The 139,916-nt window shown below is 41.6% G+C and overlaps 3 protein-coding genes across 5 annotated transcripts; 2 read left to right on the plus strand and 1 right to left on the minus strand.

Moving 5' to 3' along the window:
* Positions 1–1,395: 1,395 nt before the first annotated feature.
* LOC119657402 (epimerase family protein SDR39U1) lies at positions 1,396–9,677 on the minus strand. The gene is made up of 5 exons (XM_038064293.1): positions 9,440–9,677; positions 9,144–9,348; positions 2,171–2,408; positions 1,787–2,020; positions 1,396–1,717 (listed from the first exon to the last, which is right to left on the minus strand). The coding sequence occupies exons 1-5, from the start codon at positions 9,462–9,464 to the stop codon at positions 1,514–1,516; spliced, it is 906 nt and encodes a 301-aa protein (XP_037920221.1). The 5' UTR covers positions 9,465–9,677; the 3' UTR covers positions 1,396–1,513.
* Positions 8,353–10,684, plus strand: LOC119657403 (mediator of RNA polymerase II transcription subunit 10). Of its 2 annotated transcripts, none has more exons than XM_038064295.1 (2): positions 8,353–8,559; positions 10,318–10,684. In XM_038064295.1, the coding sequence occupies exons 1-2, from the start codon at positions 8,438–8,440 to the stop codon at positions 10,583–10,585; spliced, it is 390 nt and encodes a 129-aa protein (XP_037920223.1). In that variant the 5' UTR covers positions 8,353–8,437; the 3' UTR covers positions 10,586–10,684. The 2 variants fall into 2 exon arrangements, with proteins under 2 accessions (XP_037920223.1, XP_037920222.1); XM_038064294.1 differs by lacking the exon at positions 8,353–8,559 and adding an exon at positions 9,770–9,952.
* A 6,768-nt stretch (positions 10,685–17,452) lies between these two features.
* LOC119656493 (mitochondrial cardiolipin hydrolase) lies at positions 17,453–75,167 on the plus strand. 2 transcript variants are annotated; one of them, XM_038062825.1, is made up of 5 exons: positions 17,453–17,915; positions 37,792–37,967; positions 38,597–38,823; positions 74,549–75,038; positions 75,102–75,153. In XM_038062825.1, the coding sequence occupies exons 1-3, from the start codon at positions 17,492–17,494 to the stop codon at positions 38,717–38,719; spliced, it is 723 nt and encodes a 240-aa protein (XP_037918753.1). In that variant the 5' UTR covers positions 17,453–17,491; the 3' UTR covers positions 38,720–38,823; positions 74,549–75,038; positions 75,102–75,153. The 2 variants fall into 2 exon arrangements, with proteins under 2 accessions (XP_037918753.1, XP_037918752.1); XM_038062824.1 differs by having other exon boundaries at positions 74,549–75,167.
* The last annotated feature ends 64,749 nt before the right edge of the window (positions 75,168–139,916 follow it).

Consider the following 139,916-nt stretch of genomic DNA (forward strand, 5'->3'; position numbering starts at 1 on the left):
GCTTACCTACCGTCGATCTGCAACGGATAGAGCAGATGTCAACTGAAGAATTTGTTCATGCTCCACTTCCACAATCATTGCCAACAAATGGAGCAGTTCCACATGTCAGCGCAGCTGACGATATCGCATCTCAGCTCTGGAAAGCGAAAAGCTGGGACCCAACACTGTGGTTCAGTGAATTCTTTAATCAGGTTATTCAGGAAGGTAGAACATCATCTGATTGGCAAGAACATACCACAGTTCCAATATGGAAAAAGAAAGGTAGCCCAGTAGAATGTTCAAATTACCACCGGATCCGATTACTTTCCTATACCATGAAGATTTTTAAACGTATTCGTGACAACCGTATTCGCCAAATCGTTGAAATAACCCTGAATCAAGCCGGATCTGTCAAGAACTGTGGAACTATTGACACAATATACGCTGCACGGTTACTCATGGAGAAACACCGTGAGACGCATCGCCCTCTTTACATTGCATTTCTAGATCTGGAGAAAGCATTTGACCGTGTGCCACATGACCTCATTTGGCATGCTCTAAGGCAACACTCAGTGCCAGAAGAACTCGTGCGCTGGATTCAATTGCTCTACCACGATCCGAAAAGTAAAGTTCGAAGTATGGCGAGTGTATCAAAACCGCTTTGTGTTTCTTTTGGTGTTCATCAAGGAAGCGCCCTCTCACCACTCCTCTTTGTTCTTGTTATGAACACTATCACACTGCACATCCACTCGACTCACCGATAACTCCTTCTCCCTCCCTTCGCGATCGAACCCCCTTCTCTTGACAAAAAAACTTCCACCGCCATCTTACGCAGCAAAGTGGAGCGGGGCAGATACAACGAAAAATTTCCCTTCCGCGGCCGAAACTTGTTAACTCAAATTCGAAATTTCGAATTCAATTTCAATTTCAAACCTCGAAAGTGGGCAGAAAAATTATATCGATGTAACAAGTATGTATTCCCGATGCTAGATTGATATAGGCGTTCATGATATCTAGATAGCAAATACTCATCGATGAGCATGCGAGAGGTGATTATGGGCTTGTATGTGCCTATGATTCTCAACTTGGTGTTTATTCTTATGATAACAACTGTGACTAACGCTCACTCATATTAATCGACCTTCTTGTAAAATTCAGATGTAATCACACTTGGCGAGCGTGAAATGTCGGGGTCTATGCACACCATCGAGCCGTTATTTTTTTGCTTTCATCCTGTTACAAATTTTGCAAACTGAGACATAGCAATGTCCTCGTGATTGGCAATATTCAATTCGGGATAGCCGTTTGATTGTCCGGAAGCATTCGTACTCATTGCATTTATTGGATATAATAAATAAATGGCGCCTTGTACGTACCTCGATTTTACAACTTTGTAGCTATTACAGTGTGAAATTTTCGCATATGCTTACATAATTTATTTTATCACTTAATAAATTATTACAAAACGTTAGTTTTAACAATAAATAAAAACACAGCGCGCGGTATATATCTTGAATCTCTCTCGTTGCCTCAATTAGTTAGCAGAAGACTTTACAACTTCATCACATGCAGCCTTGGCTGTTGGATACTTGAACTCAAAGCCACAATCCAATGTTCGTTTTGGTTTAACTTTTGCCCCAAGCAATAGAAGTGCCGCTCGTTCCTCGCCAAATATTGCTTTCACAACGAATTCAGGAACAGCAAATAGTGAAGGACGTCGCAAAGAGCAAGCAAATTGCTAGAAGATAATACAAAACAGAAGACAAAACGTTTTATTCTGCAATTTCTGGTAAAAATTCGAACTTACTTTGGAGAATTGCTCATTCGTTACAACTTCAGGAGCGACGGCATTCAGAGCTCCACTGACTTTTTCATTTTCTGCACTAAATTGAATGAGACGACACAAATCATCTATGTGAATCCAAGGGAGAGGCTGTTTTCCACTACCGATGGGACCTCCAAGGCCAAAGAAGAACGGATAGTACATTGATTGAATCATTCCGCCACCACGTCCAACGACCACACCTGTTCGGATTTTGACCTGTTCAATGATAGAAACAGATCGTAATTTCTATTTTAAAGTTTAAATCCTAGGCAGCATCTCTACGTATGAATTACAAGCGCTTCAAATTTGTTTACTACTGAAAATATGAGCTTAGCTAATGTATTGATAATTTCAACATCCAATTACCACTCTACACCCAGATTCCGATGGCAGCGATGCGGCATTCTCCCATTCGAGACAAAGATTAGACATAAAATCGTAGCCTTCGCCTTTATCGTCTTCTGTATACACACGTTCACTTGGTTTGTATAAACTAACACCAGAGATGTTGATGAAAGATTCAATGTTTCTCTCGGATCGCTGTATAGCCTTGGCCATGGAAGCTGTTGTATTTACCCTCGAGTTCCATACGTTCTGTTTGAATCTGGAAGAGGAAGTTATTTTAATGTCACACTTCATATCAATACCTTCAAAGGATCATAGATCTAAGAAAATATCGTTGCCTTTATATTTTACATTTTGGAGTAAGTTCGTAGCCACTATTATAAGTGAAGTGTTTTCCATTTAGCTACAAAGTGATTTATCAAACAAATATCATATTTCGGGATCTCTTCTGTATCGTTTTGTACTCAAAAAGGAACAACTGACACCCGAAATGAAGTACATAGAAGAGCATCAAATTTTGTATTTGAGTAGCACATAGAGGGCAGCGCCGTTAAAAATTCAAGGTAATCGTAACAAATGATATTGAACAAGCCAAAACCTTTCTGGCAAGGAAAGGAATTTCTTAATTCGTTTCTGACCAGGCTTGTTTTCCGAATACATCTCAGATTCTTAGAACGCGGCAACAACGAAAATTAGATATGGGAATCTGTGGGAAATAAACGCTATTGAGCGTAATCACATCTCAGGCCCTCAAACAAATAGGGATATTTTTTTTTTGATTATCTCAAATCAAAAGGCGGCGAAAACGACTTACGGTTTCTTACCAGAGCAGAGGCAACTCACCAAATGCTGCCTCACCTCTGCCATGGGTCCAGTACGACATTAAAGGCCCACAAATCATGTTTTATTTACATATTTCCGAAAAAGAGCCACCTGATTGCCTGGGATATTGTTCCTTTCCTGTCTGGGTAGTTCAAGTGGTTAGAGCGCTGGGCTATCGTAGCGGAAAGTCGCGATTCAAATCTCATTGGTGGCAGAGGGGTTTGTTATCATGACTGGATGTCGGATAACAGTTGCCTCAGCTGTAAATAAATACCTGATTCAAATCAATGCTGACCACTTTGCCTCCTACTGTGTACTGTAGTGTACCGTTACGGTCTTGAATGAAGTGCTCTAACACACTTCAAGATTCTGATCCAATATGGATTATTGCGCCAACAATTATTATTATTATTGCTCCTTTCCATCAGTCAATTTTTCAAGTTTATCTAAGTTCAGATGTTTCGACGCAAGAATATATTTCGGATAACAATTCTGATAGCACTACACGCAAGAAACTAGTTTGGACCGCAATGCTGATTGCTGAAATCTACTATGGACCGTAGTACAATAAAATACCACAGGGGAATTATTCTCCTCGCTCGGTTAACCCTGTTGAGCCTATCAGAAAAACGACAACAAGGGTGCTATAAACTGTCAGTAGGCCCCTCTGTGCTTGGATGCTTTTGTTCTAGACTATTTTTAATTCACATATTTTATGCCTAGTGCATGAGGAATGGCGCCGGGAATGAGTGTTAAAATCCAAAATAACAATCAAAAATTTGATATTTTAACAATGCAACAGAATCTGAAACAAAAGGACTGAAAATAAGCGATTCCATTGGGAACGTGGGGTCGAATTCCTTCCAGAGGATCTGATCGAGTCTGGGCAATACGGGATGAATGGCATTCTCGTTGTATCAAAACCGTATTTCGGAAACGACAACGACAACGCTAATATATCTGCGCCTCACTGACAGCATGCAAAGTGTTAATCTGGAGTAATCGTTTTAAGGATCGGAATTTTCCTTTTTTTGGTGGGTAACTTGGAACCCTCTAGCTCTCGTGTGCATATTTAATTAGTCATGCATTTTCCCATATCACTTGGTGTTTTTATTAGATAAGAAGTTCCGCTTTCGTTGATCCTGTTTGGTGATTTTGACTCCCAGATGTATATCAACATTTTCTGTTGCCCTATGTACATTATGCTGAAGTTCTCTATCATAAAGACAATGGAATTGCTTAAAAAGATCAATTTATGATAACTGCCACTTACGAATCGTACTTTGAATTCCTCGATTATCCACCCTTTTTTCAGATATGATCCCGAGAAACACCCACCTGGTTCCTTGCTTCAAGGGACAGTTTCGAGGACAGAAATTTGGAGATAGTTTAGAAATGATGGTCGCTGTAGAAGCTGAAGGCTTCAATCGTCGGTCCACACTCCTTAAAGTACATACTGAAACGTTACTTAGCGTAAGGAACGGAGTGTAAGATAACGTAACTCCGTATCATGAAAAGAATAAGAAGGGGTTTCCTTTATTAGCTAACATTTTATTTATTAAAACAAGTACAGTATTTCGGGAATCAGATTTTTCCTTCCCCAGCTCGTTCTTCCTTTAAATGTTCTTTTCTTGTCACATAAAATCCTGACTACACATACCATGGGCTTGAAACAGTGTCGAAATGGATCCCTGTTTGTTAATTGTAATTTCTGAAAAGTGTTGTATGAAGAATTTCACGAATTTTAAAATCCCGTGTGTTTTTATCTTTTTCCTAAATTCTTTACATTTTTGCACCACTTTCTATTCAGGGTTAATAAATAAGTAACTCTGTGGCTTGGGATTTAAGAATACACTCAAAATCTTCCCTTCTTCGTCTTTTTCAACCTTTGTTCAGTTCAGAAGCGCGATCGGTTGCGCTATTTTGCTCGGTCAAAGGCCTGACCAGAATGGTGTCTCGAAGTTTCCAAATCACCATCCAGCCTATCAAGCCATCGTTGTTTCGGCCGAACGTCGTTTTAGCCGTTTCCAACCGACATCGATGTTCAAACCAATCTTGCCAATTGATTTTTCGCGAACACAATAAACAATGATGGGGCACGAACCCACGACCCCTGAGATTAACAGTCTCATGCTCTACCGACTGAGCGGAGTCTTCGTAAGTGGCCGAAGTCCAAAGCTGCCTCGCTCGCGCCCGCCGATTATGGGTCGTCGCCCAGGCCTCTGCTTCTCGTTCGTTTCCATTTGATAGAGAGTGACTGTCGTTCTCGGACATTTTTATTAAGAGTCAGGCAAAAAGAAAACGAACCGAAAATCAAGCAACCAGAACTAAGAAAATCGCAAAAAGTAATGAAAAGCCAAACGAAAATAGCAAAAGAAAAATCCAATTGTGAATAACCAAAAAGACAAAGCCCAAATAATATAAATCGTATAAAAAAGGAAAAGAAAATAAATCAAAAATAAAAGGAATGAAATACGGTAAATTCTCAATAATTAAAATAAGCCGAAAAAAATGTACCCTGAGGATTCCTCTCTCTCTCTAAATGTTCGACTCTTTTAATCAATTCCCGCAAATCCCTCGGATGGCGAAAATGCCTTCCCAACCTCAGCATTTGTGTTTTACCTGTGTACAGAAAAACTTCCGCACACGGTGCTTGTTAATGAAGAAACAACAATCGAGTTGCTCCCCGTCGCACAGCATCAAATGAAAAAAAAACAAACAAAAGGAATCGCGAAAATTCAATTTTCCTCGTCTGAAGTCAGAGAACAAAGTGAAGATGAATCATTGAGGACGAAACAGCACAACATATAGCCGACTACCTCCGTATTCCATCAAGAATTCATCTCACCCGTCACGTCATTCCTACGAAGAAGAAAGAATATTTAGTTTTTTTCCAAAGTCTACCATAAAGGTAAGGAAGGAGACTTCTCAGAAGCTCGGACGGCAATACCTTCCAGCATATAGCCGCAAAGGGCCGTAGATCTAGAGACTTCTGGAAGGCAATCACTTACGAAGCGCCGAGTCTCAAAGCCAAACGACTAGCTCTTGTGGTATTCTACCAAGGATAGGGCAGGAAACTCTACGTTACAAAGTGGGAAAGGAAATTGAAGCTTAGGAACACTTGCTTCCGGGAAAAAAGGCGTGAAATCTAAAACTAGAAATGTGAAGGCAAGTGTACGAGCCTAGCCGGGAACAATGTTGAGAATCTATTGATTCTCTATCCGACACCACCAAACGAAGTTGTGAGCCGGAATGTCTTTTGAACGCTTTGGCCACTTAGGATGATCGTGTGATCCTCCTATATTCCCTAGGTTCATTACACATTCTGGGCCTAAACGAAGTAACATAGCTAGATTCTAAAAAGTCCTCTTCTCCCTCTTGCTGCTTTTGTATTCTCCAAACGCGAATCCGTTGTCAGGTCGTTACTGACGGCTACCGTAAGGAATGCTTCAAGAAGACTCTATACAGGAGGGGCAAAACTAGCGGCAATGAGGCGCGGAATCTCATTGTGTACCTTTGACCCAAGTTGTTAATGTATTGTTGTGTCAAATACGCTTAGATGGTTTTCTTTTTTGTATTTTCCCATCTCTTGTGACAAGTCATAAATAAATGTGCAATGCCACATGCCCATCAACACGTGGTCGCACAATTACCGTCGCGATCGAAGATCCGCAATGATTTTTCAGCATATAAAATTTGGAGGAATTCACTGGGAGTTGATTCTCCTGTATATAGCCTTTTTGGTGCTCTCTCTTGACCTGGGGGCCGGTTTCTGATAGAACTGCAAAATTCCCCCCAACGGAGGCTACCTATATAGTGAGGAAGGAAGCTTTCTATGAGCAATTACACGCCATTCATGAGAAACTTCGTAACAATTTGCTCGGTAATACCTCCATGGCAACCATAACGATCATGGTAAGAAGTTTGTGGATTCCTGCAGCTTCCACTGCCTCACCATTGGTGGTGCATTGTTCAAACGTATAGCTTGCCACAAGGTTAATTGGGTTTTAACTGAGCGATACTGTACAAACAATCAGATTGACCATCTTAAGATCAGCAGTAGATTTAGGAGTTGTCTTTTGGATGTGTTTAACAGAGAGGCGCTGACATCGACGTCGAAAGGGATCACCCTATAATGGCAAATGCTGACCACCATTTTCATTTTGCGTGCGCGGCTGGAGAGCTGCGACCCCAAAGTTCAACAATGAGAGAGCGTTGTTCGGACGGCAGGTAGCTTGAATCACCCGCCTGAAACTATATCGATGAACATTGGGCCGCCATCAAAACTGGGGTGCTACGCAGGTCTTCAGCCACCTTCCGTAGGAGCGTCACAAGATCTGATTGACTGAATCGTGAAAGCGGATCGTAAAAATCGATATTGACCGCTGCAAGCGATGGCGAACGTAACGTAGTTAAGCTTCGATAAGATGCGAAATACCGGGAAGTCCAACGTAGTATATGGCGTGACAAAAAGCTGTAGCAGAATATAAAGATTTCAGAAGCCCTAAACTTGCATGTGGTCGTAAATTTTTCAATGGTCCGGTTAGGAACGTTAACGGTCGACTCGAAGACGAACAGCTGAAGAGGGAACACTTCAGAACTGTTCGTAATCGCATCACATCCAGCGAAGTCGCATCAGATGTGGATAAAATTGCTAATCACCATCACATGCGGAAACTAACAGACTGGCTCGCCAAGGTTCTGGATGCACAGTGATAAGGACAACCAGGTTTTGGCATCCACTGTCAACTCCATTCTGAGGAGGGAAATTGCAAGGATTGACGCAGCCGAATGTAGAAATCTGAACTTCTGCCGACTTTGTGAACGAACCCGGGGCTGCTAGAGCGGTATTTTTATTGTCCCTTAAGAAGTGGGACATGAAAACACTAGTAGGGCTTTTAACGGGATGCTGTCCTTAAATTATTACATGGGAAAAATTGAGATGGTTGTCTCTGGAGTGCACAAATAAGTGAAGTCCTCCTGAAGAAGGAACTAAGTAGTTATTGCAATACCGGTGCTTGCAAACCTAAGTAAATGTCATATTGACGATTTTACCAAAGGATATAGAACCCAACAGTTTTTTTCTTAATGCCCATGAATTGCTTTCAATTTGTGCCCAAAGCCGAAACAGCATATTCTTGGAGTCTTACAAAGTTATAACCTCCACAAAAAATCCTAAAAATGTGCAATATGATCCTCTTAAGAAATCGTAATGACAAACTATCAAAAAATACAATTTTGCAGACTTTATTTTCCGATAAAATTTCTCTGCAATATCAACCCAATTTCCCTGTGACACCTTCACGTGACCCTTTCAAATTTTCCTACCTGTCGTCCGGTTTTGACAAGGTCCTTCCTCGTAACAATGACCTGTTAAAAGATCGCCACCAATGCAATTTTGCGTATTACTTTGCTCGCGCTCGTTCAGTGAAGATCAAAGCAAAGCGGTGACTTGAGCGTTAGATCATGGCCAACGCAATTAAAGAGCTAGAGACGCAGCTGGAAGCATTTATCGAAAATGTTCGCCAAATTCAGATCATGGTCAGCGATTTCCAGCCGCACGGACAGAATAATTTGAACCAGAAAGTGTAAGTACAGAGTTGAGCGGGTTTACATCGGTAACAGTTCATTCCCGTTTGAAATAGTGTTTTGCGTGGTTAATTTATTGATTGTGAAATTTGCACGGAGTGAAATCTGTTTTTTGTATTTGTTTTTTGGGTGCTGTGCATTATCGCGGGTTGTTTGGATAATTTGCTGCTTCTGGTTATCAATAGGCGAAGTATTACTTGGAGTCAACTGATAAGATTAACGTTTAATTCCGCGAAAATTAACTGATATGACTTTGGAGATTTCCCTGGAACGGTTGAAATGACTGAGGAATTGCAGGAAGAAGGGGGCTCGATAGCGCTGCTCAGCTCATTGAGATTATATTCCCGTTTTGGAAATATTCTGCAAATCGCGCCTCGTCAGTTCTATTCTTTCTATTCACAAGCGAGTAATAACCCGCCTCAGCAGACAACACGCTATTCGCGCTCAGAATACAAATCAAGGCGAGATGACATCACAAACTAGTCGAGTGCCTTCGATCAGCCAATTTGGGGAATTGCCAATTTATTTCAAATATTTCACTAGAACTCAACGTCTCGCGTCAGTAATTTGTATTCGACCTTACCCCGGGGTCCATCGCCGCGTTGGGACCAATACATTTTGGCCGGCCAAGTTGATCACGGTCGTGACTCCGCTGGGCAATCCTTTCTCGGCTAATTCATGCCACGTAATGCGCTGCGGTCCTGGCATTCTCGATACCACGGTCACCTCGTATCCGTTCTTTCCCAAGTGCTTGGTCAACCGGGACCCAATAAAACCTGTTCCACCACCTATAATTAACAAGAAAATCATTATTTTCTGCAAACAATTATGTAATTGAAAAGGGATTTTTATATCGCAAGGATTGGAGGAAATCCTTACCAACTAAAGCATGTCTTGCAGCCATTTCGGACCGGAAGACACTACTCTACGCGCACTAATTTCTACGGAGAAAATCACGAATAGGAGACGACACTACCCTTTGAAAAGTGGGCTCGAAACCTCACCGCTTCCAAACAGAAAGTTTATTTTTGTTTGTACTCCTTCTCACCTTCTTCGTGCTCAATTTCTTACTTCACTTATCGCGTTTTTGACAGTTCTCCATCCGTCCTATCAGAATTTACACTCAAAATTAGGAGTGAAAAAGAATTTCGAAACCAAAAAGATCTCAATTTACTGCGATTTGGACAACCCTTGATTATTGTAAATTTTGACATCTCGGAAGTGTCAGATTCGCAATAAACAAATCATCGAAGTAGTGAAAACGTCAAGAATGGCTGCTCCACTAGAACACTTGGAAACTCAACTTGAAATGTTCATTGAGAACGTACGACAAATTCGTATAATCGTGAGTGATTTCCAGCCACAAGGGCAGAATGTTTTGAACCAGAAAATGTGAGTAGGGGAGCCATTGTGGATATTGCTTGGGAAAGAACTAGGTTAGGATGTGGAATATCGGTGAGAAACGCAATTTCGTTTAGTTATGAAAGCGCAGTATTTGGCTTGTAAAGCCGGCGACGTGGAGGAACTTTGCCTATTCGATAAATAATAACTTTCCTTAAAAAAGTAGCTCAACTGAATGCATCTCTTCGCTTCTTGGGCATCTCCCCAGTTTGAGTCCTTTCTCATCCTTGGATTGTCACGTTCTTGATGGATCCAAACATTTCAAACGCTCCAAACCCACATTAATGCTTCGTTATAAATCATATAAAATTTCCCCATCTATGAATTACCGTTTTAACGTTCATTTTTCTTTCCAGACAAGGTCTCGTGACCGGCTTGCAGGAAATCGACAAACTCAAGAGTCAGGTCCAGGACGTGCACATCCCCATCGAAGTGTTCGACTACATTGACCAGGACAAGAATCCAAACTTGTACACAAAAGATTGCATCGAGAAAGCATTGATGAAGAACGAGGAGGTCAAAGGCAAGATCGACGCCTATCGCAAATTCAAAGCGAATATGCTGGTCGAGCTGCAGAAGACTTTCCCGAACGAATTGACAATGTATCGGGCAATTAGGGATTAAGTTTAGGTTTTAATGTGAGAAGAGATTTTTATTAGTTTTATGAAGACGTAAATTGTACAGAAAAGTGGAAACAATAAAGCTTAAATTGTATAGATTCAAGTCTTATTTTTCTTCTGGTAAATGTTTTTTCCATCCCCACATAGGGACCATTTCAAGAAGTAAACATTTATCCTCCAAAAACTGGCTGCTCCTCACTGAAGACCTCTCTCTCTTTCTATTATTGCGTCCGGTGATGGTTTCAGTTCATGTTGGGTTGAATGACTCCACCGCGATCCGAAGAGGTAAGTTCCAAATGAGTTACACATATCAGAACTTCTCCCCTGTTTCTGTCGTTGTTCACTAAAAAGTGTCCCTCACCACTCCTTTTTGTTCTTATCATCGACACTGTCACCCGGTACATAAAGCGTTTAGCGCCATACACCTTATTCAAACCAGATGTTTACCTAACATCTCACAACAAAGCTGGTTTCGACCAACTCGTTCAAAAGTGGAATGATCGCCTCATACACCATGGTTCACCGCTGAATCTGATTTATTGTTGTTGATTTTGTTTTGTTTCGCGAAGCCCCGGTAAACTAACAATGTGCGGCAGTAATCCAGCTTACGATGAGTTTCAACACGATCGAAATGGCAGATTTTTGCCTATGATGCCAACGATATACGAAAATAATTAGTCGATCAACAGCAAATGTATTTCCTTAATAGTTTTTGTGACGACACTTGCAACACAGTTGTGTCGGAGCCTATCCGAACAGGCTGGGCATGTGTTGCAACACAAATGTCGTTGTTCAATTGTTAAGGGTTAGGTTATGTTGTAAATTATTATTATTCATGATACTTGGTTTTATCAAAATAAATATTTAACAAAAACGTCAATGAGCACTACTCAAATATCGCGAGCAATAACTTTGTAACATTGCTCAATATGTCCCACTGGTGGGTGTGTCCAAAATGGTTACAAGACAGCAATTTAGCCTGTCCACAGTAGGGGTTGTTGTTTTTTGTTTGCCCCCTGGAACCTGGCAGACTAACAGTTCAAGCAGGATCTGATGCTACCCACGAAGTACACCAAACGGACTGATGGCAGGAACTTAGCCTATGTTGCGAGAAACACTATCGTTTATGACCAAAAACAGCCAAACACAAATTTATTAAGTTTAATTCTTTTTTAAATTAGCCCAGATACTTGCAAACACATGCAAGTGTCAAAGCCTATCCGAACAGACTGGACACGTGTTGCAAGCTTAATATTTTAGGGTTATGAATGTTTAGTCGTTATTGAGATGATAATATTTAAGTCTTCTTTTTCTTCAGCCTTTGTCCTGTTCACAAGCGGGGTCGGCTCGTCGTGATCGGTTTCGCCATTTGGCTCTATCGAATGCCTGATAATATTTAAGTGAAAAAACTAACTCACGCGATGATGTATTTCAGTGTTTTTTTGTCGTTACCGTAGTTGATGATGATGACCAGAATGCATTCTAAGTTTTAGTATACAAAAAAATGAGATCCGGTAGAAACAGATTGTATTGCGAATTGAGGGTGGTTGAGGTCCGGAAAACCAAGCTTCAATATTCCCTGAAGTGAATTAAAAGGTTGTCTGCATCCTCTACCAAAACGGCTCCCAGCCCAGACCAGAAAGCCAGTAGCAACTTGACGCACAAGCACATAGAGGTTGCTCAGTAATTTAAAGGTTTCGGACACCGTGTGGATCAGGTACTTCTCCACGACTCTACTAACCATTGCGAACCATTAGAGCGCCGAGGGGTAATGATAGATCAATGGTAGAAACAAGAAAGGGGATGGTAGAAAATGCCGTGCCTCGAAGAAACTGAATATAAAAGCTCATCAATCATGCAAGGATCTCTACTCAAAAAGATTTGTTGAAGGCTAAAAAACTTATTATACCATCTGCACTTAACTTGAAACCGGGCATAATCCTTACACTCGAAGTGTTCGTTAGTTTCTGGTGGTCAAACGTCGAAACGTAGATTGATACCCACGATTAAGCATAACATTTGGGAAACGCGTACTGAACCAACACCTCTACTACCAAACCCTATCTCCACCTTCAAGTGGTGACCGCTGGGAGCTCTTTCTTAACGAAAAGCTGCGAAAAGCCTCCCGCGCCAGGAGCCGATGGAATTACAGCCGAATTGGTTAAATATGGAGGTGACCAATTACACCAAGCGGTCCATCAACTTATGTTTAAGGCGTGGGACAGCGAATCAATGACTGACGACTGGCAACGAGGCATTATCTGTCCCATACATAAAAAGGGAGATAAGACACAGTGTAGCAATCATCACATTGCCGAGCACCATCTATAAGATATTCTCTTCTATCTTGTTAGGTCGGATAGCCCCATAGGCCCAGAACATCATTGGCCCATACCAAAGAGGCTTCACTGCAGGCAAATCAGCAACAGATCAGATTTTCTCTCTGCCGCAAACGATGGAAAAACTGTTGGAACATTGCCATCAGTTGTACCATCTTTTCATCGACTTTAAGGCCGTAGGATCACTCTCAAGACCATTCGACATCAACTACGGTCTACGAAAAGGGGATGCCCTATCATGCGTCCTCTTTAACCTGGCCCTCAATAAAGTGATCCGTGATCAAGCCATGAGGTAAATGCAAGAGGTACGATCCTCTTTAAGTCCACCCAACTACTGGCCTATGCTGCCGATATCGACATCATGCGAAGAACCACCCTAGACGTACAAACTGCTTTATCCAGATCGAGCACGGGGCCGAGATCTTGGGCTGCACATCAATGAAAACAAAACAAAATATATTGTGGAACGTCAGCACCGAAAACCAACCAATCAACAACATCATACCGCACTGGTCAAACGGGAACAATAAAGATAGGAGACTACAACTTTGAAACCGTTGATAATTTCTCCTGTCTAGGTTCGAAAATCATAACCGAGCAGGCGGCTATTGGCGCGAGATCTTGGGCTGCACATCAATGAAGACAAGAGAAAGTATATGGTGGCAACGTCAGCACCGAAAACCAACCAACCAACAACATCAAACGGGACTGGTCAGACGGGAAGAATAAAGATAAGGGCGTATAACTTTGAGACTGTTGATAATTTCTCCTATCTAAGGTCGAAAATCACAACCGATGACAGCTACGACGATGAAATCCGCGCACGGTTGTTGGTAGCCAACAGAGCCCATTTTAGCTTACAGAAACTATTCTGCTCAAAACGTCCCACCATAGGGTCAAAGCTGCTACTGTACGAGACAATGATCTGGCCAGTCCTCATGTATTCCTCGGAGACTTGGGTTCTTATAAAAAAGATTGCGAAGTCTTGGCCGAGTTCGAGAGAAGAATGCTTCAAACAATTTGTGGCCCCCTACATGAGGATACCATGACCGTCAGGTTGAGGATAAATAGTTTGCGGTGGGTAGGTCACTTATTCCGTATGGAAAAGGCTGATCCAGCACGGAAAGTCTATAAGGGCAATATCTATGGTAGAAAAAAAAAACGAGGTAGACCCTGCCTAAGATTGAACGGTGGCATGGGCCAGGACGCCAGACAATTCGATATCCCTAAATCAACAATCAAATGAACCGAATAGCTCAGTGGTTAGAGCACTGGGTTGTAATACGGAAGGTCGCGGTTCAAATCTGGCTGGTGGCAGTGGGATTTGTATCGTGACTTGACGTCGGATACCAGTCGACTCAGCTGTGAATGAGTACCTGAGTCAAATCAGGGTAATAATTTCGGGCGAGCGCAATGCTGACCACATTGCCTCCTACAGTGTACTGTAGTGTACCGTTACGGTCTTGAATGAAGTGCTCTAACACACTTCAAGGCCCTGATCCAATATGGATTGTTGCGCCAACGATTATTATTAAATCAAATTGATGGACCTCGGCGTAAAGCCGATGTTTGAAGTTGCTTATTAAGGCAGGCTTAATCCGGCACACCTTTCGGACTCTTCGAATTCACTCACGTGGCGCAAAACTTCAGAGATTTATTTATTCTGTCTTGCAAAACCTTAACTTCTGTTTCTTATATTTGGATGATGTTCTGGTTCCTCTCTGTCCAAGCATTTAGAGCACCTCGGGGGCATTTTGCAACGTCTCTTTGACGCCGGTTTAGTTCTTAACGTGGAAAAGTGCAAATTCCAACAATCGCAGATGAGATTCCTCGACTACCTGATTACCCCTGAAGACATCGGACATCACACTACCTGATTACCCCTGAAGACATCGGACCCAGTCACAGTGCAATGGATTTCGAGTTTCTCGCTTCCAAAAACTGTTAAGAATCTTAGAAGGTTCTGGGGCATGTTAAACTTCTACTTCGATTAACTATTAACCGATCCTTAACGCCTTCCTGTCTGGGCCCAAAACCAAATACTCCCATCTGATTCCCAGAGGTTGCCCAGACGTTTGAGACCACCAAGTAACTGCTGGTGGGTGCTAAACTACGGGTATTCCCTGAGCAAAATGCACTCCTAGCCGTATTCGTCGAAGGTTCAGATATTGCCGTAGGTACTGCTGTTCACCAAAAAGTGAACCAAATGTGGCAAGCATTGAGCTTTTTCTCCAACAGCTGAATCCCGCTCAACGGAACTACAGTACGTATGATCGTGAGTTATTAGCAGCGTAGCTGGCAATAAAATACTTCCAGTATTCCGTTCACATTGTTCACAGATCATAAGCCACTCACTTTTGCTTAGCAACAAGAACCCGCCAAACATCCTCTCTCCAACTTCAACACTTGAGCTTTATTAGCCAGTTCACTTCCGACACTCAGCACGTGTCTGGAAAAGATAACATGGTGGCAGACGCTTTATCACGTGTTGCAGAGGTCAAGATCCCCGATTTTGCACCAATCGCCCAGACGCAGAGGGTCAATGCAATTCTTCAGAGCTTGAGGTCCAACTCTAAATACACATTTAGAGAGGTTCCTATCTTCGGCTCAACATCCAGTATATACTGCGAGACATCAGACAAGGGACCATCGCCAAGTCGACTCACTACGCGCTTATTTTTACAGCAAAGAGCAGACGAGTCCCTTGCATACAGCTGCTTGTAAGGCTGACTGTGAGCTGACTTCACATAACTTGAGGGATCGATCTTTCAATCCTCTGAGTGGGGTGTAGTCGGACCCAGAGCGGATCGATGAATGGAAGTCGAAGGCAATGCACACGTGAATTGTCTTTGGCTATCTTTGGCTTAGTCTATTTGCACTTGTCGAACAGTTGGCTGTGTGTAAGCTCTCGTCTCGAGCTGGTGATTGTAATTCCCATAATATTGTCAACTACAGGTGTTGTACCTAAATCCCTCATGGCTTCCCTTGATGTCATGGGACTCTCACACAGTCCGGTTCAAACCATGCAGAAATATACCATTCTGCATACGTGGTCGATGTTGCTGGGAGTCCTCGAGGGATTCTCCCATTGACCGGTTTTATTCTGCCTTTTTCACTGCCTGTCTGCGATGTCCGGATAGCTGAGTGGTTTGAGCACAAGGCTCTCGTAGCAGAAGGTAGCGGTTCATAACTCACTGTCCCCCAACTAGTCGTCCATGGGATCCTGGAGTTGATAAGATGTAAAGATTTGACATGCTTGTACCTATCCAGGTGGATTTTTGGCAACCAGATCCGAGCGTCCGGTCCCTTGAAAATCTCGTCGTATGGGACGAGCTTTATGTCTTGCTAGGCGTCGCTGATCTTAGCGACTCACGAATCGAAAAAGTCCCAGGAAAAATTGATCCTCGCGTTCTATGACGTAAAACTCACGGACCGCTTGGGAGAAATCGAAGCAGGGGATACATCCCCCGTGTTCCCCTTTGCCTGCCCGGAGATGCTTCATTACTACTTTGAGAACCTGGCTTCAAAAATGGCATCTGTTCCTTGCTATCAGAATTGCCATCCGACAGTGCCACCCGTAAGTGACTCCTAGCCACGTCAGTAAAGAGTTTCACAGTGCGTGCCTGGTCGATCGGCTGTTGCTGTTTCACTGTTTGCAGAGGTTGCTTGGCATCCGAGCAATTGTACTCTCTATTCATTTTGTTTCGACCTTATCCTGAGATCGAAAGTGCTCGAATGGTGTAGATTTGGTCTTTTGCTAGTTTCCAGGCGTTTTTCAGCTCCTGATCTTGTTCAGAATATCTATCGTCTCGTGGTATTTGGGATAAAAATGATCCTTTTACCCGCTTTCGGTATGAAAACCATTTTTAATCATCCCCCCATGCCCTGCTTAAGTCTGGATTGGATATTTCTGCGGTTTGTTCAGCCCCTTCAGAGGAAAACATAATTATTTAGAAATGTTGTTAACTACTGCTAAACTCAAGGCATGTAGCCCCGAGCTAACGATAACTTCGTAATATTTAATATTTCCATTTTTTCCTTTCCTCCTTCCAAATTAGCAAAGAATTTGAACAACTCTTCTATGAACAAAAAGGTTCGTTACATGTTAAGGTAGGGTTACCATTGGTAAATGTTACAAACTTGATTCTCGGCATGAACCCTCTCCCTACAATGAAGATTTTACTTTTTATTGGCGCGAAAGGCAGTTTCGAGGAAGTTTCGATTTAATATTCGCAATTTCCACCTGGAAAATTAATAGATTAAAGTAATGTTAGCATAGTTTTGTATAACGGAACATTTTCGTGGTCAAATGGCCTCGCCCATTGTATCAAAATTCCAAATTGTATCCACTTTGGCGCCACTTGTCAATTAGCTGTAGCCGCACCCAAGGCCGATGATTTTTAGTCGCGCCGCAAACCAGTTTCATGCCTCCCCCGGTAAACAGCTGTTCATGCATTGGCAGCCGTCGCGAACTGTCATTGTTATGCACGTGCTTCTCAGTGTTTTTGTCGGTCTGTATGAGATTCATCTGATAGAAATCGGTTCGGTTGCTTTGATTCTTGCCTGGAAAAATGGAGAAATTGAAAGTGTTATTCGAAAATCGGTTAGTTCGTGTGTCCGTCTACACCTTGTGCATCTCGTTCGTCTCGGAAATGGCCTATCATGCGGTGAAACGGTGGCGAAAAATCCTCGTGAAAGATGAAGTGAATGAAGTTCTTTACACCAACGACCAAACGCAAATTTGCACGGCCTCGCACAAGTCTAATAATGTTGCGTGTAAAAATCGCAGTTGTTACATACGGAATATAGCGAGAATCGTGAAGTGCATCGATAGCGCAAAGGCGTCCATAGATTTTTCCATGTATATTTTCACGGCAGCGGAGCCGGCCGAGGCGGTCTTACGGGCGCATCGTCGGGGTGTTCGCGTTCGGGTGATTTGCGATGAGTCGATGGCGTTCGCGAGCGGATCGCAAGCCGTGGCCTTCCACAATGCCGGTATGTATTTTGTGCAAGAACTAACTTGAATGGAAAACGTGCATGTGATCTGCAGCCATGTGCATTCCCTCGGATGCACGTGGTTTAAGGTTGGAAATGTTCCATTTCTCCTTCTGAAAGGACCCTTTCCCTTCCCTGCTGGACTAGAAAAATTCCCAGGGCTCCCCGGGTCTCCCAGAAACCACATCCGGGAACCTCCGGCGCTGCAACTCGTTGCAAAATTGCATCATGTGCACCACGTGAGAGTATCTGCGATCGAGAACATGGTGGTTGGGAAGTATCTGATTCTGCATGCAAGTGCAGCGCCAGCTGATCGGTGCGCGACCCCAATTGGAGTGCCGGAAGGTCACCTGCAATCGCCCCCATTCGCGTGCGATTCAATTATTCCAGAACGTGAGGTTCCTGAAATATTCCTTCAATGGCCCTGGACAGAATTTGTGGGTGCAGTTTCCGCTTGTTCTTGTTTTTTTCACGAGTTTCAATCTCTCCGCAATGTTCACAATCGTTGGTAGAATTTCTCATCTGGTTGTGCGGCCACGACGAGGGGAAATTTTCTGTTCGGCGACTTGTTCGTGGCTCGACTTTCTTTGTTTCAAGGTGCCCGAGAGGAAGAGTACTTCTCCGTTTATTTTTCCCTAATGGAGTTGGTCACGTACACGCACGAAGCTGCGAAACGGGGAGTTAAGCATCGGCTTGGCGAATGTTGGCACAATTGTGCATTTGTTTTATTGCAAGGGGCAGACGGAAGGGGCTCGACTTAACCTGGAAAGTTCTATTCAAACCAACTTGAAACTAGATTCAGGTGGTTTGCATGAAAAACCTTGAATACTCTGACTAATCCGCAGCAACAATGGAACTCCTCCTCAGCTTCCAGCCGAATAGAAAACAATTACATCTGCCTTTTCCCATCACGACGAAACCAAAGTCCAAAAGTCCAAACAAAATTTTCAACCCCGCATTTCAGTTCACAGTTACGTGTCTTATTGGAACACTCGACGGGTGAACGCCCTCTTGAAATCCTCCCAAAGTCACATCTTCCAAATTTCCTCCCAACGAGGTCGCAGAACTCCATAAACGACTCCAAATCCAATCGACTGCGGTTAAAACTTTTCCCACCTTTCACTCCAAAAAGTTATTAACTCTATTTCTGGCTTCGGGACTTTATTATTCTTATGGAAATGCTCCTTCCCTTTGTTTGGAGGTTATTATCGTTCCATGTAATTTTCACTAAAATGCGTGTCTGGAAATTCATTGTTCGGCTTCTCCCCCCGAAAGTAATTAATTGATCCAATTTCTGTCGATTATCGTCTGTTTGACGGAAGAGTGGGCTTGCATGCCCTCGAAAAGGTTGTCTGCTTGTTATTTTATGATATTTAGACAAAGATATTAAAGTTGGCAGGGAGAAGTGGAATTACTTCCTTTTGACCGATTAACTATTAAACATGGCTATAAGTGCCTTGTTCGACTACAATTCGGTTTCGTGCACTATTCCTACTTTAATTAAAATGAAATCAGCCCAGTTTCCTTCCATTTCATTTAAAAATTCTTTTAGACTTCTCCATTTAATGCCAAATTTTCCAAGATCTAAGTTTTCTCGTTTTTCTTCCAACGAACAACACTAGCTCTTATTAGGATCAATGCTTTCTCATTAAATTTGCAGGCTTTTAGGTGTCCGCAATTGGTCTCACTTGAAAAATTGTCTCAAGAATTGCATATTTATGGGAGGAAATTGTAAAATTCATTACAGTGACGGTAATAATAATCATCCACGATGTCTTTAACATTAAAATTGACCAGCCAGAAAAAGTTTTTGGGAATTCTGACAGGAAAATTTTTATTCCGTTGTTTTTAGCGATTAAATGAAACAAAAAGACATTAAATGCCAATAATTTGAGTGCGTCCTGATAGCGGGGTGGTTAGAGCACACGACTGTCGTACGGAAGGTCGCGATTCAGTGGAATTTGTATTGTAATTTGACGCCGGATACCAGTCGATTCAGCTGTGAATGAGTACCTGAATCAAATCAGGGCAATAATCTCGGGCGATCGCATTGCTGACCACATTGCCTCCTATAGCGTACTGTAATCCTGTAGTGTACCGTTACGGTCTTGAATGAAGTCCTCTAACACACTTCAAGGCCCTGATCCAATGGGATTGTTGCGCCAACGATTATTATTATTCTTCAGTTGTCACAATCTCGGCAGATGCTGGATTTTACCTAATAGTAGCACTAAGTGCCAAGCATTTAGTCTCGGACGATCCTACCTACTTAAAATATAAAGGAGCACTGGCGGTGGTGGCCGGTGGTAGGTTAATCGAAGAATCCGTCGCGAACTCCCCGCAACATGGAGCACGTATGCAGAAAGGTGTGGGATTCTCAGGAAATTAATGGAAGTCGTGAATTTTGGTATAATATTGTACCTGAAGCTGGCAATATTATGGGAACTACAGCCACTCCCTCGAGACGTCAAATTTCTTTGATTTCCCGAGCCAGTGGCTCATACTTCACCTTCTTCTCCAAGTATTTCCGTTTAATGTTACTGTTATGGGGGATAGTAACATCAATAATATATGCGGAGCGACCCGGCTTGTCAAATAACAGCACGTCAGGCTTGTTGTGTGGGATGTGGTGGTCAGTCAGAACCTGCCGGTCCCAAAACATGCTGTATACAGAACTATCAAGTACTTCTTCCGGCTCATATTGGTGAGCCGGAATGCTCCTGTGATCAGCCCATGCTTGTCTACCGTGCATTGCCTTCGTCTTCCATTTAACGATCCGCTATTGGTCGGACTTCACCCCACTCAGAGGATTGAAAGATCAATCCTTCAAGTTAAAAGGAGTCGGCCCGCAGTCTGCCTTACAAACAGCCGCGTGCAAGGGACCCGCCTTCTTTTTGCTGTAAAAATAAGCGCGTAGAAAATCGACTTGGCGGTGCCGCCACATCAACCACGCCCCTACCTCCGATGCCACGAGGTAGGTTCATCCGCTACACGGCAGAGTTTAGATGATGTATTTGGAATTTGGACATAGTAGTCCCTATCCGCCGCTGGATGTTTTCCAGATCGGTTTTCGTCCACAGCAATATTCCGAATGCATAACCCAGTGAAGGGATAGCAAATACATTCAATGCGCCTATTTTATTCGTCCCCGAGAGATGCAATTCCAGTGCCAGCTTTACATATCGCAGGAATTCGGACAGCAGAGCATCCTTCAGATCACCAACTCGAGCATGGGTTCCTTGCAGAATTCCGAGATATTTGCAGAAATCTGACTTGGTCATAGCTTGGGTGTGGAGGTGATCAATGCTATGTCGGGCATGCGGCTCATGATGACCTTTGCGGATGGCTTAGATTCGGCATTTGTCTAATCCAAATTCCATCCGAATATTACGACTGAACATGTCTAATATTCGCAACAGACTTCTAAGATGGTCGTCAGTACCAGCATACAACTTGATGTCATCTAAGCACAACAGGTGTGTCAGCTCGCACTTGGCACGTGGGCCATATTTTATTGCAAAATCATACCCTCTAGCATCAATCAGCCATGAAAGAGGATTCAGTGCCATACAAAACTATAGTGGACTCAACGAATCCCTCTGGAGGATGATTCTTCGTATATGGATAGGCTCTGAGGTATTAGCACCCTCAGATGAACGCATTAAGAAGGTGGTATGCCATCCTTCCGTGACTATCGCCAAAAACTTTATTATTATAGTTTGGGATCAATGCTATACAGACGTAGGTATGCGGGGTGCTTTCGAAAGCCTTGGCATAATCGATATAACATCTAAAGACGTTTCTTTATCCTCTAGTTACTTGTCCCACAACTACCGAGTCGATAATGAGTTGCTCTTTGCAACTCCTTTACCCAACTCGGCAGGTCTTGTGCCCCTCGGACAGAATGTTGGTCTCGAGGTGCACATTAACCCTTCCATTAATAATGGACGTTATGAATTTGGAGAGGGTTGGTAAGCAAGTAATCGATCTTGTATCTGTGGGGCCCTACACGGTGTCCTTTTTAGGGATAAGGTAGGTAATTCCCGCAGTAAATAAGGGTGGAAATTCCTCCAGCCGATTAATGACCTGATTTATGTTATGTGCCAACCGACTGTGTACGCTGGTAAATTTCCAGGGCCCCTCCAGTTCTTCGAGCTGTTTATGGCTCGCCGAACTTCCTTTTCGGAAACATCCGAAAAATTCTAGTGTGTCTAGGATTTCAACTGCGGGTGTCTCTGGCATAGTTCCTCTAAACTCTCTGCACTTTACTCTTCACCCGTCTGCTGGCATTGCCAGAGGTGAATTGAGTCAACCTAGCAATGTTCTGCCTTAGTGAGTCACGCCGACGTTCCGAATGAATTTTCCATGGTCGATTTCTTCGGTCACTCAAACCAATAACACGAAAGCGAATCTTCTGACCGTGCAATCTTACAGTCGTAAATGCACAATACACAAGTGATTGTAGTTGCTGCAGCGACATATCAGCACGCAGTCGAGATGTCATCTCATCATTGGTTTCAGATAGAATTCTCGGAGTTGCTGGAAATGCATAGAGTCTGGGAATACCTGGTCTATGCAAAGGATCCATTTCCGAGAATTCTATACACACTCTTTGGAATTCGTCCCGAACCTCAGCGGAGACTTTAGCTGGACAGTGGAGAACAGTGCTTCGGCAAGTACTGAAATTGTTGCCTGCAGTGCGCGTGGTGTTGTTGTGTCATCGACTCTTGATCACCAGTTTCCACGATGACCTCAAGTCGAACACACTCCCTCATGATGGCCGGGATTGTGTCGCTGGGAGTAATAAAGCGGTACTGGTCTGCGACTCGCTGTACAGTCACGTGCAGGAAGTGCTCGATGAATCTCTGGTGCAGCAAGGGGAGGTAAGATATCGAACCTGAGGTTCATTTTCTCAGTCCATTTCATCCGCTACCTACTCGAACCTGCTGAAGATTGTGGCGAAACAGCTACAGCAGACGGAGCAGGGCTGCTAGTCGTCGTGGTGCCTAGACGTTGAACCGCCACACGACTAATGGTTTCGACTTCGTGCTGGCCATTACAGGAGCCCTACTCAGTTACCAAGTCAGATAATTTATTCCCTTAATACTGCTTAATTTGATCTGTGGACTAGCGTTATCCACGTCTCGTATAAGGACGGACTAACCGGTAATGACCTTTGGCTGTCGTATCAGGACATGCTTTGGTTTTTGGAATGTACGTATTCTTCTCGATAACGGTACCGAGGGCCCCGGAATGTTCGCTTTCTATAACTTGAGCAAGAGTTTCAGCGTCGCAAGCTAGACATTCTAGGATTAAATGAAGTTAGATGATGGTGGGATTCTGGAGCACCCTCTTCCTCTTGCGGCACTGAGCTATTGTTCTCCGGAAAATTTACGGTAACCACAAGGTTGTCTTCATTACTTGGAAACAGGTTTTGGACAGGATACTGACTGCCAGATTTGATTCTAGATTGAGGACCATTACAATAGTACAGTAGTACGCACCAACGGCGATGAGAGATTCAGTGCAGTCCTAAAGATTGTGATTGTAAAGGTTGATCTGAATGCCAAGGTGGGTTCTGACAACACCTTGTTCGGATACGTGATGGGCAAAAAACGGCCCTGGCGAGTGTAACGATAATAGTAGGAGGTTTGTGGATATCTGCAATATATCCAGCTGTCGTGCGTCTGGTCATCGTCCACATCCCGAAATGAAAAATGTCAGTTTTAGATGAAAATGCGGAACCATATACAGCGAAGATGATTTCGGAAAAAGTTCTCGAGCTCCCACGTTACTCCCGACAGACTACCACGTCTTTTGTGTAAAGAATGGATTTTTTCTTCAATTCTGAAGAGTAAGTCAATTTGGTTAAAACTTATCAGGGCGGATTTTCTCCGAAACGTAGTTAAGTATTTACAGATTTTTCCCATCTTTCTTCCAATTTATTTATTTAATGAGGACAATACACAGATAGCAAATTCCTTATTGCATATTGTCCTCGGAGGAGCAAGTAAATGGCTTACTTTATACTTAAAACTAGAGGAGACAGAGTCACAGTCAGGCTTAGCCTCGAAATCGGAGGGTGAAAGTAAATCTCGAGCTTCGCGAATGATACATCAAAAATGTCCGCACTACGTGTGTTATGAGAGGCGATGCGGAAAGTAATATCCGAGTTGGCAGAGCAGTCCATCAGGCAATAGCAGAGTTTGAAAAGAGTACACATATCAAGGAAGATACGGTGTTGCTGTAAGGAGAGGAGATTGAGGATGCGGAGTCGTGACGGATAGTCAGCCCGTGGAAGGTTCTTTTTATAAAAGAGGATCCGAGTGAATTTGCGTTGTAACTTCCAGAGCGCGACAGTCACGAATGCGAAAGGGAGACCAGACTACACAGCACTATTCAAGGATGTTTCTGACAAGGGAATTGAAGAGTATTAAGGAGGGCTGAATTGAGGTATAGTCGAAGGAAGAACGTAGGATAAAACTAGACATTTTGGAAGCTCTATTGACTGATGTCAACGAAGTGGGAATTGAAACGAAGTTTGTCGACGAATATTACACCCATGTATTGGAAGGAGGTCAGTAGTGAAAGGAATTTTCCACTGAAAGTATATGAAAAGGATGTGGGGGAGGGTTTAAGCGAATAGCACATTCAGTGGCATTTGTTGACATTCAGTGTTAGCTTGTTGACCGAACACCAATGGACTAAATTATCAAGGATACCAGACCAGTGAAAAATTTCCCCTTCCCCGCGAACTATTCATCGAGCCATTTTTAAAGTTTTGTGTAAAACACAACCTTATTAGAATCAAGTAGATCGTCTGTCTGCCTGTCACACCCGATTTACTTGGAAACGACCAAACCAATCGTCACGCAGTTTGTTGAGAAAATGTGGTTTGTGAAGCCATTTACATATAGCAAGTGGCATCATTTTGTGATGAGTTTGAACGTGCGAAAGGAGGTTGTAAATTTTTTCCACTGAATATGGTCGAATTAAAGGAATCAGCTAGTAGTCTTGAAACTGGTGATATCTTTGATATTTGCTAAAACATAAAGTAGTGAGGGCTCAAAATGTGTCTCCCCAAAAAGTGTAACAGGTCTCGTTCTCAGAACCTATCCAACCGAAAAATCTGAAAAAAATCACAATGACCTAGGTTTTGAAATACATCCCATTTGGATCTCTGCTTAAAAAAAGTATCTGTATTACTAAATTTTGGAAATTTACTCGAAAAAGGCCAATTTTGTATTTCACGTAAATTTATCGCACTCTAAGACGTGTATGATAGCCTCATCATATAAAGTGAACTCATATGCAGTTGTATCCCGATGAAATTGATAAGACTGGCTAGACCCTGACCAATGTGCGAGGCCAGATAAAAGCAGCAGGATCACTCTCACAACCATTCGACATCAACACGGTCTACGACAAGGAGATGCCCTATTATGTGTCCTCTTTAACCTGGCCCTCGAGAAAGTGATCCGTGATGCTGAGATAAATGCCACCCAACTACTGACCTATGCTGACGATATCGACCTCATGGGAAGAACCACGCAAGACGTACAACTGCCTTCATCCAGATCGAGCAGGCGGCGCGAGATCTTGGGCTGCACATCAATGAAGGCAAGGCAAAATATATGGTGGCAACGTCAGCACCAAAAACCAACCAACCAATAACATCAAACAGCACTGGTCAATCGGGAAGAATGAAGATAAGGGCGTATAACTTTGAGACTGTTGAAAATTTCACCTATCTAGGGCCGAAAATCACAACCGATGACAGCTACGATGATGAAATCCGCACACGGTTGTTGTCAGCCAACAGAGCCTAATTCAGCGTACAAAAACTGTTCCGCTCGAAACGTCTCACCATAGAGTAAAAGCTCTTACTGTACAAGACAATGATCTTGACAGTCCTCATGTATTCCTCGGAGACTTGGGTTCTTAGCAACAAAAAAATTGCGAACTCTTGGCCGCGTTCGAGAGAAGAATCCTCCGAAGAATTTTTGGCCCCCTACATGAGGATGGACGATTCCCTAGCCTACATAACGACGAAATCTATGAGCGATACCATGACCGTCCGGTTGTGGATAAAATCCGGCTCAATAGGTTAAGGTGGGTGGGTCACTTAATCCGTATGGATGAGGATGATGCTGCCCGGAAAGTCTATAAAGGCAATATCTATGGTAGAAAAAGAAGACGAGGCAGACCCTGCCTAAGATGGAGCCATGGCGTAGATCAGGACGCCAGACAGCTTTTAGGGATATCGAATTGGTGGACCTCGGGGCAAAACCGGGATGTCTGGAGTTCCTTATTAAAGCAGGCCTAGACCGGATATCGGTTGTTACGCCGTTGATGATGACATGCAGTTGGAGTTTGGAAATACATTTGCATATCAAGGTATATTTTGAATTGGTATATGCGAATGGGAAAATGTGAATAGGGAATCTCTCATACAAGATCAACACAAAATGGTATCAATGTCAATTCTTTATACCACCAATTGCATTGAGGCGCCATCCGTTTCATAGTTTGGCACCTGGTTAGATAAAAGGGTATTCCACGGGTCATTACCTACCGTAAATGAGAACTTTGCAAAATAGGTACACCCCACATAAACTCTACCTTATCTACTCTGTAATTACAAAGGTTTTGTCATATCATAGTAAATACACTACACGGAGGTTGGCTAGTACACTGTGCAGTTTAGTTACGCTTAGTATCCTTCGATGCTACTCATCCCCAGCACCCTTCCTCGATGACTTCAAGTAGATTTCATCAAACAAAATCGAACGGTTGATATATTTTTGAAGCTCTTCAGGTTTACCCCACTTTATATCCATTTAACGACCGATGCTTTCTGAGGTTGTGGTTTCAAAATAGTGGACTAATAACAATTAGGATCAGTATCTTCAGTAGAACTGACACGTGCATGATTTTCCAAACCAACCGGGGTCATATTTAATGCCTCAACCAATCAAATTGATTATTCCCTCCAAAAGAGCAATTTAACTACTAATTACGTTCACTATCAAATGACTTTGTTATGGTTAGTGATCTTTTTTGAATAATAGAACTTCTTAATTTACAAACGCCGTTCGAATTTTTCATATCAAGCATCATAAAAAATTCATTGTAGCCCAGATAAATAGCCAGATTACGATCGTCGTTACATAATTAATGAGTCTGGAAGCATATTGTGTGGTCTTTACCGGGTATTTCGGCGTCTCCTCCTGTTTCCCAATCTGCATAATTTCGACTTACGCCTTTACGTTGGATTTCCACCTTGGACGCGTTAAAAGCTATTCTTATCACCTATAATTTGCTTTCACTCTTCACTTCCGCCGAAAATCATCCACTAAACCACAACCGAGGGGAGAACTTCTAATTTCACGTCTTCACCGAACAGGTTCATAAGGCAAAACCAGCAACAGTCAGGCTGGAGATAACACAGTCAAAAGTGGACCATTAAAACTTCTTAATCTTATCTTACCTTAGTTTTGCTGCGAGACCCGGTCATTGCACCTTTTGCACCCCAGAGCTGACTTCCTCCACTTACGTCCACTTGAATGAGTTCTTCGAGCCACAAAGATATAAAGTTACAAGACAATTAAGTAAATGAGGCAAATCGTATTACCGTCTGACATCACTTCCACATTACAACAGGCCAACTCCAGGCCGGCGAAAAATGTGGGATAGAAATGAGTAAATTTGATTTAATTGCCTCCGTGTTTGGATATGGCTTTACGGCGATGGTGATGGCGATGACTAACTAGACTTGGATTAAGTGATTGTTTACACTTTCGATTTCGTAACTCGAAGAAATTCATTGTTTTCGGTAAATATCACTTTGTTGATAGTATACTAACAGAAACAATCGAGAAGGGTGGGAGGGAAGGATGGAAATCCGGGGGGTGAAAAAAAAACGATTTTCAAGTGCAATTGCTCTTGTGGCAATTTCACAATGAATCGAAAAGTGACTCAGCGAATTTTTATTGCTAATTTGCACGGTTCTAAGTGCTGATTACGGTGACAACAAGTTTTGCAATTCTGGGGGGTTGCAGGCTGGAAAAGCTACGCTATTGCATCAGATTGCTGAGAAATACAGTAGTAACAAGATACGCATGACAATGACGTAAATTGAATCTTAAAAAAAAAGAGAGTCCAAAGGAACCGATAATGTGCGATTTAAAAGCAAAATTATGAAATAGGAACTAAGTTAAATGTAAGAAAATATTCGAAGAAGGGATGAAAGGATGAGTAGCAAAGCGTAAAATAAATTCATGTCCTTGAATGCATGGTTTTAGTTAAGTCCAGTTTTTGAATTGACTTGAATGTTTGACTGTATCCTCTCTCATAAGTAAAAAGGGGTTGCTTGTATGTAGATCCTCGAAAAGTCATTGATCAAGTCGTACTACATAAGGTAAATTTGGTAGTCGGATACCACTCTGTTGCAGCACCTAGATGAGTATTTTTTTTTTGTTGATAACGTATTTCTTGAGTAGGTCAAATTTTTTGAGAATCTGACAAAAGATATTAAGGTAAGGACGTATCCGAAACCACAATCTTTTCTAGGATGAAGACAAAGGCAGCTGAGGTATATACATCCACATTTACCTTCTCATCGAGGGAGGATTTTCCATTGAAGATGAATTCCCCTTCCCTTACATTACGGAATGTGGGTTATCACATGCTATTCGAAAGCTAGGAATTAGTTAACACAAATCAAACTTTAAACTTTTTTTCAACATCGTCCCAGTATGGGTATTAGCTAGAAATCAAGTTCACAGGTGTCTAATGAACTTAAGGGAAATAGGATGATCAAACGACCATCCTGAGCGGCCGAAGACGACCTATAGGGAAACCTAAAAATTTAGCAAAAATGATCGTGAAGGTCCGCCCGCAAATACTAAGCTCCATCAAAATGCTCGGTTCGCACGTTCTTGCAAGCCTCTGTACTAGCCAGGCTCGGGAATGTGGGCGGGATCCTTTGAGCGCTTTGATCCCTTACGTGTCATTTGCACAAAATCAACGTGTCTATACCGATGCGTGGGTCCGCACCGGATCGAAAAATTACAAAACGAACAAGGGAGTTCGCGACGGCCTAACGAAATAAACCATTACGTGAGCTAAACCTGGAAAATAAAAGAACGGCTCGACAGCGCGCGTGGAGTCGTAACCCGTGATCCAAGTGCCACGATCAAGAGGGGACGAATCACAGTCTCGATCCTTGCTTCTCCTGCCTCAGATGAATCCTTGCTTCTCCTGCCTCAGATGGTTATTGAGGCTCCGTCCCATCCTTGACATCTTCAGGCCATTATTTGGAGGATGTCCCTAGTAGGGTTTTTACGGAGTCGAGTCATCATCATCAACGGCGCAACAACCGGTATCCGGTCTAGGCCTGCTTTAATAAGGAACTCCAGACATCTCGGTTTTGCGCCGAGGTCCACCAATTCGATATCCCTAAAAGCTGTCTGGCGTCCTGTCCTACGCCATCGCTCCATCTTAGGCAGGGTCTGCCTCATCTTCTTTTTCTACCATAGATATTGCCCTTATAGACTTTCTGGGCTGGATCATCCTCATCTATACGGATTAAGTGACCCGCCCACCGTAACCTATTGAACCGAATTTTATCCACAACCGGACGGTCATGGTATCGCTCATAGATTTCGTCGTTATGTAAGCTATGGAATCGTCCATCCTCTTGTAGGAGGCCACAAATTCTTCGGAGGATTCTTCTCTCGAACGCGGCCAAGAGTTCGCAATTTTTCTAGCTAAGAACCCTCTGAGGAATACATGAGGACTGCCAACGTCATTGTCTTGTACAGTATGACCTTTGACCCTACGGTGAGACGTTTCGAGCGGAACAGTCTTTGTAAGCTGAAATAGGCTTTGTTGGTTGACAAAAACCGTGCGCAGATTTCCTCATCGTAGCTGTTATCGGTTGTGATTTTCGACCCTAGATAGGAGAAATTATCAACGGTCTCAAAGTTGTATTCTCCTATCCTTATTCTTCCTGTTTGACCAGTGCTGTTTGATGCTGTTGGTTGGTTCGTTTTCGGTGCTGAAGTTGCCACCATATATTTTGTTTTGCCTTCATTGATGTGCAGCCCAAGATCTCGCGCCGCGTGCTCGATCTGGATAAAGGCAGTTTGTACGTCTCGGGTGGTTCTTCTCATGATGTCGATATCGTCAGCATAGGCCAGTAGTTGGGTGGACTTAAAGAGGATCGTACCTCTTGCATTCACCTCGGCATCACGAATCACTTTCTCGAGGGCCAGGTTAAAGAGGACGCATGATAGGGCATCCCCTTGTCGTAGACCGTTGTTGATTTCGAATGGTCTTGAGAGTGATCCAGCTGCTTTTATCTGGCCTCGCACATTGGTCAGAGTCAGTCTTATTAATTTCGTCGGGATACCGAATTCTCTCATGGCCATGTACAGTTTTACCCTGCTATGCTACCATAGGCGGCTTTAACAAAGTCGATGAATAGATGGTGCAACTCTTGTTCATATTCCAACAGTTTTTCCATCGCTTGCCACAGAGAGAAAATCTGATCTGTTGCTGATTTGCCTGGAGTGAAGCCTATTTGGTATGGGCCAATGATGTCAAGTAACAAAAGAAAAGGAGGAAGACCTCAAATTAAAAAAAGATTCAAGTGGAATTCATATTATCGTTATATCAATCCGCAATCAAAGAAAAGTCGGGAGAAAAATAAGAATTAAGAAAGAAAAACTAAATTCTGTCAAGATCAATTCGCCCGAATGCATTCAATAATGCGGCAAAAGTTAAGGTAGTTACACATTATAGAATGCATTATTTGAGCAATTAAATCCAGGAAAAGGCGAATGAAATTCCGTTCCCGTCGCGAAGCCGCGGCCACTACAGGTAAATATTCCATATTACCATTCATTTTTGTAATGCATCAAATCATATGGAGTGTAATAGCAGCGCTATCTTTAGCATAGCTCATCATGCCTCATTCTTTTCGCCTGACCCGCATGAGGTGTGCAAGTGCGTTTCACGGTAACGTGCGAGGAGGTACTCCTTCTGCCACTTGGGTTTCGCAGATACCCCTTCGAAAGCCACCCAAGTATTAGGTTGTTGCACATGAAATGACCGGTCTGGTACTAAAATTTGAAACGACTGTAAAGTTTACAAAAAATTATTTAATTAATCAAAATAGGTGCCAGGCGATTCAAAACACTTCTCCCAGCGAGATACAAAAGCATGTATGCCAGTTTCGTAGAAGTCCAATTTTTGGCTGTTGATAAACTCGTCGAAGGCAATTTTGATGGCCTCTTCATTCCTAAATTGTTTTTCCGCCAAAAAATGATCAGAATGCTTAAAAAAGTGGTAGTCGGTTGGCGAAAGGTCCGGTGAATATGGTGGATGATGCAGAGTCTCATACTGCAATTCGTTCAACTTTTGAACCGTTGTTCTGGAAACATGAGGTCGTGCATTGTCGTGAATGAGTAGCACACCATCTCTGTTAACTAATCTCGGCCATTGAATATTCAATTTTTGGTGTATTTCCTCCAGTTGGGCACAGTATTTCCAGGTACCAAAAAAGAATAGTGGATAACTCCAGCTGTAGACCACGAAACAGTCTTCATACCTTCTTCGGATGAAGGCTCGGTTTCGGCATATGCTTCGGTGGCTTATCAGCATCTAGCCATTGTGCTGATCGGCGACGATTGTCTTATAATATCCACTTTTCATCACATGTCACAATTCTGTGCCAAAAGGGATCGCTCTGTTGTGGAAGAGTAAAGGACTGCAAATTTCCATGCGAAGCGCCATGTTTTGCTCCGTAGGGGCATGCGGAACCCATTTGTCGAGCTTTTTCACCTTTCCAAGTTGTTGCAAGTGCCGGAAAACTGTCGAATAGTGTACGCCCAGTTTCTCTGCGATATCTCTCACAGACTGACATGTGCCGGATTCGACAAGCAGCAAACGCAGCTCGTCGTTGGATGTCCACGTGGCTCACTTTGAAGGTTTACGTCGTCTGACCGGAATTTTTCGAACCACCGCCGTGTGGTTCGTTCGCTGACCTTATCAGCTCCAAATGCGCTGTTAATGTTCCTGGTCACCTCCGCTGCTTTATGACCGAGTTTGAACTCATACAGAAAAAGTATACATTCTTTGCTCTTTTCCATCCTTTAATACTTTTTTATTCACTGTTATCACAACGATGATCAAAACTGAGATGACTCCTTGATTAAATGTAGGAGTATTTAAACTTCATTATACGACACCAACAGCGCCAACTGGTGGTGGTTTGATACAGAAAAATCGCAACGAACTTCACTTGATTGCCAAATCGGCTATTTCATGTGCAACAACCTAATATTTCTCTGCCATCCTTATGGGTAGATGAAAAGGAATAAAGATTCATTGATAAAGATAGAAAATGAGAGACGAGGATCTCAACTTGAGGAATGGAATGTGCAATGATGAGAGGATTCCCAACTACTGATAGAATAGGAGGTGAAAGGTTAAGCGTTTGGTCAATTAAGTTGGTGCGGGTTTTGATAGTTCGGTTGTTGATTTAGAATGAATTGATGAAGAATATGTACTACCAGGCCTTTATCATGCCTTTCATGAACTTTAGACCGGAAGCAAGGGAAAATAGGGGCCAAGGTAGCCGATAAGTCGATTGCCCAAAAAATAAGGAGGTAATTGTAGACTTCTATTCCGAACTGCAAGATTAGATTTTCATATTTTCATTTCGGTTGAGCTCCTAAGATAATTGGGAAGAAAGAGGATTATTGAGATGGATAAATAAACCGGAACACTTTCGTAATTTGATTCTAAAAGGATTTATATAAGGCGTACGGCCTATGGCATCGGTTTTTAAAGTCTTCGGAAAAACAAAACCTTATTGAAATCGAATTACTGTCTGTCTGACTGTCCATTTGTCTGTCACATTTTATATCTCAGAAACGGTTACTTCTATTGATACGAAATTTGGTGGGAAGGTAGCACTTGTAAATCCGATTGCATACAGGGAGTAGCATGGTTCCACGTTGAGTTCAAGAGGGTTCTCTACATGTGCAAAGGATATACCAGGAAATACGGATATATCGTTGAATAGGCACAAAGCAGATTTCGCATATTTACGTGATGGGTAAACGGATCGATGGCAGCTTATGGCTTCCACCTTGCGCTAGAAAAAAACGAACTAGTTATCTTGACTAAAAAAAAATCCCGACTCTGCATCCCTTGTCGATCGGCGTGATTATTAAAAAGCCAAAATCAATAGTTCGGCTTTTTCGAGTAAATTAAAGCAGCAGTGGACAAAGTCATAGCCAGAGTTTAGGTCTTAAATCGACTGATGACATGAGATGGTTTTTCATGAATGCAACGTAGTCCGTTTTGTTCTATAAGGCGCAGGTTTGGGCTGAAGTACTTGGCAAGGGAGGTATATCGCAATTGCCTTGTGCAAGTGCAGAGACGGGGAGCTTTGAGATTGGTGTCTGCCTATCGCGCTGTCTCAGAATCGGTAGTGATGATGATCGCAGGAGTGACTCCCGTTACTCCTCTTGCCAAGGATCGTGAAACGATTTAAAAGTGCAAAGGAAGAGTAATTGCTCGTGAAGAGTGACAACATCCACTCATAGGGCAGATAGATAGTGCGGCTTTTCAGCAACTTAGGTCCCTGGTTGAACTGAAAGCGGGCTGAGATGGATTATTTCTTTACCCATCTTCTAAGCAGGTATGGAAGTTTTTAGTGTTATCTGTGCAAGATTAAGCAGATACGATCCCCCGACTGTGTGTTTTGGAATAGGGTGGTAAACGATGCCGACCACATTTTTGTCTTGTGAAAGCTGGGATGGCATTCATCGGCAACTTTACACAGATACAGGGGAGCTGCACAGATGCTGAGGAGCATTGATAGGCTTTGTGCATTATGCTGAGATTCTTGTTGCGAAGAAGATAGAGCCTGGCCGGTGGCAGACTGTATGGCAGGGGGTTCTTTGGGGGGAAATAAAACGTAAGAAAATACCTCATAAACAGGATTTCGTTTTCTGTTTCTAAATTCCAAAAACCACTTATTCTAATTTTACATCTAATTTTCGAGTCGCAACTGCGCATACAAAGTAAAGCATATTTTACAAAATTCTTCATGCGGAGATTTTCCCCAAACCCCGGGATTTAGAGACACACATCGAAATCTAAACAGATAATAGGGGTTGTATAATTTTCACCCCGGAATTTTTTTTATTGGTTGGACATAATGTTATATATTTATCATCGTTGTGAGGTGCTTCCCACCTTTCTCAAGAAATTCATTGTCGTGGATAAATGGTAATATCTTTAATCGGACTTTCCAATAACTTTATTTTGTCAATATATGATCCGAAATCTTATTATAATTTTTTGCATTCGCCTTAATTTCAATATTATTGAATTTCTGAAATATGGTAATATACCATTTTTAAATTTATTTGTGCAGATATCGGAAGGGGATGTATTTCGAAGCCTAGATTTCTTATAAATGCTCCATTGGGATTATTTTCAGATTTTTCGGTTGAATAAGTTCTGAAAACGAGACCTGTTTCGCCTTTTGGGGCTCACATTTTGAGCCCTCCTCTATGTTTCATCTAATATTAAAATTGGTACCAGTACTCATTACGAGACTACAGTTCTCACCGAATAAACAGGCAGACAGTAAATCGATTTGTTTCAAACGAAACTTTCAAAAGGGGCAAACTAAAAGGACCAGGACTAGGCATACTGATAAAACTTCGAAACTTCCAATCATCTAGTTACACACTTTAAATGGAAGATGATAAAATACCTAACAAGGTATTAAAGGATCGTATGGATAGATCAAGGTCAGTTTCCACCAAAACAATGGCAGGACTCAGAAGATGCAGATAGTAAAGGGCTCTCAGAATGGAGGTGGTCGTTAATAATAAAGCATGTTAGAGTACTTCATTCAAGGCCGGAATATATTACAGTACTGCGCTACCCTGTAGGATTAAATAATTGAAGGACGCGGTCATTGGGCTGAAAAAATGGAGGTCTATGAAATGAGTAAAAAGAAATCATTATTTGGGTAGATTTTAGAAGAAACTTCTATAGTTTTCGAATGTGGACATACGTTCTTTTGGAACTTTGGCCAGTTTAACGATTTGATCGTCAGTTTATGTGGCAAATTGTAGAGTATAATTAGTATTCTGATGCTATCAAGGATTTTCAGTCTGGATATTCCGTGTCGTAATAATAGAGTGCTTCGTGTGGAACAAATGACGAAATATTCCTCGACTCGGCAATAATTCGACGTTATTCATGAATATCTATTTTGTGGCTGAGGCTCCTGACGAAATCAAAAGTATCTGTCTCATATTTTGTTATCAGAGATTCCCTTGAGTTTTACAAGGGTTTCTGCAAATTCAAAAAAGTGACTGAAGATTTCATTCAGGGCAGAGGCAGCTGCTCAGATGCTGGCTCACCTCTGTCTTGGGAGAACCATGACCGAAAGTGGCTTCAGGTGGTAATCGCCGTACGTTACAGTCTTGAATGAAGTGCTCTAACACACTTCAAGGTCCTGATCCTCATCAACTCATTACTATTGTTTCATGAGGTAGCCTATTCTATTAATAGCACATTAATTTAAAAAAAAATATTACCATTTCGACCAGGCCAAAGGAAACTTATCAGATATTCCTTCAACTTTCTGTGGAAAGCTGAGTCCATGAACCAAAGACAAGGAACACTTTTTTCCCTGATCCTGGATGTCATCAACACCAAAAGTATTATGTTTCAAGGTTCTCTCGATCAACAAAAAAGACCTCATTTATAGCTAGTCAACTCCAAAAAATACTTTTTTGTTGAGTATGTACGTGAAAATTTAGACAATTAAGTAATGAGACTGATTTGCCGCGCTTGTAATAAACCTGTAACCTTCAAATTTGATATATTCACCATCGCTTGATTAGACGTGTGTTGTTGGTGCTCGTCACGAAAATGCAGAAACGAAATCTAGAGCAACGCGTCGCGATAAAATTTTGCGCCAGATTGGGCAAAACAACTTCGGAAACGTACGCTAAAATTGTAAAAGTGCATGGTGATAATGCTCTTAGTCGTAGCTTTGTATTGATGAAGGGGGTAACTTGCTCCCGAAATATATATCTACATTGAAAAATAAAAATTGTAGTTTGGAGGAAGCTACTGGTCTATCAATCTCAGTTCTTAGTCGTGTCCAGGTGTTTCGATGACATAAAGAGTTTAAGGAGGGACATGAAAGCGTCCAAGACGAGGCACGGAGTGGGAGACCAGTTGAAGTGCGGCGTTTAGCAGTTCGAATGTTAGCCTCAGAACTGGGTATGAACCGTGAAACAGACAAATTTTAACAGGCGATTTCGGGATAAAAAAGTTGTGTGCGAAGATGGTTCCAAAGAACCTTTCTGAGGAGCAAAAGCAGCATTTGTTCCACCGGGCACACCGTAAATCAAGTCTACCATCGCCAAGTACTCGAAAGATTGCAAAAACGAGTCAAAAGGGTGCGCCCACACATCGCTCGTAACTGGATCCTTCATCATGACAACGCATCCTGCCACACCGCCCTCAGCGTGTCCCACTATTTAGCCTCTAAAGGGATCGCCGTGTTGCAACAGCCACCTTATTCGCCCGATATGTCACCCTGTGATTTTTTTTGTTCCCTAGAACAAAATCGGTGGTCAAAGGAACCCGTTTTGACCCAATTACGGACATCCAAGCGGCCGTGACGAAGGTACTCGCGGACATCCCAGTCGAAGCGTTCCAGAAATGTTACGAAGAGTGGAAAACGCGCTGGAATCGCTCTATAGCTGCCCAAAGGGACTACTTTGAAGGGGATGGCAGAGTTATACAATAATTTTTAAATATACGGTTTTTATGGAATCAGTCTCATTATTTAATTTTCTAACCTCGTATAATAATTTTAAGCATTGAATTTGTAAAAGTTTTTTCTTCACAAATCACCTTCATCAAGAGTAGATTCCCCAGCTCTGCTTCGGGAAACCATACAATAATCTTAAGGGTTCGATGGATATTTTCAAGTGGAAGTTTAACTATCAGAAGCTGTCAATAATTATTTTTTTTGAGAACACTTAACATCTGTGAGCCGCTTCGGTCACGCTGCTCCCAGGGCAGAGGTGAGGCAGCGTCTGATGATTTACCTCTGCCCTGTTAAGAAACCCTAAAGTCCTTCTGTCAAGCATAATTGCAGGTTGCAGTGTTGACACCAGGACGATGGCTCGCAACACTTAATTGCATGTCCCTAATTCCTTCTTGATGATTCACAATGATCTAAAAGACTCCACACTTGGTATCCACCAGTAATGCTTTCTGGGTGGATTGTCAAAGGTGTTTTTTCAAGGTGCGTACGTTTTTTGAAAAGGGAATATTTAAATGCTTCTGAGTTATTTTTTTCTGAGGACTGGCCTAATACGTACTTGGTAGGCAATAATATTTATTGATCAATGACCTTTTTGAAAATAGCTTGATATGTTTGTATTCTCCCACGACTGTTGTCAATTACGTCTAATCTCATCGAAATCTGTTCGGAATCGGCCCTTTGTACTATATCAGTAGGTAGAGTCTGGGAATAGAATTCAATTTCAATAATATCTCTTGGAAATTTCCTTTCATTTGATTGTATCTCGATTTAGAAGCTCACATATCACGTAAACAAAAGCAAAATATATTCTTCCGAAACTACTGCATCTATTATTCTTGTTAATTTATAATCTGAATATTTTTTTCTGATAACTATTTTAAAAGAACTGAGTTGCGGGTCTTAGCCCCGTAATTTCTAATCAAAACTTCTTCTTGTTTTATCTCTAATGAATTCTGAATAATTTTTTGTTATTTCTTCCTCTACTTTTAGGAATACCTGTTCGATTTCAAACAAATTCAACCGGCCTAATGCATCACAAATTTTGTATAATTGACGGCCCGTATAGTCGTCGTCTTCGTCCATCAACATCGGCTGTAGCACGATATGCAAATGAATCGGATATGATACCTTTACTGTTGAACGGATCAATGAATTGGACGTTTCAGGTAAAATATGGACTATGGTGCACATGTAATTCTAATAAATACCATAGTGATTGGAACGTAAACTGTTATTGTGGAAGATTTTGGAGACACATTTGGAGTTTGAAAAATCACCTGTAATCTGTGGGATTCTTATTGTTGCCAAGAAGTCACTTCGATTTTAAATGGTTTGAACCGCTTTTGAAACAGTTTTTGTTCAGTGGGGACATTGAGTAATCAGGGTAGCTGTAAACATGCTCTTTGGATTTTTACTTGCTAGTTCGGTTGCTAAAAAGGGTCAGAATTCCTTCGTCAGAAAAGGAGTACGTCTGTGCTCTAACTTAGAGGTTCAGGTAAATACTTGGACTCCTCTCTCGGAGAAAGTCCCGCAAACCTTAGTAGAGGAGCTCTAATTACGCAGAGTACAATTTTGTAATTTTAAAATTTAAAATAAAAGAATATTTCCACGACTCTGTTTTAATAGTGTAGTTCGAACCTCAAACGCAACAAAACAAAGACGCTATTTACTAAGAAATCACTCCAGGAATTTCTATCATTACTGTACCAAAATGTCTCCAAAATTCTCTCAGTGCTTTAAAATTATACTAACTCTTTCTGGTATTTCATATTCTAATATTTTTGTCTATTTGTAGGGATTCTCTGGCAATTGGGAAAATCTTCTCATCACCTCAAATTTGCAACTTATCGATCAGTTTGAGCAAGAATTTCAACGGATGTGGAATAAATTTAATAACAAAAATAATTGTATAGTGTAGGGAAAATAGTGAAATTAAATTAAATTAATTAATTTAAAGTGAATAAGTTGGTTAAATCAAAGGTGCGGAAAATAAAGGAAACAATCAAAAGTTAACAAATGCAGGTATGTTTTGTAATGTTGCATAATAATATTATATTGTTTATTTTGCTATCTACAGTTCTACTATTGTATGAATATTTGTACGACATATTATGCAGTTATAGGTTGTAGGGTTTAGTATTGAGAATACAAGTTATAACGGTTATTGCAACTGTTGACCTTCTCAATTTTCACATAGCAACGACGAGTCTAATTGTCAATAGCTTTTGGGAAGTAATTTCTCGCAAAAATCTTGATTATTTTTGCTTATAATTAATACTGCTCTTTCTGATTTTCGCATTTATAATCTTAACAATTTAAACGATAACTGAAGGTGCCATACGTCTATACTAGAAATTAAATTAAATCAAACAGAATTCCCATCTATTCGCCGTTTTTCAGACCTTAATGCTAGTGCATATATCCCATGGAGCATTTCCAATACCCCTTCTATTTCTAAAAGAAATTCCGATTACTTTACAATTTCTACTTTTTAATGTCAAGGCAGTTTTCTATTTTCTGTTAGTTTCCTTTGCGACGATAACCACTCTAGGCGGCAAGTTGTGCTCAGCATGAAAAGCATCTCTATACGTTACCGCTTTCAGTTTTTATCCTTCAATTCTTGTGAAGACTTCCCGAACGGCTTGAAATTTTCCATATCGGTTCTCTGCTTTGTCGTCCCCTTCTTAGCTTTGCTAGAAAAGTGAACTTCACTGAACTGAAAGGTAGAAACAGCGTTTGAATCTTTTGTTGAAACATGACCTATACACTGCCACTTCAGGCATCTTAATATCTCCTCAGTAATATCTGACCTCTACACTGACGTAGTTTTCCATTAGATATTGTGTCGAGCAGGCACATTAGAATAGGAATCGGCAAAAGCTGCAAAATCCACACTCCTTGGATAGCGAATTTTTAAAAGCCCCTTCACCACCTTGATTTCGAAGCAAGGCAAAAACCTCTACAAATCGGCCGAGGTTTCAGCATGATCGGATAGCAATCCTGATCTCACGTATTTCAGAAATAGTTGACTTCAGGCTGACTATTCTCGAGCACGTTTCCTCATATGAGCACCCTGGATTGCTCCATTCCTGGTAGGTTCGCCCAATACAGTTACTTCAGCCGTTCTTCTTAATTTTGCAGCGATTTCGCACGGCGCTGGTCTATAAAACAGTGCCTCTACTCCTTTCCTGGCCAACTCATCCCAGCCTGATTTCTTTGTAACTCAATGTCGCCTAGAGCCCAGGTATTATTGAACGTGCCAAGCATATTTATTTTATTAAGGCATTTCCAAATCAGTTTAGAGTTCAAATGGTTGGGCCTAAGTCCCCCGATTGCTGCTTGGCTATCGGTCAGAATAGCAGTGCACCATATTAATTAAAATTCCCGGAATTTATTCAGAAAATTTGAAATACAAGATTCATCCAAATTGATATTGCCTCCTTTAAAGTAATCCCCCCTGCTTGATTCGTTGCGTGTTTGGTCAAAATTCCGAGGATAATGATACCGTGCGATGTACGATTTCTCCACAAATTCTTACAATTTTTATGAATCGGTAAATACGTTTCATAAAACACAACAAATACTCTTTGTTCGCTGTTTAACTTCCTGGTAAAAATTCTTCTACGAAACCTACGAATATTACCTTTTCTTCGACTGAAAATTATGCAAATACGGTTCATTTGTAGTACGCCATTAACTCATCTCATGTCTGGATTCCATATCGTAGTCCTAAATCTATAAATCGTCACCATCAAATTCGTTTGATGATTGTTGGGTTAATTCAACCATTGAAATCTCATGTCGCAAAATTTAATAAAAACTGGTCGGAAGTTAAAGGATTTTGTGTTCATCTTGTGTAAGAAATTACCTGTTCACGTTTTCCCATTGGCATATACATGCAATTCAAATATTCCTTGATATACCATGTATTTCCAAACTCCACCATTCATATGATGCCATATATGATGATGACGTCATACAAGTCTTAGAGTGTGATAAATTCACGTGAAATACACACTGTAACTGTAATTGTAATTCTAGGATCGACTTAAGGGCGGTTTGGGACACACATTTTGAGCCGTCACTCTCCTATGTTTCATCACTTGCGGAAAGTACTGAGCCCTTACATTTGGTACCCCACAAGACTAAATTACACCGCCCTTTCAAATGTATGGACAGCCCCCTTAAAATCAACATAAAATGGCGCTACTTGCTATATGTAAAGGAATTCATAGACCACATCTTCTCAACAAATTTCGTGACAATTGGTTTAGTCGTTTCCGAGTAAATCGTTTGTGACAGACAGACAGACATTGAATCGATTCGAATAAAGTTCTGTTTTACATGAAACCTTAAAAATCGTTGCAAATTTAATTTGCATTTTGGGAAATATTGACAGGTGTATTTAAAATTACGTTGCTTTCAACTGTCGAGCTATGACGTCGAAAGATGTGGCAATTCAAAAAAGGCAAATAGGAGGACCACAGAATGGTAACTCCATTGCCTTTTTGGCCAAGGTGGTAGTTTGACCATCCAAACGACATCGCTTGAACAATGCTTTGATGTTGACTCCACAAGAAAAGCCTCGAATCTAAAAATTTATGTTATTACGAGGGTGTATCAAATATTTTGTAGACAGGATTGATTTTTTCTAAAATTCCGAAGGGATCTTATACCTGGAAAGGATTGATGTGAAGGTATCTGATACCTTTATTGAAAAGGGGGGATCGACCGTAATTCTCTCTCTGTCCATAAAGCAAAGAACTATTACTTTTTGGCCGGCGAGGGAGGGAATCCGACCGACATTTGGGTCGCCCGCAACAGAAAAAATGCATGTTTTCCAACGGTTTTTGACAGATAACTCAAAAACCACGCATTTGATGTAGAAATGATATTAAACAGAAACAAAGCATATTAAATAGCAGAAAGAATTAATATTTTTATTTGTTTGAAGATATAAGATGAGCTGAGTTATAAATCGTCAAACTTAAATTCGTAATGTCTAAAAAAAAATAATTTTTCAGAATCAAATAACACAAAACCAGTAACTTCTTGTGGAAATTGATGGGGGGAGGCGTACATGGGCGCTATATAACTTTTGTTTCTTCTGCCACCGTTTATCCCCACTCCAAATTTCATGTCAATCGGTCTTGACTGAAAGAATTCGGAAGTTGAAAGCTTTCATGACTGGAGTATTAGGAGAAAAATGATGATAATAAAGACCGGTAAGGGAATCAAAATTATTTTGCCCAGAATATTAATTTATATGGGCGATTAGCTCTCTGCCAGGTTTGGGAAAAATCTCTTTGTTTGAAACGATGCGCCACCAGCAGAATGATATTCTCTTGCAACTTAGTGCAAGCAGGAGTTCCCTGGGCAGATTCTCTAGAATATTTTGGAAGGCTTGTCCTGACTTGGAATTATTCACAAATAAGTTAAATGCTATGAAGACGCACTAACTAAATCAAAAAATTCTCATTATTTATTCATAAAATTTAAAATGCAAGATAAACGTTAAACGTCAATATTGCCCTCTACAAAGTAATCCTCAACAGATAGCAAATTCGTCTTCTTCCCTGTTTGATCTTTTGGCAAAAGGTCATGATGCAATGCATCATCATCAACGGCGCAACAACCGGTATCCAGTCTAGGCCTGCCTTAATAAGGAACTCCAGACATCCCGGTTTTGCGCCGAGGTCCACCAATTCGATATCCCTAAAAGCTGTCTGGCGTCCTGGCCTACGCCATCGCTCCAGAGTCTGCCTCGTCTTCTTTTTCTACCATAGATATTGCCCTTATAGACTCTCCGGGTGGGATCATCTTCATCCATACGGATTAAGTGACCCGCCCACCGTAACCTATTGAGCCGGATTTTATCCACAACCGGATGGTCATGGTATCGCTCATAGATTTCGTCATTGTGTAGACTACGGAATCGTCCATCCTCATGTAGGGGGCCAAAAATTCTTCGGGGATTCTTCTCTCGAACGCAGCCAAGAGTTCGCAATTTTTCTTGCTAAGAACCCAAGTTTCCGAGGAATACATGAGGACTGGCAAGATCATAGTCTTGTACAGTAAGAACTTTGACCCTATGGTGAGACGTTTCGAGCGGAACAGTCTTTGTAAGCTGAAATAGGCTCTGTTGGCTGACAACAACCGTGCGCGGATTTCATCATCGTAGTTGTTATCGGTTGTGATTTTTGACCCTAGATAGGAGAAATTGTCAACGGTCTCAAAGTTGTATTCTCGTATCCTTATTCTTCTTCGTGTTTGACCAGTGCGGTTTGATGTTGTTGGTTGATTCGTCTCTTCGGTGCTGACGTTGCCACCATATATTTTGTCTTGCTTTCATTGATGTGCAGCCCAAGATCTCGCGCCAATCGCCGCCTGCTCGATCTGGATGAAGGCAGTTTGTACGTCTTGGGTGGTTCTTCCCATGATGTCGATAGCGTCAGCATAGGCCAGTAGTTGGGTGGACTTGAAGAGGATCGCACCTCTTGCATTCACCTCAGCATCACGGATCACTTTCTCGAGGGCCAGGTTAAAGAGGACGCATGATAGCGCATCCCCTTGTCGTAGACCGTTGTTGATGTCGAATGGTCTTGAGAGTGATCCTGCTGCTTTTATCTGTCCTTGCACATTGGTCATGGTCAGCCTAGTCAGTCTTATTAATTTCGTCGGGATACCGAATTCTCTCATGGCCGTGTACAGTTTTACCCTGGCTATGCTATCATAGGCGGCTTTAAAGTCGATGAACAGATGGTGCAACTGTTGTCTATATTCCAACAGTTTTTCCATCGCCTGCCGCAGAGAGAAAATCTGATCTGTTGCTGATTTGCCTGGAGTGAAGCCTCTTTGGTATGGGCCAATGATGTTCTGGGCGTATGGGGCTATCCGACCTAGCAAGATAGTGGAGAATATCTTATAGATGGTACTCAGCAACGTGATACCTCTATAATTGCTGCACTGTGTGATATCTCCCTTTTTATGTATGAGACAGATTATGCCTCATTGCCATGCATGCAATGCATAATATCTTTAATAATTCATTCAAGACCGTAATGGTACACTACAGGATTACAGTACCCTGTAGGAGGCAATATGGTCAGCATTGCGCTCGCCCGAGATTATTACCCTGATTTGAGACAGGTACTCATTCTCAGCTGAGTCCACTGGAATTTGACCTCCAGTCATGATAATAAATCTCTCTGCCACCAATGAGATTTGAACCGCGACCTTCCGCTACGACAGCCCAGCTCTCTAACTACTTGAGCCATCCGGACGCTAAACCCCTTTAAGTTCATTTTAAAATCGTAAAATTATTGCCATAATACAAACACGATTCTGGAAAGTTTGGTGGAAATCCCACTATTATTAGTGAATTATAGTAGATCACAATTTATTGTACCCTAAGATTATATATGCAAAATGTTAATATGTATATACAAATACAATCGCCATACAATCAAATATTCTTACCTAAGAAATCCATATAATTATTCATGCTTCGAATGTAAAGCTTGTTTTGTCCATTTCACATCATCGTGATCCGGATGGTAACATTGGAACATATGCCTGCAAAGGTTTTAGATTTGTAGTATGGCGAGGAGTTCGAAAAATGTTGTTCCAACAAAAACACTTGAGAAAATTGTGCCCATTTTCTTTCACATCCTTTTACCTATTGCTACTGCCTGCAATGCCATTGGTTCTTATAAATTTCAAAATGTTCAACAAAAAGCGAAAATTGATTAGTCAGCACAACTTTCTCCTCCTGCTGTCTCACTAAAAGTGCCACTTGTTATATTCCCAACACTTGTCTTCTACTTGTCTACCGCTAATATCTGATCAACCGTTGATTTTGCACATTAAAATCCCGCTAATAATATTTTTTGAGCATCCTTTCAATTATTTTTGATAGTAGTTTAGAACACCAAATTTCCGACATAGTTTCATTAGACCAAATAGTGTTTATGAGCTCATGAAGCTTGGTCACCATCCCGATACTCCTTGCTTTTTGAGCTCCGCGGATATTCCATTCACATCTTGTGCTTCGTTGTTTCGCAGCAGTTTTAATAGTCTATACAATTCGTATTTTGCTGACTCGCCCTTGCCTTCCGTTGGAACCTATGTGTTCATAAGATAAATTTAATTTTGTTGGTTGGTTTGAAATCTGTGGTGGCAAAGCCCTTGTAGACGACAAAAGTTATGCCATTTTACCGCGTTCCATCCTTTTTTCCCTCAAACATTTTCATTGTCCACGCAATACCGTACGTTCTTTAGATTGTGTTGACAACAAACAACAGCCATGACCAGTCTACCTTCATTTCACGGAATTTATTTTTTTGTATCTTCTAATCTATCCTTCTGTAAGGAGTCAATATAAGCATGAACTTTTCGGTTCCGTCTGCTCACTTTCTCGCTGGGTGGATTTGTCACAGACGAGGTTGTATGCCACCGCCATAGAGTGAATCTTGAGACGTCTGAGCTATTTTATTGAAACTGATTGTTGCCTTTATATGTATTGAATTGCTTCAATTTCAATTTCAGCGCTGCAGCCGGTCGTCGATTTTTGAAAATTTTTATAAGCTTTTGATTGGAGCCTTCTAAAAGAAGCAGTCTTTTTCCCTTTTCTAAAGTTTTCAACTTTTGCCTCAGAAAATATGCTTAAATCATTGCTTTCATAGTGTATGAACACATTGTGAAAATTATCTTAAGAAACGTTCCTTTTGTAGCTAAAATATTTGTCAACAGAACAGAAGATTATTATGCAATGCGTTTCATAATAGCTCTAATTCAAAGTCATCCAGTTTAATTTAAAAGCTCCCCTCCTCTGCCTTATATCGGATCATTCTGCTCAGATAAGATTTTTTTTAAACTACAGACACTATCCTGAAGTTGTAGGAGATACACAGGGTTTTTTTCCCAGCACTCGGACGTTTATTGTTCGATTCGATTGTCTGTTTGCACATACATTCGGTTCCTCCAATTTTCGATTAACCTTCAAAGAGAATGTTATTGTGTCCTCTGTTCACTCCTTTGTGGGGTAAAAGACATCCGTAGTATCTTTTTCTTATAGTTATTGTTTTTCTATTTGGCTTTCAATGAGACTGAGCTTCCGTCGCATTATTATCACACTTAATGATGTGCAAAGGAGAAGCCGATAAAGCAGCGGGACAACACAAAGACGAACAAAAACATTAATGACCAACCGGGATTCGAAACTGAGGTAGCGGCTATCGCATCATCAAAGTGAATATTAGCCAAAGGTAATTTATTTTCACTCTGTCCATGCAGAATGCAGAAGCACGAGATCTAATTTTCATTTGAATCACTATTTTGAAAAGACCGACGATAAGGATACTCCCGTGCAAAACAACCTCCACTGGATAATCTTCTCTATCCAATGATCTTTTACTAGCATAAAAAATAAGGACAAAGTGGGCTATTATGCAAAACGTTATCCCGCCAAAAATGCAAAACATGGCTCAAATCCACTGGCATTCAGGTAAAATAATACTCGAGGAAGATTCAGTAAAAACAACATCCGAACACGACAGCGTGCGTATTCAACGAGCCCAGACTTAAATGGTCTTTTGTTCAAAGGATCAGAAAACTCAGCATCATTTAACAGAAAAATTGAAAATCTCCTCAAGGCCAAGGAGAAAAGACCTCAAGCCAAAACGTCGGTAGTAGCAAAACAACAAAAGTGGAATTTTCTTCTTCGTGGCATTTCCAACAATCCGAAAAAAATATTGCAGCACTCAATGCAATCAACATCTTTCTACCTGTATAAGGTACTTTGCGCATCTTAAGTCCGTGCCAGCCATTGTCCGCCGCAGGCCTTTTTCCTTATTATTACACACTATTATTGTCATTATAATAATGTGTGTGTACGTTCAATTTTTGCAAGCTGCATCGCAGGGAACTCATTCTTCCTGACATGTTGACCTGATGCTGCCCGGACTGATGCTAATGCTTTAACAATTACCAAACATCTGTCGTTCGCTTTAGCGTCTTTCTTCCCCAAGTCTTTTGCTGTGCCCTTCAAGGAGTAAACATGTAGGTACAGATACTTCCGAGGAAATTCGTTTTGCAGTTTGTTTTCAACTTGATCCATTCTTGCGTTTGGTACTTTCGGAGAATAATGGCCGGTGATGGTAAATGCAAGTTTGGATGCATGAATAATAGGAAATGCCGAAAAGGAGATTACTGAAAATGACGAAATTCGAAAGGGAAAAGTGGACAGAAATCCAATTATGCGTTTTTCAAATGTCACATTTGATGGATATGAGGATACTAAGCCAAATAGATTCAGGGCAGAGTATGAATATTGGAATTGTGTTTAAAGTTTGTTTTAGCGATGTTTAAAGATTTCAGTAGTATTTGCCCTGAATTCTGTAATTGAATGCAGTAGATGCCATGCCAATCTGCATGACAAGGTGCTTTCTTAAGTGCTGACAAACAATATTGAAGGTGGAACAATCCCCCTTGATTAGGCGACTGTTTAAAATAAAGCAAATTCTCTTTGCTACACCGCTTTGTGAGGCTTTGTTTTCAACAGCGCGTCGTATTTTTAAAATTTATTGCGAACTCTTTTTAAGTTCATCCTATACCTATCAAATTAATTTATTAATTTGCATTAATATAGGCTTTAATATAGAGGAGCCTACTGGAAAGTTTGGTGGAAATCCTATTATTATTAATAAAGTTACAGTAGACCAGAATTGCCTCTTTTTGCGTCAAATTGTTGCTCCCTAAGAGATAAAATCTCAGTACCACGTCGAATTGAATCTTGGGTACGTTCAACGTGTATATGTATGTACACCACGAGCTACGTATAAATGAAACCATCGCGTACCTGAATATTATTACATGAAAAAGCGGCAAAATCTTTCATACTTGAAATGTCGAGCTTCCGGTTCTCGACTTGTTAATATTGAAATGAAGGCCTATGTTAATACCATAATGGCAAGGCATAGTTCGTGAATAAACCTGCGGAAATTTCTTTCCCCTTCTTTTTGGTGAAAACTTGACCTTGTTAACTCCAAAATTAATTTGTGATATTTCATATATTTTTTAGTGTTTCATGTTCACTTTTTACACAGTTAGATTGTGCTTCAGTTTCATTATAGTCACACTTAATCCTGTACAAGCGATAAGCTCACAACAGGAAGATTGGGCTTTAAACCCAGACCAGCGAAGTTGAGAGACTGACGCTATACCTTATTTTGCTTTTGAACGTAATAAAAATAAAGAAAGAAAAAAATCATTTCGAGTCTCATTGACCATCTATATACGACTGACTAATTGACGTCATTTTTTAACGAACTATATCAATTATTCCATGCTTCTAGCATAATTAGACTCATAAGCCGTTGTGGTTTTATCCTATAAACCATATCCCCATATTAAAAGCAGAACCCGTATTCACATGCGTTGACATTTTAATGGGTCTTTAGTTAGCAGAAGTCTAAAAGCTGTTTCTTTCATACCAGGCTTGTCAACAATCTCACTGGCCAATATTTTCAGAATTTTGAATAACATAAGTGGCCCTAAAATTGTCTGTCATGCTCAATAGGTACAATTTTCGTAAATGGAAAAGGTCTTATACTGATCACGAAATCCGATTACTTTTCGTCAGTATCACTTTAACATTTCTTCGAGAAGAATGCCTGTGACAGACAGACAGAACACAGCGAACATTTTAAGCGACTGTGTAAGGAAGCTGACGCGGACCCCTGGGATGGCGCCTGGAAGACAATAATAACGAAAGTCAAAAGCAAACGCTCCCCACCAAATTCTGGCCCTACTCTACTTAATGGAATAATAACGAGTCTTTTCTCACAGAAGTGGAAGTGACCAATAGACATATAGGCCTGCAGGAAGATGGTTCACCAGGAAGCTTACCAGGTTTAGGCAACAACACCAACCTTTGTTTTTTCCATGTCCCAGGAAAGATTCCATCCATCAAGCAGGCTTGACGGCCAGCTTAAGGGCTTTGTTTGGTATGCTGTCTAGGCCGGGCGCTTTGTTGTCTCCCAACCTACCGCAGATCTCCAGAACTTCTCCCTTCGTTACTGGGGGTATTACAGCCACATCTAAAGATATACATAAACTATAACCCCTTGTGTTCTCCTGAGAGAACAAACCCTGAACGATTTTCAGTAGGTCATAGGTCTATATCCGCCTCTGCATACAGTTGCTTGAAGCAGTCCCTCTTGCTTCACTGTGTAGCCAGCATCAGGTTTCTTCGGGGTCAATCCTACCCATTGTTCTCTGAGCCGCTCATCTGGTCCGATGGCACCCCGACCGAAGATCTGACAATTCACTATTCCACCAACAGTTGGACCTTCTACTGGGGAAAGTATAACGTCTCGGCATCGATGAGTCGCATGCCTTCGCAATGCACTTCGTGATATGGAGAGCCCTTTCCGATGCTGTAACTTATATAGTGTCCTTGCCCAACCACACATCTATGAAAGTTTGCTCGTCAATTGCTTTCGGAAATCAACCTGACGTTCTCCTCATTTTTGGACGGGCAGATTTCCAGCCGCTTGTCTTGCTCTTCAGGTCAAAAAGTATTGCCTGGTGATCACTATGGGTGTACCGTTCACTGACGTTGCAGGATATATCGCGAGCTGGTGAAGGACTAACAAAAGTCAGATCCACAACCGAAACGGATTCCCTTTTCCGGTAAGTATTAACCTGACCATCGTTAGCCAATAAAATATCTAACTGCGCGAAAGCCTCCAAGAGACAACGCCCTCTTGCATTCGTCAGTGAACTTCCCCATTCTCTAGCCCAGTTTGTTTTTCTGTCTGTCTGTCTATCCGGGTTGGGCGGGCAAACATGCAAAAGGGAGGGTATACATTTTTTTTTCGCCCAATATAGTCATGCGGGGTATCAAATGAAAGGTCTTGATTAGTACTTTTCAATGCCGTCTTAGTTTTGACATTTGTTGGAAAAGTGGGGAGTGCCGAGGGTCCATTTAACGGACCCATTCTCAAAAACTATCCAACTGAAAAATCTGAAAAAAATCAAGAGGGTTCGAAAAATCCTTCATGCCAATATCTGTTCAAATAAGTTCATAATAGTATATTACTTTAATTTTTAATAAGTGGCTGCAAAACCTCCCTTAAGTTCATCCTAGCACCACGAAATTGAGTAGCTGAGATAATAGCAAACTTATGAGATGACAAACGTTGGATCTTTACCTCCGTCCGTCATCATTACATTGAACTTTCCCAAAAGAAAGGCGTGTGTGTGTGTGTGTGTGTGTATGGTGGGGGAGAAGCTACAGCTTCTGAGCACTCAGGCCGCGTTGGCCCATTGTACTCGCCTCCCCCGTCTAACGGAATATTCCGGATTCGTTAACGTATCGCAGGATTTCCGTTAGTGGATGTGATGCAACCCGTCGCAATTGGAGGACATCGGCACCAAAGATCTGATGCCTGATGCGTCCATAGGCGGGGCATTCACATAGGAAATGCTCCGTGGATTCCGCTTCCTCATTACAGGAGGGACACGTATCATCTTCGGTAATTCCTATTCTGAACATATGCCCAGCTAGTGAATTATGGCCTGTCAGAATGCCCACAATGCACCTGCAAGTCCTCCTGCTTTTCGACAGGATAAACTTTGCGGTACGTATGTTGGGTTCTGGCAGGAAAACTTTGGTGTGTCGAGCAGCATTTAAGCTCTGCCACCTGTCGTTATGGGAAACTTGTTCCCAGTTTTTGAAAACAGATTTAGCCAATGCTACTGATACCCCAATTGCTGGCTCCGGTCCCGACATAGGGGAGATTGACCCCTCTTTCGCTAAAGCGTCCGAGATTTCATTTCCCTCTATGCCACAGTGACCAGGTACCCAGAGTAGTTCCACCGTATTGAATCTAGACATAGAGTTCAAACGGTTTCTGCATTCCTGAACGATTTTCGAGGTGATCAAAGGACTGCTCAATGCCCTCAGTGCAGCTTGACTGTCACTGCAGATTGCGATGCGCCTGCCCTTCAACCGCTCGTCAATCACCCAGTTTGCCACCCTTAGGATCGCATAAACTTCGGCTTGAAAAACCGTTGCATATTGTCCCAAAGGAAAAGCCCACTTCTCGTTTTTATTCGAGAGGTAGACTCCGGCTCCAGAACCCTCTTCTGTTTTTGAGCCATCGGTGTAGAAGACTTCCGTATATCCCGCCACGCATTCCTCTGGATTTTCCCAGTCCTCTCTACGCTTCAGGGTAACTTCATATCTTCTACCAAACAGATGTATGGGGACACGAGAATCGGAAGGCATTGTAAGAACTGGATTCAGTCCTCTCAGTAGCTCTTCCAATGCTCTGTGCCCCCCATATCCGTTGTTTTCCCATAGATCTAATCGAATTAGCCTATGAGCTGCTCTCATTGCAGCGCTTTGAATAAATATATCCAGGGGCTGCAAATTGAGTAATGCATTCAGAGCTGCGCCGGATGTCGTGCTCATGGCACCAGTGATACCCAGACAAACAGTTCTTTGCAGTGCGTCTAGTTTACGGTGAAAACCTTTTTGTCTCACCTTAACCCACCACACTACGGATGCATATACGAACATCGGCCTAATGATGGCAACGTATATCCACATTACCACATGAGGCCTGAGTCCCCATGTCGAGGCAAAGGTCCGTCTGCACAGCCCATAAGCTGTGAGAGCTCGTTTCATCTTTACCTCTACATGTTTGTTCCAAAGAAGTTTTTTATCTAGAGTGACCCCCAGATATTTCACTTCTTCGGAGAGTTGAAGGGTAGTACCCCTCATCTCAGGGAGACAAAGTCCATCCAGTTTTCTCCTTCGTGTGAATAAAACCATTGTGGTTTTATTTGGATTAACTGACAAACCATGTCTAAGGCACCAGCTGTCTATCAAATCAACGGCACGCTGTATGTTCCTACACACCGTTCCAAGATCCCGATCAACAGCAAGTACAGCCACGTCATCAGCATAAGCTTGAGCGTGTATTGGCAAATTTTGCAGTTCGCAAAGCAGTGAGTCGATCAGCATACTCCACAGAAGTGGCGAAAGCACACCTCCTTGGGGACAGCCCTTCGTCGCTTCCGTAGTCAGGTAGCGATCGACCCCTACCTCGGCGCACAACAACCTTTGCGTTAGCATAGCATGGATCCACTTAATTAAAGCATCATCAACACCATGCGCTCTGGCGGCATCACAAAGTTTTTGAAAAGGCGCACAGTCAAAAGCCCCTTCAATGTCCACGAACACCCCCATCGCGTACTCACCATTCAAAGTTGCATCCTCTATCTTTGTGACCAAAGAATGAAGAGCAGACTCACAGGACTTTCCACGTTGGTAAGCATGTTGGTTTTCACTAAGTGGGTGTGACCTAAGTGCGTTTCCACGAATATGACGCTCCACCAGTCTCTCCAAACCTTTCAGCAAGAATGAAGTCAGGCTGATCTGTCTGAAGTTCTTTGGATTAGAATAGTCATCTTTCCCAGGTTTCGGTACGAAAACTACCTTAACCTGTTGCCAAGAAGAAGGCACGTAGCCCAGAGCAAGACATCCTCGAAAAATATTTCTTAGAGGTCGCTCTAAATGCTCCATACCCTCCTTTAGCATTGCCGGATAGATGCCATCCATACCAGGTGCTTTGAAATGTTCAAAGGACAGTATAGCAGCTCTCACCTTTTCATGGGTAACAACCGCTTTCGCAGTGTTCCAGTTCCCCTTGCAACACTTGCGTGTTGAAGGGGTTGCAAGAACCGTCAACTCTCCCCCTACCACTTCTCTCACCCGTTCTCCCGGGTGGTGTACTTCCAGGAGGGTCTGTACTGAGTCCAGTCTGGAGCTCGTGGAGGTACCGTCGGGTTTTCTAAGAGAATCCAACTTGGCCGACTCATCCCTTTTGAGGACTCTGCACAGCCTTGAAGTCTCCCTTTCGCCTTCCAGTTCCTCACAGTACACTCTAAAGGAGTCTCGTTTCGAGCACCTCACGAGCCTCTTATATTCACGTTGTGAGTTCCTGAAATTTAACCAGTCTTCGTCCTTGTTACTTTTGCAAGCACGATTTAGAAGTCGCCTGGTTGATTTCCTGAGTTTTTGCAGTTCTCGGTTCCACCAAGGAACCGTTTTACCGATTTGGCCTCGGGAAATAGGACAAGCCTCTTCATAGCACTCTAAAAGTGTGCCGTTCAGAGCTTTCAATTCATCTTCCAGCACCAAAGGAGTCCTTAGTCGCCTAGGGAACTGTACTTTATTGCCAAGAAGTTCATTGAACTTTGCCCAATCCGTTTTCCTAGGGTTCCGCCTTTGTACTGCAGACTGTTCGCCCGCAATAGTCAGATTGAATTCTAGATATCGGTGATCTGACAGTGAGACCTCATCTAGCACTCGCCAGTGTGTAATCAACTCTAACAATTTTGGGGTACAGATTGTTAGGTCAATTACTTCGCTTCTTCTCGGTCCCACGAACGTAGGGGCGCACCCTACGTTTGCAATCATAAGACCAGCTGAAGTGATGAAATCAAATAGCTTCTCTCCTCTTGGATTGCATTTGCTACTGCCCCAACAAATATGTTGAGCATTCGCATCGCAACCTATTAAGAGTTCGAGACTACTTGATTCTGCATACGCCACCAGATCCCTAAGTTCTTGCGTCGGTGGAGGATACAAAGAATCATAGGGTAAATAAGCGGAGGCAACTATGATGTTTTTTCTCTCGCCATTTATTTGGTATTGTATGATGACCGTAGCTAAGTCCTGGGAACAATATTGTCTCAGCATAGTTGCCTCTAACCGTCTTGACATCAGGACGCAAGCTCTCGGTCTTATGGATCTTTCGTCGTAGAAGATCCTAGCCCCCTTTACTGATCCAATGCCACAGATTCTGTTAAATCGAACCCACGGTTCTTGCACCAGAAAGATATAGGGGAAATCCTGCAGCTTTGTCATTCTCGCTGCCAACAGGTAGGAGGGAGCTTTGGCATGCTGCAGGTTGATTTGACCAATCTTTATGTTTTTCGACATAAACTTAGTCTATTGTCGCTGACAGAAGAGTCTGGTGCGTCCAGTGTGGATCTTACCGGGGTTTCCAGTTTATCCCCACCTTCCGCCGGAGATTCCGCTTCCTTGTGTCCGATTTCTCTGGACGTTACCGCGCCTAGTGGTACAGCCACGTCCATGTCCTCATTCCCAAGGTGCTTCATCTTCCTTCGCAGTGCTCTCTTCTGCCGTCGGCTTCGGGCCTTTCCAGGTTCACGGTGTCCGGACCGCTTGGATCCATTTCCACACACCGGCGTTAAACCAGTAGCGTCCACGTCACCAGCTTCCCGTTCTTCCGCTCTTCCTGGTAAGGATGAAGGAGAAGGTTCTGACAGGCATAATTCAGCCGTAGTCGGATTTCCAGTTTCTCCCAATTTGAAAGTTTCCGTACTTTCCTTTCTGGCTAACTTCGCCGTAGGCACCAAGTGCAAACTTTCCACTGAGTCGGAAAGCATGCCTTCTACAGATTGATCTGTAGGCGAATATGAATGTGGTGAGGCCTCAAAAATCCGCGCCTCGGCCGCGACATGATTGCTCATGGTCGCGGGTGGATTCGAAGTCTGTGACTTCTTACCACTTGGAGAGTTTAAATCCATCGTTTCCATATTCATATTTTTGGACACCCTTAGTGTAGTAGTAAACTACTACAGGCTCCCCCACCACGACAAGGTGGTGTCCGAGGGGGAGCAAAAGAAAGGCAGTTGTGGGAAGGAGATCAAATCGCTAAGCAAAAGTTCAAGCACGTTTCCAACGAGGGAGTTGAATAGCGTTAAGGAAGTTGGGATAGAGTCAAAATCAGAAGAGGTACCCAATATAAAGACAGACCTTCTGAAAGTGCGATTACTGACATAAAGACAATCTTTGTCTTGCCGGAACTTATTATCGAAAGTTATACCGAGGTCTCCAATGGATATCATTGGTCATTTGTGAAGTATATACCAACGAAGTACCAGCGAAAAATAGTGTATAATTTCGACTGTACAAACATATAGTAAATTGATGAAGCTATGTGTAGAAGAAAAGAGCGTGAGGCCATCAGCGTAAGGCAAGCAGGGGATAGGTAGGAGGGAGGGAAGGTCCTTCATGAAGAACAAAAATAATAATGGACCAGAATGGAAAGTTGCGGTGCACAAGGAGAGACAGGAGTTGAATCATGTAGAGTGACATAGAAAGGCCAAGTTTGAGTAAAAGTACCGTATGCGTAACGGAGTCAAAGGCCGTAGAGAAATCCGTGTATGTAACGTGCATTTTCTTTCCAGAATTTAAGAATTTGGCCAGGAAGGTGGTGAAGTCTAGAAAGGTAGCAATGGTGAACCCACGTTTCACAAAGTCATGTTGCTCTTTATCTTTAAGGTGGCTAAGGCGAACACATACGATTAAAGAATTTTGAAGTAGAAAGGGGGGAAGGAAATAGGACGATAATTTTCGGAAAATGTATGACTAATAGTTTTGGGTATGAGGATAAAGAGAACGCCTTCCCACGGGCTAGGAAAAAAACATATTCGAGGCTTTTAAAGATTTTTAGCAAAAATGAGAGGAAAAGTAATTTCGAAGTAAATCAAAGGAGCCTGCAAACTTGTGGGAAAAGGCTGATCTGAGTTTTGTAGATGTGAGAACGGAAGGACTTGAAGTTTGCGTTTACCAAAAACGGGTTTAACACCAGCAAAATACTCCTTCCTGGACTTCCTGACTTTACTGAAGTTCACAGAATTTTAAAGTGAGTGAGACCAGCTTCCGGAAGACACTTTTTCCCATTCAGTGTGTTTTAAACAAAAATTTTTAAGGATCACAGTGGTGAATCAGAATAAGTAAGTGCGTAGGGCTCTGGGAAAGGAAAGGAAGTAACAAAGATGTAGGTTAGATAGGTTGGCATAAAAACGGTTAAGGGCTTTATTGCATGTTAAAGACGTCAGGATAAGATCTCAGCCGATAGAAACCGGGGCTGAATTCAAACTTTCGAAATCCGCTTTTCGAAAGTTGAACTTAACAGGCTTGAGCAACATGAGGGTTGAGACGAGCGATTTGGCAATCGAATTCAAGAACATGATGATAAGCATCAGGAGCGACGTTCGGAGGAGCATCTAAGAATCAGGAAAAGTAACGCGCACAGTTTGTGAAGTACAATAGCAACCAAGTTTGGTGGAAATCGCACTATCACTAACAAAATTTTGAATGCTAATATTACTTAAAAGTGGATATTCTCTCATAATATAATAATGGGACAAATGCACACTTAAATGGCTTCGTAAAAGAAATACACAAAACCTTTCATACCTGAAGCCTCGAGCTTCCAGTTTCCCGACTTGTTTTACAAGTGAAGTCAGTTTCTATTTGCTAGGAATCAAGGCAACTTTATTTCGAAAAATTTGTCATTAAAATCAAACATGAAATACTAAAAATCCAAGTGAATACCATCTTTGGATTCTTTCGTAATCTCAAATCTGTGAAAAATGCTAACTATTTTTAATAGCCTTAAACATGTATCATTCATAAAAGTTTCCACTGCATAAATTTGCCCCAAATGCATATTTAAGCGACACATCGGAATTCTAAACTCACCGCCATGTCAAACATAAAGCATTCCCGCAGTAAGGCTACACCTTTCCTCTCATTACACGCTAACTGATTACTTCAATATTTGATCCCCCAAAAATGAGCTACTCAAACTCAATGTTGACAATTGTAATGTTACAAATTACACTAAATTTTTTTTTATCATTTATCATGTGTTTATGCATGAATAATCCCATTTTGTTGGTCGACTTTGTGGATAATTCATTTAGAGCCGGCATAGGTAGCTGGAATGGGCCAGAATAGGTGAATCTCCAGTGACTACCACCAGTGCTCCGTTTTGTCATTTTCATTGTCATAAACAATTATTACTATTTAGCCGAAGCGGAAAATTTTTAATGATAGTAAATAGTGCACATCTAATAAATTCCATTGTGAAAGGCATAATGGAGATGAAAAAATGTCCTTTGAAGAAAAAACAGACCTTCTGAACATTTGACCTGCATACAAATCACGCGGTGTTATTGCAAAATTCCATTGCTCTTTGATGCTACCCTGGTTCTCTCAGCTCAGAGTAGCGAAAACACAAAACCGCAAATGGTTCGAAGATTATTAGTTTTTCGTAGGATACGCACGTAATTGTAATGTTGGATTTTGCATCAAGGGATTTTCCTGATTCGTTCTTGTGGTGTATAGATTTATCCTTGGAGATAATTTGTCATGTCCACATGTCTCTTTTGGGTGATGTATACCTTGGCGTCTGTGGCTCATAGTAAGGGGGAAGCTGTTGCAGTTTTTAGGCTTTCTTCTGTAATATTAACTGTTTAACATGCCATTAGTCATTGGTGCGGAAGAAGAAGGCGGATTAGGGGAAAAAGTTTGTCATTTGTCGTGGAGTTTTATTAATGGTCCTCTATTTGTCTTAATTGACGGTCTTCCATTGTTTTCATTTGAAATTGTATTTGCCAGGGGATGTGGAACAAGATTAAAGAAAATCCGGACACTAGGGAAAGGTAAAAATTGTCTTTTGAAGACATAATAATAAGGGATTCTGTTTGGATAGATGTGCATGGGATTGGTCCTGTTGATTTCTGCAATGTACTTTGAGAGCCTCTCCGTGCAACATTTCTTCCCTAATATTTTGCCCCACGTCTGGTTTATTTGCCTAATCCGGGTGCTTCGAAATATACCCCTGAATTTCTACAATTTTTATGCATTTCTCTTTACGACGCAGGTATTTCGCCTTGCACGATTTCCTTATTAACCTATGACTATAATTTTCACCGTGACTTAATTCTATAGTAAACCTCAAGCAAAAACCAAACAACCTTCGACTCTCCCATCGTTTGCATTCTGACGTATAAATTCAAAAGCATTTCCTTATTGCGTCCATTATTATTGGTGCACCTTTGCGGTGTGGCGCTCGTTAATACATTCACGCGCTTCATAAAACAGCTTGTAAACATCTCAGGAGTTGCACCTGAATATACTGTTACTTAGTATTTACAAGTGTCGCAGTCTGCCCCACACTATTTACAGGCGCTAACCTAGAATGAATGAATTTCCATTTTGCACGTAGTATGGCTCCATGCTTTTCCAACGCCGCCATGTTACACAAAGTGCTTAACTAGAATTTTCATAATTTTACGGTTGTATTGTTGTAGGCAGCCAAGTGTCGCGCCAAATGTGCAAAAAAGTTGTAAACTTGCGACGTTAGCAATTATTTTGTAGTGGGAAAAAAATTAAATGGATTGTGTACTATGTCCCGTGGCAAGTATTCAGGTGAGGATTGGAAAAAATTAGTGTGCAAATTTGATAGAATGCAACAATTGCAAATTCCAATTCATTTTCCATTTGAAAAACCTGAGTACCTTTGACATTGTAATCGTTGAAGTAGAGGAAAGACGGCTGACCAAAAATGGGCAATATCATTAAAGACAACTAGTCTTTCAAAAAATTGTTCCAGAAAAACAGAACGAATTGAAGGTGGTAGTAAACTGCTTCTCTTCTTCTTTTTCTTCAGCCTTGGTCCCGTTTACAAGCGGGGTCGGCTCGCCATTTGACCCTAACAAATGCCTGATCTAGATGCAATCTCGAGGCTTTTAAATCTCCATCCAGCGTGTCAAACCACCGTTGTTTCGGCCGGCCTTTTGATCGTTTACCATCGACTTCGATGTTCAGACCAATCTTGACAAGTGAATTCTCGTTAGTGCGAATTACGTGACCATACCATCGAAGATGCCTCTCTCGCAGTTTTTCCACAATTGGTGCAACTCCATATCAATCGCGGATATCCTCATTTCGGATGTGATCAAAACGTGTCACGCCACTAGTCCAACGCAACATCTTCGTCCCCATTACCGCAAGACGCCGTTCATTTTCTTTTATAGTCGACCAACACTCAGAACCATAGAGAGCGACAGGACGGAGGACATTGCGATAAATTTTAGATTTGAGACGTTCGTTGAAACGTCGATCACAAAGAACACCAGTTGTGGAACGCCACTTCATCCAGGTTGTGTTAATGCGTGAAGCAATTTCATAAAGCAGTTCTCCATTGGCTGAAGCGTTGACCCGAGGTATTTAAATCGCTCAGTTCTGAGAAGGTCACTGCCGCTGACAGTGATTGTGCCTGTTTCATGCAGATCGGTTGTCAAAAAGGCGATCATCCCATTTTTGGACAAGTTGCTTGAGATCATGTTTGCTATTATACGCTAGGAAAACATCATCTGCATAAAGCAGTGTATAGGGCGCTGAACATTGGATGTCCCGTGTGACGGTGTCCATAACAAGAACAAAGAGGAGTAGTGAGAGGGCACTTCCTTGATGAACACCAACAGAGACACGAAGCGGTTTTGATACACCCGCCATACTTCGAACTTTACTTTTCGGATCGTGGTAGAGCAATTGAACCCAGCGCACGAGTTCTTCTGACACGAAGTGTTGTCGTAAAGCATACCAGATGAGTTCGTGTGGTACACGGTCAAACGCTTTCTCTAGATCCAGAAAGGCGATGTAAAGAGAGCAATGCTTCTCACGGTGTTTCTCCACGAGTAACCGCGCAGCGTGTATTGCGTCAGTAGTTCCGCAGTTCTTCACAAATCCGACTTGATTCACGGTTATTTCAACGATTTCGCGAATACGGTTGTCAAGAATGCGTTCAAAAATCTTCATGGTATGGGAAAGTAACCGGATCGGACGGTAATTTAAACATTCTGCTGGGCTACCTTTCTTTTTCCGTATTGGAACAGTGGTACTTTCTTGCCAGTCAGATGGTGTTCTTCCTTCCTGAATAACCCGGTTAAAGAATTCACTGAACCACAGTGTTGGGTCCCAGCTCTTTGCTTTCGAGAGCTCAGATGCGATGTCGTCAGGTCCTGTTGCTTTCCCCGATTTCATTTGTTTTATTGCCTCCTCGACTTCAGTTGCGCTGACTGGTGGAACTGCTCCAAATGTCGCCAATGATTGTGGAAGTGGAGGATGAGCAAATTCTTCAGTTGAAATCTGCTTGAAGTATTCTCGCCATCTATCCGTTCTTGTTATTAACACAACAGAAGTGCTCGATATCCTGTGTGCGTTCATCACGGCTTTTAGCAAGTCGATATAGATCTCTCTCGCCATCCCGAGTGTCCAGTTTATCGTAAAGATTTTTGAAATGGTTCGCTCGGGTGACAGCGACCGCTTTCTTTGCTTCCCGGTTGGCATTCTTATAAATTTGCCAATTAGCAGGCGTTTTATCGTCGAGAAATTTGTGGTAGAGGCGTTTCTTTTCACGGACCTTCATTCCAAAGCCAAGTATCTCGGTTGATGTACCGCTTACCCGGCTCGGTGACCCTGAGGGTTGCAGAGGCCGCTTTGTGGATCGTGTCTTTCATTTGGTTCCATGATTCTTCCACATTCGTAATGGTTGGTAATCGTATGAGTGAGACCGTTTCTTCTTTCTTCTCACCAAATCGCCACCATTTAATGCGCGGCGGGCCAGTGCGTTCCTCACGCTGTTTTATCGATGGCTTAATTTGCAGGACGGCAATCAATGGCCGATGTTGAGGTGCGATGGTCTCATAGGAAACGGCTTTGTAATCAGTGACGGTGGTAAAATGTCGACGTCTTATGAGAATATAGTCGATTTTCGTTTTACGGTTTCCACTATAAAATGTAGGAAGATGAGATAATCGTTTGATGAACCATGTATTCATAAGTACAAGGTCATGTGTGTCAGCAAAATTGATTATACGCTCGCCACCCTCATTGCGCGCTCAAAACCCCTTTCCTCCATGGCACTTGTTACCATCTGCCTTTTCACCTATATGACTATTAAGGTCACCGACAATGATGATATAGTTGTCAACAGCCACATGACAAGTCTTTTCATCGAGAAGTTGCCAGAAAGTATCTTTCTCGGCATCAGGTCGACTTGTCTGTGGTGCGTACGCGTGAAGAAATGAATAGTGCGATCAGCTGATATAATGGTGAGCTTCATCAGCCGATCGTTAGATGGCAATGCCAACACCATTGAATGTGTGGGCTACCAAAATAGATAAGTTTATAGCCATTTTTACCACGTTCGCGTCCAATGTCGCAGCTTTTGGCACCAGACCATCCGGTTCCTTGCAGAGCGCAAATATGATAGCGCCTTTTCCGAAAGGCTCTTCTGAGTTCCTTGGTATTTCCAGCTAGGGTGCTCACCCCGAAATTTGTTGTTGAAATATATTTTATAATTCAGTGCTGATACGGCCCCGTTCCGTTTTCAACTAACACATTCACCATGTGTTCACAATTTCCCTTGAGGCTGGGAACCTGCGATTAGCAGAATTTGGAGGTCCTCGCCAATGGCTTGTTTCCATCTTCTGATGACTGAGAATGAACTTGCCTGAGCATTCGTATGTGATGAGAATTACTTGTTCGTGCACTTTTAATGCAGATGCCCGGCCTCCTCAGATCTCAGACGAAGACTCTTGGTAAGGTTTTCTTCAATGAAGAATCTTCACACTCTCTGCCTCTGGAGAATGTTCTCAGATTCGCTAAAGCCTTCGTAAAGCGATTACGAGAGTTATACAAATGGCCTGAGTGCTCAGAACTATGGCTCCCCCAGTAAACTGAACTAATTAACTACTTGTCCGCGGCACTCGGTTGAATTTGCCCTCAGTTTATCTTCCCTTCACCTAGTTTTGAACAGAAAAATCGCTTACGACGGCTAACAATATGTAAGCGTTTGGTAGTGCCCCAGTTTTGATGTCAAAACTTTCGGGGGAGTGTCACTCAGCTATTGCAGTTGCCATAGAAGACTTCTCATCACATACAAGGATCTCCTGCAAGCTACATCGTTAGAGCCGATGCAGTGTTGGATATTTGGAGACTTCTTAATCGGTTAGACAGTAAACCGTACGTATTTTTCTCGGAAACGGTTGTAGCTATTGACACCAACTTTGGTGAAATGGTGGGAACTGTGAACGCTCACGCATACAGTGAATTATCTCATTCTAGGTCTAACTTAAGAGAGTCACCATATATGCAAAAAGGGGTTGCAAATTTTTTTAACACCAAATATAGTCCTGTGGTATTAAATGAAGGTTCAATTAGTAATTTCCGATGGCGGTGTTAGTTTTGACATCTGTTGAAAAGGTTAGCACCAATTCACAGAAACTATCAAACCGAAAAAAAAACAAAGTTATAGGGGGTGAAAGCTTGCCATTTTTGATGAATTTCGTGTATTCTGCAGCGTGTATGACGTCATCATCACATATCAATTCATCAATACCACAACGAAATGAGTTCTTATGGATGGGAAGAATTTTGTTCTAGTTTTTTAGTCATTTGTATATGAATATCAATTACTCCAGACATGTGTGTATGTAGATATATAGTATATGCGTGCGTAAAGTTCGCGGGTAGTGTCTAATTCAGATTAAACCAGCCGGATTTAATATACGTACTATATATGTATAAATGTATGCTTTTGTGCACGAAGTAAATCGGAAATATGGGTACTATCAATTTATATACGTGCATATATATGTACATCCGAAATAGGCAGGTTATCTGTTTAGGGTGAGTGTAATATGTACGGCTGTAATATGTACTATCTAATATCTTGTTGTTTGAAAAAATTTTAAGGAATATGTTGGATTTGTAGCTAATACGGATGAAAAATGTGCGTTGAAGTTTCTTACAAAAAATGAATATAAAACCTTTATACCCGAAGCCCGAGCTTCCGGTATTCGGACCTGTTTTCTATTCTTTGTGGTATACAGTAGATAGGGATAGGTGATGTATGTAATATCACAGAAGTGGTATCATTTTAAAATATAATATCACATTATCATCACCAAACATTACAATATCACCGCATTACCTAACATCACCGCATTGCAAAAGTGATGGTGATATTACTTCTATGATACCACATCACATTACCGCTCTTCGTAGTACGAGTGGCGGCGGCAGTTGCCAAGTGTCGAGCGGATATAGACGCTGAGTATCGTTTGCGAATCTACTTTTGTTATGTTTGTCTGTTCTTTGGGCTGGGTTTGGGCTTGTTTTTGATTGGCTTGGATTTCGGGTTCATAGTAATATGGGGATGTAGATTATTGTCTTTAAGTAATTGATTTGTAATATTATGCCTTGAAATGAATGTTGGATGCTGGTTGATGGGTGTATGTACCGAATATTTCCTAGTACAACCGGTCGAGGCGACTATGAAATGCTGATGGCGATTATTGAGTGCTGATGGCAACTATCGATTGCGAATCTGTTCTCGGTTGACTTTGATGTGGAAAAATAATTTCAATTTTGTCAGTGATAGACAAACTTTTAATTATATCAAGCAACAGTAATTTTTAAGTGAAGTAAGGGTCATTCACAAAAATCACGATTCCCTGCTCTTTGCATGTAGATGTGGAATCTTTTTTGCTTTTCCTTCTCTTGCATGAAAAGTCCATTCATTCTTCATTGATACCTACTTGGAGCTGTCGCATGCTTTACGCTACGAATGTAATTATTTTAGTGATAAGTAATATTTAGTACTATCGGCTGCCGAGTGTACAGTAAGGGGGTTGTGAGGGGTGACGTTTGTGATATTATTTTGTAATATGAGTTTTCTCAAAGAGTGATATGAAATTACTTTACTTGTGAAGGCGATGTTTCGTGCACCTCCAGTATATACTAAATCGAACAAAAAAATGTTTACCATAAAAATTAATCTAAGTAATGAACACTTCACGGTCATCGTGTTAAAGTCCACCGTATTTATTGGACTATGGACTAAATAGAAAGATTAGGACTGATACTGATGACTAGCTAAAGTATATATAGCATTACTCAGAATTTATATTGGAATTTGTGCCAAATCACCTCTCGAGAACCTTAAAACAATCAAGTCGATCTAATATTCCCTTTGGATGGCGACTGTCCCCTAATTCTCCCACCTGTCCGAATACTGCAGTTGTAGTGAAATTGAAAGCTTAATGAAATATTGTTTTCCAAAGTGGCATTCAATTACGAATACTTGCATTGCTTTGACTGCAAAATCAGCTTCAACACTTGTATTTTGAATGATTCGTATTCAAGGGCAAACAGCTTTTACGTATGACCCCTGACGGGTGTCCGATTGTAAGGGAGTCAAGTGCATAATCACATATTGCGGATTTCACTTATTTTTTTGTAATACTTAGAATTTACAATCGATTTAGAATCAACGCTTCTATTGACATAGTTTTAATGTTAAACACTAGCTTCTTCTATTAGGGCTTGGTCAGCTTTACAATTTTCGAACCTGCTCAATCAATTTCCTCAGTTATTATCTTGCAAATGACTAGACTAGTGACAACAAAAACAAATCTCAGAAAGGTGCTAGGTGAGAAACCTTTCAACTTTACACGTTGTTACCTGTAAGTATATGCAACTAGGCCTAGATTGTTAGCACTGCGCTGCCTAACCAAATATTTACATGGTCCCGGTGAAGTTGCTCTTATCACGTTTACAAACTTGTATGAATTTTTATCGTTGTGTAAACAGCCATTCAGTCAGTCTGTCGCTTGGTCCAGTTATTATACATTTACTTCTTTTTCCCTTTTATCCTCTTAGTTTGCTAAAGATATGGCTTTCTCGGTTACCTTTACTTAAGCGCTGGATGACGGAAATGAAAAGGCAGCACCGCTAAAAACTCCCGGACAGGCGAATGATCTGAATATACATTTTAGTGATGCGCTCGAGTTAATAGAATTCGAAGTTAATTTGATGAAAATAAATTATCTTGGCTTCTTCTTCCTCTCCAGTTTTTCAATGGCTTACCAGAAGCTAGTTTCATGGGTCTCTAGGGAGTTTAGTTCGCTGAATGCTTTTTCCCAAAGAAGGAGCGTTTCTTATTCTTACTTTTGAAAACGACCACCGTTTTTAACTAAACTTTGTGGATGATTAATGCCCTGAAAAACACCTGCAGGACATGAACTCCCCCTGGATATCACCCATTTCTTAAATTCCCAATTTGGTCTTGATGGATTTCATATTCAAAAGTCGATTCCGGGTATTTTTACTCATCACCCTACCATTCATTGGCAGTCATTCTCGAATTAATCAGATTTCCAAAAAGAATGCCATTCTCAACTATGAACCTCATCACCTCCAGCTAAACTTCATATAATATGCATATGAAGTGAGCATGTAAGCCATGTGTATGTTTGCTCGTTGCCGGTATGTGGTCTTGAGAAGAATTATTGCCGGGGCCTGCAACAGTAAGCATAGTCACTGGAAGAAAAAAGACCCGGGCTGAGAACGTTGCCGTCGCGGTCGCCATTGCCGCAGTTCCCGGAGACGAGAGCCCCATTTCAGGGGCACGAACCTTTAACATTCGCATAATAACATTAGAGAAATAATACCTCAACAATTCCAGCCGGTTTTCGAAACGACGCCCGATGCCGGCTTGTGTGTTATAATATTTTGTTAATAGGATTAAACAAAAAATATCAGAGAATTATCGTTTTAGATATATGAACGGGGTATGTTTCCCAAAGGTGAGAATCGTACCGCATGGAATAATTCTGGGGCTATCGTATTACTTCCGTATTTCGACATTTGAACAAATGTAATGCGACGGGAGTTTGTTTTACGTAGAGTTGGTCCGTTGAATTTTGTCCTAGAATTTGTGATAGTAGGTCGATGGTGGCTATTACCGTACTTCCACTATTGGATATATTGGCAACATGTTCGGAAGCTTCTTATAGCACTTTCCATTCTCATAAATCTGGCGTTTGGTTAGTTGTTAAATATACTATTTCCTTGACAAGGAAGTACTGCAGTACTCAATCAAACAGGTCGGAAAACTGGGACCTGGTCGCTTCAGGTTTGAAAGGTTTTATGTATCTCTTTTATAAAAACATTTGGGTGGACATTTGCCCCATTAGCACGTAGCGCGTAATATATCCATATGGTAGATGAGAATATCCACTTTCACGTGATATTGACATTTTAGATCTTGAATTTGATCAGAAGCGACAAATTTGACCTATTATCACTTTGCTAGTAAAAGTGCAGTTTTCACCAAAGTTGGTAAGATCATACTCTATGTTATAGCCTACATTGGAAAATTTCGTGATTTTGAAGTAAATCACTCAAAAAATATAGTAATATACTATTATTAACTTTATTTGAACAGATATCGGTATGGAAGGTATTCGGGAGCGTGGGCGGAGTTTTTCAGATTTTCCGGCCGGGTAGTTTCCGAGAATGGGGAAATGATCACTTTCGATCCACCCCCCTTTTGCATGTATGGGGATCCCCCTTAAATTCTACATAGAGTAATTTTCACCTTTCCACCAAATTTCGTGTCAGCCACCATAACCGTTTCCGAGAAAAATCTGTGTGACAAACAGTAAACTGATTTTAACAAGGTTTTGTTTTACACAAAACCTTTAAGGTTTAAGGCTTCGTTTCTAATAAAAAATACTGAATTAAATACAATTTTTTGTTGTTTCTTATTCGAACTTAAAAGTGCTCGTTTTTTGGGGGAACTTCTAACACCTTTAATACGGATGATGAAGGCGTCCAGCCAAGTCCGGTTCCTCTCTCTGGGCGGCTTGTACAGGCGTTCCCATTGAGGGCCGATTAAGGGGTAGAACATACCTTCAAAAACTCATACGGAGCTCTTATTGAATTTCCCCCATCAGAAAGTGACTTGTCTTTAACTGAGATAAATGGTATATTGTTCGTTTTATGTTGTTAAGCTTTTAAAATCAAATTACTCCAAGAGCGGAAAGGAAACTAACTATCGTCTCGGCGACAGACCTTGTAGACGCGCGCCCCATCGAAAGTATCAATGAGGTCTCCGCAGGCACTTTTGAAATAACGCCTTCGGATTATCAGTAGCAACTTAAACTTATAGTCTATACTGTGAGGTTTTCTCTTTTTCATCACGTCACTGCAGTCTTTGTCCCTTTTATGGAAGCCCGGGGGCCATCAGAGTTTCCTGTTCGTTTAGCGTGAAATCTAGTCTTAAAAATTACTTGAATGAGTATTCTAAAATCTTCAGCTTTAAGTCCTTTCATTCGTCGTTCACTGGAATTTCCTGAATTCGATCAATTTGTGTATTCCTACTATTCCGAACAACATTCTGTATATCCTTGGACCACAAAAGTGAGAGAAAGTTGATCTTCATTTGGTCCAGTGGTTCTTGAACAAACAACTTTAGCTCTGGCCAAGTTTTGGTCTAATTATTGCGGATTTTCGTTCGATATAATTCGCACTCCCGTTATAAAAACGAACGTTTAACACTTGCGAATCGCTTCGGTCGCGCTGCTCCCAGGGCAGACGGGTAGAAGCAGCGTCTGATGAGGTATTTTTGCTTGGGCAAAACGTCCTCCATTTGGTGTGGTCTGAGATAGTGAATGCGGACTTAGCACTCCTCAATCCTTAAAAAAATCCTGGAAAGAGTTGAAACGCTTTTTAGCAGACCATGTACGATGGTGTGTAGGTATGATAGACACGCTTTACCCCACCAAGTGACGGGTGTGAGTGTGTTTTAGGTGAGGTGGGGGAATTAAACCCGAATGGTCCATTATATCCGATTGTCCTGTCTAACGGAATATCCCGGGTTCGTTTAAGTATCGCAATAGATGTGATGTTACCTGCTACAGCTACAAAACATTAGCACCACAAATCTGACGTCTGATGTGTCCATAGGCGGGCCACTCGTGTAGAAAATGATCCGTGATTCTCGATTTCTCATTAAATGATGGATAATATTGGAGAGCCTCTTTTGTGAACGTAAATCCAGCTGGGGATTTATGGTCAGTCAGAATGCCCACAATACTGTAAGTCTTCCTGCCTTTAGAGAGAATAAACTGCAGTATGTTTGTTTGGTTCTAACAGCGAAAGTTTGGTGTGTCCAACAGCATTAAGGCTCTGCCACCTGCCATTATGGGACGATGGTTCCCAGTTTTTGATATCAGTATTAGCCAATGTTACTGACACTCCAATTGCTGGTTTGGTCCTCTTTGGCTAAGGCATCCGAGATTTCACTTCCCTCTACGCCACAGTGGCCAGCCACTCAGCTTTTTGAAGTGACTCAACGCCCTCATTGCAATTTTAATATCGCCGGAGGTCGCACCTGTCCTTTAACAGCTTTTCAATCATCTTGGTTATTGCCCCTAGGATCGCATACACTTAAGCCTGAAAAAAATTTGCATATTGTCCCAAGGGAAAGGCCTAATTTTTTTTGCAAAAAGTAGACTTCTACTCAAGAGCCCTGTTGTGCTTTTGAGCCACTGATATAGAAGACCTCAGTATATCCTGCCACCCATTCTTCACTCAGTTTTCTCTATTTTTAAGGATAACTTCATATCTTTCCCACTAATAATTCCCAGGAATACAGTTCTTTGCGATAAAGCCAACTTACAGTGAAAACTCTTTTGTTTCATCTTAAACCACTAAACTGCAACTGTTGTATCCCCCATCTCTGAAAGGCAAAGAGTCTCGCCGTTTTTCCAAATATTATCGTTGTGGTTTTATTTGCATTAACTGAAAGCCCATGGGTGAGGCACTAACTGCCAATCAAATCACCGACGCCTTATATATTTCTACACACCGTTTCGAGATCCCGATCAACAGCTAACGCATTGTGAGATTTTGCAGTTCAGATAGTAGTGATTCGATCAACATACTTCACAGAACCGGCGATAGCTCAATTTCTTCAAGGCATTCATTGCATTTATTGCTTGTGCTGTCAGATAGTGATCAACAGCCATTTCAGTACACAGCAACCTCAGCGTTTGAATACCATAGATCCACGTAATTCAAGTTTCATAGACACTCTGCTCTCTGACGGCATCACAACATTTTTGGAACGGCGCACAGTCAAAGGGCTCTTCATTGTCCACAAACACCTCCATTACATACTTGCCTTTCAATGTTGCGTGCTCTGAAACCAAAAGAGTGAAGAGCAGAATCAAGGGACTTCCCACGCTGGTAAGCGTGCTTTATCGCAAACCTGACGCTCAACCAGCTTCTTCAAACATTTCAACGAAAATGATGTTAAGCTGAAGTCTGAAGTTCTTTGGATATTAATCATCCTTCCCAGACTTAGGTTTGAAGACTATCCTAACCTTCTGCCAAGAGGTAAGCACGTGGCTCAGAGCAAATCATCCTCAAAAAATATTTTCTAGAAGTCGCTGTAAGTGCTCCATCCCCCCTCCCTATCGCTGGATAGATGTCAGCCATGCCAGATGCTTCGAACTGTTCAAAGGACAATATAGCAGCATTCGCTTTTTTCTTTGGTAACCACCGCTCTCGCAGTATCCCAATTCCTCTTTCAGACTTTTCATGTTAAAAAGTTTGCAGAAATCGCGAATTGTCTCTTTTCTAGGGTCTGGAGGGTCTCTCATCAAAGAAGATCCTAGCTCCCTCCACTGATCCAATACCACAAATCCTGTTAAAACGAACCCATGGCTCTTGTATAACAAATAATAAGAACAATCATGTAACCTTGCTAGCCTTGGATAAAAACCGGCATCACAATGATAACAAGGAGAAAGTCACAAACGGGTCAGGAAATTAAAGACACTCTGTCTAACCGGGCCTTAACTATATTTCTCCACGAAAAATCTATGTTGCGGTGTCTAGACACGATCCCTTATGCTTTCCCGGTCTTCACGAAAAACTTCGCACTAAATTACAATCTAAAGTCCGTTCACCAGAACTCTGAGTTAAAAATCGATGATTTCTGCAAGGTTTTTGGGGCGTAAAGTGTCAATGTTTCAGTCTGACGTAAGCTCATACTGAATCCTCAAATATCTAATTGCAACTAAGGCAATTCGCATTAAGTTGCGTCATACACTAAGGAGAGCCATCATTTGATGCATAGCTTTTGAAAAAACCCTGGCAGCTCATTGAGAGCTAAGTGGCAGATTAATTACACCTAAATTGTCATGAAGAAGTCATTTTCCGAATACTTTTACTTCGAAGGAAGGTAATGAGCTAGCCAAGAAATAGTACATAGGAATGATGTGATGAGAGTAATTTAAGGAAAATTTTACCAATCAGATTAGGTGTACATTCGACAGGATCTGATCTTTCTTCTTTTTCTTCAGTCTTTGTCCAGTTCACAAGCGCATCCCCATAAAATTAGAATCTTTCTGATTAAATTTTCAATTCCTTGCACTTCTTCCTAGCGCCAAGTACTTAGATTCATCATAACCCACGGTTAAAAAGGTAGACACAAAAGTCGAAGGGGTAGTATCTTTCAGGAACTTCACTGGGATAAATCTTGAACAATCAGAGAGTCAATGACTGTATAACGTAATTTCTCAGTTATCGCTTGCTCGTCCTAATTGCGCGTTGCTACCTCTTCAAAGATTTAGTTCAATTATAATTTGCTAAATGTAGGCAGAATCGCACCAAATTTCTTAAGTTTATCTATCATTAAAATTACCAAAGCAAGCATCTTATCCATTAAGTGTGAAGTAGGCGTTTCCAAATTCGTTTTCAAAACGCGGAAAGTACATTTATTTTATTTATTCAAAATTAATTTTAATAAATAATAGGGCACTAAAAAGAGGCAAATTTCTCGTTCTACATATCAGATCTGTTCCTGACAGAGGCTTTTATTATGAATTGTGAAGATTTTGAAATATCTAAGAAAAGCAGGACCATTTCCTACCATCTGCTTGCAAAATTTCTCAGATTTTATTCCGCTGAGAGCGGATCACTCTCAAAAGAAATCAGCAAAAGTAAACCGTACACATACCTCAATATAATGAAAACCTGAAAAGGAGCCCGTATTTACTTAAGTAGGAAATGTGAAAGAGGGAATAGTATTTCATGTCCTTACTTGGTGAAGTTTCAATAGAAGTATCGAGTGTGCAACCATATTAGAATCCATAGTCCCACCTCTATATAAATTTTGTACAGCGAAGATCGAATCAACAGATTATAGGACTTCTTGGAAAATAATACATGTACCAAATAAATGTTTTTAAAATTGAATACGGTTCAATTATTACAAATGTCCCCTGATTTTTACTCAAAACTAAGCGGATATGTAAAGTATCCTGTAAACGGTGATATTCCAAAAAAGTAATGCAGACCAATGAGGAAAGTCTCTACTTACATACCAGATTACCATCGGATTAGTATATCTTTTTAAAGGCTCTCATAGAGAGATTAAGAGAACCGGACCTTCGTAGATGTCCCATGGCATTGTCATAAGAAAGTCTACCACTGAAGGCATGCATCCTGTTCCAGTAGACTTTGATGATAGGGGTATCATCACTAAATCATGTCTGCGGAATGACGTAAATTTCAATCATAATATGTCATTGATCTGTAGAAATGTCGTCAGCATTGATTTGTGAGGAAGGTGTTAAGTGGATTTTGTAATCATTATTTTGACTTTAATGAAGGATAAGTTATGATTTTACGCACGTAAGAGAAAGGAGAAAATCTTGACCGCCGAATATATTAGCAGGAAGTATCATGTGATGATGCGGTAATTGAGGGTGGGCGTCAAGCCTCTGTTAGTGGTGATTGGAATGCATATTTTATCCGAGGTTTTAAATTCGAGATCCAGTTGTCTAAATCAAACCTCATTGGGGCAGTTTCAGCCTTCGAATGAAAACCCATTTTCAACCATTGAACTATTGTCAAATATTTGGAATATTGTACCTCATTGTAGTAGATTCAGGGAACTTTTCTCTTCTCTGATGGTCCTGAGTACTTGCTGCACTGTTATGCTTCGGGCAATTTACTTTTAATTATGAAATTTGTTTTTTGCAGTTTAATCATTCCAACTATGAAATAAAAGCTTTATGATGGCACACAGTCTCCATAAACAGTGGGACTTTTTCATCAAATGCAACGTTTTTATGATACCATCTTTCAGGTGTTTAGTAGTATTGGATTAATGACTTCAGCAGTCAGTAATCAAAGTACCAGAGCTCGACGTAGGATAAAACGAAATCAAGAAGCCGATAGACTCTTTTACTTTTCATCATCAACAACGGCACAACAACCGGTATCCGGTCTAGGCCTGCCTTAATAAGGAACTCCAGACACCCCGATTTTGCGCCGAGATCCACCAATTCGATATCCCTAAAAGCTGTCTAGCGTCCTGACCTACGCCATCCCTTCATCTTAGGCAGGGTCTACCTCGTCTTCTTTTTCTACCATAGATATTGCCCTTATAGACTTTCCGGGCTCGATCATCCTCATCCCTACGGATTAAGTGACCCGCCTATCACAAAATATTGAGTCGGATTTTATCCACAACCAGATAGATTTCGTCGTGATGTAGGCTACGAAATCGTCCATCCTCATGTAGGAGGCCAAACATTCTTGGGAGGATTCTTCTCTTAAACGCGGCCAATAGTTCGAAGTTTTTTTTGCTAAGAACCCAAGTGTCCGAGGAATACATAGGGACTGGGAAGATCATAATCCTGTACAGTAAGAGCTTTGACCCTATGGTGAGACGTTTCGAGCGAAACAGTTTTTGTAAGCTGAAATAGGCTCTGTTGGTAGCCAACAACCGTGCGCGGATTTCATGTCATAGCTGTTATCGGTTGTGATTTTCGACCCTAGATAGGAGAAATTTTCCATGGTCTCAAAGTTGTATTCTCCTATCTTTATTCTTCCCGTTTGACCAGTGCGGTTTGATGTTGTTGGTTGGTTGGTTTTTGGTGCTGACGTTGCCACCATATATTTTGAGATCTCGCCCCAGTCGCCACCTGCTCGATCTTGATGAAGGCAGTTTGCACGTCTCGGGTGATTCTTCTCATGATGTCGATATCGTCAGTGTAGGCCAGTAATTGGGTGGATCACTGTCTCCAGGGTCAAGTTACAGAGGACGCATGATAGGGGACCTCTGGACCGTTGTGGATGTCGAATGGTCTTGAGAGTGATTCTGCTGTATTGTGAATGGCTTCAGTATTCACTCTCACCTGATTGTCAGAGGCGATTGTGGGTGGTATCGTAATTCGAGCTCGGAGCACCATGCTAACAAGGTAGTGGCCCGAGTCTGCATTGCCGCCTGAATACGGGCTCCGTCCATACTTGACTGTTGAAATCCCCAAGTATGATTTTGATATCATACTTGGGACAGGCTTCGAGAGTCCACTCAACTGCCTCGTAGAAAGTGTCCTTCTCCGACTCTGCAGTGTCTTCTGTAGGGGTGTGAACGTTAATGAGGCTTATATTTCTAAACTTGCCTCGCAAACGCAGAGTGCATAACCTTTCGCTTATGTATATTTTCAAAGCCGTTAACAGCAGATTTCATTTGTTGGCTGATTAAGAAACCTATTCCGAGCACATGGTTTACTAGATGGCCACTATATTATATGGTGTAGGGGTTCTTCTCCAGGAAACCAGTCCCTGTCCAGCGCATCTCTTGCAACGTTGTCACATCAGCCTTATATTGGGACAGGGTTTCGGCTAGCCGCTCACGAGCATTCGGTCTGTACAGGGAGCGCACGTTCCATGAGCAAATACGCAAATCGTTATTCCGTTGTCGTGGCCGGGTTCGTCGTTTTGAAATTCATCCTGTTCGAGCCTCCTTCCTTGGCTTCGTAACTTCGGTTTTCTGTGTAGGGTTGTCAGCCCTATCCAAACTCCAACCTGGAGGACCAGTTGGTACATTTTGTCCTGCTTTTAGGCGCGGAGGGAGGGAGGGAGATAGGGTTTGGTAGTAGAGCTGTTGGTTCAACAGGCGTTTTTCCAGGTTTTATACTTCATCGTGGAGATAATTATCAAATAAACGTCACATGAAAACCCAATATTCAATGAGAATGAAAGTCGCAAACAAGTCTATACTTTTGAATGTATCTCAAACCTTTCGCATTCGCAACCACTTAGCATACTTTTAGCACGAATTTCACCAATTTCTCCTCAAAACGTTAACGTCTTCCCTCTGAACTATTTTCTTTATTATACGAGTAGAACAAATACTGAGTACGTGACTTGAAAACAAGCTTGTATGGAATCGGACGCATTTTTATCTATTAAATCGATGTGATTAAAAAATTGACCTTCTTTTTAATTCAATACGTTAAGAATAACCGACCGTATTATTGTACTATCTAATCTTTATGAAAAAACTAGTTCTCTGAGCATGTGTCCCAATAGGCATTTGAGGTCGATGGCTGACCCCATCATCCAGTACTCAGACCATATCAATCCGAGGACAGAAACGTCCGCAACAAATAACCGATACTAATTTCTCAATCACCACAAAATATCTTATCAGGGAAACCAATGAAATTCATTTCCAAACATCCATTTCTTTACAACGGTCAGGGATGTGTGTGGATATCTAATGCTTGGTCTAGAAAGCATTTAAATTTTCCTTTCGGAGGATTTTTTTGGTGGATCGCGTGATTATCATATCGTCTAGCCGATGGTCTGAGAATTCCCACGAAATTCTGCTTATCAGTCAACTCATAAGTTGGCCCTTCAGATTTTTCCGCTCTTCTTTTTATTGATTGCGATGGTTTTATTTGTTTTATTTTAGAATACATTAAATGTCATCCACGCTGTCAGTAGTTCACTGTCTAGATGTATCTACAATTCAAGTACCCAATTACAGGTACATATGGTGTTTGGCTAAAAATATAAGGGTTTATTGGTACCAGTTCAGCGGTAATAAGATATTTTTGCAAAACATGTTTAGATGAAGCCTTAGTTTTTCAAATTCAATATTTGAGAACGAAATATCTTGACATTTTTCAGAATTCCTTGTCCAATGACACAAAATATGCAAATCTAGCAACAGACGAACAAACAGACAAATGCAACATCAGTAAAATTTCTGGTTTGAAAGCATTCGACCTCAAAAGTATTTCGGGTGTAGAAGGGGAATTGTGATTGAAGTGTCACCATTATATCCTCTGATGATACTCTATCGTCCAGAGGGCATTTTATGGTTGCTGTTTATAGTCCATTCCCAATAGAATTCATTACTGAGAATGAATTATTTATTCTGTTATGTAGAAATGGAGTAAAGTGAAGAAAAAAAAAACATGGAAGAAACTATAAACGATTTGTGTGGGGGTTAAGATTCGCTTAGAAATGCAACTCACATAAATTTAACGTGAATGCTCGTAAAAAATACGAGCAATGAACCGGAAAATTTCTAAGTGGAATGATCTAGTTTAATTGAAAATATTTGGGAGTTTTTTTTAGGTATGATGATTCAATTGCCGAGAATTTAGGATCCAAGGTAACAATGAAGAAAGTATCTTGTAGTTGAGACTTCTCATGAAAGAAGATGCTTACGAAATAGTTAACCTCGCCCAAGGCTCTTGCAAGAGAAGGTAAAAGGAGAGAAGTAATAGAGGAGGAGGGGGCGAGGAGATAATCAAATGCCAATTCCGCCAATAAGCCGATGAAAAGGGGATAGGGTTGCGCGGAAACCATCTCTAAAATCCGAGAACTTATCTCTTTTGGGTGTCCCATATGGTGGGATATTTTGATGGGTTTTTGTCACCAATCATTTAGGGTCATCAGAACAGACTACACAACCGAAATTCCAGTGATGCGGAAGCAACAATATGAGGTATCCAGTACTTACAAAAATAGATGATTTCTTTAAATACTTTATCAAAAGCTGATAACAAAAAATACCTGTATCGAATTTCCCAAGACGTCATTGTTGCTGCAAATATTTACAATGCCTTTGTTTTCATTTTATTAATTCGTTTTTTTTGTGATCATTAATGTACTGACTACTACTTTCTTCATCTTCACCGTATCAAATGAGATAACAATTATCTTTTAAGGAAATCGACAAATTTACCTACTTTGAGATTTTATGAAAAACAAAACTTATCAAAATCTTTTTTTTTTTTATTATGGATGGAAGTAGAAATCTTACAAAGACACTGCCGCGCCAGATTGCAGTAGCGTGTGGGATTCTCACCCACTAAAATCATCCCGACTTTCTCCTTCTTCCTTCCCCGCGGAACCACCCCAAAGCATTACTTCGCGGGGTGGATTGCCCTTTAAGCGACCAAGCCTTCCGTTTTTTGCGTCCTCCTTGCACGCTCCTCCTATATTCTTTTGATTGCGGAGTTCACCGTACACCAGTTTCCCTCCGACTTCAACATTTCCCCGACGATGTTTTGCGGGCTAAGGTTGATTTTCAAGGAGTCTTTCAGACTCCTCCTTTTTGAGAAAAATCGTGGATAGTGAAACATAACATGCTCCGGATACTCAGGTGTGCAACCACATTCAGGACAAAAGGGAGAACCATCCAGCCTGAATTGGTGCAGGTGCTTCCTGTAACCACCATGTCCTGACAGGAAATTCCGTCAGATAGTAGTTAATCTCGCCGTGTCGTCACTAGATCCACTCCTCAATACGGGGAATCAAAGTGTGGGTCCAGCGACCCCTCTGCGAGTCGACCCACCGTTGCAACCACTTCTTCAGCGGTATTCTGCTTCCTTTTTAGAAGGATTCATTTTCTTTTTCTCGTACAGGCAGCGTGTCTTACTTGCCAGAATGTCTATCGGGATCATTCTCGCCTCGCCTGATATTGTTCTGAAGGCATTGTACACCCGTAGCGCCACTAAGCGGTAAGTCATATTTACCCTCCTCCGATTACTCTCATACGCTAGTGCTTCCTTCCAAACTGATGCCGCGTATAATAGTGTGGAGCGAACCACTCCGGCCACAAGTAATTTACGACTGTATCTTGGGCCTCCAATGTTAGGCATCATCCATGCTATTGATACGCTGGTATTTGCCGCTTTCTCACAGGCATAGTCCAGATGTCCCTCGAAATTGATTTTAGCGTCAATCATCACCCCTAGGTATTTGATAGCCGGTTTCGAAGTGATGACGTGACCACCAACACAAATATTAATCGTATTCCTCTTCCTGCAATTGGTAATCAAGACCGCCTCCATCTTTTGTTCCGCAAGGTCAAGCTGAAGCATCTCCAGCCACGCTTTTATGGCGCTAAGGGTTCCGTTAGCGTACATTTCAACGTCTTCAAGTTGTTTCGCGACGACAACCACAGCTAGATCATCTGTAAAGCCGATTACCGTGGCCTAGTTTGGCACGGGAAGGACAAGGTCCCCATTGTACATGACGTTCCACAGAAGAGGACCCAACACTGAGCCCTGCGGTACTCCTGCGATGACGGTGTACTGCTTGGATCCCTCATCCGTGTCGCACCAACGTGTCCTCTCCGAAAGGTAACTGTCGTGGCGCTTAGTCAAATAACTAGATACATCCAGTGCCAGTGAGCTTTTTATCCAATCCCAACGTGCGGAATTGAATGCATTTTTGATGTCCAACGTCACCAGGGCACAGCATTTTTTAGACGACATTGCGTCTCGACCCAGCTTCAAAACAACGTCTACGGCGTCGATTGTTAAGTGGGCTTGAAGAAATCTAAATTGTCGCTCCGATAGTCCATCCTTATATTCAATGATAGGGAGCAGTTTGTTGTAGATGACCCTTTCGAGCATCTTTCCTGCCGTGTCGATGAGGCAAATCGGTCGATATGATGATGGGTGTCCTGGGTGCTTATTCAGCTTCGGGAGCAAAACTAGCTTTTGCCTCTTCCACCGGTTGGGGAAAACTCCTTCTACCATGCATGTTTCAAAAACGCTGATAAAACAGTCGAGTCTGGTCTGGTCTTAACAGCGAGTTTAAGAACTCTATTGGGAACAACATCCAGACCGGGTGTTTTGTTATCACCAATTCTCCGCCAAATTTACGGACGTTCCTCCTCAGTTACCGCAGATATGGTGTAGATGTCCAATGTTTGCTTGTGTTGTCTGCGCTCCCGTTTATCCGCGAGGAAGAGCGCCATCACGATATCAAGCAGAAGATGCGGGCAGGTCAGTTGTGTTGTTCACCCTCTCATTTTCTTCATAACCATCCTGTACACTGTTTCCCAGGGGCTTTGGTCTGTCTCTGCGCAAAGTTCCTTGAAGCATTCTCGCTTGCTGGTCTGTATAGCCTGCTTAAGCCTACCTCGAAGGTTCACAAATACTTGCCGTTTCTCGTCAAAGTCCGGTCTTCCTCTAGATCATCTATCTGTCTGTCACGCGCACTTTTCTCAGAAACGGCTATACCGATTGACACGAAATTTGGTGAGAAGGAGGGAAATGTGAACGCCCAGGCATGCAGTAAGTGATATCCTTATAGGTTGAGAATAAGGGAGGGGAGGCATACATGCAAAAGGGGAGTGTACAATTTTTTTTCACCAAATATGATCATGTTGTGTATCAAATGAAAGGTCTCGATTAGTACTTTTCGAAGGCGAACTTAGTTTTGACATTTGTTAGAAAGGTGGGGAGTGGGAGGGGTGGGAAATGATGATTTCTTTAGCGGACCCATTCTCCGAAACTACCCAACCAAAAATCTGAAAAAATCATGAAGCTGCTTCTATATGGTGTCCAGGCCTCAAAATATTCTCCATATTGATACCTGGTCAAATTAAATTAATAATAGTAGACTACCATATTTTTGGGGAAATTGAGTGAAAACCCCCCTTAAATTTATACTAGAGTTATAAAATATTGTAACAGTACAGAATATAATATGAAGCATGCTATCTCCAAGTTTGATCAAAATCACACCATTACTAACAAAGTTACAGTAGTTCAAAATTGACTTTACCATGTAAATTTACTGCAAATAAATATCAATATCACACTAAAGTGAGTAGTCTGACATACTAAATACATATACATATACGTATAAATTGGATAATTCGGCACTCAAATATACTCAAAGAAGAAGCAAATAAAACCTTTCATACCTGAAGCACAGAGCTTCCGGTTTCCTGACTTGTTTCCTGTTAAAATCGCCTTCCAACTCTTGCCCTTTGTGGAGTTAGTGCAAAGTTTTACGTCACAAGACAAACTTGACTCCAAAGACGAAAAATTCCTCCCGCTCATTGATTGTTATCGTAATTGCATCCTCCTAACCTCCTTTGACCTCCTCAGTTTGCATTGAATGAACCCCTATATATAAGTTCTTTACCACTTAACTCTGGGGCAAAAAAAGATGCACAGGAACAGTCGCATCTGGGATAGTTAGATAAATGTCCAGTTGAAACCTATGTAGGTATCTGCGAAAACTTGTATTCTCCATGAGAAATTGGGAGATATTATTGTTAGCTTCATTGCGCCTTCCGTGCGACCAAATTTTGACCTTGAGAGTCATTCTATAGTCCCAACGACCGTTTCCCGATCATTCCCCTCGTTGTTGCCACTTGATAGCGATACATCCTGTTTAGCGTTTATGGTGCGTCGTCTCATCACTAAGAAAGTTGGTCGATATCATTCCAGCAATGGTGACTTCGACTGTCCTTCAGTAAGTCGTATTCATCTTCTGGACATTGAATGTAGTGTGCAATGCAACTCCCCAAACTTTAACTGGGTTGGGAGCTCAGCATTTTGATTATAAACAGTCTACGGCTTTGATATCTGACATCACCCCAGGACCATACTGGAACTGGACGCGATAATAAAGCATGCTTCAGACGACAGAACCTAACACAATGCCGAATATTTTAGGCCTTAAACTTAGCTTTTGTATGGCGAACACAATTTTGGTTTATTCACCGCCTTACCAGTTCAGCATTCTCTAGCCAGCAGTGTTTTTTTTGATAATTGCAACTTAACATCCTCAAGATGTTTTACAGCCGTAATTATTGCTATACCGCCGAAATACACCCCTGTTCTGGCCTCCTCAAAAGCCAGAACATTAAGGACACATCAAATATGTATGTCTGTCACAATTTCCTGGAAAACGACTAACTTGCTACGAAATTCCCTGCAGGTATGTTTTCGAAACCTTCCACAGGCACCTAATGAATGAATGAAATGAAATTGGTACTAAAGGGAATGGTCGTTAATGCATGCAGGCTTGGATTTTTCTAATAAAATGGAGCACGCAAAGTTTCACTCTTGGGAAAGTAAAAAACCTTTCTGAGCCGATCAGCTTACACATTGCAACTCCTCAAGAGAAAGTATGACCTATTGAGCCATTTTCTATGTTTCGATTGGTTTCATCTTGTGTTTTTTAACGCCTGCGATTCCAAGTCTTCAAGTGGTCTCTAAAGTCACGTTTGCCCTCTTCATCATAATCTTCGTGTTTATTTTCAACTCAGGGTGCACGGTATGCAATAGCGCATGTTAAGCCGGCAATCCACGTTCCGATGGGCGTGTTAGTTGGAACAGTCCACAGTTCATCTAGCCGCCTGAAGCCTTGGCTGAAAATACCATCCACGTATCGACAAGCCGCACGGCACCGTCTGTACAACTCTAACCGTGAAAGTCGTTGAGATGCAAATTTGAGATATTTTTTTATTTGAGCATTTCGAGAAAATGCTTACGATCGATGAAGATGTGGATAAAATTGCCACACAGAGTGCATCGACGCACATATCTTCTTTACGGCCGACCGAATAGCGAAAGCGTTTTTCAATCGATCACCCACTGCTTAAACATTCCAAACTGACAGGCCAGTCGGATCCTATCCACGTTTCTGCCGCCGATTAACTGCGGACTATTCAGGCGTAATTGACAGGCCGTACCCCGACAATAAGCTATAACAACAGCAGTTTCAGGCGACTTGGGCTCCTTGAATCCTGGCGATCTTCCTAAATCCTGGCTCAAATGGAAAAGATGGATATACAAGGGGGCCAAATAATCTGAGGCAGTGTTTGTTGTTGCAGGTTGCTACCAGAGTACTCATTACAACAACTTGTCATTGTAACTTGCGAATCCTTTATACCGCTATTTACACGCTTGTTACCCAGACCTTATACCGGCGGGGAGAAGGTGCCGTTTTTCTTGTGATATTTAAAATGCATGTGATTCGCTACGATTTTGAAAGGGTTTCTCCATTGTTGTAATAGGTAGATTACAAGGTGCGTGTTCCAACGCCTATTTAGACTAGGCACCTACCTACATCTCTCTCTCTTGCTGTAATCTATCCTGCTGCGACTTTCTATTGATTGTTTCCTCATTTTTGTCTCCCTCACAACCTACGGGATCTATTCCTTTTTCGGCGCTCATATTATCCGCTAGAATGTCAATCGAAAATTTAACAATTCGCTATTCTACCAGTAGTGTGGTCTTTTGCGGAGGAATGTATAATTGGGGAGTAGTAATGAATTGTACACTGCTCGTGGTGCATCCCATTTTGTAGAGAGCATCCGTTGATTGCGTGGTAAATGCTGTGGTCTAACAAGACTTCCTTAAAAATTTGCTCATTCATTGTTCCTCCAGACTAACTAATTTTTGGAACTCAAAATTGGTCACCGTTCTTTGTGTTCTTTGCTCGGCAACTATTGCTTAATGGTCACTATGGAAGTAACTTTTGTTTACGTGGCAAGAAATCCCATGTTTATTTCAGTTTTCTCTTTTTCGCAAACAAGCTTTTGATTTGTTCAGAGGCACATAAAAGCCTTTGTCAACCATTTTTCTGCAACCGTAAGTAAGTTGCACAACGTATCCTCGAATTTTGCCAGTGGGGGACTCCTGTTGGCTTAATCGCTGCCTCTTCTTGGCCACATAAAGCTACACACTACTCCGTACTAACACACCCTTGATATCTACCATGTTGCCAGAATTCATGTAGGGTAAGTTACAATATTGTGTTAATTTTCAGCCCCAACTGGTCGAGTCAGATAGTCCTATAGTGAGTGGCGTTCTTTTAAGAAAGCATTTTTTCATTAGTGAAATTACCAGAGGTTCCAAACTTGCCTGGAATTAGCTAGGATCATAGTTTTAAGATCCGGGTACTTGCTGCTCTTGGTAGTCAGAGCTTTATTTATTCCCTCCCATGGTATTTTAAGTTACGAACACATATCTTGGTACAAAAGGTTGCTTCGAAAATGAAGGCCCTCTCAAATTTGATCGAACGAGAACGGCTAGTGCACGAGCTTCGGGCAGTGGGTGATACGTCGGCGCCAATGAATTGAGGGTATCTTTGGCGACATCGTTCTTCGTTCTACTCAGCAATAACGACCGTGCTTTTGTTTATGGATTCAACGATCTCCAGCATTTTCAATCCGTTCAACTGGAGCTGGATTAAAAACAGTAGCTGAACTACTAGTCCTTTAGTATTTAGTGGTTTGGCCATATCATTATCACCTACAACATTGTCACGACAGAGCAAGGTGTTTGTTGCAGGAGTATTGCAATCTCCTGAACATACCCAGCTCTTGTTGGACTAGAGCATTGATCAATAGAAGTGAAAAAAAGCGAGTGAGTTTGGCATATCACCAAATTCCATTCAGACCATTAAGAGGTAACAGCGATGAATAAGCCCGAAAAGAGTCTGATCATAACCCTGTATGGTGTTAAGGGCTAGACCGTCCTACGGTATAATATGCCTCACAGGGCATTGTGTTTATAGGAGATGATTACGTTACTTTAGAGCTAAATGAGTCCTCCAACTATCCTGGAGGAAATCTGGAACCTGAGGGACTGGTCCATGTCAATTCATGAAGGTAGACAGGAGGCCATAAAATATAATTGGAAAAAGGAACTCGAGCGGTTGAATTCCGCCCAGAAAGTGCAGCGAACAAAGACTAAACAGCTTTTTTCTCCCCACAAAATAATATAACACTTGGTAACGGTCGTTCTAGGATAGGGGCAAAGCGGAGTGGGGATTATTTGCCACAAATTGTTGCAGCCTACTATAGAAATTACATCCATGGAAAAAGACCCAGAAAAGTTATCTCATGACTGTATAAAATTGGAAATTAGTTACGACAATTATAATTAAGAGACCATTCAACGTTTTTACCAACCTTTCGAATTACCAACTCGATGGACTTGTCGATATTCTAATTGCAACCTGAACGAGCATTCGTATCCAATGTCACCTCGAAAAAGTCGCAATTAGGTCACATTTGTATTTGCACGCAACATTTTATGCTCAATAAATTTTTCCCCAACACTTAGCCGCGTACAACTTATTAAAATGTTGTCTGTTTTAAAGTTGAGTGGTAATCACAATGTAATTTACAATAAATTCTGGGTGGCATTTAAAGTCGCTTATTAGATTAAACTTGAACGCAGAGATACACACGCCCAGCTCGTTTATCAGTTGAATTTAAGATCTGTTCATGCTCTGAACTGGACCAAGGTTTGTCGTTTTTGCTTATTTGATATTGATTTCAACAAGCTCTCAAAAAAGCCATATCGTCAATTTGAATAGAATGAAAATATAGTAGATGACAGATATTAGCTAAGCAGCTAACTGAGGGATTAAATTTAATCGTAATAGGTCTAATTAAATTAATCAGATAGTTTGTGTCTCATTGAATACACTTAAAAATACAGAGAAAAATGACAGTTACTTTACTTTGAAAGCAATAAAAACCTCGATTGATTCAATTCAGTCAGTGATTTTGTCAAAATTTTGAATCCCAATAGGTGGAAACTAAGTCAAGTTCGGCCATTATCAATATTTAAAGTATTTAGTTGAAGCTACTAAATTTGTTTCTAAACCCTAAAATACTCTTTAAAGAGAGAATCAAGATACTTTTTACAATAACTGGCTTATCTACCTGAAAAGTTTTGTACTTACGACATCTGTACACAAGCCATATAAAGAAAATCAAACGAGAAGGAGAAAAACATAAAACCAATGTAATCTGGAAATCATTTGGTACCTCAGGTTCGGGGGGGGGGCAGGTATGGCCATGGACACTTGTCATTGTGTGGTACTGAATCTCGCTCCCATATACTCGAGGGACCGATCGGACCCGAGTCTGCAAAGATCTCATTTAAATTGATTCTTACCACGAAACTTCTCCGGAGATTATCTGGTATCGACAGAACCAGAATGGTCCACTAAGAGCATATGCTTCAAAAGAATTCTTGACTAGGTTATTTGCAGTTGGCCCCTTGTAGCAGTTTCATCCACTGGAATGAACGCTGAACCTGCACTCAATATAAACTCCCAGAAACTTCGTTGTGCTAAAGGTAGGAGTGTTGGGACTGCGGTTCTCTCTGTTTAAAAGAAGCTAAGAATCAGTTTCTTGGTGAGCCATTAGACAGGAAGAAGTGAATAAAGATTATTGCAGGAACTCAAAAGGCTCAGAAAAATCAACAAATGTATGGCGCGTCCTCTCCAGCGAAACCTCCGCACATGCCGAACCAACGTCCGGCACTCGTACGCAGGGAATACATCTGAGAGACTACCGAATACCAGAAAGGTTACATAAGTGACATCCACATTTTTGTGGGTTATAGGACTGATAACACTCTCTTGTTGTAACAGGTAGATTACAATCATCGAAGGGCACAGGAATTAACGGAACCCTCAAAAACTACGCGTGGTTGAGGAATTTATTGAAGCTAAAATGAAAATGTTTAAATTTTCCAGGACTCAAGTTTCTCTGTTTCTGTGTATGACCTTAATGTGCAAAATGATCAAAAGTGTTAAGATTGCTGAAGCTAAGAAATTTTTCAGGCTGCATGCTTCATAAGTGAGAGTTTTTGGTATTCCCAAATGGAACCAGATAAACAATTGAACAAATGTATCATCTTTAAAATGGTGAGGTTATATGTCCATATTTCAATCTCTTCGCTCCCTCCATGAACCTCTGACAGTAGAACTTTATGTGGTCAGAGCTCTTGAGTATAGTAATACAATATCCAAGAGGCTCAACCAATTCCAAGTGATGAAAGTACTTTTTATAACCACGGTATTCGCGCTGGGCCAGGGATAATTGCTTTCTTTTTGTTTTTGCCTAACACATTTCTCAATATGCCGAATCAGTGTATGAATCCAGAGCTCCTTTTTAGAGTTGTTCGCCCATTTTTGCCAACTCGTGTACAATTACTTTCTAATCGCTTTTGGGAAGTTTGCATTCATAATTGGCTCTCCTCTCATGGAAATAATGCGTCTCATACGCTGGTAAATCCCTAGTAGTCATCCTTATGATCGCGCAGTCCATCTTATTCGACTTTAGCTTGATGATACTTCACTCTCTGAGTGTAAGTAGCGATACGCTGAATTTTCCTTTGGCCACTGGCCATTGTTCCAGCCAGGATAGGTCGCACCACTTCGGCCGCAAGCAGCCCTTATTGATGGCAAATTCTCGCTCTCTCTCGCTTATAATCCAACTTACTCTTCAAACTCAGCCTAATATCAACTGTCTTTCCTAGGTGCTTAATGATCTATTTAGACGTGATCCTGGTAATCACCAATCAGAATATTGTAAATGTTGTTTTTTCTGCGCTTACCGATAAGGTTGACAGTTCGTAACAATGTTTAGACGGCTTCGAAGCCTTGTCGGGTAGCCTGTTAAAATAATCACCATTGCGTCCTTCGTACATGAAAGGCCACCATACATTGTGTTCTATATCTCTGTCTTAATGAAAGGTAATTTTTGATTAGATAAACTAAATGGTTATTATTAACAAAGTTATAGAGGGTGAAGCTGAAGGAATAGGTCGAGTTTTTAGCCATATACGAATGGAAAAATGTGGGTAGAAGTTTCTTTCATAAGATGAACACAAAGACTTTATAACCACCAGCACCAGCTTCTAGTATTCCGACTTGTTTTTCTGCTATGGACCTGCAAGTCATCAGAACCCTTCTAATTTTCCGGCGAGTGTTTCCGACATGCGTTTACCACAGTAATTTTGGGTCGAGCGTAATTTCCAAATATTTAAACTCTCGTTTCATCTCCATGTCATGTAACCTTACGACTCTCAGGTCCAGGTCCTTCCAGCACCATGCTCTAGTAACCCTTAATCTATAATAGTTTGGATTCTATCACATAGTGTATCCTCATATTTACCCCTACAGATTAAAACAATTTCCGCGTAACCCTAGACCTGTATTCCAGTGTTTGTTAGCACATCCAGGAGTTCATCCTCTACCATACTCCATATAAACGGTGATAGCACTCCGCCCTGTGAACAACTTGAGTAGTATTCATAACAATAGAATTTGTACGTGTCGGTACTTTTATTTACTTAATCTTTAGCATTTTGCCCATCCAGAAAGCAACTCCCACTTCTTTGTGGCTGAAGGCGTCTTGTATCTCTGTGTACAATGTGTTATCGAATGGTCCTTCATTATCCAAAAACGCACACAATGCTATTTATTTTGATTCTATGGCCTCCCGTAGCACATGCGCAGCTGATACAGAGCAGTTTCGTCTGACCGTCCTGCTTTAGAACGTTAGTTCTAATATCGTTATTCATGACTTTCTCCACCGTTTTGAGTCCGAGCGATGTTAGGCAAACTGCTCTGAAAGATTAAAAGTGAAAAGAATCCTTTTTACCCATTTTCGGAATAAAGACCACTTTCATCCGCTTTCATGCCCTTGGTATATATCGCGGGGCTATGCTGCTCCTTACCACCCTCAGAAGAGACCTAAAATGATTTCTAGGCCTCTCTGGATTAGTGCTGAGAAGATGCCATCTGCTCTGGGTGATTTCGGTGGTCTTAAATTTCCCCCTGCCCCTCTTACCCTAGCTTCCGAGCATACCTCTTCTGCTAGTTTCCAGTTCTCCTTTCTTCCCCTTTTATTCGTTGTTGGGGTGTCAGGCAGAACGTTGTCACCTGCCACCGTGGGATAAGACCTCGAGAAGCAAGTATACTCTGTCTTCCTCATTTTCGGTAAATGTTCCATCTTCCTTCTTCAAACAAACAGAAGATATTGCTCCGCCTTTGGCTACAGCTTTGGAAAGCCTGGTTGCTTCTCTGATCTATTCGATCCTTTCACAGAATTCCCTGAAGTTGCTCCGTTTTGTTTCCCTAATGACGTTGCTATACACAGTCAATGCATTTTTGTTCCTCGGCCAGTCCCCGGTTTGTTTTACCTGGTTGACGAGATTTCGCACCTTAGTTCTCATTCTCGGTAAGTTCCTGTTCATTTGCGTCAATGACGACTGTGTTGAGGTTTTCCACCATAGTTTCTAGTTCCAGTTCGCTGCTGATGTCACCGCCCCCTTGAAGGTGGGCCATGTTGTTGCTCAGATGCGTTGCATAGGAATCCCAATCCATTCTCCTGGGATTCTTTATTATTCTTTTTATTTCAGAATTACCCTCAATGTCAAATCTAATTATTCTGTAATCAGATACAGAGAGCTCATTCGACACCCTCCAATTCCTAACGAATGCCGTTCCTCAGGGTTTTTTTGACAACCAGATTCTGCCATGATAAAAACCGGGAAAGGTATGCTGATTCAGATGCCACCTTATACTGTCCCTTGTTTCTTGGACCAATAATTGCCAGAGAAGTAGCAGAATGTGCCTTCTTTCCAACTTTTAGGTGGTCCAGAGATGTTTGGAGCTGACTCCCAGGTAGCTTGTCCGTGCTTCTTTCCTATAGGATTACATTTTACTTCTCAAGAAATATGTTAAGTGTTCGGGTCACAATCTCTTAACAGTTCAAGGCCACTTAATTCTTTATAGACTACCAAATCCCTTAGTTCTTGCATTAGCGCGACACACAAAAAATCATATGGTATGTAAGCATAGACAACTATGACGTTTCTTTCTTTCAATTAGTCTGGTATTGTGAGATGGCGGCAATTAGGTCCTGGCAATAGAATTGTGTTAACATGGTTGCCTCTAACAAATTTGACATCAAGACACAGGCTTTCGGTCTTAAAGATCACCCATCGTAGAAGATCATAGCCCCCTTTACCAATTGAATACCACAAATTTTGTTAAATCATGCTTTTGTGCTATTATACCAGAAAGATATGTGGGCACACTTGAAACTTTTTCAGCCTTACCGCCAGTAGAAAGGAAGAGGTTTTGGCTGCAGCTTAATTTGAATAACCTTTATGTTTACCGGCGTAATGAAGAATCAGCTGCGTCCCGTGTGGATTTCGCCGAGGTTACTACCTTGTCCCCAACTTCCGCCTAAAGTTTCGATATCTTGCGTCCGATTTCTCAGGATATTGCCACACTTGGTGGCGGAGCAAAGTCCATATCCTCATTCCCAAAGATCCAGTCCCCAAGTTCACGGTTTCCGGACTGCTTGGATCCGTTTCAACACACTGTAATTAGACCAGCTGCGTTCACATCACCAGTTCCACCGATAGATCAGACTTAGCCTAGCTTCCAATTCCACTCATTATAGAAGTTGATGTACTCTCCTTTCTGGCTGGCCGCGCCATAGACCCTGAGTGCAGGCTTTTCACTGAGACTCTGGTGAATCCAGCCTCGAATGAGGCTTGATTTCTCAAAGTTGGGGGTGAATTCGATGGCTGTGACTCCATACCACTTGGAGAGTTAAAATCCATTGTTTCCATCTGCATGAGTTTGGCCACCATTAGTGTAGTAGCGAACTACTGGCTATTCCACTACGACAAGGTGATGTCCGAGAGGAGGGGATAGGTCTGGCTTATGCGGGAACAGTAGTTAAAATTCGTTTTCGAAGTTGAGAGGTCGAGGAAGGTTGGAGTTCAACTACAAAATGGTCAGACATACCTAGTGATTTTTACAGCATTTCACCTGAAAACATTGTTTGATTTCATCAGAAAACTGCATTTCTGGGAATACCATCTCAATATTGATGACGGAAAGGAAAGAGGCACTTTGATTTAAACTGGAGATTGTTCAAGACTTCCAGTTATTAACTTTAGGAATTATATTTGATGTTGACGGAGACTACGAAGATCCGTCTACTAAAGGTGGTTTTAACTATTACCGCCGCAGCGGACTAAGGATACGGATAAGCTTAATTGCAGCAATTGTTACCGCCCATTGTTGGGTGTAGAATTGAGAACTTCAACCAGCCATTCATCTTTGCAGCAATACGGAGCTTTAGTCTAATTCCCCACACTGGCTGTTTGTGTACTTGATGCATTTGTGCACCTTGAAAATTTTACTTAGCTTTTGGAAGGGCTCCAAAGTGGCTATAAAAAGCCCAGATTAAGAGTGAGATTGAAAAGGAGCGAATGATTCGCTCTTCTTTGGTCACAAAATTTGCAACCGAACGAACTTCCAGAAGTGGGTGCTCTGAGATGAGTTTCCCCATAATATTTTCGAGAGCTTTTCTCTAAAGGTCACGGATAATTATGGCCAGAGTCCTAAGGGATTGAGGGGCTCGTTAGATGTCATTGAATTGTTCGATGTGCGATGTAAACTCCACAAGAGGAGGTTTCTATCACTCCTTGCGTTTTTTGGAGTCGCCTTCATTACTGATGTATCCCGTAATTGGAGAAACTTTCTCGTCTTCTTCTCTGTTCGCTGATTATCGCTAGATCACTTTTTGTCCCCGGAGCAAACAGTGGTAGCAACTTGTGAGTTGCTGCACTTCGGTGCATGTTGATTCGTAGATCATATTCCCGCCATATTCCCGTAAAAGGTTATACATATACATACAACATACCAAATTATCTTTTAGATAATAGTAACTTTAAGTTTTCTTTCTCTTCAGCCTTCCCGTTCACAAGCGGGGTTGGCCGGCGGGATCGGTTTCGCCATTTAACCCTATCGAATGCCTGATCTTGATGCAATCTCGAGGCTTTTAAATTCCCATCCAGCGTATCAAGCCACCGGTGTTTCGGACGGCTACCATCGACTTCGTTGTTCAGACCAATCTTGGCAAGTGAATTCTCGTTGCCGCGAATTACGTGGCCATACTATCCAAGACGCCTCTCTCACAGTTTTTCCACGATCGGTGCAGCTCCATATCGATCGCGAATACCATATCCTCATTTCGAATGGGATCAAAACGTGTCACGCCACTAGTTCAACGCTACATCTTCGTCTCTATTACCGCAAGACACCGTTCATTGTCTTTTATAGTCGGCCAACACTCAGAACTCAGAGGGCGACATGTTAGTCGCCTGAAATGGAAGGATGATTCTCGTCATTTGTTTTGGCAACTATCTAATTTTTGTCGCCAACATGTGACATGTGACAAGACAAAATTTGGCAACTTTTGCTTTATGCTATCGATGGGGGAGAAGCTACCCCTGAAGCTAAAACAAAAGTCAGGGGAATAATATTTAGGCTTTATCCATTGTTCTTAGTTTCATAATTTTACGAGGAACAGATGAATCGATACAATTTTGGGCAACAATAAAGTTTTACGCAAACCTGCTCTTGATTTTATTACTTTTATAATATTCATACATCTGATTCATAAATTATAAATAATCTCATAAATTTTAAGGCAGCTCTTAGCAGCTGAAAATCCATGTCTACCACGATCCTTGCCCTTATTTCTTGAAAACAATATCTAGCACTAATTCCCCTATTAAATTTCAATTCATCACAAGCAATACTTTTTAAAACCGCTTTAATGTTTAATTGCTAATAATTTCCTATGACATTTACGATTCAACTGACATTTATAGGCGTTAAAAATTCATCCTCAAAAATTCTTTGTAAATTACAACCGTCGAAAGACAAGTTCATAGTGTCAAACATGAATAAATGCAATGAGACAATAAAAACAGCACGTAGCCAGCGTAATTTACCCATGTTCATATTTTTATTGCCTTCGTCCTAGAACGGAGGGTATCCTTAAAGTAACCAAGCAACAGGCGGAATTTTCCTTCAATCCAATTCCTTGGAAATTCTAATTTACCTGTCGAAAATCATGATTAGGTATCTTTCCGAAGGATCTTTGGAAATTAGAGGATGTGTGTGTGAAGTTTGAATTTGTTTTAGATAGGTATTTTTGAAATGGTTTTCATTTTAACTAATTCCTTCTCTTCCGATTTTTCTATTTGCAGGTAAGAAGTCAACAAGGACATGTTTACATCCTCCTACATGTTTGTGAAGGTAGAATTCGAAACGAGAGTATAGTTTGGGTATGTTTTGCTCAGGATATGTGTAGGTATTATATTATTTACGAATTTGTACGTGGATTGGGGATTATTTTGGAAATATATCCATAATAAATTTAAGGCTCCGGAATTTAGGAAATATTATCTATTAATCTTTTTCCACTGAAAATAACTTGATATTAATTGGAAGTCAGTTCACAAATGATTGATACATCAACAACTTGGTGCATTAGTACTCATTAATTTTAATAAGATGACATTTACACGCCCAACCAACCAAATCACAAGACTGCACTAGAGAGGTATAGTAAAGTACGAAAAAATATCTTGTTACCCTTCATCTCAAATATCCACCAATTTGAAATTGGAAACCATTCCATCGCTTCTATTCCACTTCACTTTACCTTTTCATTTCCCTGTTTCCATTCTATTCCCTCTCCCCATAAATTCAATTACTTAAGTGCTAATAGATTCCTAAAAAGGTACCTTGAACCTCAGCATAGTTGCCTATCTTCCCATTTGACTTTCAGCCATAAAAGAACGAAAAAAAAAGAACAAAACAACCCGAAAGAAGCGCCTCAAGGACTCGAAGGTTTCAAATCATTAATCACCATCAAAAGTAGCAAGAAAGGACGGGTAATTAGTATCACACAGTTTTAAGCCAGTTAACGTTATCGTACCAATGGACAGGTTGTTTTCAGGGAAGGAATAAACGGACAACATGCCACGGTTTTTCTTCAGCACAATTATCAGGTAATGGCCACAGGAACATTTATACGGAAGGAAAATTTTGTGAAAGCAGGAAGTGTTTAAAACAACCTGTTGTCCTGTTTAAGGTGGCAATTTTCATAGTGATTATCAAGGGTCGTTTTCTGATAGGTTTGATATAGTTTTTCTGATGTCCCATTGAATTGAATCTAGGGAAAATGTGAAAATGATTTCAAGTTTCAACAGATGCTCGATTAGGGTCGTGGTTTTTTAATGAAGGGCTCCCGAAACTCTGTTTTTTGATGTCATATGGAATCAATTTTTGGTGTAATGAATTGATTTTTTCGTTTGAATCCTCTATGCCTTTTTGCCGCCCATTAAGGATTTGTCAAAGGCTTCCTCGAACTAGGCACTGCACTTTGTTAGTCTCGTAAAAATTGTCCCAGCAATTTGTAAAAGTATTTATGCCGCTCGCTCCAAACTTTGTTTCATTCCATGGCTGACTGAGCTTTATCCGGTATCTGTAGACTACATTGACCAGAAGGTACTAGTTAAACATAATTACAGGAATTTAAAATAATTTCCTAATAATTTTTCACCTTTTTATTGGCAGTCACCCAAATTATTTCCATGTTGCTAGAGGGCTTATTTTCTGCCTATTCATGGCATGAGAATAAGAAAGAATCAGGTCAGAAATTCTATTGGTAGTTGAGCGTGTCGCAGGTATTTTTCTGCTCGGAAAAGCGTCATTGGCTGGCACTAATACTGAAATAAATTAATTAATGAAAATTCGTATATGATTTTTTAACCAAATTTATTGTGAAAACAAACGAAAGATCTTGATACTGAGTCAGTAGTTTAAATTTCTTTTTCTAATTGTTTTGAATAACCTATCTTTAGGACGACCCATTCCTTCACCTTATTTACAATATGCACTCGAAAAGACAAGCAGCTATAAAGCCACTTTTACTTTCTTACATCTGTGACCTATCCACTGCCATTTTACTCTTCAGATCATGTTTCATCTTATAGACATTTTACAATGGCTTAATACATGGTAGTGGTTTGAGAGCCTCTCAACTCCATCTATAACAGCAAAAAAAAGAAAAGTGGCAGCATCCTGACTTTTTTCGGATTTTTCGGTTGGGGAGTTTCTGAGAATGGCCCCCTTAAAGAAATAATCACTTTCAATCCTCCGCACTCCCCACCTTTCCAACACATGTCAAAACTAAGACCGGCTTCGAAAAGTACCCCACATAACTATATTTGGTAAAAAAAAATTTACACCCCCTTAAATTCGACGTAAAAGGATGTAATTCACTCTATGCGTGAGCGTTCACAGTTCCCATCTTTCCACCAAATTTGGTGTCAATCGCTATAACCGTCTCCGAGACGGACGTGTGAGGAACAGACAGACAGTAAACCGATTTAAATAACAAAACCTTAAAAACGCAGTTGTGCCACACAAACCGACCCCGATTCTGAATAAAGTCTAAGAAAGAGGAAGTCAAGAAGTATCGATAGGGACAGAATAAATGCTTTCAAATTACTCATTGTTTGGCAGCGCCTAAATAAAGGCTAGTGAGGTTAATTTGCTGTTCTATTATGGGGGGAGGGGGGAGTATGGGATTTTTTTTATAAAACAGTTTCAATCTATTTATAAAAACCAATGGTACCATGAACCCTCTAAGCCTGTCGCAGATATGATATCAAAATCATATTTGGGGATTTTAACAGCCAAGTACGGAAGGAGCCCGTATTCAGGCGATACGTTGGCTGGATGGATGCCGCAATAACCGCAATCAACAGAGATCCTGGAGATGAAGCATCAACAAATGATCTTCACAATCACCTTAAGAACGTTACCATAAATACGGCCACAAATATACTTGTCCCCAGCCGCAAAAAGAGTCGAAACGGCTGGTTTGACAATGAATGTAAGCTAGCAACGAAACGGAAGAATGCTGCATACCGCGCGGAGACTTATCACGAACTCCAACGAGCGGAGAAACGACTTCACTGACGGAAAAAGGAAGCCTGGCAGAACCAACAGGTCTGTGAACTCGATCAGTACAGGGAGCAACCGCACCAAGCACGGAAGTTTTACCAACAAGTCAGCAGGATGAAGCCTTACACACCTCGATGTTCATCCTGCCAAGACAAAGAGGGAAATCTGATCTCCGACAGAATGGGAATATTGGAGCGGCAGGTTGAGCGCTTTGATGAACTACTGAACAACCAGAACATCGGCGAGTTGGAAGTCCCGCCAACTGAAGACGACGGACAAATATTGCCACAACCAAGTATAGAAGAAACAGTCCGTGCAATTCATTGGCTTAAAAATCTTAAGCCGCCAGGAGCCTATGGAATTATAGCCGAATTAGTTATATATGGAGGCGACCAATTACACCAAGTGGCTTAACAACTTGTGCTCAAGGTGTGGGACAGCAAATCAATGCCTGACGATTGCCAACGAGGCATTATCTGTCTCGTATATAAAAAGGGAGATATCACACAGTGCAGCAATTATAGAGGTATCACGTTGCTGAGTACCATCTATAAGACATTCTTCGCTATCTTGCTAGGCAGGATAGCCCCATACGCCCAGAACATTATTGGCCAATACAAAAGAGGCTTCATTCCAGGCAAATCAGCAGCAGATCAGATTTTCTCTCTGCGGCAAGCGACTTGCCGTCTATAATAACATAACCAGGGTAAAACAGTACACGGCCATGAGGGAACTCGGTATCCCGACGAAATTGATAAGACTGACTAGGCTGACCCTGAGCAATGTGCGAGCCCAAAAAAAAGCAGTAGGATCACTCTCCAGACCATTCAACATCAACAACGGTCTACGACAAGGGGATGCGCTATCATGCGTCCTCTATAACCTGGCCCTGGAGAAAGGGATCCTTGATGCTGAGGTAAATGCAGGAGGTATGATCCTCTTTAAGTCCACCCAACTACTGGTCTACGCTGACGATATCAACATCATGGGATGAACGACCCGAGACGTACAAACTGTCTTCATCCAGATCGAGCAGGCGGCGATTGGCGCGAGATCTTGGGTTGCAGCCTAGCAGAGATCTTGGGCTGCAGCACATCAATGAAGGCAAGACAAAATATATGGTGGTAACGTCAGCACCGAAAACGAACCAGCCAACAGCATCAAACAGCACTGGTCAAACAGGAAGAATAAGGATAGGAGAATACAACTTTGAGACCGTTGATAATTTCTCCTATCTAGGGTCGAAAATGACAACCGATAACAGCTACGATGATGAAATCCGCGCACGGTTGTTGGCAGCCAACAGAGCCTATTTCAGCTTACAAAAACTGTTCCGCTCGAAACGTCTTACCATAGGGTGAAAGCTGTTACTGTACGAAACAATGATCTTACCAGTCGTCATGTATTCCTCGGAAACTTGGGTTCTTAGCAAGAAGAATTGCAAACTCTTGGCGACGTTCAAGAGAAGAATCCTCCGAAGAATTTTTGGGCCACTACATGAGGATAGATGATTCCGTATCCTACATACCGACGAAATCTATGAGCGATACTATGACCGTCAAGTTGTGGATAAAATCGGGCTCAATAGGTTACGGTGGGCGGGTCATTGTATCCGTATGGATGAGGATGATCCAGCCCGGAAAATCTATAAGGGCAATATCAATGATAGAAAAAGAAGACGAGGCAGACCTTGCCTGAGATGGAGCGATGGCGTAGATCAGGATGCCAGGCAGTTTTAAGGGATATCGAATTGGTGGACCTCAGCGCAAAACCGGGATGTCTGTAGTTCTTTGTTAAGACAGGCCTAGAACGCATGCATGATACTTTTTTCCAGGATAAGTAAATGGGCCATTGATTTCTTGGGATTTTAGAATCCTTAATAGTTGGTAGTTGGACTTACTCTAAACTATTTCTACACTAGTCCAAAGTTCTAGTGTAGTGTCCTTGATTGGCGTCAACGTGTTCTATCTTTCGCATGCTTCGAGTTTAACTGTAAACCCAAGGTATTGTATCTTGAAGCAACTTCAAGGATAGATTTCATTATTTAAGGAGTTTAAATTCGGCTTAATTTGCCCCGTTCGACTTAAAAAGTCAATAGTATCTTGATCATTGTTCACATTGAAAATGAGCCCTTGAATTATCATTACATCTATCTGATATCATTTATGTTTCCCATCAAACGGTTGCGCCGAAATCAAACCTACAATCTTTAATTTTCTTCTACTATTAAGTAGCACTGATAAAACCAACTTAATCTTTTCCTAATCCACCTATGTAGCTAACAAGTTTCATCGGTAACAATATCACCTAATTAAAATCTGCTTTATCTGGTGTACGCGCAATTTGGCGCCTGGAATCTAAGCGTAAGTTCGATTATGATCTTAACAAATTCGACGAGAGAGTATTTCATGAACCTGCTGAGTTGAAAAAAAAATGATAACAACAATAAACAATAAAAAATTTACCACAATGTAGTCTTGAGTGTATGATTGATTACTTCGATAGGGTCGTAGAAGTTGCCCTTATCTGGCAGGTGAGATTGCATACACTGGCGATAGCGGAGTAAATCCTTCATGCTTTCCTCTTGACTTAGCCCCAATAAAACTAAGTAAATTCATTTCCTTGTGTATAACAAATCTGAATAATAGCAAATTTTTCGAAACTGCCGTTTCAGATGGTTTATCAGTACAACGAATAGTAGTAGGTTATATAAATTATTGTGTTCATGAGCTTTCCGATAAGATTACAGGAAAGCGGCGCTGTTGTGATAAGATTTTGTGTGTTGAATAAGCGCGCGAAAATTGAAACAATGTAATCGGTTCCGCATTTTTTCTCACGCCTTGAAACATCTATAGCTGTACACGTTTCAGATGGTCTTGAACTATCCGCATTCAGATTTCTTATCAGTCCGAAATGAATTGAGTTGTTTTGTTCCCTTCTCTTGAAACGTATTGTGGAAACAGTGCGTGAAGTCCTTGCGGTTTGGAACTAGCAATTTGGTTTGGGATCAGATTATTTCTCTTTAGACGCAAGAGGGTCCAAGTTTGACGGAACGTGAACTTAACTTCTATTATACTGTTATTGTAGTTACAAAGTTACGAAACAGAGGCATTCACTATGCCTCCCTAACAAAGGAGAGAAGGGAGGAAAGATATCCATCCACCCTCTGAAAATCAAATTATCGATCCCATGTCATGTAGCAAGCATGTTGTTGATACCAATAAATTTCGAGGTCACCAAACACCTCTGCTGATTATCCAGCTGGAGGGCAGTTCCACTTCAACACAAATTCAACCTCAAATATAATATGCATTCACCCCTGGAAGGTTTGACTAAACTCACTCTCTCTACTCAATTTCCGTGTATGTCACTCGGCTGTTTGCGCATTCAGCCCGTCTTGTTTAGTTAGATTCGATGAAGTTTTGTAGGAAGTTGTTGCAGCCTTTGCCACAATGTAGACATCAGAGGGCAAATCATTGACTAGCTTCGCTTGGTGCTATACTGTTCTGAGCTATTTTAAGCACCTCCTGTAGATCAAGTTGAACTGCACTAGTGTCTGCTGATAAAGCTATTTGCAACTATCAATGTTTTCATCTCCGAATGCATCAATAAGATGCACATGTACACAAGTCGTTGTTATCACCTTATTTACTAATTCCCACGCCGAACCTCAAAATAACTTTTCGCAAGCAAAAGTTTTTAGTTTTTAATAATTAAATTCCGAATGGATAGTTGCAGTCCGAATAAGAGATGACAGGGGCGTTCACAGGTGACAAAATCTGGCTACTTGTCTATCTGCTCTTGACGGTGTGATGGTCGAATTGCTTGAGTATCACCCTCTCGATTTCGTTGCTCCAGTTCAGGTAATGTATAATAGTTAGTTTTCGGGGTGCTATTTGCAGCTTTTTTCATAGATCTTTATTATTCCTTGGAGACATCCATGTTAACATGTGTCCGTTGAATTGAAAAGTACTTCTTCCCTATTCTATATGACCTCTTCCAGATTTAAATTTCTTAACTTTCGGTTTCCGCTATTCCGTAGTTCACTAGGGAGGCAAGTTTTCATCACATCGCCTACCTTTCAGTACGGATTTCCAAAAGTGCTCTCATTATATTTAGGATCTGTCAAAATTGGTCGGTTATGGATGGGCCGTGAATTACCGACGACTATCAAACCTTGCGGGAGAATATCTTGTACTCAACACGTAGTGACGAATTCCCAATTCAAATAATGAATAAACAAACTGGTGTAAGCTAATTTACGAGAACAAGTGTCAAACGTCAACACTCAGATCACCTTGGGCTTCACAACAGCAACACACTAGGAAAATGATTTCCAAGGTGAATATGATCCTACGAATATGATTTTGAATATAACACTTAGGACATTTAAAATCGACTGCAAAGATAGTAGGTACGTTATTTTATGAGATGGAGGATAAAATGAAAATAACCATTTTTTTACTGCCCTGCAGCAGCTATCACGAACCTATCCTTCTTCTATCATAGATAATAGGCTGGAAAATTCCTAAAAAGAAACTAAGATAGAAGATTTATGTCACACTTCCGTCGACGGCAAATGAAAGGATTAATCCTCCGCAGTATGTTGCTGAAAGGTGAAGAAAATGACTGGGGGGGGGGGAAGGTTGTCAGATTGTTATAAAGTGATTTTTTCTTTAATAATGGATCTGCTTCATCTCGAGAATTTGGTGCGCTGATTTGATTTTGTAGATTAGCCTAGAGAAGGATCCTGTCTCGTTAAATTCCACTGGATAATATATTCTTTTTGCCAAACCAAATCTATATCGGAAACTAATCGATTTAATGATTCGATAGTCCTGTTTTTCTGAACCCAAAACAGTAAGGAAACATATTTAGTTTTCGTCCTTATGTCCTAGCTTTAATAACAGCAGCTCCCCCAATAATTTTAGAAGCCAGAGAACAGGCTTAGCTTCTGGGCAATTTGATCTAATATAAATCTTCACACTCAGCAATTTTGAAACAAATCGGTTAGGTTGGTATATACGAGTATATTGAGAACTATAATACTTTAATTCTTCATTCATTAGCTAAGAGTTGAGTTGAAAAACACCTGCCAAGAGATGAACAAAGATTGGCTACTTTTTGGTATCGCTTCCAAACTCGCTACCGCCCGACAATCAAATTACTGACTCACGCTGAATTGATCTGTTGAATTTCATCATTGCTCTTCAGAGGAAATATCATAATTTATGAAGCGTGAACGTTTAAAGGAAGTAAGGTTTCGCTCAGAACACAGGCAACTTATGAGGCCTTACCTCATATCTGCCCTGGAAGCAGCATGATCAAAAGTTGTTGCGAGTATTGTTTGCTTACTTTTTTATATATTCACAAATACCACATCGGTGTGAACTACATTCAAGACGAAAACTTCCTTCTTCTTCTTTTTCTTCAGCCTTTGTCCCGTTCACAAGCGGGGTCGGCTCGTTGTAATCGGCTTCGCCATTTGGCTCTATCGAGTGCCTGATCTGGGTGCAATCTCGAGGCTTTCAAATCCCCATCCAGCGTATCAAGCCACCGTTGCTTAGGTCTGCCTTTTGGACGTTTACTATCGACTTCGATATTCAGACCAATCTTTGCAAATGAATTCTCGTTTGCACGAATTGCGTGACCATACCATCCAAGACGCCTCTCTCGCAACTTTTCCACGATCGGTGCAACCCCATAACGATCGCGGATATCCTCATTTCGGATGTGATCTAAACGTGTGACGCCACTAGTCCAACGTAGCATCTTCGTCTCCATTACCGCAAGACGCCGTTCATTGTCTTTTATGGTCGGCCAACACTCAGAACCATAGAGGGCGACTGGACGGACGTCCGAGGCCTGTGACTTAATCCGATCATCATGTTTGTAACGACATTCTATGCATTTTCTTGGTCGACCTGTCGCGGGGCCTGTCACCAAGAGAGATCAGGTAGGATTTAGCATAGTAGAATAACTCCAACTATACTCTATTTATCTCTTTCCCTGATCTCAGCATTCTATTTTTGTTTTACTGAGGATAGTACAGAGTACGTTGCCTCAAACCCTCCTCCTTTACCTGGGCTTGGGACCATAGACGAAAACTTCCTTGTCTAGTTTCAACCCGGACGAAGCAGAACTGATTTTGTTTCCCCCTTTTCAATACCTTCGTAGCTCTCTTATAGCTGCTGTCAGATTATTTTTACAAATTTGGTGATCTCAACTTTCATGTTCGCGATTATTTTTGAACACTTTAGAGAATCTGAGATTGGACTTCGATGTGTCATATAGGACAGTTGAAATATGGACATGGTTTGATAATAGCTTTGAGCAAAATGCTTCTTTCCGACTAATGCCATGGATAGAATGAACCATTATAGATTTCAGATTAGTTGGAGATTCGGCAGGTTTGTTATCTGGGGTTGTTAACTTAATAGACAGAAATCAGTCAAAAACGCTGGAAACAGCGTTTGAGCTTCGATTGGCCACTAGAGGTTTAATGGCTGCCCACTGGAGCCTTTCGCTTGTTCAACCTACACATGACTGGCGGAAGGGTCTTCCTTATCTGGTGAATATTTCAAAGTGAGCAGTATAAAGGCGTGTACCTTTTCCCTTCAAATGTTCTTCCATAGTTAACAATCGATGGAGAAGGTATCGCAAGTTGTAAACTGAATACGCCTATGCTCTTTTGTTCGCCCTCCACCTTGCCTGGTAGCTATGATTCTTAACGTCATAGACTGATTTAATTTTGAAACACTCCGCTGGAAGCTTTGATTGACTCCTAAAGGATTAGCTTCGAATCCAATGGTTTTAATGGATATTGCTAACACTTCTTGAGGATGGATGCTGAACCCGTTTTGTAAGTGCTTGTTGGTCATTAGCAACTTCTGTTACGCTCTTATTTCGTCTTTAGGGTCCTCTTGCGCCTGGAAGTGGTCAAAATATATTTGCATTGCTCTCGCACGAGATTATTACATTGATTTGACTCAAGTACTCATTCACAACTGGGTCGACTGATATCCGACATCCAGTCCCGATAACAAATTCCTCCGCCACCAGTGAGATTTGAACCGCGACCTTATGATACGACACCCCACACTTAAGCCATCCGGACGCGGTTCTAATCATAGTTACATTTTATAGTAGTATACCTACGATCATCATAAAGAGTTCTACCAATTCGATGTCCCTAAAAGCTGTGTGGCCCGGTCTACACCATCACTGCATCTCAAGCAAGGTCTGCCAGGTCTTTTTCTACCATAGATATTGCCCTTATAAAATTTTCGGGCTAGATCGTCCTCACCCATACGAATTAAGTAACCCGCTCATCGCAACCTATTGCATCCACAGGGAGACGGCCTTGGTATCGCTCGGAATCATAGGGGGACCAACAACTCTTCGAAGGATTTTCTTTTGAATCGCGGCTAAGAGTTTTGTAATATTTCTTGCCCTCCTAAAGAACATGAGGTTTGGCAAAATCATCTTGTGCAGTAAAAGCTTTGACCTTATGGTAAGACGTTTGGAGCGGAATAGTTTTTATAGGTTGGAATATTCTCTTTTCGCTAGGTAGGAGAAATTATCAACGGTTTCAAAGTTGAATTATCCTATCTTTATGGTTTTCATCAGTGACCAGTACTATTTGATGTTGTTGTCTCTCTCGTTTTTTGCGCTGTCGTTGTCTTCATGTATTTCGTGTGGCCTTCACTAATGTGCATCTCAAGTTGTACATCTCTAGTTATGTCGATATCATCAGCATAGGCCAGGAGTTGGGTAGATTTAAAAGGATGGTTCCTCTCGCATTTACATCAGCATCATGGTTGACATTTTTCATGCATGATAGAGCATTTCCGTGGCATCTAATCTCGAGTATTGTTCGGGGTCAGCCTAGTCAGTTTTATTAATTTAGTCGGGATACCGACCAATGGATGTCCCATGGACGTCTAGAGTTTCACCCTAGCTAGTTTGTCATAGTCGATGAAGAAAGGATGCATCTAGAGGCCATTTTCCAACAGTTATATGCTGATGGTGTTCTGGGCAAATGGGGCAATCTGACCTAGCAAAATAGCGGAAAATATCTTATAGATAGTACTCAGCAACGTGATACCCCCATAATTGCTGCACTGCGTTAGATCCTCTTTTTATGTATGGGAACAGGTTATTCCTCATTGCCACTCACCGCGCACTGATTCACTGTCTCAAACCTTGAGCATAAGTGGATGAATCCCTTGGTTGGCTTCGATATTTAACCAGTTCATTTGAAATTCTATCGGCTCCTGGCGATTTATGGTCCTTAAGCCGATGAATTGCACCGACTGTTCCTTCTTTACTTGGTGGTGGTAGCATTTGTCTATCATCTCCAGATGGCGGAAATCCAACTCATGTTGTTTTTCGTGTAGGGCTGTCAACTGGAGGACCGACTGGTACAGTTGTCCAGGAGACTCGCCTTCATTCTTCTCCCTCTGCAATTTTCCATTAAGAAAGAACTCCCAGTGATGATCGTGGAGATAGTAAAGCTATGGTTTAGCAAGCGCTTGTCAGGTTTTATGCTCCTTTGCGACTCCTTGTTCTCGTCGTGGGACTTATACTGTCCTTTGACTGCCAAGTATACCTTGCTACCAAGATTGTGCACTGCAGTGTAGGGTTATCGACTAAAAATTCCTGTTTGCTTTCATTTCTGTCTGTCCATGTAAAGTGATCGCTAATTGAAGAAAAAGTTTTCGAAGCAATATGTTAAAAGCTTTGACCGTCTTCGAGCTCGTTCATTTTCATTGATGTCCGCCTTCTATAATGAGTGTCAGTCATCACAACATTGACCTCATTTTATTTAATATTTTTTTGTTATAAAAGATTTTAAATTATCATTTTGTTCCTAGGTTAAAGTCTAGCAATTATAGAAAAGTATCAGGTTGGTAATAATTGGTTCAGTTATTAACCTCAATCTTCCCATTTAATGTAAGTCCACGAAAACAAAAATGGGATTGTACATTCATTCATCCACATAGGGAATGATAACGAGCGAAAAAAAGCGAATGTAACAAGCTTGCTTATCAATTCATTACTAAAATATTCCATAACATCCTGCACGAAATGATTGAATGAAATTTCGTCATCGAGGCAATAAAAGAGAAGGAAAATTATATAATGTTGTTACACTATGTTATACCTGTTACGTCCTCCCGTCGTAATGACGACAACAATGATAGTCGTAATAAAAGCAAGTTCCTGTTGAATTATTTCGTTGAATATTCAGCATCGAATCCATTTCCATACGATACCTCCCCATTGAAAATGACCTATGCCACGATATCTATTATTTATCGAATAATTTGTTGCAATCGAGTTTTCCAGTATTAATCTTATCAGTGACTTGTTTTTCCTTGCGAGAATTGCATTTCAAATGAACCCATTCATTTTCCGGTTTACTACGAATATTTATCAGTAAGGGACGTCCTATTCACGTTTCACTAGAACGTATCTTCCATATGAATTCCAGTTTACTTTACTACTTTATTGGCTCCACTCCTCCTTCGCAACAAAAGCAAATTGTTAGACGGAAATATGAGGGAAAACAAAACGAATAGTCGCAAGTAATCAACGGGGTACTATGCGAGCAGATATAGTAATTGCATAATTACAAGAAGTGCAAGTTTTCCAGATAGCGAACAATTAGTGATAATATTGCAATTAATCCACAATGTTCGCATTGGTATTCAGTAAACATGTTCCAAGACAATAGTGCGGGAGGAGGATGGTGTACTCAGTTTCGAGATGTTTTGTTAGTAATTGTCCTTGCCACTTGCAATCTAGAAATGCAACATTATATAAAGTGATTGTCTGTCAATTTGTTTACAGACTAGTCAGTCCGCTCTGTGAGTTGGAAGAGAGAGTAAACCACTTAAACATTGTAGAAAATATTAAAGCAAATATATTACTTGATAGGCCAAGACAGCCCCAGAGCGGCCTTGTCGGAGTTATATATATACATATACATTAACATTTCTTCCTATGTCACTTTAATGTCAAAAAATACTGACACCCACCGTCTGAATACATTTCAAACTATTCTATCGAATCCTGTAGTCTGCGTTCCTAATGCAAGGCTGAGTCATTCAAATCCCATCTCAAAGAAGCCACGAACGCTGACCTCATTGCCCAAGGAGATAAAATGTCACCATTTGAAAATTGAAAAATCCTCGGGAATTGAAATTAAAGAACTGCCCTTTATTTAGTCAACGGATGGTAAGGCATCCTTAAAAACTATTATGATTCTTCAGTAACAATGTGGGCTGACTTTTGATAGCCTCCTAAGTGTATTTTCCTCAAAATATATGTGAAGGATTCACTACAGATCTGCAGATAATACGAGCGCTCTGGCTTATATGCTCCCAGAAGCATCATCGCAATCACCTCTCTCGTACTTTCACCGTGATGGATGTCCTCATCTGAGAGATAATCATAGCATGTTATGCCACTGATCCAACGGAACATTTCGTTTTCATTATCGCGAGGCTGTCATCGCGAGATTTTTGACTGTCTCGAAAGGTTACATTACGCGAAAATCTGGTCACCCATAAGTACTGAGTAATTTTGAATTTCGCATCAATTGCTATTGTGAAGGGACTCACGAGAGGTTCTGAACCGTCGTTCATGCCCAAATAAACAACTATTTTCTTTTTAAGTATTGTAGTAGAAACGTTTTTCTATCATTTGCAAGGTCAGCGCACTCGTAAATCCGTTTTTAAAATAATATAATACAAACTCGTTACTCAAATCCACCTCGACTCTCAGCACTACTCATACTCCAATCCTACTCAAATCTACTCAATTCTCAACACAACTCAAATCTACTCAATTCTCAACACTACTCCAATCTTCCCAAATCCCTAATACTACTCAAATCTGTTAAACCCTAACGCTACTCAAATCTACTCAAACTCCAACGGTATTCAAATCTACTCATTCTACTCAAATTTACCCAACGCTTCTCAACTCTAATCAAACCTCAACACGCTACTCAAATCTACCCAAATCCCAACGTCACTCAAATCTAGTCAAACCCCAATGCTACTTAAATCTACTCAAACTCCAACTTTACTCCAACCGTGCCGCTGGTCAAACTCCAACCCTACTCATATCTACTCAAACCCCAACGCTACTCAAAACCCAACGCTACTTAAATCCCAACGTTTCTCAAATCCCAAACCTATTCGAATCTACACAATCCAGAACGCTACTCAAATCCTAAGTACTTAATCCTACTCACACCCCAATTTTACTCAAACCCTAACGCTACTCAATCCACTCAAATGTCGATGCCGTATAATGAACCTAAAGGAATAAGATGAACAAACGACCATCTTGAGTGACCGAAGACCTAGAGGGAAGAGCTATCTCAGAAACCTCAAAAGTTGGCGAAATTGACCGCCTGCAAATACTGAAGCTCCATCAAAGTGCTCGGTTGACACCTTCTTGCACGCCTCTGTGGTAGCCAGGTCCGGGAATTTGGTGGGGGGGATCCTTCACGTATCATTTGTACAAAATTAACGTGTCTATACCGATGGCTGGGGCCGCAACGAATCTAAAAATGAGACAACGAACAAAGGAGCTCGCGTTTTGGTTTATTTCGTTAGGCCGTCGGGAATTCCTTTGTTTGTTGTCTCATTTTTAGATTCGGTGCGGATCCACGCATCGGTATAGACACATGAATTTTGTCAAGTGGCACGTGAGGGATCAAAGCGCTCAAAGGCCTCTCCCCCCACCACTCCCGAGCCTGGCTAGCATAGAGGCATGCAAGAACCTATCAACGGAGCGCATGGGTGGAGCTTCAGTATGTGCAGGTGGACCTTCGCGGTCAATTTCGCCAACTTTTTAGGTTTCTGAGATAGCTCTTCCCTCTAGGTCGTCTTCGGCCATTCAGAATGGTCGTTTGATGCAACCGAGCACTTTGATGGAGCTTCAGTATTTGCAGGCAGACCTTCACGTTCAATTCCTTCAACTTTTTAGGTTTCTGGGATAGCTCTTCCCTCTAGGTCATCTTCGGCCACTCAGGATGGTCGATTGATCATCCTATTTCCCCTAGGTTCGTTACCAGCTATCCAAATCTGCTCAAACCACACACATTTCCACTCAATCTACAAAGCTGCTCAAAACCCAGTGCTATTCAAATCCACCCATCATAACGCCACTAAATTCTACCCAATCCCCAACGCTACCCAAATCTGCTCAAACCCTAACGCTACTCAAATCTACTCGAACCTTAGCTCTATTCAAATCCACTCACATTCACTCAAATCTATTCACACTCCAACGCGACTCAAATCTGCTCAAATCCCAGTACTACTCAAATCTACTCTAACCCAATGCTACTCAAATCTACGGGGAGCGTTGGGGTTTGGGTTGGGCCAGCGTTCGAGTAGATTTGAATAGCGTTAGGGTTTGAATAGATTTGAGTAGCTTTGGAGTTTGGGTACCATTCGATTTTAAAAGTATTGGGTTTTGTGTGGCGTTGAAGTTTGAATAGGTTTCAGAGTAGCGTTGGGATTTGAGTAGACTTGAATAGCGTTGTGTTTTGAGTAACGGTGAGGTTTCGATAAATTCGAGTAACATTGGGGTGTGGGTTGGGGTTTGAATCGATTTGAGTAGCGTTGAGGTTTGAATCGATTTGAGTAGCGTTGGGTTTTGAGTTGGGGTGTGAGTTGAATTGAGTATCGTTAGGGTTTGAGTAGATTTGAGTAGCATTAGGGTTTGATGAAGTTTTGCTAGCATTGTAGGTTGAATAAATTTGAATAGTGTTGAGATGTGAGTTGATTTAAGTAGCGTTAAAGTTTCAGTATAATTGAGTGGAATTGGAACTTGAGTAGATTTGAAAAATAATAATAATCGTTAACGCAACAATCCATATTGGATCAGAGCCATGGAATGTATTAGATCACTGCATTGAAGACCGTAACGGTACACAAACATACTTTGTAGGACGCAATGTGGTCAGCATTGTGCTCGTCCGAGATCATTACTCTGACTCAGGTACTCATTCACAGCTAAGTCGACTGGTATTCGACATCCACTCACGATAACAAATCCCTCTACCACTAGTGAGATTTGAACCACGACTTTCCGCTACGACAGCCCAGCGCCCTAACCACTTGAACCATCCGTGATTTGAATAGCGTTGGAGGGTTTCGATAATTTCAAGTAGCGTTGGGGTTTGAGTAGATTTGGGGTTTCAGTAGCATTCGGGTTTGTGGATTTGAGTAGCGTTGGGGTGTGAGTAGATTTGATTACCGTTAGGGTTTGAGTGAATTTGAGTAGCATTGGAATTTGATTAGATTTGAATAGCCTTTAGCGCTTTAGGACTTAAGTAGACTTGAGTAGCGTAGGATTGATTTGATTAGCGTTAGGGCTTGAGTAGATTTAAATATCGGTGGAGCTGAGCAGCGTGGAGGTTTCACTAGATTTGAGCAGCGTCGGAGTTCGAGTGGATTTGAGGTGTCTTGGGGTCTGAGTAGATTTAAGTAGTGGTGGGATGTGAGTAGGGTTAGGCAGCGTTAGGGTTTGAGTGGATTTAATTAGCACCGGGATTTGAATAGCGTTGAGGTTTCAGTAGTGTTAGGAGTTGAGTAGCGTTGCGATATGAGTAGACTTGAGTAGTATTGGGGCTTGAGTGGATTTAGTTAGCACCAGGATTTGAGTAGCGTTGTGGTTTGACTAGATTTGAGTAGCATTGGGGATTGAGTAGCGTTTGGGTTCGGATAGATTTACATAGTGTTACGGTGTGAGTAGATTTGAATAGTGTTAATTCTGTAGAATTGAGGTTTGAGTAGAATAGATTGAATGTATGTATGTACTGTTGAGTAGCGTAGATGGTTGGATTAGTAGTAGAGTCGTTTTTATCTAAGGATCAGTTTGGATATAAATACTAATGGTAAGATGGCACATACCTGAGTGTTCCTACATTTATTTCCATCTGGATCTTGACTAACCGAGTTTTTACAACTCCTGTGATTTAGAAATTCACGAAACATCACCTTAGTAGGTAATGTTTTATCACATTACTTTTTGATATAAATGATATTACAAGGTAATACCAAGAACTACCCCTTTCATTCCCTTTGCCGCGCATGACGTGACGTGATGTTATATGATCAACATCACATATTACATTCGGCATCCAATATTATCAAATACTACAGTGGCATTTCAGTTCGAAGTGGGTATGAATGAAGAATGAATTTCCTTTCTTCCCATATCCTATTGAAAGATATTTTCACATTGTTCTTGGCATGTGAATTATGACTCTTGCGGAAAAAACATTATTTATTTCTTAAAAGTATATGAATTTTCAATTGCTTTGCTCGGCTTTTAGTAGAATCCCCATAGTTAGAAGTAGTAACGCAAAATCCAAATCAGTTTTCCCCGCCAGAGCCACCTAAGTAGCAAGTAAGTAATTCAATATCATATCGGCACGGACATTACAAAACATTACAAGAGTGATATCAGCAACACTTGTTTTTCGGGTGGTGATGCAATGATATTGTAGTGTTAAGGGATATCATAATGTTAAGTGATGTCGTGATGCTTGGATTGTGCTCGGTGATGATAATGTGATTTTACACTTTAATGTGATACCAATTTTGTGATGTCACATACATCACTTACCAGTGGAACTGACACCTGAAAAATTAATAGAAGAACATCATTTTATAAAGCTGGAAATTGAACTGAAGTTCTCTTAATTTTTTCACTAGACGATGCTTAACTGGGTTCCACAGAGTTTACCCGAAAACTAAAGGCGCATCATCCTGAAGTCTTGGATTGCCGAAGTTATTTCCAAGAAATTATAGGAAAAAGAATCTCTTGTTCTAATTATAGATATTCATCTGCTGGATATAGATATTCATCACCTGGATTTCCTAATTGTAGTCGCGTAAGTAACTCCATTGACCCTAAGAGATATTTCAATCCAGAAACTTTCGACACGAAAGTTGATATGCAAGCTTCCTTCAGTAGTGGTTGAAGGCTTCTTCAACTGTATCTTTATATTTCTTGTTCTAGAGAAACTAAGAGATGACATATTAAACGGACTTTAATTGAACTTTTCATAGAGACTACTCTACTATATTATCATTGGGCTCTTCTCATAACTCTAATGAATATTTTGAAGCCCCCTTCCTCCCAACGAACGTCGATTACTGGGCCTTTTCTAACAATAACCTCAAAAGGATTCCTACTCGGCAAAAGGTTTGTAAAATTTCTCCCGAAACCAGTAGAGATTTTTTATTACATAGAAGCAAAAATTCATAATACGGAATCTCTAATATAACCACAGCCACACATGTAGCAACGAATTCCAAGGATAGCATTAACATTTTCCATTTCGTTTAGCTAATAATTTCCAAGAAATAATTCCCGCCGCATGTCTCCTCCGTAGCCTCTGTAGAAACTTGAACCGGCTGAGCTCCATTGATAAGATTCATAGCCCGAACACATTTGGCCTTGAAAATGCTAATCAATATAGAAAACGGGCCGGCGTAAGTGTCGTCACCCCTCCCGTCATCATTGCCATTCGTAACACCACCTACGTTAACATCAAACTAGTGTCTTTTTACGAGCCATTATTGCTCCTTCGGAATGAAAGGAAAGGGGTCCCGCCCGCTTTTTCTTAAAATATATCTTTTCTCCGTATTTTACGCATCTAAATTTTCACATTTTTCACAATACACACTTGCCATATTATGACGATGCTGCTGGCGACGCAAATTTGCTCCATAGAACACAACCGAAATATGGAATACGATACAAATTCGTTAGGAAGACTTTTAAATTGTTGGGGGATGACGAGGTGGTTGGGTGGTGAAAGTGTGTGTCCTTGAAAGTAACATAATCAAATGAGAGAGCATCAAACGGAACGGAACGATCTCGATGATGTGGGGGTGGAAGATGTCGTTCTCATTCAAGGATACACAACTGATTTTCATTTCTTTTCCCGGGGAATCAACAAGTAGAAAACAGGAAGGGGTGGCAAGTTGGTAAAAATTGTTTGGAAATTGTTTGAGAAGACCTAAGTTTAGGTTGCAAGAACGGAAATTTTCCCTGAGGCCGAATTACGCCCTATTAATATTTATTCTGGTTGATTTCTCGGATGTAATTTTGTAAACAATCCATCAGCGTTGGGAATAAATGTCTACGTGATTTTATTTGAGGGACCAGAAGACATTAAAACATGATACTACGTAATTCAGCGTATATTGTCAACTTGCTCTTGAAAATCCATAAAAATTAAATGACAGAAATAAATGAGCACAATAAGCAATCTCAGACATAAAATCTTATGTAAATTACTGGGCTGGGGACTTGATTTTATCTGGCAGATGTACTTAAGGTTCGTGTGAATGGGTAGAGGCTTGTCGCCTAACAATCTCAAGTACTACGCACATCGGTCGCCTTTATCAATGGACAGTGTGGAGAAGCAAGACTTAATCAGAAACCACTCAGTATTCTAGAAACTACCGCAAGCGGATAAAGCTTGTGCAAACCTTGGGAACTGCGTACATTTCTTCCCAACGCACTGCGAATATGTCGATTGTTATCAAAGATCATAGAACAGTTTTTTCCCTGTTAAGCCATTAGACGCCTTCCGCCCCTTTAAGTCACACTCAGTATTCACAACGACAGCTGGCTGATATTACTTAGACATGTTAGAATACCGTGGCCACTTGATGGTGCTTCCTCGAAACTTCATCTATGCTTTGTACAAGTCTCCCTTGGTCGCTGTGCTAAAACCGCTAAATCCGCTCGAAATTCCATAATAGCCCGTATAAAAATTCAGTGGCGGTATCTTTTCTCACATGAAAATGAACCCCTCCGCATGCCAAGGTCTACATATGTTTAGAGCCCCTACACGCTTCAACGAGGCCACTATCAGCTTCGCTGACGAATAGGCAAGAAACGAACTTTATCGTTGGTTCGTGCGTTGCTGTGGCCTTCAGACAAGAAAATTTGCCCAAGGTCGCGCCGCATATTAAGCGACGATCTTCTATCACCACCGCTTGAAATTGCGTACTCTCGAGAGAAAAAAAACGCCCGGCTAGCACTGGCGAGCATTGAGATCACCATCGGCATCTTCAGCGATATCATAATGTACGACCTTCACACTAGCAACACGTTTCATCTATAAAACTTTCGCTCACTTCCTCGAATCTCGGTCAAACGCTTTGTTCTGATCTTGATTCTTTTGAATAGATGCGGTCTGATATGGTAGCTTTGCGGAACGCCGTCTTTTTTTGCACCTACACGACTATGAATGGTGCGTTACATGGTAAATGAGCTGCTACGCAATTCGGGCCCTGAATGGAATAGGAGGCTAGTGTTTCAAAAAAAGAATCATCTGGTTCTAGCTAGTTTGGATCATTTTTTGGTTGGAAAAGCCCATGAATCCCCAGCATGCCTTGTACTTTTCGATCCCATTCACTGCCGAATTTGAAGCTAAAAATTTGGGCAACTCATGAAAGAACTTACCCCGCAGCGTGAGACGCACAAGCTAATCCACAAATTCTCCATTTTAACTCAAATAATTAATTTTAATCAGAATGAGATTCCATGCGTCAAAACTTACATAAGAAAATTCCTTGCATAGTCAAGAATCATGTTCCTTACGCACCTCAAAACCCACTGACAATAGTAATATGCAGATCGCCATATGACACATGTGATCTGATTGAATTCTCTATTTGCTGAGTATCTCAATCTGACACCCCCCCCATTCAGTGAAATACTAGCGCGTAGTTACGTATGGTACGCTGCGGGGGCAAGTCAATCCAATTGGTTGCTATCTCCAAGTGGCGCTTCCGCATCATCACTACCAGACGGACGCGTGATAGCAATTTAAATACAAGCTCCGAGAACGATGATGGTGATAGATTTTTCTTGGCGAAATTTTCGAGGAAAACCTACCTAGGAGCTGAAAAAAAAAATGATCTCGTGCGAGTAAAAATTCCGGATTTACACACATCTTTTGCTTCAAAAGTGAACCGAAATCAGAGTGTGTGTGGTTTATTTATTGACGGCGCATTTAGCAGCAGGTAATAAATGGGAGATAAATAGTACGTTCAATATTATCTCCAAAATTTGCATAATTTTGGTGCTAAGAGAATATGGAAATTATGAATGAAGCAGGTGGTACCTAAATGACCTAGAGAAATGTCTCTGTATCTGGGAGGAAGGAGGCCAGAAATAAATCCCGAACAAAAGAAAATGTAAAAGCTTAGAAGCATATTTAAAATAGGACAGTTGTAGTGAAGTGTGGAAAATACTTCGCAGGTGACTGTTGACAATGAAAATACAGAGCTAAAATCTTAACCAAATAAGTGACAGAAGTTGGTCATACAAAACGATTTACTAATCAGTGGAACCCACACGTGATTGCAAGGCGGCTCTGTTTCTGGTTATTGTCATACGTTGGCTCTGATTCCTCCACACTTCATAGTCAGTGGTACCCTTAGGGTACTTCAGGAGCGTTAATAAAAGACCTCTATACAACAGAGTTAATAGAAAAAGAGGAGGCGACAAAATCTACACTTTGATCTTAGCCATAAGGCCGAGAAGCGATAAGGCAGGCCTAGACCGGATACCGGTTGTTGCGCCGTTGATGATGATGGCAAAATCTATAAAGCAGTTAATAATTATTGAAACTGCGTCAATGCAGTTGAATGATGTAAAAACGTTAATAGCCCCATTCGAAACAGAGAAGATTCCTAGCTTTGTACCATCTTTAAAATATTCCGACCATCCTACTTGAGAAAATAGTTCTAAGGCAAAGAGAATGATTGGGCAATATCAAGGCAGTTTCATTCCAAGGAAATCAAAAATCACCCAGAGAGGATTCAACCCCTAATAACACTAACTTGCCCCGCCTGACCACAACGAGGTAACCCCAGATCCAAGTAGTCAAATAACTACCGGCAATATCTACCACCTCAAACAGAGGAACCCAGTATCGTATGTCCTTTTTTACCTTGTATTAGTAGAAGTGGTCTGAAACGCAGGAGGGGTACCGTTCTGATTAAGTTCACCCTAGCACTGGCCACAATAAAATAATGTAACTTCGGAGCTCTCCACTCCACACCCATGCATCGCTAATCTTCCTTAAAACAGTACAGCGCTTGTCCAAGGAAATACCTCCAGACCTAGAAAAATGATTGTCCAGAACAAGTCGATCGCTCCATAAAACCCTTAAGAATCAACGGGATCAGGAGTTACAAAGTTACTTACGCGGTTTATCGCCTACTGCATCAACTTATTTTGCCCTATGGAAAGCTATACTACAAGAAAGTTGAAGAGACCGGCTCAATGCGAATCACCACTGAGATCAGCAGATGGCAACTGGGCAAGAAGTGATGTCAAGAAAGGAGCGGCATTTGCTACGCCGAAAAGAAGCTTCTCATTTAGAGCCAAATAAGCTGCTCGAGTCTTTAAAAAGCAGGTGGACCCAAAGGAAGCTCCAGGGTACCTAACTTAATCACGGGAAAAATGTTGGAAGAACTTCCAGTTATCGCAATCACAAACGTGACTCATATATTAAACACAGTTTTACGTCTCGCCTATTTCCCCAAGAAGAAGTTAAAATGCATCCTACAGGCCTATAACCTCCGTTCTCTCAAAGCTGTCAAAAAACCACTACTTTCAAAAATCTCAACACATCTAGTGGAAAACGAAGTAATTGCTCAGCACCAGTTTGGCTCACACGATCGGTTCAGATGTAAGGAATTCACTGGAGGATAAAAAGTATTATTTGGTAGTCTTTTTAGATGTGGTACACACCTTCCACAAAGTGTGACATGAAGGTCTGTTTTTTAAAATAAAGATGCTGCTTTCAGTTCAGTTTCGTGGGAATCTTTTCCCTGAGAACGTAAATTCCGCGAGTGCAGCATTCAATCTGGAGTTCCTCGAAGTATTTTAAGCGTGAGTTTTGCGATCTCGACTTTGTGTCCAATGTGTGACTCTCAACCACCGTGACGGATGATTTTGATTGTCTAAAGAGGAAAGTAGAGTGAACAGACCAACGCTTAAGTGTTCCTTCCTTTCTTGTTTAATCAAATAAAAATGTAAACTCTGAGAGTTGAGGAATTTTTACTTTGTGGATCACCGATAACCCGATATGGGCCCTAGTACGGATTTCGGATTATTTTCTTCGGACAATCATTAGCGATGAACATATGGCTCGTTGTTGCCTGGTCCTTGAATATGAAGATTCTTTTGCTGCCGTGTCGGCATCCATTGCTGGCACGTAACACTTGGAAACGCTGTATCAGCTGTTTGGCGAAGCTAGACGTGTGTACTTGCTCCTTGTTGGACTGTGAGTTAAAAAACTCACCTGGGACGCGTAATGGCGTCCCACAACGGTTGCCACGAGGGCTTCCTTCCAAGCACGACCAGCAGCTATTGTGCGAATCCATGGTATGCTGCAGTTTCGATGTAGGTTTAAGGTGTATCTTAGGTGATCCGAAGTGGAATACCGAATCTAGAGATCCATACGTCAAAGAACACTCTGGCAATTGTGTTTGGGGATTTTGACCGTGAGAAACGGTCTACCTGGGTCAAGCAGTACCGTTGCCCTTCACCCTAGGACATAACTATAAGATCCAGATCGACGTGCTCGAATCTAGATGATGATAGAACAAAGGTCCAGACGAGTGCATTTATATGACGAGTCACTTTTGATTGCTGACACCCGTCCAACTCTTGCTGGTGTAAGCTGTTGAAAACTGTTTTTCGCAGTGGATGAGTGATATAAGTTCGGATGGTAACATTAGACATATCACACCATGGCTTGTAGCTTTAGTCGAAGCCCTGTGTTTCCCTGTGGCGCTATTTTGAGCTCTTCGTAATCGTACTGAGATGCTGCAAAGTTTACATAATTGATAATTGATTGCAACTCCTCAACGCCCGATAATGGGTCCGCGAAACATTATCGCAACCGGATACGTATTGGATATCGTTGGTAAACTGCCTGATATAGTTTAAATGACAAAATTGAATAGATGACGAAGGTTAGTGGCCTGCCTTGTCTCAACCACGTTGAACCAATCTTTCTGGGGAAGACACCTAATCGTCGCCAACTACAGTTAATCCGCCTTTGAAGGACTGCTCCAATCGTGAAGTCAAGTGCTGTTTTCGATGATTCAAAAGCTACGGTGGATTCACTGGTCCAGTTGATTGGTGAATTTCCCTCAATTTTGCCGTGAGAAATCTCGTTGAGTGGTGCCTGTACTGATGTTGATCTTAGTTGGATCATTGTTTTCAATTCCTTTTTCGCGATGTTTAGCTTGTCTGGAGCTAATCGGGGTTTGAAAGCAACTGTAGACCTTAGCCTTGGGATTATATGACACGCCATTTGGTCGATTCCGTCCGGTCGATTTATTTTCTATAGGATATCATGATACGGGGTTCCTTCAGTAATTATCCTGATGGATGGGTAGTAATGGTACATTTTGCCATCTCTCCTTGGTAGGCAATGTGCTAAGAAGTCTGTTCTAAATCTGAGGTTACCGCTTACACATATGGCTATTGGTATCTCGTTGGCAGCAGAAAGCTTGAATCGTGTCTTTTTACATAGTCCCTAGAATTTGAAGTGCGAATAAACGCATATATCGGCACCTGTGTCTATGGGGAACCGCGTTTTTGTCAAACATAAAAAGGTAGAATGCAGATAATGATAAAAACATCCTAACCCTGGGGAAGATGACTGTTCAAACCACATCATTCTCGCTGAAATATCTTGAGAGACTGGTTGCGCGTCACATTCGCGAGAAGGCACTAAAGTCACAAGCCAACATGCTTACCAACATAGAAAGTTCTGCGAATCTGCTCGTCGCTCTTTAGTTTCAAAGATAGAGGAAGTGGTGATTAATCGCTACGTGACAACAGAAGCAACGAAAAACTGCCCTCAAGGACTTGTGCTACTGCAACTTCTGGGGAGTATGTTGAACTACTCACTACTATGCGAACTAGACAATCTGCCTACACACGCTCAAACTAATATAGTCATTGGTCGAGATCTCGGAGCGGTAAGTAGAAATATATAACGCGCCGTTGATTTGATTGACAGTTAATGCCTCACGCGCGGAGACTTAGGCCTTATATGCGTGGATATATATATTGCTATCATTAGACCAATGTTCGCTTATGCATCGGTAGTGTTATGTTTTCACTGTAAACTAGTCTCACTGCAAAGAACTGTATATTTGAGTATTGCCGCTGCCATAAGCACGACATCCGCTGCAGCTCTACATGCATTATTCAATTTCCAGCCTTTGGATTTATAAATAATATTTAGAGCACTGCAATAAGAGCAACTCATAGACTAATTCGTTTAAATCTATGGAGAAACCACGAACGTAACGGGCACGGAGCTTTGGAAGAGGTATAGGGAAAACTGAATCCAGGTTTTGCAATGCCTTCTGATTCTCGGATCCCCATACATTTGTTTGATAAAATATATGGTTATCCTCACGTGTAGAGAAAACTGGGACGAGTCAGAAAAATGCGTGGCAAGATATAGTGAGGTCTTCTCCACCGATGGCTCAAAAATAGAACGGGGCTCTTTCGAATAGGAAGTAGAAATGGACTGTGGGTCCTGGGTATCTGGCCAATATAGTATAGAGGGTCATGAAGTCTCCGATGCCTTAGCAAAAGAGCACTAGCAATTGGAGTGTCAGCAGCAGTGCTGCTTTCAAAAGCTGGGAACAAGCTTCCCGTAATGACAGGTGGCAGAACCTTATTATTGCTATACATCAAACTTGTCCTTGTTAGGACCAATTAAACCTTGTAGAAGTATTGTGGGCATTCTGACTGACTACAATTCAATAGCTGAACATATGTTCATAATAGGGGTTCTCCAAGATAACACATGCCCATGTAATGAGTAAGCGGAATCCATGGAAATTTTCAATGTGAGCACCCCATCTATCATCAAATTTTTAGTGCTGGTGTGCTCTAGTTGCAGCGGGGAACAACACAGCCACTAGCGGGAGTCCTCCGATTCATAAACGAATCTGGCTGGGATACTCCATTAGACGAGGAAGTCGAATGTATTGGACCACTATGGTCTGAGTGCTTAGAGGCTTTGCCTGTCAAACCAACCAATATTAATCTGCTGTAAGGACCTCAATCTAAAATTCTAAGGTGTAGCTACGGTGCTCTCTGAAATTTCCAAAATGGTCATCTCCGTAAAGGTCTGGAAACTAGAACAATAGTTGAAGGAAATAATTATCCAATTGGATGTCTTGGCTGGACGACCTGGAGGGGTTGCATGGATGATATAATTTTCCCTCAAACGCCTCGCCTCGCCTCGATGGCATCTGTTTGTTTTATTCCCCAATCATGGATATTGTCCAAATGGCCCTGGAAATTAAACGCCAACAAAACCAATGTTATCAGTCTGACTGGTCATCCTATTCTTTCTATTTGAATTAGTGGTGGAACATTGAAGACGTCCAGCAATTTGTGTGTGAACAAGGTGGCCTTGTTCCTGTCAACCGGATCATCGAACCATCTCGTAATGCATCTGATATTTATAGCGATAGTTTCGTTGATTGTTGGAAGAACTATGGATGCCATTCATTGGTGGAGATGCGTATGCATTGCATTTCCTATTCAGCTCACCCAGGACTTCCCAGGACGCCCACAATCCTCCACTGCTCTGCACCAAGTGCACTTAGGGCGACCCACTCGTCGGCCATCTTGATTTTGTATTGAGTTGATTTCACTGGCTAGCAATGCAATTGTCGCGCCTCCTTAATATGTCACTTACCCACTGCCACTTTCGCCTTTCGATGACATCATGTACGGGTGCCAGGCCTGCGGAGACGACCAAATTCTTTGTTGATACATCGAAGACCAAATCTTTGTTGATACGTCGCAGGCAAGTTTTCACGAAGGCTTGGAGCTTTCGAATGGCAATCGTCAGTCCGACTCTACTTGCCACGGTAACCGAGCAAACAGCCAACGAGGTGTTTGAGGAAAGATATCATAGTCCAGCGTGACAAACGTCACCGGTAACAAGAAGAAATAATATCGGTGGCGCGATGCCACCGTGTCAGACCCGGCTTTGGACTTCAGATTCCTCTGAGATTTTACAGAGATTTACATCATCAGATACCCTTTCAATTGTAACGCGAACATGCCCTTCTTTCACTCTCTGGCAAAGGTCTCGGATTCCCAGGATTTCCGTACGAATGGAAGTAACAGAATATACAGGTGCAGAGATAAATAACTATGCGAGGAGACCGTCGAGCTTCTGCGGCTTTACTCAGTTTAAGTGCATTGATGGTCGAAATGATTTCTCTTCTATTTGGAGGAGCGTACCGCATCCGCATGCACATAATGGGGATTATCCACTCCATCCACAAGAGATGGAACTTCACCGGAAGGGGTGGAAGTTCTCCGATCCTGCGAGAAGTGACAGACGCAATACGCAAGCGAAGTTAACTAATCCCATTCGAGGCCAAAACCAGTGCCTCTCTGGTTACCCAGACAACTCCTAAATCTACTGCTGATTGATCGCAAAGTGGTCAATCTGATTGCATGTAGGGTATCTGTCAGTTGAAACCCAACTGATCTTATGGCAACCTCTCTTTTGAAACAAAACCATCACAAACGACGCATCCTATGTGACTTTTCTTGCGTCTAGATTTTAGATTGATAGTTGTAGAAAACCCAACTTCAAAACTGGAACTTCCGGTAACTTCTTCATGAAGTCAAAGGGCCTGTCTCCTCCCGGACGGATCTTCACCACCTTCCTTTTTTGGAATCTTTTTCAATCTTGATCCATTCTCCGCGATACATGTCGACATGGGGGCAATCAGATTTTTCTATTTACCAAATCTCTAATTTTCATATTAAAAACACGATTGTAAATTATCTGTATCTGTTTTGGCTCTACTAGCCTAATACATACCTTGTTTTTCCCAGGATATATTGTAGGTCCCCAGGCCTAGCGAGGGGGGGATTCCCCACAGGCCCAAAATAAAAATTTCAATGAAAAGGGAATAATAAGGAGCCCACAGAACTTTCACCTCAGATCCGTATAATTTTCATCCGGGACCCCGTTTTTTCGCATAATTTTCATCCTTGGCCCTTAACCTCTCTCTACGGCTTTTGGGGTCCTTATTGAACATAGTGAAAGAAGGGAGGGGAGGAGGTTCTTTCGAAGTTTGAACTATGCTTTCCATTTTTGACTGCTCCAAATTGGACTGCAAACTGGTCTTAAATGGTCCTAGCTGTCGTCGGCAGCGAAGACCTCCAGGTTCCAGCCTTAGATCCACCCTTATTCGCGTTGTCCCTTTTTCATGGTTGGATTATTTTACCATATATAGTGCTTTGCTAACTTCCTACAAGTGATTTGAACATTTGTAGCATTAAAAACCACAATAGCCAAGGAATCCAACCGCGTTTGAGGGACACCAAACTAAGAAGGGTTACATTACAGTAAAAGGGATAGACCTTATGAATAGGAATACCCTTTATAGAACTCTCAGCATGTCTCTTCTGTTTTCTTACAAAAAATTGTCGGGGAACTTCCCAAGAATTGGAAAAAACATTTGCCGATCAGACCAGCAAACCAAAAAGCCCTACTTCAACTTGAAGCCAACCTTCCCTTATCCCACGCGCCCGCAACTCTCCCCCAGCGAAGTACTAACTGCGCGCCCCTTCAAACGGCATTCCAATATTTAGTTGCGAATTCCCTCGCACACGTGTTTACCAACACATGCACGCACGTGCGAACATTACCGTATGTACACCCCAAGCGATTATTTGTTTATTTACTTTTGCCCCACACCTCTCGCATTTTCCCAGGCGGCCCACATGCGAACCCAGCTTTTATCAATTTATCATGACGTTCTCCGCACTCGCTTGGGGTGCCGCGTCGCCAAAAGTTTGTTGGCATGCCGGAGAATGGATGTGGAAAAATTCGCGCGTTGTATCCGAGCGCAACTTTGGGTAAATGATTCAAGCAAATTCTTATGTACACAGAACAGGACGCCTTCCCACCGCGAGCACGCCGTTTTTCTTGAGAAATTGTCTTGCTCTCTTTCACGAGAGAGCTCGGCTAAGAACTGAGCGTCTATTCTGTCCGCGACTTTACAGTTTAATGCGCGCTATCAAGTAGAGCCGCGACGCTTATATTTCAGTAACGAATCGTGGGAAAACGCCGCAAAATGCAGGAAAACACACCAAATTGCATTCGGAATGCAATTTCACACAAAAACCGCGGTTTCATCTTGAATTTCCACTAGAAATTGGGCGCTTACAGTGATTGTGAAATTCGCCGGTAACGCCTAGAAGAGTTGGAAAAAAACACTTAAGAGAGAATCGGAGATAAGTGAGCGACTCGTTGGGTTCGAAAGAGAATTGCGGCATTCCCACGAATTGAAAGGGGATCTTATGTAACTGCCGCGTACTATCGTCTTATAGTAAATACGAATCGTACATGGATGGAGATCTACGCGTGGCTTGACGTTGTGCCGGCAACTTACATGACGAAGAAATTTTCCTTGATTTTTTTGCTGCGTGCGAGACTTGGCAATCTTAAAAGCAATTAGTATTGAAGGGGTGAGCGACATTACCAGGGTTGTGGGCAATATCATAAATTTAATTTTTTGGGGATTATAAAGATTTTAGAAACAGAAATTTGTTGAATAACGAACGAAGAACGATACCTGTTTGGAGGCACATCCGAGGGAGGTTTGTAGACAGTCTTGGAAGGTTTTGTAGACAGTCTTGGAAGGTTACTGAATGCAAAAATGGTTGAACAGGGTAGGTTCCAAACTTTGTCCTTGCTAAAAAGGGTTGGACTTTTTCGATTCAATCATGTTAAGTTAGCTTTAGCTTATGAAGGAGCTCGAAGTATGAAGTATTTTCAGTTTACTCAATATGCAATTTGCTGGCCTGACGCGAAGGAGGTGAGAAGGGAGTGATTCCCCCTGGGTCCAGAGTTTTCTCGGGAGTCCAGAATAGTATAGTCTTTTTCCTTGCTAGATGGATATGTTGGTCGAATAGAAAGATCCTTTGCCAAGGCATACAACGGGGTATTGACAAAAACAGACAAAACTGAAATTGTCGGGATAAAGGGCTCTTTCCTAACGAGTGCGACCAAACTCAATTCCATGCTGTTTGAAGCAATTCAGGGTTTACATAATATCTGCATCGCTCCTAGTCCTAGTTGCTCAAGGTTTGTCTTCCTAAATCACTTCTGAAATCAGAATTAAGCTGGTTGGGCCTTAAAATGAGCGCCCCAGGGTCAAAGCAGAAGGAATTACAAGATGCAGTTCTGTGTTCTCTTGGTAAACTGCATGGATTTGTATAGCTGGTATGTCTAAGTCTTGTTTTCACAGTGAAAGCCACCTCTCCCCGGCTCGTGATTGCTAATGACTAGGAAGGAAATTCAGTTCATTGTTAGGTCCTGCACAATTGGACATGGTACTGGTAAACGAAAGTGATTTGAATATATACTGAAAAAACGGTCTGGTTCATTGTGTGATTAATGTTCGTCGGCGCTATGCTGGTGCACAATATGTCTTAAAGCACAGCGACCACCAGGGAACTCCATTCGAGCTGTAGAGTTAACCTGCAGGAAATCTGCAGTCACAAATGGGGAGAATATTAAGCCGCCTACAAAAGCCCATGCTCCAGTAAATTTTCATAGTAAGACTTACGGTAATCGGAGAAGAGCTATTGGAAATTTGCAGTAGGATAAGAGACAATGAATTCGGGTCCGGAAAAAAACGTTAATAAGTCCTTAAAAGACGCGGTAAAGATAAGGTTAGACACGTTTGCCAAGTTTTGCAGCGCATGTATTGAAGAGGAGATCTTTGCAACATAATGAGAGTCAAGTGGCCCTTCCCCTTTTGTTCCATATATTCTTTAAGGATTATGGAGAAATTGAAATGATGATTGCGCTAGTTAGCTGATGGCCTGGAAGTTCTTAAGATTGGCAGTCTGATTTCTTAGAAGCGATCTCATTGTTGAAATTATAAAATTGGCTACCCCTGACTGAAAATGTGTGGATGTAAAAAATTTAAATTGGGCTGACAGAACGCAAATTGGAGCAGATCTAGCCACAAATGATATTTCAATTTGTTTATCTTGCTGACAGTTACCCGGTGGGAAGATAGCTCTGGTAAAACAGTGATGCTGTACGCAAGGAGTATACAGCCTTCGCGAGTATTCCACGCGGCAATGTGCTTTCCACTATTGTAGAATATCATACATATACAACGGTATTCCCAGCGTTCAACCAACCAAAGCCAAAGATAGCATTGGTTGTAGTTACAAAACATCTAGAGGATATCAGGTTGTGCTCATATGAAGACAAAGTGACCAAACAGAAAACAGGAGAAGATAAAACACTGAAGAAGGATACAGTTGGTCCCTGAAATACGTATTTGAATACATTGCCAAAACTTTTAGCCAATAAACAGGAAAATATCTCAAAGGCAGATATTTCACTTGGAGAACAAAAATAAAGCTAACCTACACGTTGCCATTTCAGGGAAAGTGGGCTCAATCTTTTATATGTCTAACCAATTCTATTTATTGCTGACCCATAGGTAATAAGTTTTAATGCATATTTTATTTAAGATTACCCGATGGGTCATCGTAAGCAAGCATTAATTTGCAGTACCGAGTACGTTTAATCCATGCTGAGGATGAGGATTATTTCTTATTTTGGAGTGGGGTAGGTGAATGCATTTACGCACAGAGTGTTGGTCTATTGCAATGGTATGCCGTTGCACTTCTAACTAAACACCTCCCCGTCATCAGAAAACTAGTCTGAAACCATTTGACACATTACTTCGAACTAGTCCTCCTGTTCTCTCAGCTTGGGAAATCTTCAAGTCAGGAAACTTCTTACTAGCGGCGGGGGGTTGGGGAGAAGAAAAAGGGAGTTGTGAGATCAAGGAAACCTTTGCCATCCAGAACTTCCACTGGTCGAGCTCAATCTTTTTCGCAACAAGAAGAACCCGAACGCAATGCGAACATGACTCCATTTGTCATCCATGTTAAATCTCTTTGGCAACGTTGTCTGGAACGAACTCCTCTGTGTAAAGTTACTGACGAAACTCATCCCGCCTTTCACAGGAGAAAAATGTGTGTTCGATGTCGTCCGCCACTTCATTGCAGAACACACAATCAAGAAATCGTGCCTTCCCAATGTACTGTATAACCGACCAAACGCGATTCTTCTGGCATGTCGAGCCTTAGCAGACTATCGTAGGAAGCGTTCCTGAGGTCCAGCCCTAAGATAGATGCTACTCTCGACGTGAACTCAATCCTTCTCTGGCTCTTCAGCATCTCAAAGAGCAGAAACGGTCTTTCAGATAATCGCTCAATATCCGCAAGAGGTAGGTCGGTACGTGGAATGAGTTTTCGAATGTCCTTAGTATATCTCTCCACCTTACAGAATTGAAGGCATTTCTGACATCAAACATTTTGAGGGGCATTATCCATTCTCCATAACAGTGTCCACCGTGGACTTCCCTGCTCTGAACCTGAGTTGTCGTGAGGATAATTCCGCGGCAGCATGCATCAGCGACCCTACTCTTTATGAGCCGGCTGTGTCAAACATATCTAGCGGCCGGGATGCAAACTCAGGGTCTCCATTTCCTTTACTGTTCATCGAACCTCGCCAGCTTCCAGCCAAAAAAAAAAAATGCCTTCTTTCACGCAAGCAGTGAACGCCCCGAGCAGCAAGTTCGGGCGTTGGCAGAACACCAATTTACAAGCTTTTGTCGGAATAACCTCAGGTCCTAGCGCCTTCTTATTTTTCAAGGTCGGAACTGCCTCTTCAATGGTGAAAAACGGACAGTTCTCGGTGCTTTCTACTACCCTGTTTTTGTGATGCATGCCTCCCCGTGGGCATGTAAGGGTTGCGCCAAACGGCGGAAGTTATGGATTAATGCGGTTGCATTAATGTACGGAGATACCAAGTCGTTTCGTCTCCATGCTCACAATTCCCAAAATCTCTCTCAATCTTTCAGCATTTTTATCAATGTTGCTGACCCCATTGCTAACTCCGCGCAACTATCCTGTGACTTATTTTGTACTTATTTCTCCTTCGTTTTTATTTTCTTGTTTTCTTCTCTCTCTACTATGCCCTTTCTAAGTGTAGACTATTCACCTGCCACTCCTCTCTCTACTCCATGCTTAGTTGAGTTCCTTTTTGATGCCAATATTGAACGTAATCTCGATCCCCTTTCCAAACTTTTCGGAGTAAACAGTGAACAATAAATTCCTCTAAGTATAATTTTCAAAAAAATGTAAACCACTACTTTCCGTATTACTAGAAGAACAGGTCCGTATTATCCCTATTCTTAGCAGCGATGATCCTAGTATTACTTTGAACTATCGGTCCCACGGGACTATTGTCTGCAATTGCTTTGGCTCACTATGAACTATCAGGAATTTCTTCACTTGAAATATTCTCTATGAGAGTAAAGTAACTTTTAAAACTGGTGTACTTTTTCGACGTGAAATGTTTTTTTCAAATATCTTCAAAATACTAGAAACGTTTCTCCTCGGGGATTGATAGGGAGAGATTGCCGGGTATTTACCTAACTATAATCTGGTCTGCCAAACTACCAATTTTGCTAAAATGTAAGATCTAATAGTTCTGCTCAATGCCGCGCCAATATCCAAAAATCAGGCCCTGGGATATTATGCAATATTTTTTTTTGTCTTGGTTTTCTAAATTTTTTATTCCATAAAAACTCTCTCTTTATTTTCAGGTAATTGGAGGAAACGAAAAGCAATTGCCCAATATATTCAATCCAAACGTTTTCGTATGAAAGGCAAGTCACTGTTGAAAGTCATACTATACAGTAAAGTGAGTAGTATAGGCAGAATAGCATTTTTGCTTGTTGCGAATCCATGAAACATAGGTAACTAAAATTATTTATAAAGATATTTATGCAAAGTAATGGCCTCATCAAATACAATTTGCTGTGAACTTTATTTAAAAGTATTGTCATATTCTAAGAACTCACACTAGGGTAGACAAAAATTGAAATAATTGAGTGAGGGAAAATTTGTCTATAAAATATTAAAAATGCTTAACTAACCTTTAGCTACGCTCGGCTCGTCCATCAAGGTCTGGATACTCTGGGTTCTAGGCCATGCTGGGTTGGAAGGAAACGAGGCAGCGGACGAACTAGCCAAGAATGGAACAGGGGCGCCTTTACACCGGCCAGAACCCTTCTGTGGAATCGGAAACGGTTTCATGGCTATGAATCTAAGAAATGAAGAGGAACGGTTGAGGGAACTATACTGCGCGGGCCTACCAGGGGTGGAGCAGTCCAGCGTGCTTATTGGGAGATACGAACCCATGAGCACAAAGGATTGCTTAAACCTCACCAAAAAGGACCTCCGAATCATAGTGGGAATTCTCACTGGTCACTGTCGGCTAAACTATCACCTAGGGAAGCTAGGGATATCTAGGGACACTGCCTGCAAGTTCTGTGCGGAGTGTGATGAAACCTCTATACACGTTCTGGGACAGTGTTCGGCATTTGTGCAAAGTAAGTCGAGGCATCTGGGAGAACGCTTAATACCAGATGCAAAGTTTAAAGATTTGGAAGTAGGGAATATATTAAAGTTCCCTACGGTTACAGGCTTGCTTGAGATACTATGATTAACTGGTACTCTGTAAGCAGCAAGAGGGGCGCAATAGTTCTTTAAGGACGCGGTGTGACTTTCCCTTTATTTATTATTAATAAACCTTTAACTAAAGTAGAATGCGATGTATTCTTCAGATGTTATTGCTTCAGATTATGTTGCTCCTTAACTGGCGGTCTGATGAGTAAGACTTCCATTTATATGAATAAGTGTACGCACATCCATTTATGAACAGAGACTACAAAATTTTCCTTGTGAAAAGAAAAACAGTTTACCAGAATGATCTGATAAAGTCAGGGTCGTAGGGCGAAGATGCCGAGAACATGGTGAAAATGATGCGGGCCTTCTCGAAAATTGCCAAATCAACCTAATTTTTGTTAAAGACTCTTTTCCCCGACATCGACTAAGCTCCGCACCATGGAATTCCTCCTCCCCCTCTCCTGTCGACGAACGTAGATAAAGTAATAGGTTACGAAGTGCAATATTGCAAACGACTGTTTTTCATAATGAAATTGATTTTTTTTTTTTGCCGGAAAATATCTTAAAATTTATTCTCACATCTAATGTATGCTTTATATTCAAGTCCCAATTGAGATAGGGATTGGTATTCAAAGCCTAAGCAAATATCTACTTCAGATTTTTCAAGATACCAGACACCTGTTGAAATTTCATTTGGATTTTTCTAAGCGTTTAATTTGCCTCAAAAACCTTTAAAGTTACCTTTATCTTCCGTGTAGACATCAAATTTGAATTTTCAATCAATTTTTCTAATCAGTTACTTTGATAACAATTAAAGCCCCAGGAGAACTCCGTATTTCAACTGGCTGGTCACACGTTCAGATGCATCCACTCCCGCCACTCTCAAAATTCACACGTCTAGCCACTATCGTGCTCAGAATCACATAAATCCAGCTTAATACACTAATCAGAACTCCCGAAAATAGAATTCAAGGATCCTTCCGCGTCTGCTTGGCAATACTGCGAACGCAATCCATCTGTATCTGTACTATCTTTACTCCAATATAGACCGTCACATAGGCTTCATGTGCGAAAAAGATTAAAATGACAATCATATGCCGCATTTATTTACACACACGCGTTCCTCACCTCACCTTCGCCAGTGATTACGAGTGTGTAGATCATTTAGCGTAGCAGGCAACGTGGACAGACCTGTACTCTCTTATCTGTATCTGAAGCCAGAGTATATAAATGTGACTGGCGTAGATTCAGATAGAAATCGGAGAAGACGCCAACGTGCAACGTGGATGAGGGGTTTATTTACCCGGCATTTTTGCTATGTGCTTCCCCGGGTTCCCTCTCCAATATTTCATGGTTCTGTTGAATGAACTCTTGTTTCGGATTCCGATGGTTTAACCCTGCACGCGAGAAGTCGGTTAGAGTGGATTTAGATTTCAGATATTAGTATGGTCGGATCAATAGAGCAGATATATACGTATCTTGTCAAGTCATACTTTGCTACGAATGTTCGTATTCGAAGAAATTAGACACTTTCACAATGTTGTCGGCCAAGAAACCAAATGTGCTATACCATCAAAAACTGCAGCCATATTCGTTGTTTTCTAAGAAATTAGATTCTGGCACATTATCATATTCCAAGATATGATTTAAAATCTATTCACTTAAACAGTTCATATTACTATTATCGTCCATCGAACTGGTCAATCGTCTAGGGCAGGGTTTAAAAAAAGTATCTGCCTTATAAGCATAATCCCACGGTTACCTCGTAAATGCAAAATCAATATATTAAGATTTCGCAGCTGCAATCTGAGTGTAAGAATTCGCACAGACAAATGGGAAGTTTACCGAAAACTGCTTCCACGCTTGACAGATAAGTTCATCAAACAATAAATACGACAAAACCTGAATCTAGAGCATTTTAGTAAAGTTCTGTAATTCATCATCATCAAGGGCGCAACAACCGGTTTCCAGTCTAGGCCTGCTTTAATAAGGAAATCCAGACACCCTCCTCCGAAGAATTTTTGGCCCCCAACATGAGGATGGACGATTCCGTAGCCTACATAACGACGAAATCTATGAGCGATACCATGACCGTCCAGTTGTGGATAAAATCCGGCTCAATACGTTGCGGTGGTCGGGTCACTTAATCCGTATGGATGAGGATCATCCAGCCCGGAAAGTCTATAAGGGCAATATCTATGGTAGAAAAAGAAGACGATGCAGACCCTGCCTAAGATGGAGCAATGGCGTAGGTCAGGACGCCAGAGAGCTTTTAATGATATCTAATTGGTGGACCTCGGTGCAAAATCGGGATGGCTGGAGTTCCTTATTAAGGCAGGCCTAGACCGGATACCGGTTGTTGGGCCGTTGATGATGATGATGATGAAAGGAAACGATACAAGCTTACCAATAATGTTTACTTAAGAGATTTGATTCCCGAATTCGAAAGTAATCCTTAATCTCAATCTCTAAGCTATCATAAAACCGCTAGAAAGGGGTGGACTGCAACTAACCGAAAAGAAGGCCAATATTGTCAGAATAATATTTTTCAGAATAAAGCAATAAAGCAAGTCTCGGTGGGTTGTTTGAGAGTACCGGCCAAATGTTGCGAACGGCCAAAATCTACTCCTAACTATCGCAAAACAATAATGTACTCAAGTAAGACTAATAAAGATTCCCTTAATGGTGCCAATTTGCAAAAGAAAAAAGACACTAAGTTTTTAACAGTGAATGCAAAAGACTTCTTATGATACCTATTTGCAGCCTTGACTGCGGCCGAAAGTTTGGCAGGTAGGTAGGTTGGCGGCTAACATAACGACCTTTGATCTTGTTTTAATAAATTCAACAACAAAAAAGTTAATATTCGAAGTAACTCCCACGTCGACGATGCGATACCCGGTGGTGATTTAAGGTGTCATCTTCGTGCTCTCGTTCTCATATCTCGGGTTCGAATGCCGGTTCCCAAGGGGATAAAATACTACCATGGGTCAACTAAAAGGGCTGACCGCTGAAACTACGATTCCCTCCTTTAAAAAAAAATCCCACCATTCATTTTCTGGCAACTTTTAAGTTTTCTGGAGTGTAGTTTCCTATGTTATCGATTTTGGTAAGCATTCTTTGACAACAATGCTTTTTAAGGTTTTGTGTAAACACAAAACCTTATTAAAATCGGTTTATCGTCTGTCTGTCTGTCTGTCTGTCTGTCCGTCTGTCTGTCTGTCTGTCTGTCTGTCCGTCACACGCATTTTTCTCGGAGACGGTTATAGCGATTGACACCAAATTTGGTAGAAAGGTGGGAACAGTGAACGCCCACGCATACAGTGAATTACATCCTTTTACGTTGAATTTAAGGGGGGGTCCCCATACATGCAAAAGGGGGGTGTAAAATTTTTTTTCATCAAATATAGTCATGTGGGGTATCAAATTAAAGGTCTCGATTAGTACTTTTCGAAACCGGTCTTAGTTTTGACATTTCTTGGAAACGTGGGGAGTGCGGGGGGTTGAAAGTGATCATTTCTTTAAGGGGGCCATTCTCAGAAACTACCAAACCGAAAAATCTGAAAAAAATCAGGAGGCTGCCACTATATGGTGCCTTGGCTCCGAAATACCTTTCATATCGATATCTATTCAAAGAAAGTTAATAATAGTATATTACTATAATTTTTTGTAGTTGGCTGGAAACCCCCCTTAAATTCATCCTAGCGGCACGAAATTCTGCAGTGATGTAGGCTATAATGTAGAGCATGATCACACCAAGTTTGATAGAAATCGCACTATTATTAACAAATTTATAATACGTCGAAGTTGTTGCTTCTTTGAAAATTCAACACTATGAATGTCAATATCACCCGAAAGTAGACATATGCATATATTATGTGCTACGTACTAAGAAATACACAAAACCTTTCGTAACTGAAGCGTCCAGCTTCCGGTTTCCCGACTTTTTTATTGATGAAGGTGGAATCTTAAAAATGTTACTAAAAACAGTCGTCTCGGGAATTATTACTTGCGGGCAGGGCTCTGGTTTACATCAGTACGATCATCCATCGCGCCTTGTGGGTTTAATACTGCGCCTGCAGTTTTTTTTGTATCGCGGCTATTTTTGCATCTGCCGCGTTCTGTCGATTTCATCATTTTCTCCACGAAACTATTGGGTCCGACAACTAAATTGAGAACCTCGCTTAACCTCCTTCCATCCTTAAACTTTAGACATTGGAACACAACATGTTTTGGGTCCTCGGGTGTACCGGCGTATTCGAGACAGTGGGGAGACTCATCTACTCCGAAGGGATACAAATATTCCGTATAACCATTGTTATCGGTAAGGAACTGCGTGGTGTTGTTCCAACCATATCTCAATACACAAGATTAGTGCCGAACTCCTTTCTTGGTTGGAATGTAGTCCAGAGGAAAGATTGTTGTGGATGTACTTTTAACGGTGTTTTGATAAGCCATTGTTATTGATTTGTGCAGAAGGAATCGCTTTTTCATAACCACGAGTTACCTCAGCATCATTAGAAATACGTATACCCCTGATGAAGCCGAGGAAGTTCTGAGTCCACCATCCACTTGATGGCGGACCGAACCAATTGGAAAGAAATTTTCTGCCTCTATTTCTGGTCCACGGGCCTCTCTGTTCTGGGCTAGAACCAAAATTTACAAAATTAAACGACTTGCGGTTTCGTCCAGGGCAGAGGCCCTGCCTGGGATCAGCGTGCCTGAAGTGGTTACCAGTTCATACAAATTTGTTCTGATTGAAGGTAGTATGCTAGTGACAAAAGTAACCCGACCACATATGACTTTTTACCCTAAACCATTAGCCTTTGTAGAAATGCGATAGAAGTGCGAAAACTAGACCTTAAAGAAGTTTTATTTATTCAGGATAAAGAATAACTTCACCAGTTTTCCAATTCATGAGCCAGTTTTCAGTTCATATCAGTGGCTTTCCAAATTTTTGATACAATCTATCTTGATGAACTCTAACCTGGATGTTATAATCGGAATATGTGAAGCTTTTGTATTTCATCCTGGTATTGTGCTTCAAGCAAAGGATTCCTGAATTCCGTGCGACTATACTAGAAACAACTTCTTTATTTTGAAAATAAGAACTTCGTGTTACACTGGACCGGTCGAAGGCTAGCACCACATCCAAGTAGACTGTTACATGTCAAATTGATGCAGAATTGAACTCTTTGTTTTCTACTATTTGCGGTGTGATTTTGAAACCAATAGTTTTTCAAAGACTTTTGCCAAGATGTAGAGCAGAGTTTTGGGTCTGTATGATATTACTTGAGACTTATCTGCCCGCATTTTTGAAATCTTCCAAGTCCTGGAGCATTGCGATTCTAAAAGATTCTTTTTGTCATTAGATGATGCTCTGGAGCTTTCTTTGGATCCTAATCTTTCTCTCTTAAATTTTGATCTAGATCCGATTATTTGTGGTTGTGGTGCATATGTAAATTCTATAGAAATTATAGCATAAACTACTCAGTTTGTTACTATGATGATTTGATGCCTTTTTGGTTCTACTAAATTACTGTTAACTCATGCTTTGATTTGAGGACTTTCTGCTTTCGTTTCCCTTCAGATTCCCATTTAATAATCGAAAAATCGAAAAAAGGACATATTTGTATAGACAGGTCAGGAGGTCAAGGCAGTACCTCAGTTGAAGTCAGAAAGCAAGCAAGTCCATTGCGGATCTTTCCTTTTCCCCCCTTCTGAAGAAAATCAAGAGGCTGCCACTATATGGTGCCTAGGGCCCGAAATACCCCCATACCGATATCTGTTCAAATAAAGTTAATAATAGTATATTACTATAATTTTTAGTAATTGGCTACAAACCCCCCTTAAGTTCATCCTAGCACGACGAAATGTTGTAGCAATATAGGCTATATTATAGAGCATAGCACTATTACTAACAGTGTTATAACAGGTCAAAATTGCCGTTTCTGTGCAAATTCAAGACTGAATGTCAATATCATGCGAGAGTGGATATTCTCACATAATATATGCATATATTACATGCTAGATTCTAATTGGATAAATGCACACTCAAATGGCTTTATAAAAGAAATACACAAAACCTTTCATATCTGAAGCGTCCAGCTTCCGATTTCCCGACTTCCTTACTGCTCATTTCAGGGCCAGTTTTGATAGACCCGAAACTGCTAATAACAGAACCACGTCCGGACAGTTCGTTGGTCCGTTTGTTTTCTTATTTATTCTTAAATCCAGGGACCCAGAAAACATACTTTGCACGAATCGTGCACTGATTCACCAACTTGGAGGATGTCACCCCCGACTGTAAGCCTTTAAAGGCGGCTTGACTCTCTGCCTCTGCTCTATATTCACTTGGGAGCCGAATCACATCTCAACCGTCGACGAATCTACCATTTGGATATGTTATGTCTATGCTCCAACTTTACAGCTCATTTTTAATCCGCCTCTGAAAAATATGGTGTCGTAATCGTGCAGTATTCGCTGCATTTTTATATCCCCCTCGTTAGGAATACCGGAGTGAAGTTTCTCTTGAAAACTAGCTTTGGTAACAGGTTCAACATGTTGAAAACTATATATAATCATATAAATACATTGTCTAGGTTTGCAGGATCATACTTTACGGCGCCTAACAGGACTGTATGATACAATGTATTTGATATAAAAGCCGAGGGTAAGGTGAACAAGATCGCATAGTCTGAATAGTGCCCACACATGCGATTCTTTGCTAAGCCGAATTCCTGCTTAAGGCAGGTCACCGCAAGATGGAGCTATGAGGTGAGGATCGGCCGAAAAATGGTTGTATATATTTATAGAACCATTTTCGGATAGAGTATCCATTCTTTCACGAATTTCCTTTTTGTAAGAGTAGTAAGCTAATCCATTTTTGCCTCTAATTTAATTTCGTATCCAGGAACACACAAAATAATTTGTAGCGAAATAAAGTAGCAGGTTTTGCAGCTGATATCGGTGGGAAATATTTTTGACACCAATGTCTGCCACCAGATCTACCAACGGTCTAGCTACTCTGATTAGAGCTTTTGGATGCAAGGCAGCTAAGGCGTATTGCTCGTGGTTAAAGGACCGTTCATCATTAAGAGCAATCACCGTAGATTTCCTTTGAGCTAGGCGTTTGAGAGTTAGAAAGAGACGGTGTTTCTCTAATTATCGTCAAATTTATGTCTGGACACGCTCTAGAGTTCTTAAATACAAAGGAAATAGGTTAATTGGTCTAGAGTCCTTCACGGACTCATGGTTCTGCCTGCTTGAATAATTGGTATGAAAACTGCAGTGCACGTGTCGCTCTTATTTCTGATGCCATTTGGGCGCTAAGACTTCATAAGCTTCAAACAGGATTCCAGCACACAGCTCTAGTTAAGAATCGTATTTGAACTAATTACATTCAAGAGCCCTCCAACTTTCTAAAAAAAATCTCATATATTTTTTGAACAGAATTTAGCAGCATTGCTGATGCTTTTGATATTTTGGCATTAAGTTCACTTAGAATGGTCCCTTAGCAATCCTAATAACCCTTTTTGTACATCTACAGACAGTCCTGATATAGCTGCCAGGATTTATGATTGTAGTTAGTAGTCATCTTACTGAGGTTACAGAGATCTTCATACCATCGCCTCTTTACTATATTTTACTGAATACGAGATTCTAAGCGCAATTTTCATTGTCTTCCTTAAAGCGTCAGTGTTTGACTCTCGATCGTTTACAATGCGAATACTATCGTTAAAAGATCTAAAAAGGATAGTTGTGAGAACTTCATCAAATTTCTTGCAACAAGTCTTCTTAGGATTTCTGAATGATTTTAGAGGTTCCTATCGGTAGATGCAAACTCAACAGTATTTAACTGTAATCTGCGAAAAATGATCACTGTCCGGTTCTCTACCCTGAAAATTCGACTGTCAGGTAGTACAGATTTCCAGCTTAAACTTTTGGAAATACGAAGTTTCGCGCCTCTCCTACGTAGAGCACCCCCTGTTTACGCTATTGAAAGCTTTCTCGAAATCGATGAAGAGGAGGTGCAGTGAAGATCTAAATCTTGCGCATTATCCCAAAATGATCCGTAAGGTGTTGGTGTGATCAATGCAGGAGGATCCGGAGCGGAAACGAGCCTGTTCTCTGTCGGTCAAGCTTTCGAGATGTTCTTATCTTTATGACGGCGTGGAGCACACAAATGCACCTCCAATTGCATCCACAACTCCAGATCTTATGACGCCCCTTCAGGACATGACCGACGACCTGTGTAGCACCCGAGAAAAGAGCATTTTTGATGGCGGCCCAATGCTCATCGATATTTTCAGACGTGTTACGCAGTAAATCTGCCTCTTGATCAGCAAGAGATGGTAACTCTCCAGCTATCAAGCGATAGCTGGGTCGTAGAAGCGGTCGATGTTGAACTTTGTGGGTCGCACCTCCGCAACCCTGCGAGAAGCGGTGGACGCAGTACGCAAGCGACCATCAGATCGTGGTCCATTTCGAGGCCGATGTTAGTGCCTCTCTTTTTACGCTTATCCAGAAGTCAACTCCTAAATTTACTGCTGATCGCGAAGTCGTCGATCTGATTACCCGTACGATTCCGACCAGTTGAAATCCAACTGACCTTATGGCAGGCTCTGTGTTCGAACAATGTTCCATCAATGACGAGGCGGTGGAAGTTCACCCATGACAATGTCACCTTTAGATAGCTTCCCCTCAACCCCGTTTGATTGCTCGTGGGAAGCATCCTTCATTGCCTCGGAAGTCTCCGTTGATGCGTAACATTGTACAAGTGTGGTTCTCCTTAACCGGTCCCGAAATTTTGCAGTTCGAAGTCTGTCAGAAACCGGCTCCCAGGTCAAGAAAGCCTTGCGGACCCGGCAGAAGGAACCTGACATCGGATTCGCGTCTACTAGCACTTGGCTTTCTAGAATACAAAAGCACATTGCCGCAGAGGAAGAGGAATACTCTCCAGAGTCCCATCATCTTACTTCGCTTAGGCTCAGAATATCCAGTTTATAGCGCTGGAATTCCTGCTGAAGCTGGCGAAAGTGAGCATTCTGAGGACTCTCGCTATCGTTGTCGAGGAGCGTGCTCACATTCCAGAACACAATTACAGTCCGTTTTCGATCGTCATAGGGCATTGCCGTGAGGTCCGAGGCATTGTACGCGTTTCAGTAGCAATCAAGTTTCAAAATTTGCAGGTTGCTATCCACAAATTTCTATCTCTTTTAGTCGCTTCTTACGTACTTGAGTGTATTATTAAGCCCCAACTAACAAGAGGTATTAATTTGCAAGAAAAGTAAAAGGAAACTGTTTTGAATTTTCTATTTATACTAACTCAACTTTACTTAAACGCTCTACCAAGACACATGCCCACGGATCTCCATTTATCCCGTTGATTAGGTTCTGCTAGCAGCGAGCTTTGCTTTTATTTACCGCGCTGCGGAGTCCCCTTCTAGCTGATCTGTACTCTGCCATTGTAGCGCATGTTTCCTCCTGGGTGTGTAAACGGTATGCCAGACGCCAGAACTTATGACACTCCTTCTGTAGGACGGTACTTTCCGCCATCCACCAGTACATTGAAAGCTTGCCATGGGCCCCTCCCGGGCGTGGAAGCCAGTCGCCGGATTGGTGCACCCCCTCCATTTTTGTCGCAGACATTCTTCTGCTGCCAATGAAGTGGCATATATCTCCGCCTGGAATATGGTCATCATTTTTCCGAGGGGTCGGGCCAGTTCTATAATCGGATTCCTCGAGGACACCCCTGCGCCCGATCCGTCCTCCATGACTGACCCGTCGGTGAAGATTATTAAGTATGTGATCTGAAAAGACTCATGGCCATTTGTCGACCATTCTTCTCTTTCGGTGATTACGACAGTGTATGTTTCAAAGACGAATCTGGAAACCATATGACCGGTCGGCATAGAGCTACCGGATGTTTGTCAATTATGATTGGCCACCTTTCCATGCTCCAATGGTATCAGTCTATATGCGTCATTGGTTGCTTTCCGTTTCACTTTCAAGTGAATGGGGGGTAAATTTAGGATAGCTTCAAGTGCCACAGTCGGCGTAGTACTCATTGCTCCAGTATACTTAGGCAACCAAGTCTCTGAATCTGCGTTAGCAACTTCCTGCTGTTAGCAAAGTTCCGTCTTGGCCATCAGACGATGCTTGCATACATCAAAATAGGTTTTATTATGGATGTATACATCCAATGTATCCGTTTTGGTTAAAGTCCCTAGGTCTTACCTATCGCATTCCTACAGCACCAGAGCAATCTGCAGGATTTCTGATATTGTTCCTGGATATGGTGCTTCCACGTTAACTTCGAGTCGAAATGTACTCCTAAATACTTGACTGTTTGTGCCAGCTGGATTTCCGCCCCGACTAAGGTGAGTAGCGTATAGCTGCCCCACCTGACGTTCCTAGTGAACATAACTAGTCCAGTCTTCCCAGCGTTCACCGTGAGTTCATCACGGAAGCACCGACTGTGGATTTCATGCAGAGTCTTATTCAAGCGGTCACATACTGTGTCCGCAAACTTGCCGGTAATTATTACGGCTAGGTCGTCCGCAAATGCTTGCGCGAAGACTTTTTGGTCAGCCAGGAGCCACAGCAGGGTATCCATTACCAGGAGTGGAGAGAACCCCTCCTTGTGGGCAGCCCCTAAGACATCCTGCTTCAATAGACCTCTGGCCAACCGATATGTGGATTTTTCTCCACTCTAGCATGTAAAGGATCCAATTGATTAGCAGCGGTTCGATTCCATGTTGTCCTGCCGCATCACAAATTGTCGCGAATGAGGCATAATTGAAGGGAAGACACCTTCGATGTCCATGAATGCGTGTAAGGCGTAGTTTTTTCGGACATCGGCTTTTCAATTTTTGCTGTCAGTGCACTTCAAGCAAACGGTTTGCCGTTTCTTCATCGCTTTCTGTGTACCTCCCGCTTCCTGTTGACGTAAACAACCCAATTTCTGGCTACGTTCTTTAACCAGAATCCGCTTCAGCTTTGAGGTTGCCTCAGAGAGTTAGCCTCTTCGCAAAAACGTCTCCATGATGATCGTTAAGTCGTTCTTATACTCATCTTTAGAGCCTTCTGTGCCTCTTTATAGCGATTCCAGCTAGCGTCGGAATCACAGTTCAGAGCACGATTCAGGAGAATCCTTGTCGTTCTCCTCTGTTTTGCCAAATCCGAGTTCCACCATGGTGTTTTGCTCTTCTTTGACATCCTGAGTGCACAGCTTTCTTTGAAAGCTTCTCTCATGCTAGTTGTGATCATCTGGGTTGTCTTCTCAATTCCAGAAATGGATTTGATGCGCTTCCCAGGGATCGTGACTCGGCGTTCAATTCTATTTTATACGTCACCCAATCTGTCTTCTGCGGATTCCGAAATGGAGTGGCTGGAGGTGGATCCATGCCCATTTCGAAATCAATGCGCCTGTGGTCTGAAAGTGTGATATCGTTTGATGTTCTCCACTCTCCGATCAAAGCCGCGATGTCAGGAGATGTCACCGCGATGTCGATGACCTCTCGCCTGACCACGTTGAAAAAAGTGGGTTCATTACCCAAATTAAGGATCTCCAAATCGGTTCCAACTAGATACTCCACTAGTCTCGATCCTCTTGCATTGATGGTCGAACTTCCCGTTGATCTTTGATGGTTAGTTTAGCCGATGTGGTGTCACCATCACATAGGTCGTTAACCAAATTAGCCTGCACGTCTTTTGAGACTACCATGCAGGAGCGGGTTCGATCACTTCCATTGGCTTACAACAGGTCAGCATGTTGGAAGTTTAAACTCCTGACTACCCCCATCAACAACCCACGATTCTTGTATGAGGTATATAAATGTTTTGCAGCTATTGATCCGTCGACTGATAAGTGCAGTGATCCTTTTCAGGGTTAGTTGCGCACCCTTCCACACATCGATGAGGGAGGAGCAATACTGTCTGAGGCACTCGTTCGTGTCTTCGTCGGCAACGTTTAACCGTAACATTTTATGGTATACAACTACCGATTCAAAGCAAAACTTAATGCCTTGTGAGGATGCAGTCCTTACAGATAGGAGGAGTTTCCTCCTAAGCTGTTCGCACTGCTCAGTATCGTAATCAGATGGATTACAGCCGTCGTACAGAACCCATCCACCGGCTTCAATAGCCTTGGCTGCAAATGAAGGCCTAGCCGTTGCCGGCTGAGCCCTCTTTGTTGCCTTTTGTATCGAAGAGTTCCGAGGACCGCCGCCGCTTCGTTTCCCCTTAGCCGCAGGTGCCCCGAACGATCCTTTCCCCTCAACCTTGGCCAAGCCCTTGGGTTGCTTACCCATAGACAAAGCTTTAGCCTGATCAGGTGGCGCCGATTGATAGTATGTTACACAATTGCGTTTTTATTCCAATGCCTCAATAGCGGAAATGTTTGCAGAGAAGTACCAACTATTTTTCTATTGCTTTGGCTGCCTTGTTGGGGCGGAGATTTGACGCGAAGATAAGGGTGTCATTGCCATATTGGATAATATCAGTGCCGGCATCAGGTCAGCCGTGAAAATGGTATACAGGGTTCGCACGGTATTTGAGGATAACTTCAGAGCAAAACTAATTAGCTTTTAGTTGGAACATGAATGACTGAAACTTGACGAATGTTTTACACAACATTAACTTAATACATATCGAAAAACTCATTCAATAAAATTTCCATTAGCTGCAATAACCTCCTTGATCCGGGTCCGGAAACGATTGCATGCCCGAATCAAATGCTCCTTGTTCATATTGACCATAACGGTATTAATTGCAGCCTTCACAGAAGAAATAGTGTTATGAGGATGTTTGTTGGTTTCACGCTCAACAATGCCCCACACGTAATAATCCAAAGTATTAAGATCTGGGGAGCTAGGCGGCCATAAGTTCGGTGTTATGTGGTCATAGAAATTTTCAGCCATCCAATCTTGTGTCGCCATCGCTTTGTGTGAAGGAGCAGAGTCTTGTTGAACGATGTATGGGCTGTCATCGCGACCAGTATCAATCCAGGGTTGCACTACTGTCTCTAGAACCTCGATGTATGCAGCAGAATTCACTCGAAGTCCGTGAGTGAAGAAGTGAGATGGCATAGCATGTCCTTTGTTGCTCCCAACACCCAAAATCATAACAGTAGCTAGAAACTTCGTGTGCATGACAACAAGAACCTCTGTAGGATCGTAACAGAGCCATCTGTCATTTCTGCGGTTGGCCTTTTGGTCTTCGTTAAAATTTTTTTCATCAGAAAAAAAACCATAACATCTCAGGCGCTTCAGGGTGTTTAATTTTGTTGAGAATGTGTTTTGATCGGATAACTCGATGTTCCCGTATTTGCTTTGACATAAACGTCGTCTGCGCAAAACGTAGGATTTATACCGGAGATCTTCTTAGACAAGCGGACGGATAAGACGGTCAGAAACATTAAGCTCCCTCGCAAGAGCCCTCATTGATTTTGAAAGGTCCTCGTCAATGATCATTTGCACCTTTTGAATAAATTCTGCAGATCGGACAGTGTCAGAACATCACACGTGTTTTTTGCGTTTTGCAACAGATTCTGTATCGCCGCCTGATGCTTCCAATTAACGGCGAACCTTATGAACGAATGAACGGGCGCACTTAAGAAAATTAGAGATTTTTAAATCGGTGTGATTTGCACATACGAGGGGAGACCAAAAAAAAAGGGAATTTCGTCATAACTTCTTTATTTCGCAATATTTTTACACCAAAATTTGATCACCTTCAAAGTATTCACCTATTTATTCACCATATTTTTTAAATTCACTTATCTGGATGTCCTTTAAGTCTTCCAGCGATTTTTGTTTCACTTCCTCCACAGTGGCAAAACGCTTTCCTTTCATATTCCTTTTGAGTCTGTCACAGGGTGCTAGATCCGGTGAGTATGGGGGATGGACAATCGGTCTCATCGCGTTTTTGGGTAAAAATTGCTTCGCGGAAAGGGCGGTATGGGCCGGCGCGTTGCCATGATGGAGGAACCAGTCGCCTGTGCGCCAAAGATCTGCCCTTTTCTTCCCGATACTCTCCCTAAATCTTTTCAAAACCTCCAAGTAGAGCTTCTGGTTGACAGTTTGATCCAGGGAAACGAACTGCGCGTGCACAACACCTCTGCAATCGAAGAAACAAATAAGCATTGTCTTGATGTTTGACTTCACTTGGCGAGCTTTTTTCGGACGAGGAGAGCCAGCTGTCTTCCACTCGCTTGGTTGCTGGTTTGTATCGGGGCCGTATCCATAGCACCACGATTCATCACCAGTAATCACCTTGGAAAAAAATTCAGGGTCCCCTTCGAGCTGATTTTGACGCTCTAAATATGCCTGCAATTAACGCTCCCTTTGCTCGTCTGTGACAAGGTGCGGGACGAATTTGGCTGCAACCCTTCTCATAGGATAAAATGCTCTGAATTGAACTCCATGACATTCCCAACATCTCACAGACGGCGACGGTCTTCACGAACGAGGGCATTGATTTTGTTGACGTTTTCATCAGTTCTTGACGTTGAGGGGCGTTAAAACGTGAAAACCAATCGGAAACTCTGGTTTTACTTAAGGCAGCATCCCTATAAGCAGTCTTAAGCATTACAATAGTTTCCGCGGCCAATTTCCCCAAGAGGAAATAAAATTTCACAGCCGCGCGTTGTTATCGACATCTCACAAGCGAATCGATGCACTCACAGCGACACAACTGCGCACAGTGACGCAGGTGGCATAACACTAACGGGCATGTGGTCAAACAATAGGTTCCCCCACTCTTATTTCCCACCACAGCGTAATTCCCGGAAGTTATGGGTCCCCCCTCGTATAGCGACGATAGCCCCATGTTTCTTCATTTCTTGAGTTAAGTTGAAAAAGAAAAATAATGGTTTCGGGAAATATACCGACATATAGCATGTCCTCAAATACCGTACGCACCCTGTATGAGGTAGGCCCTGAAATGGATCCTTGCGGTACTCTTGATATTACTGACAAGA

This window comes from Hermetia illucens, chromosome 5 (genome assembly GCF_905115235.1).
Source record: "Hermetia illucens chromosome 5, iHerIll2.2.curated.20191125, whole genome shotgun sequence".
In the NCBI taxonomy this organism is placed as follows: domain Eukaryota; kingdom Metazoa; phylum Arthropoda; class Insecta; order Diptera; family Stratiomyidae; genus Hermetia; species Hermetia illucens.

What these genes read in the sequence shown, in the direction of transcription:
- LOC119657403 (XM_038064295.1), top strand. Translation starts at nt 8,438, where the DNA reads ATGGCCAACGCAATTAAAGAGCTAGAGACGCAGCTGGAAGCATTTATC. An exon ending in AATAATTTGAACCAGAAAGT is followed by an intron (nt 8,560 to 10,317) that starts GTAAGTACAGAG and finishes TTTTCTTTCCAG; the next exon opens with ACAAGGTCTCGTGACCGGCT.
- LOC119657402 (XM_038064293.1), bottom strand. Translation starts at nt 9,464, where the DNA reads ATGGCTGCAAGACATGCTTTAGTTG. An exon ending in TGCAAGACATGCTTTAGTTG is followed by an intron (nt 9,349 to 9,439) that starts GTAAGGATTTCC and finishes TGTTAATTATAG; the next exon opens with GTGGTGGAACAGGTTTTATT. An exon ending in CGGAATCTGGGTGTAGAGTG is followed by an intron (nt 2,021 to 2,170) that starts GTAATTGGATGT and finishes ATCATTGAACAG; the next exon opens with GTCAAAATCCGAACAGGTGT.
- LOC119656493 (XM_038062824.1), top strand. Translation starts at nt 17,492, where the DNA reads ATGGAGAAATTGAAAGTGTTATTCGAAAATCGGTTAGTTCGTGTGTCC. An exon ending in CGTGGCCTTCCACAATGCCG is followed by an intron (nt 17,916 to 37,791) that starts GTATGTATTTTG and finishes CTCTACTTTTAG; the next exon opens with GAATACCTGTTCGATTTCAA. An exon ending in CAATGAATTGGACGTTTCAG is followed by an intron (nt 37,968 to 38,596) that starts GTAAAATATGGA and finishes GTCTATTTGTAG; the next exon opens with GGATTCTCTGGCAATTGGGA.